The 144,179-nt window shown below is 34.4% G+C and overlaps 1 long non-coding RNA gene across 1 annotated transcript; it reads right to left on the bottom strand.

Moving 5' to 3' along the window:
- Positions 1-26,800: 26,800 nt before the first annotated feature.
- Positions 26,801-88,823, bottom strand: LOC141516540 (uncharacterized). The gene is made up of 3 exons (XR_012476727.1): positions 88,697-88,823; positions 87,339-87,412; positions 26,801-27,073 (listed from the first exon to the last, which is right to left on the bottom strand). It is a non-coding gene; the product is annotated as an uncharacterized LOC141516540 (long non-coding RNA).
- Between the last annotated feature and the right edge of the window lie 55,356 nt (positions 88,824-144,179).

Here is a 144,179-nt window from a genome sequence, read left to right as displayed (position 1 = left end):
TTATCAAGTACCTACCATTTACCAGACATGGAGGCCACAAAACATAATTAAGTAGTGTGCAACATTCAAGAACTTATATTCTATCAGAGTTGGAAGACATAGTCTTAATTAAATGAAATTAACATAACATTAAACTTGACTACTACAACCTAAACCATATCAGAATCCAAACATTGTACTAGTTTTCCTTCCTTTTCATATCATCAGTCACTGTAAGATTCTATGACACAAAATAAAGATTAGTCTTCTTTTAAATTATGTATACAATGCTGCAAAATACACAAAATATATTTGCTGCCTATGGACATCTTTTCTACTCAATAATCAAAGAGACTCTAAAAATTACTTTCTAATATCACGTAAAAATCCATATAACATTTGAGAAATGCTTGAGCTGATAAAGGAAGACAAAGAAATTACCTTCAATTTAAAACACTACTAAAATAGGTTAGAAGATCACTCTCCTCCTGCATTTTTGAGTAGAAATTACTCATCATATATTTTGAAATGATCATTTGATCTAATTTTGGTTTGATAAAGGAAGACAACATTAAGGAAAAAAAAACAGTTAGAATGAGTGCTAATTTGCATGACTCTATGAGTTGCAATTGGAATTTATTTCTGAGACCATTCCATGAACATAAGTAATCACATATTACAAAGGATGAATGAAGCTTCTTTATTATTCTTAAGTTTTTGACTAAAATTATTCTTGTGTAAGGAATGATTTGGTTATAGTCCTTTGATAGTCTACCTCAGAGACAATTACATCTTAGCAAAAGGATTTACAAATTATTTTTGTGTGGATAAGATCATAGAAACAAGAGTAGCGTTTTCTGCTGTTTGTTTGCTTTTTGTTTTGTAAGGATTTTCTATGGGGGGGTAGGAAAGAGAATCTGCTTCTCTGTTCCAATATAGTTCTCCAAAAGAATACCTAGATCTAGGGAACAAATTGTCCTCTACTTACCAGTCAGTGACAATCTACATAGTGTTTAATTGTCAATAAATAATTTATAACTTTATAATAAATTTACATAAATATGGCTCAAAGCTACCTATTTTAAGGATCTTCTGGGAGTTCTATTCTTAAGAGGTATAGTCAAAGGCCTGCTGGGCTTTGAATATTCAAGGTTAGAGGAGATCCTACTGACTTTGGTGATGACGCAAAAGTGACTTCATCTCTCTGAGCCTTATTTTTTCAATTATAAAATCAGGACAGCATTTGCTCTATTAGATATATCTCAGAATTATTGTGATATCTACTATCAAGAGCATGATACTATTTATATCTGTCACATTAAACTGTTGACTTGTCTACTAAAAACCCCAGAATTTTTTGTAAACTTTCTATTTATAATTATTACTTTTCATTTTCTCCAAATCATCCCAATGTTCCAAACTGTCAGAATTTTTTTTGGATTCAAAGTCTTTCATTTGGTGTGTTCATTATCTTCCCAGTTTATGTAAGCTGTTAATCTGATAACTCTATCTTGCATGACTTTTCTGATCCCATGAACTTACCTATTGCCTGTCTGATTCAAGACTTCTCATTCATTCTTCCATGATTGCCTTACTTCTGAATATTCTTGACCAATCCTAGATTCCTATTGCCTGTCTTAATGGGAAAGCTAGAAGAGGAATTATGCTCATATCTACTGCTGTCATAATTACAAAAATAAGAAACATGCTATATTTTTCAAAGTAAGAGCTGAAGACTTGAGTCTGATATTTGTTAATTTTTTTATGTAAAATTTAAAATTAAATTATTTAAGTCAATGGGATTAGATGACTTGCCCAAGGTCACACAGCTAGGCAATTATTAAGTGTCTGAGTCAAATTTGAACTCAGGTCCTCCTGGCTCCAGAACCAGTGCTCTATCCACTGCTTCACCTAGGTGCCCCTTGTTTTTTTTTTTTTTTAACTAAAATAACGAAGATCATCAGTGAGTTTATCTGCAAGAAAAATCACTTTCATTTCTTATTTATCATTTACCCTTGATAATCCTTGATCTCATGTTTCTTCAGAAATTTAATGTCAGTTTTATGCCTTATTTCAAAGAACTCCATTTAGCAATGTTTTCTCCATGAGTAAGACAATAAAGTCTACTACACTGCAACAAAGAAAGAGGGTTAGGTTCTTAATGTGTTAATGTTGACCCCTTACATGTAGAATGATGCATTACAAAAAAATCATGGTAAAAGGGAAAAATCTAATGATCCTTACATATATCTGAATGTGGCTTTGTAAAGGACCTATATTGATGGATTAGTTTAGATTAGGCAGTGAGAATTGTGAGGTTTATTCTGTGTAGTTTCTGCTGAAGAAGCCGGGAAAAGAGGACTCAAGAGGAAAGGTTATGATAGCTATTTTCAGATAGTTAAGAGTCTGGTACTATGATAATTATACTTGATTGATTTAGTCCAAGGGAAATTATTTAGAAACAGTGGGTGGAGGATGGAAAGAGTTAAATTTAGACTTGATTTAAGGAGGGGATTCTTTGAAATTATAGGTCTCTAAAAATTAATAGATTGCTTTGGAATTTACATCTCTTTGAATATCTTTAAAAATTGCATTTATTGGGGCTCTATTAGGAAAATATTTCTTTGGAGGGGGTTTAAATTTATAAATACCAGATTGGCTGAAATGGTAGAAGGAAAGAGTGAGTATTGTTCGAGGGTACATGGCAAAATAGGTACACTAATTCATTTTTAGTGGAATCATGAATTGATGTAACTATTTAAGAGGCAATGTGGAATCATATCCAAAGAATTATTAAATTACCTATACCTTTGGACACAACAAATTCCACCATTTGCTCTATATCTGACTCTAATTAGTGGGAGGGGAAGGAAAAGAAATTCTAAAATGTTTATAGCAGCTCTTCTTCTGGTGGCAAAGAACTGGAAACTGATCAAATGGCCGAACAAGAAACGATTATATAATTTTGAAGGAAAACTACTGTGCTATAAAAAATGATGACCTCAATAATTTTAGGGGGAAAAACATGGAAAGACTTACATAAAATGACAAATTGAAATGAGCAAACCAAGAGAACGGTAACAGTAATAATATTTTAAGAACAACTTTGAGCAAATATGCTATTTTAACTATTATCAATAAACTAATTATAAAGGACATGTAAAAATGATGCTATCTGGATCCAAAGAAATGATAGATATATGGAATAAATTTTGCACATACATGCATATACATTTGTACATACATTCACAAACTTATATATGCCTATTTATATTTAATAGTAGCCATCTCTAGGGTGAGGACAGAGGAAGAAAAAAGGGAAATTTACAACAATACACTTGAATAATTGAAAGGAATATCAAGTTGTGCATAGTATTAGCAGTTTCATGTGTAATCATCTCTTTTTATTGTATTATTTTATGGAGATGCTTGTTACATTCCATAGATTAAAAATATTATGAACAAAGGATTTTTTTGATGGGGGCAAATTTATACTGAAGTCTCTCTCATCTCTAAAATTCTATAAGTTTGCCATCTTTATACCTAATGAAGTTAGATAATCTTTTGTCAATAAGCCCCTAGGGACGAAACTTGGATAAAGGAGGACACTGCATATCAAAGTTGTTTTTTGTTTTTTTGGTGTTTTATTAATAATCTGTGTCAAGGAAAACAAGTTTTCCTGGAAAAAAAATTCTTTTCAGCATAGTGATATAATATACATATGGATAGACAGGCAGACAAATGGATGTTTCAAATCTAATAGGTGAGCCATATTACTTCAAAATATGCCAGAAAAGATATGTCATGATAACCTATTTTCTAATGATTTTCTTTTCTTAAGAGGAAGGGTAGGTTAGAAGAAATGATGGCATTTCTAACCTAATGAAAAGAAATTGATATAAAAGGGGCCCTCTTTCTTGACAATGAAAGCTAATGGGATTTCACTATCCTTTAGCACACCTATTTAAGATCAGAACTCATGTAATTGAAACATCATATTTTTCATCACTAAGATTCCTGTCACAATGTTGTTTAAGAAGTGAACTAATCATCAATAAGCATATAAGTATGTATTATGTTTCAAATTCTCCCCTAAATTCTTAAATCAACATTGCCACTGTCTAATAATGACACAGAAATAAACTTGGCTTCTCTAAAGTCATATCAGTCAATCATAAGTTATCATAATCTTCAAAACTAAGAAGTCTTTTAATAAGGAGACATTAATGAATAGTGTATATATTGTCCCAGCTTCAATCTAGGTAAGTTCAAAGACACTAATGTTAAGAAGTATTGGTCGGGGTTGGCTAGCTGGTGAAGTGGATAGAGCACCATCCCTGGAGTCAGGAGTACCTGAGTTCAAATCCAGCCTCAGACACTTAATAATTACCTAGCTGTGTGGCCCTGGGCAAGCCACTTAACCACATTTGCCTTGCAAAAAAACTAAAAAAAGTATTGGTCTACAAGTCATGATTTCACTTTTTAATTTAACAAAACAGTTCATGAAGATAGACTTTTTATAGTCATAGATTTTGTGATGAAGATTCCAATGCAGATAAAATTCTTGATTCTTTTGCATTTCAAATAAGTAATAAAAATACCATACATTGACATAGGACATTTAAAAAAAGTCAATGTCCTATCATAAACAGTGGACAGCCTGGTAGCATAGGTGATAGAGCCCCTTCTAATCTGACCTCAGACACATACTGTGTATCCCTAGGCAAATGACTTAAACCTGTCTGACTCAGTTTCCTCATCACTGAAAAAATCTGGAAAAGGAAATAGCAAATCACTCCAGTATATTTTCTAAAAAAAACCCAAAATGGAGTCACAAGGAAATGCACATGACTGAAACAACTGAACAATAACACTCATAGACATTATATAATTAAATTCTTAGAAAAATCCCATGTGGGGGATAATAACTAGGGATTTGATTATACTTAGATGTGGAAAAGTTCTCTACTAATGCAGTTGGCACCTTTTCTACTTCTTATAATTTTAGAGGCTAGTTTAGAGCAGTGAGAAGTTAAATTTCAAGGGTGACATGGTAAAGATGAATCAAAAGTGGGTTTTGAGCTTGTTTTCCTATCTCTCTATTGCTCTCTCTTTCTCTCTCTCTCTCTCTCTCACACACACACACACACACACACACACACACACACAAACATACACCATTATAACATATATCCTCTCACAGGTAATTAAATATATTGATAATGTATTAATATAGATATATGCATGCTTTTTCTAATGAAAGAAATTCAGAAAATGTCACATCCAACACATACCTGAATAACAAAATCTTCTAAACTTTAAACTGAAAGTCGATTTGCTTGCAAAAAATATAGTAGATAAGAAAGCCTATGCAAATTCAATACAAACTATTGAGTTTTTCGAATATCTACTATGGGCAAATCACCTGTCACCTCTGAAAACAAATGGTCAAGGAGGCACAGAAATTTTGCAACCACTGTTGATTTTAAAAACAACAAAGAGCTCATAAAAATTATCAAAATAATAGTTAAGTCTCAGAAAAGGAGGAGAAGGCTTGCTTGTCCATGGAATAGAAAGTAGTTCTGTTTGTTGGAATGCACAAAAGACAATAAGGTGAAATAACTCTTAAAAACTAGGCTGGAATCAGCACATGAAGTGTTTTATATTCCAAGCTCTGGTGTTTGTATTTGATCCTAAAAGAAATAAGTCACATAATCTTTGATCAGAAGACTAACATGCTCATTTTTCCTTTTTTTGCACTAGTCTAGGAATATAACAGTAAGTAGCTAAAACTATTGATACTTATTAAAGGAATTCTAGAAGGAATTGAACTATAAATCCTTTAAAAAATTAGCCTAAATACAAAGGGACATAATATTAGAAGTTGCTTTTTTCACACACCTTTCAAATTCTATTGGTCCACTATTGTCCATTTACGGTGCAGCCTATCTTCTGTGATACTTGAAGAAAAAGAGTAGTTTGATTTTGCTCTTTTATATATGCAACTCACATTGAAAAGAACTGACACAACATGAAAAATATATTCCATAAAGTGAGCACATTGTTGTTTCATAGAGACATGACCTTAGGTCTTTGGCTGCTAAGGGAGAATGATAACTATCTATCAAGAAAACAAATGGTTACTTAGAAAGTTGTCAGATGCTAGATCAAACTTCTGGATAAAAATATAAATTACTATTGTTAAGGAGAATTATTTATATTATTAAGGAAAATATATATGCATATACATCTATACAGTCATTTCATCTCTGTCAACATTTTATTTCTTTTAAATAATTATTTATTTGTATTCAAATTCTTAAAATAATCTTGTTGTGAAAGTAAATATAAGCTCTCCTCTCTCTCAAAAAAGATAGAGAAACCTCAAGAGAAATGAAGCAAGGGAAAAAAAATGTGTAATTTAGTCTGTGTTCAGATACCATCAGCTCTGCATCTGGGATGGTTTACATTCTTTATTATAAATCCAACAGAGAAGTTGCTTCAATATTTTTCCCACAGTTGCAATTGTTAACTGTATTTCCCTCCATTCTATTCCCTCCCACTCCCATTTCTTCAATTTTCTCTCTCTCCTTTTACCCTGTTCCTCTTCAACATTGTGTAGTTTCTGATTACCCTCTCCATGATCTTTCCTTTCCTGTCAGCTATTCTGTCCTTCCCTGCCCCCTGTACCTCTTTCTCCCATCCCTTTGCACTCATTTTCCTCTAAGGTAAGATAAAATTCTGTACCCTATTGAGTGTGCATAGTATTTCCTCTCTGAGCCATTTCTGATATGAATCTCAATCATTCCCCTCACCTTCTTCCCTTCCACTCTATTGCAAGAACTTTTTCTTGACTGTTTTATATGAAATATATTAACCCCATTCTATCTCTCCTTTCTCTTTCTCCCAGTATTTTCTTTTATCATCCATTGACTCTATCTTTATTCTATATTATAAGATTATATTCAGCTCCTTCCTGTATCTTGTCTATATATGCTCCTTCTAACTGTTCTTATAAATCAGAAGCTTCATATGAGTTATCAGCAACTTCTTCCCATGCAGGAATACAAGCAGTTCAACATCATTAAGTTCCTTATAGTTAGTCCTTCTCATCCACCCTCTCTATGGTTCCCTTAAGTCCTGTACTTTGAGATTAAAAATTCTGTTCATCTCTAGGTATTTCAACAGTAAAGTTTGAAAGTCCCCTGTTTCATTGAATGTTCATCTTTTTCCCTTAAAATGGATGTTCAATTTTGCTGGGTAGTTGATTCTTGGTTGTAATCCAAACTCTCTTGCCTTCTGGAATATTATATTCTGAGCCCTACAAGCCCTTTAAGTAGATACTGCCAAATCCTGTGCAATACTGACTGTGGCGCGTTAGTTGAATTGTTTCTTTCTGGCTACCTGTAGTATTTTCTTCTTAACTTGTTAGTTCTGAAATTTAGCTATAATATTCCAGGGTTTTCTTTTTTATTTTGAGATCTCTTTCAGGAGGTGATTGGCACACTCCTTCAAATTCTGTCTTCCCTCTGCTTCTAGGACCTAAGGACAAATTTGCTGAATTATTTCTGAAAAATGAATTATCTCTTCTGGAACTGTTTTCAGCTCAGTTGTTTTTCCAATGAAATATTTCACATTTTCTTCTAATTTTTTTGTTCTTTTGGTATTGTTTTATTGCTTCTTGATTTCTCACAAAGTCCTCAGCTTCCTTTAATTCTATTCTACATTTGAAGGAATTATTTTCTTCAGAGAATCTTTATCTCATTTTCCAACTGGCCAATTCTGCTTTTTAAGGCATTGTTCTCTTCATTTGCCTTTTGGACTACTTTTTTCCATTTGACCTAAGCTGGTTTTATCTACAGTAAGATGCTGACTTAGTTTTCATGATTTTTCCCATGTTGTTCTCATTTCTCTTCCCAATTTTCCCTATATTTCCCTTGATTTTCAAAGTCTTTTCTGAGCATCTACAATCTGACATCATTTTCTGTTTTTCATGGAGGTTTTGAATTGAGAAGTTTTTTACCTTATTGTTCTCTGAGTGTTTATTTTGATCTTCCATGAAATCAGAGTAATTTCTATGTTCAGACTCTTCTTTTTCTGTTGTTGTTCATTTCCTCACTCTATGACTGATTTACCTCACTCCCAAAGCTGTTGGATGTTTTGGGGACAGCTCCCCTGTGTCCAGGTAACTCAGTTCCTCCAAGGTCTTAGGAGAGGCTCTGACTGCTCTCCTGTTCTGGGCTTTGGTCTGTGGTTGACACAAGCACAATGCCTCTGTCCTGAAGCTGGTAATAGAGGTTCCCAGATTGAGACCTGCATCTGAGTCTGGGCAAGCAGCAGAATCCAGCCCCAGAGACAGCAGAGAGACCTCAACAATCTCTCCCTTCCCTCTTACCATTTGTGGGCTGATCACTATGGAAGCAGAGTGGGTAGTTGTTGTTCAGGTTCCCACTGTGCCCTGAGGCTGGCTCTGACCTGGGCTCCCACTCTGGTGCAGCAGAATTCTCCCACCAACCCTCCAAGTTATGCCAAGCAATCCCTGGGTCAAGAGGTCTGGAAACTGCTCCTGCTGCCAAGGACCCAGTGTCTACAGGGACTCTGGTGCCCCAGGCACTCTTCTTGGAAGACTGGAACTGATTTTCTCTGTGTGGAATGGCTGTGGCCCATACTGCACTCCAGTTTTTCCAACCCCAGTTCCAGTGGAATAGACCTTTCCTGGGGATCTACCAATTGTCTTGGACTGGGAAATTGTCTTTCTGTGTGTTCTGTCCCTCTAAAATTTTGTTAGTCATAATTTTATGGCTTTTGGAGTTTGGGGGGGAAGAGATTCTGGGAATTCTTGCCTTCATACTGCCATCTTTCTCCCCCTCCATTTTTTAATTTCTAATGGAAGCTTATGGCCATATATATTTACATTTCTCATGAAAAAATTCAGTTGCATAGGTATATACAGTATAACTAAAACTTTGGTAAATTATTATTTTAATTTAGGAATTTCAGTCTTAAAAGACAAGGAATGTTAGAGAACACTATCTTTCCTTTACCCCACTTCTTATTCCTCCCTAAGTTTTTATAAGAACCATGATCTCGGGGCAGTTAGATGGAATAGTGGATAGAACACTGGCCCTGAGTTAGGAGGACCTAAGTTCAAATTGGGCCTCAGACACTTCATAATTACCTAGCTGTATGACCTTGGGCCAGTCATTTAATCCCATTTTCTTGCAAAAAACAATTGAAAAGAAAAAAAAGAACTATGACAGAGAGGTAAATAGCACAATGAGATATATATTTTTGCTCATGGACAAGGTGAAAACTCTAATATCTATTTATTTCCCAATTAGTAAATATTCATTAATTACCTACCATATTCCAATCATTATTATGTTATGTATATTAAAAAACAAAGAAGTGTCTTTACTTCTGAATTTAGAATTCAAGGTGAGAAGGAAGGAGAGGAAATAAATGATAATTAAAATGCAATTAAAGTTAAAAAATGAGAACATGGGACTTGGAGTTAAGATGAGTTTGAATCCTGATTCAGAAATTTATTGACTGTGTGACCATGGACTAGCCATTTAATCTTAATCAACCTCAATTTTCCACATCTGTAAAAATAGTATAATAATAGTAACTATTCTATTTGCTGGATGAAGAAGAGCAAACAAACACAAAAATCATATCTATGCAATTCAGTTCAGCAGATACTTATTAAGTCCCTTCCATCTGATTATCTAATTAATGTTTTTAAAATTTTTTGCTATGTGCCAAGGACTGGAAATACTAAAAAACTACACTTACCCTCAAGGTACTTATATTTTATGTGATCAGGAAGAAATTATCCATTTAAAAAAACATGGAATCTTTAAGTCAGCATAAACTTTTGGATGAAGGGATTTTTTTAATTTTCCCTGGAACAATATTATCTATACATAAAATTGAGAATTGCTCCCTATTGCCTCAGGGATCAAATGTAAAATGTTTTGTTTGACATTGAAAACCATGAATAACCTAGCCCTCTCCAGCCTTTCCAGTCATTTCACACTTTATTCCTCAAAACAGATTCTTCAATTCAATTACTTTACCTTCTGGTTATTCCTGAAAGAAAATATTCAGTTTCTTATCTCTGGGAATTTTTTCTGACTCTTCTCAAAGAGAAGACTCCAACTATTGACTTCCCTGACTTCCTTTAAGTTCCAAGGATGACTTCAAATTCTTTAATCCCTTCCTCAATTCCTCTTAATTCTAGTGTCTTTTCTCCATTATTTCCTATTTCTTTAGCATGAAAGGTAGGGAACTATCTTTTGCCTCTATCCTCAAAGTTCAGAATAGTCTTTGGCATGTTAGGAGGAGCTTAATGAATGTTTGATTGATTGCTAAAGTGATGGTAGTCACATTGTAGATACTGTAGAATGATTATTGATAACCATTTGTTTATTTGATAAAAGTCCTGTGGATTTCCACATCAAGGTGATTTTGTTTTTGAAGTCCTCAGGAAATAGCTAGGTGTTTGTTTGCACGTGATCTTACCTCAGTGCTCTAGAAAGGATGCCAACCATCAGCCTCCTTTTGATAAATAGAAAGCAGCTGGTATCCCAAGGATGACTATTAATCTCATTGCAAGATGAAAGAAAGCAAAGAAGCTGAGCAATGCTTTGTAATTACAGATTCATGCATACCCCAGCTTTGGATTTAAAAAAATGAGATAAAAAAAAGGTTTGAAGTAGGTCCTGCATGGAAGAGAAGTGTGTTTAAGTGATACATGATAGCTTACTGAAATGGGAATGGTCTAAATTACCACTAAACTTTCATAAAAGATGCTTATTTATGTTGATTACACAGGTACATTCATTTGTCTGTATTTCCTTCATTTCTGGATTACTCAGAGAGAGAAAACAGGCATGGAGTATTTGATTTGGGGATTCAAAGTTAATTTAAGAGGTCTCAACTGAGGAATATTGTCATTTGAATTTAGAAATAGTCTTTCTTCTGATTGATAGGATGTAAGATCTTTGAAAGCTAAGACTATTTTTCTGTTTGTTTTTTTCATCCCTAATGCCTAGCGATTTGTGTCGCAGAGTCAAAGATACAGAGCAATTGAATCCAAATCCCTCATTTTACTGATTAGGAAACTGAGACAGAGGTTTTGTGTGACCTGTCAAGTGTCACACAAAATATAGGTCTTCCTGACTCCAAATCCAATGTTATATTACTCCTTTACAGTTTGGCTCAAAGTATTACTCTGATTGAAAACAAATCTCTGATTGTGGCAGGGATAGGGTTCAATCTTAACCCTTATTGCTCCAGGGAAGACAGCAAAGACATCTTGATTGATTGATTAATTGAATCTGTCTAAAAATGATAAAGAGATTTTTATGGAATTCAAGTGAAAGTCTGCAGATAAATGGTAGCTACAAAAGCTAGTACTATGCAACAATATATTGGGAGGGATAATTTTCAGCAATAAGTGGGTGATAACCCTTTTGTTTTGTTCCCCAGTGACACCAACCCCTGCTGGAAGACTATGTTCTGCTACTGACATAATATTTTCAGAGTATTGACAAACTATAGGTGTATTCAAGGGGAATTTACAAGGATGATAATAGAAAATTAGTCTATGGCATGTGAAAAATTGGGAATTATAAACTTGGAGAAGAAGAATCTTGGTATTTGGGTAGGGGATGACACATCAGTTCTCTTCGAGTTTTGCAGTTATTACCATGGAAAAGAGGAATAAGATTTGTCTTGCGTCTGCCCAGAGAACTACAGTAATAGGTAGGGCAGCTGGATGGCATAATGAATAGAGTACTCACCTTGGAGTCAGGTGGACAGGAGTTTGAATCCAGACTTAGACACTTGACTGTTACTACCTGTGTGACCCTGGCAAGTCACTTAATCATTATTGCCTCTCATCCAGGGCCATCTGCAGTTGACTCGATTCATGTCTGGCCACTGGACTCAAATGGTACTGGAGGATCAAGTGAGGTCGGTGACCTAGCACAGCCCCCCTCATGCAAATCCAATTCACGTGCTTGTCATGGCATCACTTCCCTGATGTCATAGTCTTTTTTTCAAAACTAAGGCAAACATTATTGCAATAATAGATCAAAACTGGAATAATACAAATTTGGACTTGTCATAAGAAAAAAGTCATAGTGATTGGAGCTCTTCAAAAGCAGAAGAGTTTGGTCCAAGTGTTATTACGTTCTCAGTCTTTGTTGGTCTTCTACCAGAGGGTAAATGTCAGTTCATCTAGAATACTGTAAAACAGTATTTACATTTACACTTACCCCAAAATTGTCCCTGATTGTTGCACTGATTGAATGAGCAAGTTCATCAAAGTTGATAATAACCCCCATGTTGCTGTTAGGGTGTACAGTGTTTTTCTGGTTCTGCTCATCTCACTCAGCATCAGTTCCTGCAAAACCTCAAATCCTTCCAAGCTTCCCTGAATTTTCATCCTTCCTGGTTTCTAATAGGACAATAATGTTCCATGACATACATATACCACAGTTTATTAAGCCATTCCCCAACTGAAGGACATTCACTTAATTTCCAATTCTTTGGAATATTTTTTTCAAGCATTATTTGTGCCTAAGGTATCTCCAATTCCGAAATTTAGTGATTTTGGTGACTGTAAATTTTGTTATTTGGATAACAATTGTATGGTAAGTGTAAATGATACTGAATCCATTGTATCCTTTGGGAATGTCACAGAAGGATGTGAAATATCTTTGCTCCTTTGTGATTGGTCCTTCATTTTCTTAAGGATGCTCTGATCTGGGATAAGAGGAAACAGCAAGAGGGTTGTAAAGAGAACACTAAGTTCAATTTTATCTCTAACAAAGTGATGTAATACTCAGAACTTGGAAACAATTGGTAACCCTTATCCAAAGGTAGGTAAGTGGCACTTTACAAGAGGAATGATTAAGTCTCCAAAGTTCTTTGCCTATTTAATGGGAGAGTAATTTGTGAAGATTCAGTCCTTAGAGCAAGTGCTGGCATATCCTTCCTGACAGAATATAAAGAGGATGTCCGATAGTGCCTGCCAATTGTCAATCAAATACATGCAACTTGGGTGAACCATTTTTCATGTCATGAATGATAGAAGGACTCAAGCTCTATGGTGATCAAGAATTTTCTAATTGGTTTATGATGGAACCATGACTGAGTCAGAATACAAAATGATCAACAAGCATCTCTCTCAGGCCCATTTTTACAAATTTAGTTCCTACTACAAACATAGCAAGAACAAGATATGGCCCTCAGCTCTAAGGAAACACAGCAATAATTCCGGCAAATTTCTCACCAGAATATGAATAGCTTCCCTATATATTATACATACAATATATATATATATATTATATATATAACATAGCTTCCCTCTCTCTCTCTCTCTCTCTCTCTCTCTATCTATCTATCTATATATATACTATATATATATTATATACATACATAATCTGTTGTACACTATGTTTATGTATGTGTGTGTGTGCATGTGTGGAGGGAGATATGGGTGTGAGTGTCTAAATATGTCTATATTTATTTTTCTGTGGGGAGAGAGAGAGAGAGAGAGAGAGAGAAAACACGAGAGAGAGAGAGAACACACACCAGTCTGTTGTCACATATTATATCTAGATAGATTGATACATGGATACATATTGATATATGGTAGATGCTATGTACTAGGGCTAAAAAGAAAAAAAAAAGACCCCATCCTCAAAGATCTGCATTTCTGGAAATAGAAAAAAAGTGGAACTTTGAGGAAAAAAGGAAAGTATCTTAATTTGTAGCAACAGTATTTGAAAGTTTAAGATGTTGAGATATTTCAATAGTTTTTTAAATTTGAAATTATTCTATTTTATTACAATTCAAGCTCCATTTATAAACTTTTTGGATTTCATTTACCACTGTTTAGAGTTCTTCATATCTGAAAAAGAGGCATTTCACTTCAATTGGGTGACTCTGGACACTATTTCATTCCATGGCCTAGTGTTCCTTTTGTATGAATTATACAACCCAAGGAGTGGTATTCCTTTTCCTCCAAGTCAGGTTTTCATTATGACGTTGACCTTTACATGCAGCATTCTCCTAGGCAGATGACAGTTGTTTGAAATTAGTTAACAGGTCCCTTGTTTCCGGCAAGCAAATCTTGATTACCAGCCTCTCCGTGAAGCAACAATTCAGTTTAATAATTCATACTTCTCTGCTTATCAGACTTAGAATTCAAAAGAAGGCATGTAACCATAAATCTTCCCTACTGCTGCATTTGGTTTTAATGCAGAGCAACAGAACTCAAGTATAATTGGGGCAATCTATTATTTACAGATATGCGGGAGACGCAGGTGGTAAACTAGTTTTAGTATTGGAAGGAAGAGGGAAGCCTTCTTCTATACCTGAGTTATGCAGCTTGAAATAAGCAGGGGGATGGGATGGCAGCCAGCACCACTTTGCGAATTGTCTAATTCAACTGTAAATCGTTTTCTTACGCAGTTCAGCTTTGAATCCAAAGGTTTGTTTTATAGTAGAGATGGTTGGTTCCTAAGGAACAGTATCCCAAAAGAAATAGTGATGGGTAACATAGTTGGGTCTCCCTTAGATGACTTATGGAATAAATAACCAGAGCATTGTTAAACTATCTTTTCCCTTATAAATTCAACAAATATCAGAGTCTGAAGGCATGCTGATGACATCTAGTCCAACTCATACTTGAAAATATATCCTTGCTTAAACACACTCCATTAGTTGCCATATAAATTTATCTTGAAGACTTCCAGTGAGAAGGTATCAATAGCTCCTGAGGAAGCACATCACATTTGCAGATGGTTCTGTTAGGAAGATTATTGTTGCTTTTTCTTTTCTTTTCAAGAAAGACTTTATTTACTTTGTGTTTTACAATTTTCCCCCCAATCTTGCTTCCCTCCCCCCACCCCCCACAGAAGGCAGTCTGTTAGTCTTTACTTGTTTCCATGGTATACATTGATATAAGTTGAATGTGATAAGAGAGAAATCATATCCTTTTTAATTTTAGTTTTTTTGCAAGACAATGGGGTTAAGTGGCTTGCCCAAGGCCACACAGCTAGGTAATAATTAAGTGTCTGAGGCTGGATTTGAACTTAGGTGCTCCTGACTCCAGGGCTGGTGCTCTATCCACTGCACCACCTAGCCACCCCAGAGAAATCATATCCTTAAGGAAGAAAAATAAAGTATAAGAGATAGCAAAATTTCATAATAAGATAACAAGTTTTTTTTTTCTGAGTCAGAGATAATAGTATTTGGTCTTTGTTTAAACTCCACAATTCTTTCTCTGGATACAGATGGTATTCTCCTATTCTCCATCACAGATACCCCAAAATTGTCCCTGATTATTGCACTGATAGAATGAGCAAGTTCATCAAAGTTGATAATAACCCCCATGTTGCTGTTAGGGTGTACAGTGTTTTTCTGGTTCTGCTCATCTCACTCAGCATCAGTTCCTGCAAAACCTCAAATCCTTCCAAGCTTCCCTGAATTTTCATCCTTCCTGGTTTCTAATAGGACAATAATGTTCCATGACATACATATACCACAGTTTATTAAGCCATTCCCCAATTGAAGGACATTCACTTAATTTCCAATTCTTTGCCACCACCAACAGGGCTGTTATAAATATTTTTATATAAGTGATGTTTTTACCCTTTTTCCTCATCTCTTCAGGGTATTGACCCAGTACTGGTATTGCTGGATCAAAGGGTATGCACATTTTTGTTGCCCTTTGGGCACAATTCCAAATTGCTCTCCAGAAAGGTTGGATGAGTTCACAGTCCACCAACAATGTAATAGTGTCCCAGATTTCTCTTATCCCTTCCAACAGTGATCATTGTCCTCTCTTGTCATATTGACCAGTCTGAGAGGTGTGTGGTGCTACCTCATAGATGCTTTAATTTGCATTTCTGTAACAAGTAATGATTTAGAGCAGTTTTTCATATGACTATGGATTGCTTTGATTTCCTCATCTGTAAATTGCCTTTGTATATCCTTTGACCATTTGTCAATTGGGAGATGGCTTTTTTTGGAAAATTTGACTCAATTCTCTGTATATTTTAGAAATAAGTCCTTTGTAGTTGTAAAAATTGTTTCCCAATTTAGTACATTTCTTTTGCTCTTGGTTACAGTTTTACCTGTGCAAAATCTTTTAATTTAATGTAATCCGAATTATCTAGTTTGTTTTTAATGTTGCTCTCCATTTCTTCCTTGGTTATAAGCTGCTTCCCTTCCCATAGATCTGACAGGTAAACTACTCCTTGATCTATTGTTCCTTTTCTAAAGACTCAAACTTAGCTGTAATTTATATCAATGTAAATGATAGAATCATAGAGTTCTAGTTAGAAGGAACCTCAAAAATAATGTAGTCTATCTGTTTCATTTTTCAGATAAAGAACCCAAGGCTTAAGGTAGTCAGGTGACTTACCAAAGGTCATAAAGGTAGCAAAGGCAGCATTTTTTTCCAGGTGCTTTGATAATAGAAGTGGTATTTCTTCCTTTGCAACACTATGGTTTTCTAAGGATGAAGATTACAGCTCGTCCATTGTCTACCATGCCATCAGATTCTTGCCCATGCTTATTTCTTATGCCACCTACAAGTTGGCTATCCTTCTCTTGCTTTTGTTAGATATTACAAAGATGCAAATGGAGTACATGGACTTTCTACTGGCAAACTCATGCTTAACTGCTGCATGACTAGTCCACTTTCATTTCTGTTATACTTTTCTTTGCTGGCACCCTTTATTCTACTTGTTCCTCCCTGTTATGTTTGTTACTGCCTACTCACATCCCTGTCTAAAGCTCACCTTGCCTCTTGGGAATTTCCTCTCATTGCTCATTGCTCATCATTTTTCCCTCTGTTGTTAAGTGGAACCAATCCAGTACTCTTTCCACTGGAGAGCCTTTTAAATACTTGACAATATTTATTCTATTCCACCTGTTTTTCTCCTTCCCAATCTAAACTTTCATGTATAAATGAATGAAACTTTCCTGTATAAATGGATGGATAAATGTGAAAAAATACTTATTAATAACTTATGAGACAATCACTATTGTAGGTACTATATTAGAAAGTGAAGCAAGGAAATGTTTCCTTCTCTCCAAGCTCTCACATTATTGTAGATGTGAAAATACATAAAGAAACTCTTATTGTCAAGTCAGAAAAAACATGTTAAGGTTCATGGGATTTAGTGGCAAAGGAAATAGTGATATATATTTTAAAATATTATTTCATTGGAGAAAACCGTATTCATTTTTGATGTTGAATCATTTGATGATGCTATGGACCTTGACACATAGATACCTCTCTAGGGGTCTTTGGTAACCACTCAACATGGAGCTGTCCTATTTGCTGAAACAGCTGATGTGCCAAAGATCATATGTTTCTTGAGTTAAAGCTTTGGGGGATTAGGCTGGGAGAAGAGACAGAGGAGTAGGAATCACCGCTATTCCAAGGACTTTAGGCTCACTGATATCTCTATCGAGTCTCAGAGGCAGTCATAATTGTAGGGGTGGCAGAGCTGGGCACTTGCCTCTTCTTGTTTCTGTCTCTGAGTGTATTGCTACTTCAGGTAAGCTGTCTTGTCTCTTCTCATTTATTACAGTCAGTGGAAATGATTGAATTATTCCACGGTGGTGTTTTCCAATGAATGATGGCTACAGGAAACTGAGGGCCAGAGGCACATTATTGCCTATGGACCTTGACCATATTAAACTTCAGTTGTTAGTTCATCCATGATTACTGTTGATGGACAAGAATGATGAACCTCATCTGCATATCTGTTTCTCCTTTCAAGGATGACTATGGGAATCTGGGAAAAGGGTTAGTAGTCTGGAAGTGAAGGAGACTTGCTATTTTTAATGCTTATGGACTCAGTCATTTCCTGATGACTGAGATGGTGATAGTGGTATGCCTTTTATAAAACGTAATGAATGACTCCTAATTATTCACTTTAAAACTACCTTTTTGGCTCACAGTTTTCTTATCTAATCTTATAGTATACTATCACTTATTCACGGGGTGTATCATGTAACCTTTCAAAGCCTTAGATTCCACAAAATAACAACAAATTGTCCCATCATAACCTAGGATTGTAAGAAGGAAAATCTGTTCCAACTTTAAGACAATTAGCCAAATAGGAATTGTGATGTTCCTGTGTACATTCATTGTATTCTGCTCATGCTTAGCACATTTTTAATAGAATTATATAGTCACATATTAATTTCTGAATTTTACAATTCATAATTAATATTACCATATGTATACAAATGGTGTGATTTTTAAATACAAAATAAATTGTTTATGGGATAATATGCTTAACATCTACAAAAATAGCCCATCTTTTACAAACAATAGTTAAATTAAATATAACTATAAATTCTCCAAAACACAAAAGCTGCTACATTTCAAATTGCTTCAGGATAAACCAATGCCTAAAACCTTTATAAGAACAATCTCCTTGTGTTGAATTGTAGAGGCATTCTTAGTTTTATCATTTCTATTACATTTAATGATAGTTTGTTAACATTTTTCTTACATTAATATGATCTTAAAACACAGATGAACTAACATCAACATATTTATGGATTACTTGCTGTTCTTTGAAAATCAGATTTCAGCTGTTTGTCTCAATTATATTTGTAAGTCATTTGTGTATATGGATTGTGCTTTTATTATTAGAAAATAAACAAAAAAAGTCAGCTTGCACATTATACCTTTCCTTAAGGAAAAGATTTATGGTTTGCATGCTGTTTTCTCTTTTCTACTAACTTCAAGGTTGAAAATGACTTCTTAAGGTTAACACAATCTTAACAATACACAAAAGCTTGTAATGTCCATGAGGAGATGAAAGGAGTGACCTTTATAACCAAAGGCTAGTTCCCAGTTTCACCATCACCAGAATCATCATAATCATCATTATGAGGGATATTTATCTAATAGTTTTTCTTAGAGAGCTGAGCCATGACATTCAGGAGCACAATGTTTCTAATGACATAATTATTAGAACTATAAGGTTTGAATAGAAAGGGTTTAAGAGACTATAGTATTAAAAATATTTAATGGAATGGAATGGTCAATACTTGCTTAATTTTGAATTTGTCTATGGGTTTCTGTAGTTACATTCATTGTATATTTATTAAAAAAATACTTTCCTACCAAATCTGCATATATTATCATAAATTATTAAATGGAACTGGGGACCCCATTTTTCATATTCAGGGAAACCTATGCATTAGTTATACCTTTTATTTTGAGCATTTCTCCAGGTATATCATGAGTTAACAAAAGGAAACAAAAAAGTTGTAGTAAATGAATATGATGGGATACTATTGTTTTATATGAAATGATGAGCAGGAAGATTTCAGGGAAAATAAAACCTGAAAAGCCCTGAACTGATGCTGATTGGGGCATGCCATTTTGAAGAAATGAAAATTACTCTTATTTCTATGGAATGTTTTGTTTTCCAAATAGTTTTCTTCATAATTTATATAAATAAAGGAAAAATGTTATACAAACCTTTTTATAATCCTTTTATATCAGATTATACTCAGAGGTACCGAGACATACTGAAAGTCATACACATTGTAAAGTACATTGCTAAGCACCTAATCTTGAGGCTTCAGACTCCAAACCCAACTTATTTTTTCCAACTTCTTTGTAAAGGGAATCCTTGGATATAATATTTAAAATATAGTAGAGGGGAAGCTAGGTGGCACAGTGAATAGAGCACTGGCTCCGGAGTCAAGAGAATCTAAGTTCAAATCCAGCTTTAGAAACTTAATTACCTAGCTGTATGAACTTGGGCAAATCACTTAACCGCAATGCCTTGCCAATACATACATACACACATGCGCGTGCGCACACACACACACACACACACACACACACACACATATATATATATATATATATTAGAAATATACAACCAAATCAATTAATCCATCAATACTTTTATGTTTATGGCTCTTAACAGATAATTATCTGTGACATTTTCCTATAGGAAACCACAAAAAAGTGACCACAAATTACCTGTCATTAGAATTCCTCACTGTGTAAACTTCAAGAAGATAGAGTTTAACATAAGATCAAGTAATATATAACATGCTTTTATTTGCAGGCAGTGGGTAAAATCTTTGACTATTTGCCTGTAAATGAAAGTTATTTAAAATTAGAGAGAGGGAGAGCATTGAGAAGCCAATGTCTTCATTGCCTCTTCAGTCCTCCAAAGAGCATTTACTGTTTCCATTGTAACACATTTTACAAAATTTACCTTTTCATTTTACTGTAACTGTGACCATGACAAGACTCATTTTTTGGTTTCCATGATAATTTTCATGCACAGAATGCCTAACTTATTTTCTTAGCTCCTAGGTATGCAAGCTCTTTGAGTCGTAAAAATCCTATATCCCTTCAGTAGTTTCCACTATACTTTGATTACTATTTCTCAAAGCTCCATCTATAGTAATTGTTCATTTACCCAGGGTAATGGGAGATTGAGGGGGTCTCACATGAAGTAAATTTACCAGAGTATTGAAGCTTTCCATTTTTGTTACAATACCAAGTCTTTTAAAATCGATGCTTTTCATTTTTATATCATATTCATTTCTTATACATAGATTCTTTTTTTGCTTCATGTACATTGCTATGCCTTTTAGAAGGGAGAGCAAGTCATGTCATATATAAGTCATTTATAGAGTCAATATATGGGTGGTAAAGTAAAACTAATTAATAAAATTAGCATCTGAAAACACATGCTATATGCTATACCCATAAACCTCTATTTCTACAAGAAAGATGGATTTCCTCAACTTCTCATGGAAAAGCCTTTTCTTTGTGGTTACAAAATATGCCCATGTCCCCATTCATATAATTTGATCATTATGTACACATATATTTGTATTAAACATAAATATATACATACATGTATGCATACATGCATATACTATGTGTATGCATATGTGACCAAAATTATGCCATTAGTCAATGACAGATTCAGGAATAGGATTTGGTCTATTTCATTTTTTTCTTTTTTTTTAGGTTTTTGCAAGGCAAATGGGGTTAAATGGATTGCCCCAGGTCACACAGCTAGGTAATTACTAAGTGTCTGAGACCAGATTTGAACTCAGGTACTCCTGACTCCAGGGCCAGTGTTCTAGCCACTGTGCCACCTAGCTGCATCAGTCTTTCTCTATTTTAATATTTCTCTTGAGATTCTAGATGTTTTGTTTTTCCAAATGAATTCTGTTCTTCTTTTGTCTAACGTTATAAAGCAAACCCTGGCAATGTATGATATTAATCTCTAGGACACTACATTTGTGAATTAATTTCAGTTATCATAATTTTTATTTTATTAAGATACTCAGTATATGAGAAATGATTATTCATTCAATTATGTACATCATTATTTCATTATGGATTTTTTAAATTATATTCACATGAATATCTCAGAATTGTGTCTTAGTAGATTGACTAATAGATGTTTTATTTCCTCTTAATTTTAAATATATATTTCTTTCTATTATTCTATAATTTTCTCCTGAACTTGTGATTTTTGCATAAAACTATCAATGATTTATTTTGTATCCAACTCCACACTATATATTAACTTTCTCATTAATGTCTTTATAGATTCTGCAGTGTTTCTGAAATTAAAAAAATATATATTGTTACCATGGAAAGATTACTTTTTCAGTGTTTTTCAGGTTTTTTCCATCATTTTCATTATTTATTTCCAAATTTCCAAATCCACTTTTACAGTAACAGTTAACCAGTTATTAAAATACCCAATACTATGAGCATTCACAGGATGCTAAGCTAGACTGACTTCAGCACCTCTCATTCCCCTTCCCCATCTCCCAATACTTAGGAGACATTTTCTATATTTTTTTATCCCTAATTTCCTTTCTCTGACTCCACTTATTGGCTACATGTCTAGAACTGAATCAAATAATAGGGGGACGAATTGTATGTATGAAGATAATATTCAGTTTTATTTCATTATCAGTAATTCTAGTTTTTTTAAACAATTTTGCTTTTTCATAGAATTTTATGTCAATCACTCCAAAATATATCATGTGATTCCAATCTTTTACAAAAGCACAAATTAATTTCATTATTGTCGGAAATTTCTTTGAATTGTCTTTGTCTATAGATATCTATTACTATATTTCTATATCTATAGCTATAAGTACATAGATATTGATATGTATTCATACCTTTATAGAGGTATGAGATTTTTGTGTATATATATATTATATATACATATATATTATATATATATAAACACCCACATATTTGGGTGTGTATGTATCTATACTTTGCAACACATACTCTTAGAGAGATTGGAGTTCAGGCATGGTTTCTGCCATATGCAAGATCAAACAGGTAGTGCATTTGTGACTGTGAGTCTGTGTGTGTGTGTGTGTGTGTGTGTGTGTGTGTGTGTGTGTAAGATAAGTGGATTCAAATCCAAAGTTTCTTGCCTCTGAGACTGGAATTCTCTGCCTTTCATTTCTCTGCCTTCCTAAACTTACTCCCATAGTTTGAACCACCTCTAATTTGTTTGTTGTATGTAGTAGAGAGTCTGTTATTTTTTCATTCCTATCAACTTAGATTCATAGTCTTCTGCTCATGCATACTAGCTAGGATCATGTGTATTTCAGTCAATTGATAAATGTTTATTAATTTCTTACTCTATATGAGGCACTGAGCGAAGCCCTGGAAATACAAAGAAACCAAGATAAATTTTTGCTCTTAAGAATCTCACAATCTAAGGAGCAAATTTAACTTATCAAACAAAAGAAACACAGAAAAAAAATCAAACACAAACCTAAAAAGCAAAATGAGGAGAAGGATTCCTGATGCAGAGGGTTCATGAAGTCCTACAACCTCATGAGATATGATGACATGACTGCCCTGGGAGCCATACTTAGATGGAAAATCAGAGAGAGGGAGGGTCTTCAGGGGATAGGTGGAAGGATACTTAAGAGGTGTGAGATTCAGATATGTATGACCTTGCAGGATGAAAATCAATCAGGTTGGAAAATCTTATCCAAGGTGAATAATTCTTCCTCTTTTTTTCATGTTTTGTGAATAGCAGCGAAGACCTCAAAATATCCATTAGTTACCCTACTTTCTTACTATATGAACATTCAGTCTCTTTATCCCCTTAAATATAACATATTTTACACCACTTTTTGCATATAAGGAATTGTTGGTAATACATAGAAGGCTGTTTTCATCCATTGCATTTCTTTCTCTTTTTCACTTTGTGTTTTGCTATTTAAAATTTTCCCAAGATCGTGGATTTTTCCAAATCTATAAAGCATAGCCACGTAGAATCACCTAGAAAATATGGATGTTTTAATGTATCTATAATGCAAACCCCCCTGGAGATTTTCACAAGTGGTTTAGAAGCTAACCAACACTTGCTTTCTCATCTTGTGTTACTTCTCTATGCCTTCCCATCAATGATCTGTCCCATTATAATAAAAACTCATTACTTTCTTGGCCCATATTTCCTAGTCTTAGATCTCATAATCTCAATAATCTCCACATTCATTAACATTTCTGGTCATATATTTTATGTCATTACCATGATAATACCCATGATAAAATCCTATGACCTTTTTGAGATAGGGACAAAAAATTGCTATGAAATTTTGTAAGCTAAATTCTCACCAAAAAGATCTCAGAGAGTAAAAGGGGAAATAACACAACAGATTTCTCTCTCTCTCTCTCTCTCTCTCTCTCTCTCTCTCTCTCTCTCACACACACACACACACATACACACACAAACATACACAAACATACACATAAAGATATACACACTCAGATTAAAGATCATAATATTTCAGGAAACTTTCATAAAATTTTCTATATTATATTTTCATCCATCCCTTTCTCTTAAACAGCTTCTATGGTAACAACCTTATGACTTCTCACTTGTTCTATTTTAATAGAATACTAATTTTTTTCCATCTTCCAGTTTCTTCACTCTCTAATCCATCCAAATAACCTAGATGACATGGTAGATAGAATCCTGTACTTCAAGTCATGATAGTACTGAATTCTAATCCGGTTCCAAATCCCTACTAGCTGTATGACACCTCCCCCATCTATTCTAAATGCAAAATAGCAACAATAATAGCACTTTCCTCTCAGAGGATTAAGTGAGAGAATATTTGCAAAAATCTGTGCAAACCTTTAAGCACTATGTAAATAAAAATGATGATGATGATGTTCCTAAAAGATAGATATGATTGTGCCACTTCCACACTCTGAAATTATTCTAGGTTTGACATTTAAAGTCTTCTCCAATTTGTGCACAACTTTCCTATTTTTTTCTCATAATACTCTCCTTCAGCCAATCACTGTTTCATTCAAATTATTCTACAATTGTGCCTCATGTGTAACATTCAGTGTTATACCTTGTATTCATAGGGAAAACTGGCTTTATATGTTGAATTTACCCCTTCCTGATCCATTAAAATCTCTAGCTTCCTTTACACTACTGATCAGTGTCACATACCATATAAACTTTACCTAAGCCACCCATCTGTTCTTACTTTCTCCAACTTGAAATATCTAATTTTATCTGTAGGATTTTATAAATGCTTTATATTTAACTAGATGAGTAATTTTTGATGTCCCCAACAATATAATGTCCCCCAATAATATAAGCTTGCTGAGGTCAGTGACTGTTTCATTTTGCAATTGTTTTTTAAAAGCCTAACACAATTCCTATTTCATACTAGGTGTTTAATGCTTGATGAATTATTAAATTTATTGAAATGTCCATTCAAGGTTCTTCATTTTAATATGCCTAGATGTGTATTCAAAAGAATGCCATTAATCATGGGTATGTTTTAGAGTAGAATTTTCAAATCAGTATATTTCCTAATATACATTTAGGCACCTGAATCTTTTTTGTCCTAACTATGAGAATCTATGTTCTCTTTTGCCTGCCAATTTTCTTTAAACACACATACACACACATACACACACTCACAATGTCAAAATGTCCAGGTAAAAATCTTTTTAATTTCATATTATTAACTAATCTTGGCTACTTACCTGTGAATGCCTGCTAAAAAATTCTTTTAATTATTTATTTTTCCAAATCCATGCAAAGATAGTTTTCAACAATGATCCCTTTTGTGAAATCTTGAGCTCCACATTTCTATTCCTTCTTCCCTTCCCTCTCCACTCTCCTTTCCCCCTGACAGCGAGCAATCTGACATAGGTTATACATGTAAAACTATGTTAAACATATTTCCATATTAGTCATGCTGCTAGAGATTCTTATTGGAGCGGTAATGCTGCTCATTCCAACAAACAATATGCCTGCTCTCTCCTTCATTACATGCCATGGAACACAAATTTGAATGAGAGCAAGATCCCTTGAGGTTGTTAACATAGAATAATTAAAATGGCAAGTACCTGTTTTCATTAACAAATAATCTTTTGAGTTTGATAATGCTTTTCCTGATAATGATTATAAAAGAAATTTGTGTCAGATTTAAATTTAAAATTCTCCCTTGCCCAAAAATAATATGCCCCAGCCTGAACAATATAAATAATTATATGATTCTAGATACTTGAAGCCAAAAATCACAGAGACTGAGTTAAATGCAAAATCTAAAAAATTTCCCATGGAACCATAGCACTTGATGATAAAGAGGATTGTGGTAATCACAGTCCTAACTACACTTAATATTTCAATAACAGTAATGATGACAATAAGTCTAGTGAATGTGATTTCTTATTTCCTTCAAATAGTATATATTGTGAAACATCTGTGACTTTACATTTCCTGAAAATTTCATCTGTTCTTCCATAAATTTATGTAAACTGATTCATTGAACCTGCTAGATGTGTTATTATTAAAATCATTATTTTGAACAATTATAACTGATAGTATATAGCCATCAAGATGTGCAAAGGATTCAATACAGAAGTTCTTAACTTTTATTGTTTTGTGAATTGTCTAGTCAGCTAAATGAAGTCTAGTCCCAGGATCAGAATTATGCTTTTTTTCTAATTGAAGGAAAGGCTAAATTCAAATTTAGGTTATTGAAAAATATGTTATTTTTTCTCTGTTCATGTTGAAGGATGCATTAATCTCTACACATTCCTCTTTTGGGTTGAGATTCTACTTTAAACTGAAACAACAGGTACTGGATATTTTTCTAGACATGGAGCCAGGAAGACCTGTACTGCCCCAGATGCTACTTTTGTTTCCTCTGGTATAAAATGAGGGAGTTGGAATAGACTAGCTCTACATTACTTTATAGTTCTAAATATGCCATACTCTGATCCTATAATAAACACTTTAATTAAAGTTTATCACTAACAGCAATCCTGTGTGGTATGTATTTTTATACCTATTTTACAGATGAGCAAAACTGAAGCCATAAAAGGTGAAACAATTTTCCTAGGGTCACAAGAAATGTCTAAGATAGGCAGCTATTTTTTCCAAACATACCTCTAAATCCTCTGTCTTCTAGTTCATTAATTCAATGAATTAAATTAAAATTATATAAAAATAATTATAATGAAAGTAATTAAAATTAGCTAATGGTTGAAATACTAATGTAGATCACCTAGCAGAGATAGCAGAGAAACTAATTCCCCCCCCCAAAGTCATAATCTTCTACTTATAAATTATGTCCTCTTTATTTGTCATTTTTCAGATATATCTTTTTCATTTCACCTGTTAAATCAAAAGGGGTTTGACTCCCTGTAATTCACTGAGAGAACATCTGAAATGCACAGGCCACTAATAATCTATGGGTAGGCATTAAAGTTTATAGGTGGAAGGGAAACACTTCTTTGACCTTATGGTGGTGGAATAAAATCTTGCAAGGACAGAACAGTGGATGGGATATTAATCAAAACAGAAGCAGCCTTTTCTAGCCCAGGAGTGGCTGGGACAGGTTGGAAACCTGACATGGTGCTCGTGATCAGCCTCCGATCCTGGCAACCCCTGCTGAGGGTCCTGATGCTGCTGCGTTGTATGCCAGACCTGCTGCTCAGCCTGCATTAGCTGCTTCTTGGTGCCACTTTCTTTTCCTATAATATGAACCAAGGGACATGCTCTGAATCTCACTGTGCCAAGTTAGAAGAGAAAAGCAATTTTAACAACTGAATGGTAGAACTTGGGGTGTCAGTGATCAATAGCCTTTCCAATTATCCCTTGATCTTTGGATCTTAAAAGAGGAATCAAAAATAAACAAATTGAATTGAAAAAGAAGGAAGACAAAGAAGCAAAGATCTCGAGAAATACAAGGGGAAAAGGACATTTTGATATATCCTTAGGTATGAAATAATAATAAGAATTTATTAAAGAGTTAAAATAAAATAGAGGGTTGGCATATTATTTGAATGACCATTGTAATTAAATGTCCATGAGACCAAAGTATAGAAAAATAGAGAAAAGTATTGTTTTGTCTATTTCCAAGTTCATATACAGTCAAAGGAAAATAAATGGATAGCTATGTCGACAGACAGAAATACAGAGAGAAATATGTATTCATATTGACATATTCTGATACATGTACATGATATATATATATATATATATATAAATTTGCAGAAATCATCAGTTGTTGCTAATTCCTACTTGTTCATCTGTGTGCTGAGATAAGAATTTGTATATGGTATAAATATATATGTGTGTGAATATATTTTTTCCAACTACAAATTATCAAAGACTCAAATATCATTCAAATTCCTTTTGACATAGAACTTACATATTATCTACTTAGATGTGTGTTATGGAAGCCTCTGGGGTCTGCAAACTGTTTTAGTTTCTTTGGTTCTACTTATGTCCTCTACTTCACGAGAATATACATTCTAACTTGACTTCAAAGTTGGGGAAAAAGAACTCGGCAGGATGAATGCTGTGAAGGACTAAAGTTCTTGTCAAGCCAATCAATCAGAGAGTAAACATCTATTAAGTGTCTACTAGATGTCAGACAATGAATTCAACACAGGAATTGCGGAAACAAAAAAGGGAGTGATTTCTTAAGCAAGTAAGCATCACATCCTTAGACATCATTTTGAAGTGACAATAATTAAAAGACAATGTTTTTAAGAAACTAATATTATCTGTTGTGTATACTTTTGCAAAGCCAAATTAATCAAAGTTAACTATGGATGTGTTTCATTCTGTCAGATTATAGAACTCCTCTGACTGTAGTACCAGCCCGATATCCATTATCAAATAAATAACTTGGAACATATTTTGGTACCTGCCCAAATGGATACAGTATATTCATTACCAAATTTAAATATTTTCAATAGATTCTCCAGTTCTTATCTTTATTACGTATCTTAGAATATAATCCTGGGCTCCCAAAACCTATGTAGACAGAGTTATTTCTGATATGTCTTACCTACCTATAATGGCTTCAAATATAAGCTTAAGGACAAAATAGAATTATTTTCATCTGCCAATTAACTCAGTCAAGTTTAGGGAGGTTCAATGACAAGTTGTTTCAAATACTACTTCTTGGATAAACTATTATATCTAAAGTCTGGAATTTATATGCCAGTATAAATTGGCTTTCACCTCGGATTATTTCAGATTTCTCTCCCCCATGGATGCTCTGGTTCAATCAACCTGGTTAGTGAATCACTGGCTGTGAGATCTCCTCTACTTTTCTTTGTCTTTTCACAAATCCCATTCCACTACCATCACTCCCACACTTAGATGTCTGGAATTCTACATCTTTATCTCTAAATCACTGAAGCCTTAGCTTCCTCCAAAGCAAAGTTTTCATCCCTTATACAAAATCTTTTTCTCACATGCTCTCCGTCAGAAGTTATTACTCTCCACTTATAAAAACAACACTGTCTTACTTTATATTTGCTTATCTCAAGACACTTAACTAGTTTTATGGCCTTAGACAAGTCAGTTAATCCATTTTATCTGAGTTTTTTAAATATGTAAAATGGACTAAAGAAGAAATGGCAAACCACTCCAGTATCTCTGTCAAGAAATCCAAAATGAGATCATGAAGAGTCGGAAAAAACTGAATAATAAATGAGCAACAACGTTGGCATGCATGTTTATACATTTTATATGTACATATATATATATAATATATATGTATGTGTATATGGCAATGCATAAATATATATGTATATATATATATAAAATCTTAACCTTTTATCTAAACTGTATTTATTTTTAAGTATCCTTATCTCCTTCATTAAAATTCAAACTTTTGCAAATGAGGTTTTCTTGATGCTTTTATCCCAATTAGCACAGTGCAAAAGCATAGCAGGTGAAGAATAAATATAATTTTTATCGATTTATTAAGCAATGTTTTCTCTTTCCAGTAAAATCTAAGCTCACTGAGAAGACAAAGACTATTTTTGAGATTTTTTTCAACCCCAGTAGCTTGTGTCAGACCTTGCTTATGAAAAGTTTTTAGAAGACTTTTTTTGAGTTGGATGTTTGGCCATGGAAATTTGTAAAGACTTTCTACTAATTGCTAAGGGTATTGGGAACCAGCCTTATTGACTGAATTCTACATTCTGATGGTATCGTGCATCCTTGTAATTTAAGCAAATTGATAATTCCCTTTAATCTAATGATCATTTTTTTCTAAATTAATGTTCTTAATTTTCATTTATAAAGTAATATATGATCATGAAAGGCAGAGACATCAACTAGAATTGGGACAAGCCTGAAAAATCTCAAAGTGATGCAAAGAATGCTAGATCAGGAGCTAAGATAGTGGAATCTAGATAATATTTTTTAAATCATGATTCTCATGGGATGTTTGAACTTCCTGGCCTTTGTTAAATGAAGGAGTTCAACTAGAGTCTTAATAAATTTAGCAATCTAGGAAACATGTAATGATTACTTCATATAAGCCACACACTGTCAGGTGATGAGGCTGCAAAGATCCCAAGATGCATGAAGCTGACTGTCTTCCAGGATTTGTGTACATGTGTATGGTTATGTATATGGGCACTTCAGTATTTCATAGATTTGCATATTTCTCCATGTTGTTACTCTTCTAATTGTTCTACATCTCAGTCCCATTGATTAATTTGCCTTGGGCTTCTCTCACTGCCCTATGACTTCTTGAACCCACATATTCTTCTTAATAATCACTCCTCTAAGATCGTTGCCCTCATTATTAGAATATAAGATCCTCTAAGATACTCAGTCTCTACTTTGCATCAGTTTTCACTGTTTGAATTTTTCTTCCTTTCTTCCACCTTCCCTCCCTAGCTCCCTTCCATCCTTCTCTCCCTCCTTTCCATCCTTCCCACCCTCCCTTTTTTCCTTCCTCCCCACCCTCCCTTTTTTCCTTCCTCCCTCCATTTCCTTCCTTCCTCCCTCCCTTCTTGCCTTTCTTCCTCCTTCCCTTCCTCACCTAAATATTATATTGAGCTTACTTGTATCTTACAGCAAACTGAGGGGGAATAGGTTTCTGCAGTAGCATTCCAAGTTGAACTCGCTCCTAACATCTCAACATAGTATATTATATTTCTTAAACTTCAGTAGTCTCTTCTCATATCCCTCTAATTTTTGCTGAAACTTATCTTCCCTTAATGCAACTTAAATAAACTTCCTGGACATTTCTACTTAATTGTTTTGTTGTTCTTGTCTGACTGTTTGTGACTCCATTTGGGGTTTTCTTGGCAATAGTCCTGGAGTGGTTTGCTATTTTCCTCTCCAGTTTATTTTATAGATGAGCAAACTGTGACAAACAGGGTTAAGTGACTTGCTTAAGGTCACATAGCCAATAAATGTTAGAAGTTGGATTTGAACTCAGGAAAATGAATCTTCCTGACTTCAGACCTGACACTCTATCCATTATGCCACCTGGCTGTCCTATTTATTCAATTATAATTCATTAACATATTCCTTGCCTATAATTCTAGGCAAATGATCATTTAAATTAAACCATATTCCTTTAGAGATTGCTCAGTGTAAAGAACACTGGTCCTAACGTCACTAAGAAGAATTTAAATCCAGCCTTCAACTTATACTAGCTGTGTAACTGTAGGTAAGCTCTGGCTGTCTCAGTTTTCTCAGAAGTAAAATGAAGATACTAATAGTTCCTACCTCCTGGGGTTGCCATAAGGATTCAATGAGATAACAAAGTTAATGCTTGTGTGCTGTCTCATATCTTTTTCAGTAATTATAAATCTTCCTACCTCTTGTTTTACCTTCTCTGGTCATCAAAATGTAATCAGAGCTACAACCTCACAAATCTAATTGAATGAGAGGAATAACAGTCTTTTCAGCTTCCCTTAAGTCAACAGGAATTTTTTCAAGGTCTGTGCTCTTTGGACCAATTCTTGCACAAGTTATTACAATAAACTCATAACTAGTAAATTGTAATTTTAGGATTGTAACCTTGAGCATTTGATTCTATGTTTTTTTTTTAACACTACTATACTAAACTATCTTTCTGTCTCCAAAAGGTTATATTTGATAAAAATGGCATTCTCCAATAATTGACTAGTCCCTTGGAGCTTCATTAGTCTAACAAAATCTTCAAAAGGGCAGGTGGTTAATATATCTTTGCTATTAACTGAATAATCATAGCATATTTTGGGAACATGTCACCTTTCAGGTCATCTTGTGCTGGCCATTTGGAATTGATAGATATAAACTTACCTGTCCAGGAAAGAGACTTCTTTGAACAGTACACCAAGCATACAACAAAAACAAAACGCCTAAGAGAAAATTTTATTTCATTTATGCTTTTATATATCCAGGAATTGCAAGTAGCATCCACAAACCTTTGCAATTCTATGTAAGAAAGATACTAAGAATGATAATGTCGGATACTTGCATCACATTTAGAAGTTTACAAAATATGCAACCTGTTCTGAAAGATATTGTGAGCATTACTATTCCTATCTTGTGCATGAGGGAGCTGAGCTTTACAGAGTATAAATGATATGTCCATGGTCAAATATCTAATAAGTAGTTGAGACAGAATTCATATCCACATATCTCCTGATGCCAGTCAGTACTCTTTACACCAATACCAATCTGCTTGAATGAATTCAAAAAGTGGGAAATTGAACCTCAATTTCATCCTTTCTCTCACCAAGTCTTCAGAAGTCCTTCCTGCATTCATACATAGACTAGTTCACACTGATTATTATTTGCAGAGCAGATTGTCAATATACCATGTTGCAGACTCAAAATTTACTATGGCACTTTAGTTTCTCCTCTTTTTTTCTTCCAATCCCTTCCTTTTAAGTTATGGGGGTGTGTGTTTTCCCCAGACTGAATACCAGATGTCTACTCTGTTATGTAGTGATAGTTTGTGTTTTCATGAAAAACCACTGCTCTAGTTTAACTAACAAGAGGGCCATTCCATGGTTGTTTCTACAATTGAACATTTGGATTGGCAGATGGAGTAAGAAAGAATTTGCCTGGGGGGTAGGGAGAAGGGAGGTGTTATAATAGGGTTAGTCCTTTCTCTTCCTCTTCAGTATTGTAAAGCAGAGAAATAAAAAGAAGACAACTTTATTTGCAGAATTCACAGCATTTCATCCTTTATAGTCTTTCAAAAAATTTTAAGAGGCATCATATTTATAATCAACTCCATTCAGATAAATAATATATAGATGTCACGGAAGGGTAGGGTGATAGAGGCCTATAAAAACTCAATGATATTTACGTTATGTACCAAATCACAACAATTTTGCATGAACCATTGAAGGAAAATGTGGCTATAGAAGTTTATTGGGTGTGATTGTATTTGAAGGGGGAAGTTGAAACAAAATCATTAATTGTTGCTTACATAATGATAAAACAGTTAAACTTGCAAGGTAGAAATGAAGTAAATAGTTGTAAGAATTAGCAAATTCAAATGAAAAAATCATTCCTCTCTTCTTCCCTTCTTTTTTCCCCCTTTGTTTCCTTTTCCCTCCCTCCCTTCTGATCCCTCCCTTCTGCTTCCCTCCCTCTCTTCCTTTCCTTTTTATTTTCCTTCCTTCCTTCCTTTCCTACCTTTCTCCCTTCCTTATTTGTTTTTGTTTCTAACCTTTATAAAACTCTTCTTAAGTGCTAGGTACTATTCTACATATTGGGCCTATACAAAGATGAAAATAAAACAGGCTTTAACCTCAAAGAGCTTACCTTCCATTAGGAAGAAATCAACACATAAATAAATAAGCAAATCCACACTCAGAGTAATTAGAGTTGATGTATTATAATGGAGAAAGAGCTAACCTAGGAGTTTAAAAGTTAAGGTTAAAATTTAAAAGGAGTTCAATTCCTTCCTCTTGCATTAATGCTTGTGTTGCTGTAGGCAAGTCAATCACTTGTGTCTTTCTAGATAAAATTATACACTTTTTTCTTACAGTCATTCTGTCTGCAAATATCTATACATGGATGATTCATAATTATCTTCAATTTTCGATCAGTCAGTCAAGAAACATTTATTAATTTGAAAGTTTAATGCTGAATTCCTTCCTTCAAGGACCTCAAATGATAATGAAGGAGTCAATAGTCCCATTATTAGCCTTATAAAAGATATATGAAGTATATATTAAAAAAAAGATTATTTTTACCAAAAAGTCACTAACAGTGGAGAATTAGGTATAGGGAACCTTTATGAAAAAAAAGGAGGGATTTGACCTGAATTTTAATGGAAAGTAGGGAAGAAAGAAGACTGATATGAAGCAGGAAAAAAGTTCTAGATTGGGAGAATGTCAGTTAAAACATAAAAGGAGTTAAGAAATGCAATGCAAGAAGCAAAAAAGAGTCCAAGGTAACAGGATCAAAGAGTATATGGAAATGAATAAATTAGAGGATTAGAAAAGTGGTAAACTTTCAGTTTTTTATTAGGAAGTGGAGGAGCATAATTAGATCTATGTTTTAGGAAAACAAATTTGACAAAAAAATGGAGGATGGATTGGAATTTGGAGAGAATTGAGACAAGGAGAGCCAAATGCTATTACAAATTGAAAACCATTGAGGCAAGAGTTTGTACTCTATCTGGCGACTGAAGGACAGGATATATGAAAGAGGGATTGTGAAAAAAAAAGAAGAAATGACAAGACTTGGCACAAAGTTTGACTATATGTGCATGTGAATGAGTCAAGAATGAGGTCAAGTATGTGAGTTTGGATAATGGTAGACTGTTAGTGCCCTAGACAGTAGTAGCAAAGATAGGAAGAGGGAATGGTTAGGAGAGAAAGATACGGAATTCTGTTTTAAGTGAGTTAAACTTAAGATCCCCATAAGATATCTGCTTTGAGAAAGACAAAAAATTGCTGAACAAAGAATAGAACTCTGTAATGATATTAAGATTGAATGTTTGAAAAAGAAATAATCTGCATAGAGATAATAATTGAAACTATTAGAGCTGATGAGTTTATCAAATAATACAGTATACAAGAAGAAAACAGAATCCAGACAAAACTTTGGGGGCTAGGGTTGTGATTAGTGAATATGATCAGCCAGAGGATCCACAAAAGAGGATGAGAAGGAGCAGACTGGCAGAAAGGAACAGAACTAGGAAAGTTTACTGTCATGAAAATGGAAGAAGTTGGCAATTAACAGTGTAAATGAGTATAGATAATTTAGGGAAATTACTTTGAGAAAAGTCCATTAGATTTGGCATTTTAAGGAACTGTTGGCAACTTTGGAAATGATGATGTCAGAAATTATATTATTGAGGTTTTATAAGCAAGTGAGTGGAGAGCAAGATGAGGCACCTAGTATAAATCACTTGTTCAAGGATTTCTCCAACATGAGGAGGACTGATGTAGGATAATAACTAAGGGGATCAATTAAGGATTTCAGGGTTAGAGAAACATGAACATGAAGGAGATTAGTAGAAAGAGTAAAACTGAGGATGAGAATTTGAGAATGATAGATAGCTAGAAATGTATATTTCTTTCTTGTATTTAAAAACTCATTATTGTATTATGAAAAAAAACCTTTACTTCTTTTCAAATTCCTCATCCAGAAAATAGTCTGTGTAGGAAATCTCTCTTAGAATTTAAGATCTAATCAGGCTGTATGGAAGAAAAAAAAAAGTTTGGACTAATGGGTGTATCCCTGATCATTGTGTTTCCTTAGAAAGATCTGGGAAAATGTGGATTCTCCCTTTTTTCAGACAGGTGATATGGAAATTGATATCTCTTTGATCAAGATTTGAGTGACCATGACTCGCATTTTTATATAGCTTATCCCCTATTGTGCTAAGCGATCAAATTGTTTGTCATCCCTTGAGAATACCTACTCTTCAAAGAGCATATGGATAGTGAGCTCACTGAGATCAAGGAAATCTTTGATCTCAGAGAGATAGCCAAATGGCGATCCATTTATTAAATAGAATATTGGCCTTATTAATAAAACGATCAAATTACCCAGAAACGATGCTTCTTGAACTTCTTTAATTATCATAGTAGAACTTGGGAAGGTATGAGATCATAGTACTTCGGTCTACTATGACACATTTCAAAGCAGATACTTATCTATATGGATCCAATAGCTTCCTCATTGAGAATTGTAGACAATAACATTATAGATTCAATAACGCTTCCCCACCTTACAGCTTAATATAGTTATTTAGACATGGAAGTGACCTGGGCTCATTAGCAACTCAAGGGATCAAGAGACACTTTGGTAAGAAGAGCCACTTGAATTTGTGTTTGAAGGAGGCTAGACATTCTAAGAAGTACAATGAAAAAAGAAAGAATTCCATGTGCTTCATTTTGAAAAAAAATTAATGTCTCCATTAAATGGTCTATATTGATCAAAGGACTGTAGACTTTTAATGACCTAAAAAGACACAGGTTATTAACCAGGTATTAAAAGACTCAGTGGCTTGATGTATAGTGGGAAAATAACCAATATATTCCAAGTAGCACAGTTCTTTGAAACCTGAAGTACTTCATATAACTTCCAGTAATACACACATAACACATAGCACATATAGAGATATATGAGTATATATAGTTGTTCACACAAATGTGTATGCATATCTGCCACAGATATCTGCATGTACATATATAATACACCAGATATCAGTCAACTAGTGCCTAAATATACCTATCCATCTAGGTATCTTTCCATCCATCCATCTATTTATCTATCCATCATTCCATCTATATATCATCTATCTATTATCATCATCTACCTATCATCTACCTGTCTATCATCTATCTATCATCATCTACCTATCATCTATCTGTCTTTCTACCTATCTCTTCAACTATTTATATATATATATATATATATATATATGTGTGTGTGTGTGTGTGTGTGTGTGTATACACATATACATATATATATATACATATATATATACATATATATATGTATATAATATGTATACTTGAAGTTGTCTTTGGTTGATTTTTAACAACTGATAAAGGTCCATACATCAAAGAACTCGAATTTAAAATCAGAGACCCTGATTCCAAGTCCCAATTTTACTGATAATTAAGTTTATAATCTTGGATAAGTAGCTTAGCTAGGTGACAGTGGATAGAACACAGGCAATGGAGTCAGGAAGATGGGAGTTTAAATCCCACCTCAGACTGGACACCATCTGTGTGACTTTGGCCAAGTCACTTAATCCTGATTGCCTGGCATCTAGGACTATCTCCAGTCATTCTGATTCATATCTAATCACTGATCTTAGATGACTGTGCAGAAGAAAGTGAGGCTGCTGACAGAACAGCAGACCCCCACTCAAATCCAGTTCATGTGATTGTCATGCATCACCTTCTTAATGCTGTTGGTCTCCTTTGAAAAAGAAGGTCAAAAATACCAAGACTGAGTTGTTTTATCACAAAATAATGAAAATAATACTTTTCTCACTTACATCAAAGGACTGTTGTGAAGGTCAGATAGAGACAAATATTTGAGAGTAATCACAGATCACTCTTAAATGGAAATTATTTGTTGTAAATTCTTGGATCTTGCCTACGTAGGTCAACAACCATGAGTTTAGTTTTTACATTGGTCACAGTTGATGATATTCCACTGCTAAGAACGAAATAAATTTCTTCTGTTACTTTCTTTGATTTTTGTTTTGTTTTGTGGTTTAATTTGTTTTGCTTTGTTTTGTTTTGGCAGAGACAGGCAACATGCCAGAGTCAAGAATGAAAACAAATCACTCCATGTAGGCATCCACACCGTACTTCACACCTTCTATTTCCTTCCTATGTTCTTCTCTACTCCACCTGGACCAACATCCCCCATTTGTCCTGAGACCTAGTCCTTCAGGCTTTAATCTTTTTGAATATCTGCCTAAGTCCTTGACATCATTAATCTATTAATTTGAGAGTTCCTGCCCTAGTGTCACACACTAAACTGATTGAAGACAATCAGTATGATCCAAGTCAAACCATTAACCCACAAAATCTACTTAATGTCACTGGACAACAGATAATATTTCTTCCCATCCCACCCTGATATCCACTCTAGCAATCAAATATGCACCACTGAATATTCTTGAAACCCTGTTATCAAGGCAAACTCTAAATAGCATCAACACACACAAACCAATAAAAAATAGACTACCACTCACTTAAATGTGTTATTTGTTGTTGTTAAAGCATAAGTGTCTAGGGGTGGCTAGGTGGTGCAGTGGATAGAGCACTGGCCCTGGAGTCAGGAGTACCTGACTTCAGATCTGACCTCAGACACTTAATAATGACCTAGCTGTGTGGCTTTGGGCAAGCCAGTCAACCCCATTGCCTTGCAAAAACCTAAAAAAAAATAAGTGGCAAGATCCATATCTTTTAAAATATTCGTATCTCCAGTACTTATCAAAGTAATCAAAGTGATCACTAAATCAATATTTTAATTTTTTTATTCTTTCATTCAACAGCTTTCTGATTTTGACTCTGACTAGGCTTATTTAGTCAGGTAAATTACTATTTTAATTCTTTGATAAAAGATCAGAGGGATGCTGCAGTGAAATCAAGACAGTGATTCACTGTTGGATCATGAGCAAACTGCTTCATCTCTTTGTGTTTCAGCTTCCTCATGTTGGAACAAGTTGAATTTGATGGTATCTGCATTCCATTGCACCCCTAAAGCTGCAATCCAATGTTCTCCCAAAGTGGAACAGGCTTTCTTTACAAACAGAAATCATGGAAGGATTATGATCTGTATTGGCATAAGGTGCCACTATATTCATTACATTTACGTTCTATCAAAGGAAAGATAAAATGCTCAAAATATATAGAATATTATATGTTGCAGTTTCCTTAGAATAATTCCACTTCAGGATCTTTTGATGAAGAAACTGGGGTTTAGGAAGAGAAAGGCATAGTGGAGACAAATGTTAGATTCTAGGGGTACCCATCTCCCCTCCCTACCAGACTTGGTCTCTCATTTGACATTTTTTATCATGCATTAAAACACCAAGAGTGAATGGAGATTAATTTAGGCTGTAGAATTTATGTTTTTTGACACACAGTGCCAGATGAAACATGAAAATTCAAGAAAGCTCAAGAATCTTTATAATTCACTTCAATGCAATTTATCCACAAGAATTTTCTCTTTTTTTTTGTTGTGTTCATTTATTTTTTGTTCCAATTACTTGCAAAGATAGTTTTCAACATACATTATTTGGAGGGTTTTGACTTTCACGTTCTTATCCCTCCTTACAACCTCCAGGTTATCCATGACAACTGTGATTAATAATAATAATAATAATAATAATAATAATGATGATGATGATGTTGGTTGTCTCACTCTCCAGGAAGACATGACATCTGGGAGATTATTCCATGATAAGTGCATGAATTGGATTTGAGTAAGGGAGGCTGTGCTTCATCACTAGCCTCACTTTCTCCTCCAGAGTCATCTGGGTCTAGTGACAAGATATGAATCAGGACAACTGCAGATGGCTCTGGATATGAGATCAGGGTTAAGTGACTTGCCCAAAGTCACGTAGCTAGTTAGTGTCTGTGGCTGGATTCAAACTCCCATCCTCTTTACTCCAAAACCAGTGCTCTATCCACTGCACCCTTTAACTGTCCCTTAACTATGTTAAACTTATTTTCATATTCATCATGTTGTGAAAGAAGAATAAGAGAGAAAAGGAAAATAAAACATGAGGGAGAAAAAAATCATAAAGCATGAAACAAATTTTAAAAATTGAAAATAGTAAGCTTTGGTCTATATTCAGCCCCCATAGTTCCTTCTGTGGCTGTGGATGGTCATTGTCCCTTCACAAGAGTTGTCTTTGCCCATCTTAGCTGAACATCCATCTATTTTGCTTTTAATGTGTACAAAGTTCATCTGGTTCTACCCAATTCATTCAGCATCAATTCGCGCAAGTCTTTCCAAGCCTTTCTGAAGTCCCACTCCTCAAGATTTCTTACAAAATAACAATAATCAATCATATTCATATACCACCTTTTATTAAACCATTCCCCAATTGATAGATCTCCCCTCAGTTTCCAATTCTTTGCTATGACAAAAAACTGCAGCAAGTATTTTTGTACATGTTTAAAAAAATTTTGTGTATGAACTTTAATATAATAAAAATTATCCATTTTGCTTTTTATAACATTCTCTATCTCTTCTTTTTGTCATAAACTCTTCCCCTTTCCAAAGATCTGACAGGTAAACTATTCCGTAATCTCCACCTGACTTATGATGTCACCTTTCATGTCTACATCTTGTACCCATTTTGTCCTTATTGTGGTATAGGGTGTGGGATGTTGCTCTATGACCACCTTCCTTTATATTCTTGCTCTCCAAACGAACTTTGTTACTGTTTATTTCAAGCTCAGTGAAGTAACTTTTGGTAGTTTGATTGGCATGGCACCAAATAAGTAATTTAATTTAGGTAGAATAGTAATTTTATTATGTTAGTTTGACTTACCCATGATCAACTGACATTTTTCCAATTATTTAAATCTGATTTTATTTGTGTGAAAAGTATTTTGTGATTGATTTAATGGTTTCTGAACTTGCCTTGGCAGGTAGACTCCCAGTATTTTATTTTTTTTACAATTATTTTAAGTGAAATTTCTTCAGCTTTTGCTTCTGTGCTTTGTTGGTAATATATAGAAATGCTGATGATTAATGGGTTTATTTTATATCCTGCAACTTTGCTAAAGTTGCTAATTATTTCAAGTAATTTTAGTTGATTTTCTAGGTTTCTCTAAATATGTTATCATATCATCTCTGAAGAATGAGAGTTGTGTTTCCCCATTGGTCTATTTTTAATCCTTCGATTGTTTTTCTTCTCTTGTTTCTAAAGCTAACATATTAAATGTAATAAAGAATAATAATGCTGATAAAAGTTGCTAACTTGTTTCAGTACTGAGTTTACTGGGAAATGCTTCTAGCTTATTATGTCCATTCCATATGGTTTTTGCTGATGGTTTTAAGGAAAACTACACTTATTCCTATGCTCTCTAGTGATTTTTTATTTTATTATTGTTACTGTTATTTTTTTTTATTTTATTGGGTTTTGCAAGGCAATGGGGTAATTATTGTGTCTGAAGTTGGATTTGAACTCAGGTCCTCCTGACTCCAGGGCTGGTACTCTATTCACTTCACCACCTAACTGCCTCACTCTCTTGTGTTTATAAAGGAATGGGTGCTGTATTATGTCAAAAGCTGTTTTAGCATCTATTTAAATAATCATATGATTTTTGTTAACTTTATTATTGATATGGTAAATTAATCTAATAGTTTTCCTAATCTTAAGCCAATCATGTATTCCTGCTACAAATCCTACCTGATCTTTGTGCATTATCCTATTGTTAACTTGTTGTAATCTTTGGTAATATTTTATTTAAAATTGTTGCATCAATGTTTATTAGGAAATTCTTCTATAATTTTCTTTCTCTGTTTTGACTCTTTCTGGTTTAAGTATCAGCAACTTAGAGGAATCATAAAAGAAATTTTGCAGATCTTCAACTATTTTTTAAATATCTTAGATTTGGAATTAAATTGTTCTTTAAAACCTCGGATTATTCACTTGTGAACCCATCTGGTCCTGAAGAGTTCTTCTTAGAGAGTTCATTGATGGCTTGTTCATTTTCTCATTCTCAATTGGAGTTATTTAAGTATTTAATTTCAACTTTCATTTTAACAAGAATTTTCTAAGCATGGGCTGTTCTGTTTTTCTGGAAGGGTTCTTGATGTTGAGGATATGAATACAGAAGTATGAGCAATTCTGGTGGCAAGGTGGTTAAATTTTGACTATGGTAGGGGATTTTAGCCATTATCAGATCACACTATTCAGTCGTTTTTCAGTTATGTCTGACTTTTCCTGACCCTATTTTAAATTTTGCATGATAGAGATACCAGATTGATTTACCTTTTCCTTCTGCTCATTGTGTAGATGAGGAAATTGAGGCAAGAGATTTAAATCCATGTTCTACAACTGGTAAGAGTCTAAGGCCAGATTTGAGCTTTCAAAAATGAGTCTTCTTGAGTTTAAGCGTAACTGTCCCTTCAGAGACCCTTTTGATATCTCTGGACTCCTTCTCAAATGAACAAAATATTCATGCAATACACAGAATTAAAAGGAAATTAATTATATTGTATTGCACTTATGTAATACAGTGACTAGAGCTGCAGACCTGGAATCAGGAAGACCTTAGTTCAAGTCTGACCTCAGACAATCTCTATGTTTTAATTCATTTAACCCTGTTTGCCTCATTTTTCTCATCTGTAAAATGATCCGGAGAAGGAAATAGCAAACCACTTTCATATCTTTGCCAACAAAGTCCCAAATGGGATTATAAAGAGTCAGACACAACTGAAACGACTGAACAAGAATAACAATTATAATACAATTATCAAAGTGTAAAAAAGAAAAAAGAGTTCAGAGACGATAGTTTAAGATGAGGGAGTTAAAGCACATATACAAATAAAAATAGGTTGCCTAATCATTTAAGCTGTGACCTATTCTTTGTGACCCCTTTTGACATTTTTTTTGGCGAATATATATAGTCTACTATTTCTTTCTACAGATCATAGAATGGTTCAATATATAGAATACTGGGCTTGGAATCTGAAAGATCTGTCTTCCTGAGTTCACATATGGTCTTGGACATTCATCTAGCTAAAGTCAGGTCATCTTTGAATTGAGATCTTTCCATCTCCAAGCCCAGCTCTAAGTTAATATAAGGAATATCTAACTTCATAATGGAGAAGAGAGGAATAGTGATGAGAGAATCGGAAAAGTGACCCTTGAAAGATCTAAGTATTCAAAGAGGTAGAAGAAGTGAGGAAAAATGTCTCATCCTTATGAAAGAACTCATACAAAGGCAGAGTGAGAGTTGGAATTGTATAAGTTTGGTTGGAAAGTGTTGCTTAGTGGAAGAAAGTGTGAGGGAAGAATATGTATTATGTATTAACATGTAGTCAGGAGGTAAATTATTAAAGGTTTTAATGATAAAACAATATCATTTTCTCTAATATATCCCTATTGGCAAAATCTCAGATCCTAGAGGTATTCATGCAAGATTAACCCAGTGGGCATTGACTTGTACGCTGTTATGCATCATCAGTTTGTGATGGTGGCATTAATGGTGATATTAATTAAAGTTGAAGAATGTGAACAAAAAGTGACTTTTCTGAGTATCAAGAAAAATAAATTTAGCTTATTTTTCTCTCTGTTTTTCTCTGCCCTTCTCATGGAACTCCCCCCACACACACACACATACACACACACACATACACACACACACACAGACACACAGCATTTTGGTGTATATAGAGAAGAAGCAAATAGATCTACTCTCCCAAAGATGTAATTCTCATCCCAGACAGAAGTAAATATACATGGACTGAAGACTGAGCCAAGAATAACAATCAAAGTCCATCTGCAATATATGATCCCTAGATACCCATTCTTCTGTGGGGGCAGAGCTCCCACTAAATCATGGCCATTGTAAGAGAGTGAGGAAGTATCAACTGTACTATGAACACCTGAGCATGCAATTTATTATTCTACACAGCTGTCAGGAAGGAGATTTGTCACTTTATAAAAATAAAGATGCCAAGATTTGACATTTAACGAGCAAGGGAAAATGCCTTCCTCTTAACAGTGACCAACAGGATCATATTTAAGGGACTGCATGTTGCCATTTAAAGGTATTAGGACAGATTTCTTAGGCTGCTTTTATCATTTCCCCCAAATGATCTTGACTCATAGATAAGGATGACACAGTATTATATAAATTGCTTTGGGTATATATTTTTTCTTCCTCTTATCCCAGAATTTGGGATCAAATTTGACCAATTTCTTGGTGTCCCCATAGGTATAAATTAGAGCTGTATGGTTCATAACAGAGCCTTTTCCACATACACTCTCTGACATCTCCATATATTCATTATTTCTATTTAGATGGATGAATCTGTTATTTTTTAACATTGTTTAAATGGAAATGTTAGAAGTCTAGGGATGACCCTTCTGTTATTTCATTTTAACTTAAAAATACTAGTCATCTCTCTACTATGAAAGAAATTTTCATTCTTTATAAAAGGGGAGGAAAATTTTTTTTAAAAGGGAGGGAATGAAGAAAGAAATATTACTATTTTTACTTCAACAACATATACATGCTTTAATGAGAATCCCACGTGAATGTTTTCAGCTCAACTACTATTTGCATCAGAATTGACATTCAGACAGTTCTTTAAGCTTTAATTCAATTTTGCTCTAATTCAAGCTCTGAAATGGTGACACTGTTTTTGGATTGCTTTTTTATTCAAAAGCATTCTTTGTATGCTTGGCATTGGATTGTTAATTAGAATATATTTTTACATTCGATCTTCCATGGCAAATATTATGCAAAGAAGAAACCAAGCCCAGAAGGGAAAAATAATGATGATCTTAAATAATGGAAAGAAGGTATCCTAATGCCAGAATCACCACACACATAGAAATGACAAGAATTTCACATCATTTTTTTGTCTGACTAATAAGCAAAGCAGGATTCTTTTTTTTTTTTCCAACCTAAACAACAAGTTGTCATCTAGGTTCTGCTTGAAGACCCTCTAGTTAAAGGATCTCATCTTCTCCCAAATGGAGTCATTGAATTGTAAATCAAAAGGAATGAATTTAAAGTTTATCTCATTTTGCTAATACAAACAAACAAACCTGAAGCATAGACAGTTCAAGTGCTATGTCCAACATGTTTAATCTCCCAGAAGTATAGAGTAGAAGTGGATCCAGTGCTTAGCATGGTGCCTAGGATTTAGTGAGGATGCTGCTGCTGCTGCTGTTATTTGTCCCTTGTTCTCAAAAGAAGACCATAATATCAGGGACAAGCCTGACAAAGCCCATGTATTGGATTTGAGTGAAGCGGTGCAATGCTAAGTCACCAGCCTCACTTTCTCCTCTAGAGTGTTCTGGTTCATGTCACCAAAAATGAAGCACAATGATTCAAGATAGTCCTGGATGAGACACAATCAAGGTTACATGACATGATAGTAACTATCAAGTGTCAGACTGGATTTGAACTCAGGTTCTTCTGACTCAAGGGAGGTGCTTTATCCACTATATCACCTTACTGCTTAGTATATGGCAAACACTAAATTTATGTCTATTGATAAATTGAGTGCTATTTCCGTTTTGATAATGCAAGGTTCTAGGAAAGTTCTACCCTTCCCACCCCTTTCAAAAAATTGAACTAATATTTTCCTCTGTAACTTACAAGACACATTCAAACCTGACTCTAATACTGATGGACTTTGTGAATGTGTCAGCCACTTTAGGTCCTGGCATTGTGATTCTTGTTTTGTATTAACTTCATCAAATCCCTGGTTTTCCAAACAAGAAAGAATCTTCATTATCTCTTTCTATAGCTCTTTCATTTTATAATGGAATAAAATGAGATACAGAATGGTTTCATAAGCTGTTCAAGTCACATAAATAGGAAAGTGAAGATACATTATTAGAAATCAGAATTTCTTACGCCAAATCTCCTAGTCTTTGCACTACCTTAAAATGTCACAATATCTCACTCCTTTTATTTATAAGAGGAATTTGGATAAAATGGTTTCTAATATTCCTATACATTTAATTCATAAAATTATCATTAACTATATTGGGGGATTATGGAAGAAAGGACAGTTATTAGGTTTATTGTTCATTTGGTTATTTATTTTTGGTTTTTGCAAGCCAGTGGAGGTTAAGTGACTTGCCCAAGGTCATACAGCTAGGTAATTGTTAAGTGTCTGAGGCCGGATTTGAACTCAGGTACTCCAGACTCCAGGACAAGTGCTTTATCCACTGTACTACCTAGCTGCCCCTTTTCATTTGGTTTTAAATTATTCTAATGAAAAAATATTTTTAATCCGATTAAATATTTTATAGAAAATACCATCAAAGAAGCAAAAACCTCACATCAATCTTTTTTTTTAACTTTTTTCCTACTATGTAGATATACAGTCAATAATCCAATTGCTCCATAGGTAGAATCAGATCTTGACATCTGTTCCACTGTAGATAGAAATTACTTAAGGACTTTGCATAAAAGCATAAAAAATATGATAATTAATTTAAGGATGGAAGTAGATTAGTCTATTAATCAGCCCATTCCATTTAGAATATATAGTAATATGGACATCCTAACCATATGAAAAGACATATTAATGAATAAATTAAAGATGTTAGACTAAGTGAATAAAAAGTTTTTGAAAGTCGTTAAATGAACTAAAGTAAAGGTATGATAGTACATCTGTTCTGATTGGTTAAATAAAGAAAGATAATGGAACCTTACAAGTTTCTATAAAATATTAAACTATTATTCGTACTGAGAGATTTGAGTATCCAGCAGGTTAGTGATGTCAGTAATCACAGCCAAGTTTATAAAAAGGAGTTATTTGGAGTAGGAAAGGAATCTTAGACCTTAATATCCTTCCAGGAATATTGTGAGACTGAAATGAGAAAATTAATAGAAACTATTTGGAAATTAAAGTTTTATATGTATATATATATAAATATACATATTGCAAATATATAAACATACATATATTCATACATATATAGATACATAAATGGACAGTTATCATAATCACCACCATCATTTTTGTTACCGTTGCCTTTATCATTGTTAAACATTACTCACCTGGATTTTAGTCCAGTGATGACTTCATTTTCTAAATTTTCTTACTGTTCTCTTCTTTTTAAAAATGTTTATTTAAGGCAATTGGGTTAAGTGACTTGCCCAAGGTCACACAGCTAGGCAATTATTGAGTGTCTGAGATGGATTTGAACTCAGGTCCTTTTGAGTCCAGGGTTGGTGCTCTAACTGCTGCATCCCCTAGCTGTCCCCTATTGCTGCTCTCTTCTTGAGTGCAAGCATTATTTATTCAGCATTATGGGGTATGCTGGGAATTGTTTGCCTGAGTAAAAAATGGACAAAAAAACCATGCACACACACCTTTAAGTTTAACCTTCATCATTGAAATTTTTCCATGACTTTCTAAAGTCTAGAAAATCAGCCAACAATAAATTAAGCCTTGCTTTATAGATTGCCTATTTTCAAAATACTAAAAATTTAACAGTGGGCTCTCAAGAGCTGGTATGAGTTGGCTTCAGAATGCCCCTGCCACCTTTCTCCACCAAAACAAAACAAAAATCCACTTCATTGAAGGAGAACCTTGCAAACTTTGAAGGATTTGGATAATATTTGATTCCTTACCTTCTCAGAAAGTGGTGTGAAGCTAGAAAGCTCCTGGAACGTTTTGTGAAACAACTTTAAATAAAACCCTTAATGCTACAGATTCTACAAAACAGAACAAAAAAAGTACCAAAAACAACAAAAAAGTGAAACATGTTCTCAACTCAAAATATCACAAAAGAGCTTCAGTAAAAGTCTGTCTCACCTGGATTAAAGGGAAGTATAGCACAGCCTAGGCAGGAGACCTAGAAAGCCCATGAGGCTCTTACCCACAGCACACCCCAGGCTCAGTAAGCCAACGGTCTACCAGCCAGCAGTGAGGGTCCCACCTGCAACTCAGAAGACAAAGTTAAAGCCCCAGGAGCACCTGTTCAATACGTGGGACTGAGTGGAGCTATCCTAAAGCAGGGAACAAGCCATTCAATAGGCAATGCCTGGGCAAGTGAAAAGCCAAGGACCAGATCTGAGCCCCAACACAAAAAGTTTAGGAATATACTCCCTAGATCACAGGAGCAAAGTTCAACCTCCAAAATGAGCAAAAAAAAAGTAGTAATCATAGAAACTTCTATTTTGATAGCGATGGTAAAAACACTATCTCAGAAGAGGAAAAGCAGTGAAAAAATACCTACATATGAAAGGAGTTTAAGACTTGACCTCACATCCAAAAAGACCTCTTGGGAGAACTCAAAAAGGATTTTAAAAACAAAAGAAGAAAAATGGAGAAAAGAAATGAGAATAATGAAAGATTGACTATAGAAATAGTCCTTTAAAAATAAAAATGGTCAACTTGAAAAGTCACAGAACTCATCAAAAATAAAATCAAACAACTAGAAAATGAATGTAAACTAGCTTAAAAAGGAAACACAAAAGCTAAACTGAAGAAAATAAAACTTTAAAAATTAGAACTGGAGAAACGGAAACTTATGACTCTCGGAGATACCAAGATCCCATCAAACAAAATCAAAAGGCTGAAAAAATAGAAGAAAATATTAAATACCTCTTAGGAAAAAATAACCCTCTTAGAAAAGAGATCCAGCAGACTTAATTTACGAATTGTTGGTCTTCCTGAAATAATGGATCGATAAAAGAGCTAGGAAAATATCTTTCAGGAAAAAAATCATGGAAAACTGCCTTAATATTCTACAAGAAGAAGAAAAAAATAATGCTTGGAAAAAATACACCAATGACCTCCAGAAAAAGATTCCAGGAAAAAGAAAATGGTAAAGAAGCAACCCCAAGAAATATTGTAGCCAAATTTCAGAATTCTCAGTTAAATAACACATGCAAGTTGACAAAAAGAAGTAGTTTAGAAGGAATCTTAGGATTACTCAGGACTTATCTTCAACATTAAAGGAGAAGAGGACCTGGAATATAACATTCTGAAGGGCAAAGGACCTTCAAGAATTAACTCCCCTGCAAAATTCAGCATAAACTTTTTTTTAAGGTTTTTCTGCAAGACAAAGGGGGGTTAAGTGGCTTGCCCAAGGCCACATAGCTAGGTAATTATTAAGTGTCTGAGGCTGGATTTGAACTCAGGGACTCCTGACTCCAGGGCTGGTGCTCTATCCACTGTGCAACCTAGCTGCCCCCCAGCATATACATTCAAGGGATAAGAGGAACCTTCAACAAAATAGAGGACATTCAAAATGATCTATAAAAAGACCAGAACTGAACAGAAAATTTCATCTTCAAATAAAAGACTCAAGAGATGCAAAATAAAATAAATAGGAGAAAAAACATTGAATTGAATTCTATCTGGGAAGACAAATTTGTAAGTATTATGAATTGTATTTATCTTAGGATAGTTGAAAGAAGCACACTTAGAAGGAATAGGTTTAGAATGATCAGGAAAGTGATGATGTGTTAGCTGATATTTTAACTCATGTGGGTTGAAAATAGTTGGAGGGCATGTACTTTAGAGGGGCTGGGTGTGATTGGTTCTTGAAGTAATTTTGATTTACCTGATATACATGACAGTGAATATTATGAGGGTTGTTCTATTGGGACAGTTGGAGGGAGATAGAGAATATGATATAAATGGATCATGAAGTGATTTTGCTTTTCAAGACACTTTAGCTCATGAGAACTGTATTCCTATAGAGGGTACTTTGAAAGAAAGCATGGCATAAATCTATTATAATTGGATGATGCTTATAGCTCTTGAAAATTGTATTTCAAATGGGATGGTTTAAGCGAGTGTATTTGGACAAAGGTTGAGAGTTTGAGGTGACTATTAGATAATGATGTTCATAAATTAATCAACCAATCAATCCATCAATCAATAAATACTTAAAAATTATACTTCTATCAGGAAAGATAGGAGTATATTTTGACAGAATTTATATATACATTCAGGATTAATTATAGCATACATATCACTACATGAAGAGGCACAAAGACCTATTATAGTAAAGAATGGAGTGTGAACACTGAGTAAATCTTGCTCTCAACAGATTTGACTACAAGTGGGAATAACATTTATTCTCAAATGACCTTAAAAATTTATCCTACCCTACAGGGAAATACAGTGGGAAAGGAGAAAGAAAGGGGAAGAAGGAACTAGAAGGCCAAAGTAAAAGTCAAGTTAAAGTCAAAGTTTAAAAGAAAAATAAAATAGGAGAGGAGGTGGGAAAGAGAAAAGGACTAATAGAATTGGAGAGGTAGAATTCAGAAGTAGAATATTGGTGAGGAGAATCATGTACAAATGGGGGAAGATAACAAAGGGAAATACAGAGTTAGTAAGCACACAGGCACGATTTAAATGGGATGAACTCTGCCATCAAATGAAATTAAATAAAACCAAACTTCTACAAAATGTGGTTTACAAGAGAAACATTTGAACCAGAGATACACAAAGGGTATAAGGCTAAAGAGGAATATATTATGATTCAGCAGAAGTAAAAAAGAAAACAGGTAGGAATCTTGATCTTAGACAAAACAAAAGCAAACGTAGATCTCATTCAATGTTATAAGGAAGGAAACTACATCTTCTTAAAAGGTACCATAAGCAATGATGTAATATTAAAATTAAATAGATATGCACAAGTGGTATAGCATCCAAACTCTTAAGAGTATGAGGGAAATGAATTATAGGGAGCAACACTATAATAGTGATAGATCTCTATTAAAATTATATAAATCTAACTAAAAGTAATCAAGAAGGTTGTTAAGATTAATAGAATTTAGAAAACATAGATATGATAGAACTCTGTATAAAATGGAATGGGGATAGAAAGGGATATACCTTTTTCTCTGTAGTACATCATGACTACACAAAAATTGACCAGGAATTGGGACATAAAAACCACAATAGCAAATGCAGAATGGCAGAAATAGTAAATCTATTTGTTAAGATAATGAGGCAATAAAAATGACACATAGGGAAGGACATAGAAAGATAAACTAAAGATTAATTATAAAATAATTTTAAAGAATGAATGCATCAAATAACAAATTATAGAAATAATAAACAATTTCATCTACAACAGTGACACCCATGAGACAACATACCAAAATTTATGGGGGATGCACCCAAAGCAGTTATTAGGGGAAATTTTAAATGTCCAAATGCATATATAAATAAATTGAGGAGAGATAAATGAACTGGAAATTCAACTAAAATGACTAGAAGAACAATTAAAAGTACCTAATTAAAAACAAATTAGAATTTTGAAAATCAAAGGTGGAATTAATAAAATTGAATGTAAGAAAATGATTGATATAATAAAACCAAAAATAGATTTTATGAAAAAAAAGATAAAGCTAAGGCTAATACAATGGGGGGGGGGGGAAGAGGAAAACCAAATTGACAGTATCAAAATTGATAAGTATGAACACACCATCAATTAGGAGAAAATTATAATAATAATTCAGAGCTATTTTGCCAAATTGTAAGTCAGCCAATCTGACAATATAAGTGAAATGGATGAATATTTTCAGAAATCAGATCAATAGAAGAGGAAATAAAATACTTAAATAATACCAATTTAGAAAAAGAAATTGAAAAAGTCATCAATAAACTCCCTAAAAACTCCAAAATGAAATGGATTTATAAGTGAATTTTACTAAACATTGAAGGAACAACTAATTCCAATTATATATGAGCTATTTAAGAAATAGATGAAGTGGAAATTCTGCCAAATTCCTTTTATGACTTCAAAATGATGCTGATGCCTAAAGAAGGAAGAACTAAAATAATTAAAATTATAAACCAAAAAAAGAAAAATAGGGATATCTAATGAATATTAATGTAAAAGTTTTAAATAAAATTTTTAGCAAAGTTATTGCAACATATATAGCATTTATGCAAGGATAGGTCAGTTCTAGAAAAGTAATCAACATAACTGATAATCATGTTTCTGTTAATTTTTTTTTATTTTTATTATCTCCATAGCTGTCAAAAAATCTTTTTATTAAATACATTACTCATTCCAATTAAAATACTAGAGAGTATAAGAATATTTGAAATTTACCTTAAAGCAATGCATAGTAATTATCTAAAACCATCAATAAGCATTATATGTAATGGTGATAAAATAGCAGCATTTCCAATAAGATCAGGGGTGGAACAAGAATACCCATTATCAGGGGCAGCTAGGTGGCACAACCGATAGAGCACCACTCCTGGAGTCAGAAGGACCTGAGTCCAAATCCTACCTCAGACACTCGATAGTGACCTAGGTTTTTGACCTTGGACAAGTTGCTTAACCCCATTCTCTTTTAAAAACAAAAACAAAACCCAGAAAAAACAATACCCATTATCACCACTACTATTGAATACTCTACTAGAAATGGTATCTTTAGACATAAGAAAATCAAAAGAAACTGAACAGATTAGCAAAGGTGATGAGAAAACAAAACTTTCACTCATTGTAGATGATATGATGATAGAGAAACCTAGAACATCACCTACTTGAAACAAGTACTAACTTCAGCAAATTGCCAATATATAAAATAAACCCACATAAATCATTAGCATTTCTATATATATATGAACAATAAAGCTCAACAGCAAGAGCTAGAAAAAAATCCATTTAATGTAACTTCAGACAATATTAAATACTTGGGAATGTACCTCCCTAGACAAACTCAGAAACTCCAAGAATATAATTACAAAGCATTTTTCATACAAGTAAATTCACATCTATATAACTGGAAAAATGTCAGTTGTTCATGGTTAGGTAGACCTAATATAATAAAAATAACAATTCTATCTAACTTAAATTAATTATTCAGTGTCATATCAATATCAATTACTACCAAGCAATTATTTTACCAAGCTAGAAAAAATAGTAACAGAATTCCTCAGGAGCAACCCAAAATCAAGAATATTAAGAGATTTGATAAAAAAAAAATATAAAGAAAGGTGTCCTAGTTCTCCCACATCTAAAATTATATTATAAAGCAGTAGTCATCAGATCTGCCTGGAACTAGTTAAGAAACAGAGTAACAGGGGCAGCTGGGTGGCACAATGATTAAAAGGGCATTGGCCCTGAGTCAGGAGGACCTGAGTTCAAATCTGACTGCAGACACTTAATAATTACTTAGCTGTATGATCTTGGGCAAGATACTTAACCCCTTGCCTTAAATGAATAAAATTTTTTAAAAAGTATTAAAAAAAGAATAATGGATCAGTAGATTAGGATAGGTTCAAAAGAAACAATAGTAAATGACTATAGCAATCTACTATTGACAAAGCCAAAGACATCAGTTTCTGTGATAAGAACTCACTATCTGTCAAAAACCTTTTGGGAAAACTGGAAAATAGTATGGGAAAAAATAGGCATAGATCCACATCTCACACCCTACACCAATATGAGGTCACAATGGGAAGAGGATCTAGACATAAAGGATGACACCATAGATAAATTAATAAAGGAAGAAATATTGGTTAGACCTATTGAAAGCGAAGGAATTTATGACCAACTAAGAAATAGAGTGCATTCTAAATTACAAAATGGATAACTGACCATATTAAATTGAAAAAGTTTTAGCAATAATAAAACCAATGCTGGCAAGAATAGAAGGAAAACAGAAAGCTTGGGGGGAGGAATTTCACAGCTATGGGTTCTGATAAAGGTCTCATTTCTAAAATATATAGAGAATTGAATCAAATTTGTAAGTCTCCAATTGATAAAAGGTCATTCTCCAAATGATAAAAGGTCATAGGATATCAACAGGCAGTTTTCAAAGGAAGAAATTAAAACTATATATAATCATATAAAAGTGCTCCAAAGAAATACTGTTTACAGTAATGCAAATTATAGCGATTATGGGTTTCTACCTTACTCCTATCATATTGTCTAAGATGAAAGGGAAAACAATCAATGTTGGAGAGGTTATAGGAGGAATGGCATATTAATGCAATATTGGTAGAGTTGTGAACTAATCTAACCATTCTGCAGGGCAATATGGAGCTATACCCAGAGAGCAATAAAACAGATTATACCCTTTGATCTAGTAATACCAATACTAAGCCTAAAACCATAAGAAATCATAAAAATATGGGGAAAGACTCATATGTTTCAAAATATTTCTAACACCTCTTTTTGTAAAGGCAATGACTTGGAAATTGAGGGGATGCCCATCAATTGAGGAATGACTGAACAAGTTATGGTAAATGAATGTTAGGAAGTGCAAGTATTCTAAAAGAAACTATGAATGATCAGACTCTAGAGAAGCATGGAGTGAATTACAGGAACAGAGGGTGAGCGAAGGGAGCAGAATGAAAAGAACATTTTACACATTATTAACGGCATTGTGAGTTGAGCAACCTTGATGGATGTAGCTCCTCTCAGCATTTCAGAGAGCTAGAACAACCCTGAGCAACCCTTTTATGGACAATGTGATCCATATCCAGAGTAAGGAAAACAAAACAGAGCAAAACAAAAACAAAAACCAACAGAATCTGAATGAACACTAAATTCATTGTTTTCAAAAATTTCTACTGTTTTTCTTTCCTTGCTTATGTTTTTTTCTTTCTTTTCCTTTAGTTCTAATTCCTCTTACAGAAAATGACTAATCTGTAAACATGCTGAGCACAAATGTGTACATAATGTTCATGTTTGCCATTGAGATGAAGGGGATAGGAAGAGAGGGTGGAAGGAAACTATATAATGTATAAATATACATATGCACATGGATGAATGCTGAAAAACGTTCATGACATGTGGTTGAAAAATTAAAATGAATATAAATTGGTAAAAAAATTACAACTCTGTGAACTGATCAACTGTAATGGATGCAGCTCCTCTCAGTAGTTCAGAGAGGTAGAACAAATCTGGGAGACTGTTATGGACAATGCAATCCATATCCAGAACAGAACAAAAACACAAACCAAAAATCCAAAGAAATTGAATGGATAAACATTCATTTTTTTAAGACTGCTCTTATGTTTTTCTTCCTATCCCATGATTTTCTTTCTTTTCCCTTAGTCCTAATATGACTACTATGTAATCATGTTAAATGCAAATTTAAATGCACAACTTTTACCAAACTCTTTGTTGTTGAGGGGAAAGAATGGGAAGGGAATGCATTAGGAAAATAAATAAATATTAAATATTCAAGTGGATGAATGCTGTAAAACTTTCCTAACTTGTAACTAGAAAAATAAAAAAAATAAGAGAAAGATAAATGAAAACAACTCTGAGCTATCACCTCACACCTATCAGAATGGCTACAGTGACAAAAAAGGAAAATGATTATTGTTGGAATAGATGTGGGAAAACTGGGACACTAATGCCTTGTTGGAGTTGTGAACTGATCCAACCAATCTGGAGAGCAATGAGGAGTTGTTCACAAAGGGCAATGAAACTGCATTCTCTGTTCCAATAATAACAATACAAGGTCTATATTCTGGAGAAATCATAAAATGTAGTGGTAATTTCACATGTTCAAACAAAAAATTGGAAATTTAAGGAATGTCCATCAATGGGGAATGGTGGAACAAATTGTGGAATATGAATGCTATTGAGAACTATTGTTCTGTAAGAAATCATGTACGGTAATATTTTAGAGAATCATGACAGACTTAAGAATGACATTGGAAGATGTTTAGTGATGATCAAGATCAATCATGAGAGCCTTCTATGAGAAATGCTATCCACATTCAGAGAAAACTCTGGATTATGATTGCAGTTCAAAACATTCAATGTTCAATTTTTAAAACTTCTTTCATTTTTTTTCCTTCTCAATTTCCCCTCCCTTTACTTCTAATTTTTCTTTCCCAATAAGATTAAATGGAAATATGTTAAACATATAAAACTTTTAGCAGATTTTTTGGCACCAGGGGTAAGTAAGGGAGCTTAGTAAAAAATCTGGAACTCATAAACTTGCACATGACTGAATATTGAAAACTATCTTTGCATGGTGGTAATTAGAAAAATAAAGTGATAACTGAAAACTTCAAAAAGGAAACAGAGAAAAGGGTAAATTTGATATTGTACTTTAGTATAGATTAGATGGTCTAATATTTAGTATGTTTCAAATAGCTACAGAAAATATGTATTAATATAATTCTAAAATAAAAAGTTCAATTCACATTAGAAATCCTAAATGAGATAAAAAATGTTTTTATTCTGTTCTAAAAGGAACAATTAACAATCGGAGAGTACAAAAATATTTCATTTTATTGACAATGCAAACATTATAAATTTTAAAAATCTACATTTAAAATGTTAGAAAATTAAAAACAGTAATATTTATATTGCAAAAGAGAATATAAGATAAAAATGGTAAACTATACATAAAAAGAACGCTAAATAAAATATATTTTATTTATAAACAAACATAAGTGAATCAAAAAAGTTGAGCACATATTAGACTTACAAATTTATTTGCCTAAATAGTCACACATAGGACACTTATCAAATTTTAATTATTGTATATCAAAAATAGCACTTATATATTCAGAAAAAATAGCTATTACATTGATGAATCACAATATAACAAAAATATTCATCAATGAGAAAATGCAGGCTTTTATGGAGGTCTAAACTGTTATTCAATATTCCTTGAATTAAAGACTAAATAACAAAAGAAAAGATTACATTAAATATAATTACAGCACTATAATAATATATAATATATAATTAATATACAATATAGAATATATACTATATTGGGGGGTAGGTTAAAAAACAGAGAAAATGTGTAACCCTTAACATATATTAATAAAGAGAAAAGAATAAAAATGAATGGATTTAAATTTCACTTCAATGAACTAGAAAATAACAAATGAAAACAAATATAAAGAAGAAATTATCCAAAGGAGAAATCCATGAAATTAAAAAATGATAATTGATAAACAAAATATAGTCTAATCTGAATTTGAATAAATCCAATCAAAGATTTTAAATTTAATTAAAATTAAATTTAAGGAAAATCAATTTCTCAACCAAAATAGAATGGAACAGAATGAAGAGAAGTGAAATAAGGAAAATAATCATTAACTATACATATAAGACAGATGTTGAGAATAGTAATTTAGACATTATCTCCCAAAATATGAGATATTAAAGAAAGACAAAGCTATGTAAAATACTAGATATAAATAAAACTCAGAAGAATAAATTAAACCTGGCATTAAGGAACTGTTTTATGAAGCGGGAACTCATTTAGTCACTGAAATAGACCAATCTCAGAAGACATATCAATATTCATCAAAAATTGTACTAAATGACCAAGCCAATCAACAAAAAAGAGCATCTTGAGGACATTCTCTCCATATTTCAGTATTATTTAATCCTTATGTTATAAAAATTTTTCATTGAAGTTGAGGAATAAAGAATACTTTTAAATATTTTTTATAAGTTAAAATTCTTATACTTCAAATAGATTTGTTATCCCTCTAAGGATGCAAATCACCACCCATTAGTGCTGAATCATTAGTGCACTTTCTATTATGTCTTCCCAAAAGTTATACAAAAGATTTACTGGTTTTCCCAAAATAATGAGTATGTTAGAGCAGAGCTCTCTAGCTTTGCTCCATAATCTTTCACTGCTGCCATTTGCACAATTTGTCTTTTTTTCACATCATTCAGTTCTTTGATCACTTTCTTCAATCCTGTTCTCTGATATTCCTCACTGGTATCATGTTGCTGCTTTTCTTAATAGCCCTCTGTCTCTTTCCATTGTCTTTTGCATTTTGTTTTTTAGTTCTTTTTGAGGCAGTGTTTTTCATGACTTGTTGCCACACAGTGATGGAAGGTGGCAAAATATTTATATAAGAAAATATTTCAGTTCAAAAAAATATCTAAGAAAAAAATTCTGAGGACCTGCTGATCCTTACCATCAGTATATTAAAAAAAGGACAAGTTTATAATTCTGTGAGACTTTAATGCCAGCATAGATTCAGATTACCAAACATTGTAGGGAGTTCTTAGGAGTAATGGAGTTGGAAATGGCAACAGCAATGGTCACACTACTGAGACCTTGTGCATTGCATGACCTTGTCACCACAAATACTTTCTTCCTTTATCTAAACACAATAAAACTTACTGGATGTACCCTCAAGCAAATATTGGCAACTAATAGACTATGTTATTATAAAGGGAAGAGACAGGATGTGAAAGAGAGACAAAGACAATATGTAATACAGAGTGCTGGACTGATCACAGACTCATCCTCTCCAAACAAAATAGTGACATTCAATGGAAGCAGCAGCCCCGAGGCAAAATGGCTTCCAAAAGCATTAATTTCAAAGCATTAGAGTGCTTCTCTGGGAGAGAGTCTGTTGTTAACTTGGAGGGAAAGTCAAGCCAATACATAGTGGACAGCAGTGGAGTAGAAAAAGAGTAGAAACTTTCAGATATTTGTATGTACAACATTCATTTGCTCATCTGAGTCAAAACACTTGCTAACATCAAGACTTGTTTGATAAACATGATGGGGAAATACAGAAGCTGCTAGTCAAAAATGAGAACTTCACAGTTTTACCTGCAGGTTAGTTCATCCATTTATTCATTTATTCATTCATTCATTTCTTTTTCATCTATATGCACATGCATATTTTTAAGTTACAAAATTTCCTACCACCCTCCCTTCTGCAATGACAGTCAGGTTAGCATTGTACACACATGCTTTTGATAAATATGCTTACAGATTAGTCATTTTTGGTATGAGGAATTAGGACTAAGGGAAATACATAAAAGATAAGTTTCCTAAAGTGTTCATCAGATTCTGAAGGGTTGTTTTTTATTTATTTTATTTTGTTTTTCTTCCTCTGGATGGGGATAACATTGTCCATAGCTGGTCTAATACAGTAGTCCTAGCTCTTTGAACTTCTGTGTGGTAGTTCATCCATTTTTAAGAAAGCAAAATTAGTATAATTTTGGACAGAGGCAGGAAACTTGTCTCAGTTGGAAGGCAGTTAAAATTCATCTTTTTATGCAGATAGTAACAATCCAAAAATGTTTTTATGATGTCCTGAAGACTGCTTATGGGCAAAGACTTAAGGTGCATCTAAACTCCATCATTTCTGATGGAGCCACATTGATTAGTGATAGAGACAAAATTATAGAGAGATGAGCTAAATACTTACATTGTGTTTTTAACAGACATCATCAATCAATGGAGAAGTCATTGACCGTTTACCTCAACTTTAATTCAATCATCTCTACTTAGAATTGTAACTGAGGAAGAGATCTTGAATGTCATTAGTCTCATTTCATATGACAAACACATGGGGTGGATTCTATTTCATTTGAGATTTGCAAGAAGAGGAGTACAATGTTCATACAAAAGCTGAGTTTATCTTCTAGGAGCTGAAGAGGTTTCCGTTGTCAATCTTTATTTAGAAAGATAAAGGGAATGGATTGTCCTATGACAATCACAGAGGTATTTTTCTTTTAGTAATTGTTGCTAAGATTCTTGCCAGCATCCTCTCAATAGACTGATCCTTCACCTGGAAGATGGTCACCTACCTGAGAGCAGATGTGCCTTCACAAAAGGGTCAAGGAACAATGAATATGGTGTTTGCTATCTGACAAGTCCAGAAGAAATTCCAGGAGAAGAACAGAGGTCTGTATACAACATTCAATACTTTCATTCATGAGAACTTATGGAAATTTATGTCAAAATGTGACTGGCCAGAGAAGATCATCTCTATTGTACATCAGTTTTCTGATGGCATTCTGGCCCTGGTTCTGGATAGTGGACAACACTTGTTATTCCCAGGTCACCAATGGAGTGAAGCAAGGCTGTGTTCTTGCTCCCATACCTTTTAGCATGATGTTTCCAGTCATGTTATCAAATGCCTTGTCTGAGGATGAACATGGCCTCAAGGTCAGCTACTACAGTAATGGTAAATTTTTCAGCTTGAAAAAGCTACAAGTCAAAACCAAAGTAGAGTGTTGGTGCATAATCTTCTTTTTGCAGATGATAGTGTACTCAAAGAAGCCTCTGAAGCTGAGATATAACAAAGTATGGATTGATTCTTTGTTACTTGTACTAATTTTGGCCTAATAACATCAAGAAAACACAGGTATTTCGTCAGCCAGCACCACCTTGTACATATGGGGAACCAACAATTACAACAAATGAAGAAGTTTTGAATACTGTGGCTAAAGCCATTTACCTTGGTAGTATACTTTCCCTAGGAACTACACATTGATAATGAGTTTGACACACACGTTGCCAGAGCTTTCTTAGTGTTTGGGAGGCTCTGAAAGAAAATGTGCGAGAGAAGAAATATTTGAAATATTCTGGTCTACAGAGTTGTACTGAGCTCAATCTTGTATATCTGTGAAACCTGGACAGTCATGCTAGGAAATGGAATCACTTTCATTTATATTGTCTTATAAAGATTCTGAAGATTAGTTGGTAGGAGAAAATACCAGATAATGGAGGTTCTTTCTTGGGATAAACTTGCAAGCACTCAGGTGTTGCTACAGAGAGTGCAAAGAAGATGGACTGGTCATGTTGTTCAAATTTTAAACATACATTTGCCAAAAAACACTATTTTATGGAGAATTCACATAGGACAAGCACTCACAAGGGAGTCAGAAAAAACATTACAAGGACAATCTCAATATCTCTCAAGAATTTCAGAATTGATTGTGAAGCATGGAAGACAACGACCCCAAACCAACCAGCATGCTGTAGCCTCATCAGAAAGGGTCTGTGCTTTATGAGAAAGGCAGAATTAAAACAATTCAAAGGAAAGATAAGATTGGTGAATTTAGAGTACCCAGCCCAGGTGTTCACATGGACTATTTTGCCCAACCTTGGTAGAACATTTCAACCTCTTTTTTTGTTAGGTTTTTCCAAGGCAAATGGGGTAAAGTGGCTTGCCCAAGGCCACACAGTTAGGTAATTATTAAGTGTCTGAGACCAGATTTGAACCCAGGTACTCCTGACTCCAAGGCCGGTGCTTTATCCACTACGCCACCTAGCCACCCACATTTCAACCCCTCAGTGATCTCATCAGCCACAGTTGGACACATTGTATGGTGTTTCTAACTTAGAGATGTGGTTTGGGTCTTATTCAGTATCAAATGACAAAAGTACAAAACATTTTGTTGTTGTGGTTGGTGTTGGTGGTGTTGATGATTCTATTGGGAGTGAGGGTTCAATAAGGTATAATATTCCCCTTGCAATTTTAGTAACTTCCTTTCCTTTCAATATCTTGAAAAAAATGTTCCTGTCAACTCAATAGTCACCAGCATGGATTTGTATTGCATATATTTGATTAAATCTATCAGGCTTTACTCTCTTGGTTCTCTTTAGAGAGGTTTTTACCATATTTGTAATCACATCAGTTACTATGATTTGAGAACACAAATATGGCAGTTCCATTAAAAGGGGCTAAAATTCTTGATTGTAATTTTTTTTGTAATTTTTTTTCCATTTTATTTTAACTGCAGCACTTTCTGTTTTCAGTCTTGAATGCCCTTGGGACGACTTTGCTTGTGGTTGAATAACTTACCAAATTTTCCTAGACCTGGTTTTACTCTCCACTGCTTCTGTTTTAGGAAATTTTCTTCTTCATAATTGTCTATCACCATTCACCATAAGCTTTTACAAATGGGCTTATATACTTTAACCCAATATTGTCTTTTGCAGTCATATCTCTCTGATGACAAGCTAGTCAAATATTTGTTTATTGAGGTGTTGTGTGAGTTCCTTGGATCTTATTGTTGAACTGATTTGCATTGCTTAAATTTCTGAATGAAATGATTATAATCAGTGCCAATATCGCTTCTATTGTCAATTTATATATTGTTATCATTATTATTTTTAATTAAAAACCTTGCTTAAATAATCTAGGCTTAAAATCATTGTAAATAATAGTTTTATTACTATTATTTCCTATTTATTATAATTTCTAATTTTGTATCTGAAAAGATAGGCTGACTGTGTTCAGACAACTAACAAGTTAAGTCTGTAAGACAAGACAACATTCATACCAGCACTGCATTTGCAAAACAATACTGGAATTAATGTCATTATCCCTTACACTCAATCTGAGAAAGTGAATGTTTAAGCAAATTATAATATGATGTGATATTTTGTAATATGTGTTGAAAGGTAACTATATATATATATATATATATATACACACACACACACACACACACATATATATATATATGTATGTTATATATCAACAAATATGAATCCAGATGATTATAAATTTGGAAAGACTTAAAATTCTTTTAAAAAAAGAAACTCAAGGAAATAAAGCAAATAAATTACACACACACACACACACATATATATACACTAGTGGAATGAAAATAGTCAAGTAAACGATTACATTGAGACTAAGAAGGAAGATGGGCTGGTCATGTTGTTCAAATTTTAAACATACATTTGCCAAAAATGATATTTTATGGAGAATTCACATAGGACAAGCATTCACAAGGGAGTGAGAAATTATTATTGAATTATTAAATTATCAATTATTGAGAAATAGATTTAATAAGCAATGTTGATAAGCACTATTCAATTTAAAATAAATCATTTTCGAGTTCAGAAGCATATAAAGCAATTTTACTTCCATTTAATGTTAACATGCATATTAGGAAAACTGAAAATTAATGAAAAATTGATAATGTTCTGTGCTAACATTTTAAATGCTAGTCTTTTTGGAGATTTGCTTTTGCTGAAAGATTAACCTTTAAAAATTAAAAAAAAATAAGAACGAATAGATTACTACAATAGATAAATGATCTTAAGTCAAATCTGTTGTATAACTTGGCAAATTTTATCTGATATAATGCAATAGAAAGTTTCCTACCCTTGGAGTCAGAGAACTTAATGTTTACATCTCAGCTCTTCATTTGTTTTTTGCCCAATGCGGCTTTGAAAAAACTAATTATTTTAACCCTATGGGCATTAGAACCCTGATATTTAAGGTTAGGTTATTATAGGGTCAAGATGTCCTCAAAAGTCCAATCTATCTTTATAGTCTTCGTTTTTCTTTTCCAAGAAAGCTGAACAAATATATGTACTTTAGTAAGTTTGCAGTTAAAATCTAGGGAAGGTGTTAGGTTTGTATGAATGAATTAGCATAAAAGATCACAGTGGTCCAACAAGTAAACCTTTCTATGCATTTTACATTTTGGAATCTTAATGAATTTTTTAAAAAGCAACTAATTTTTAAAAAATACTGCAGGGAAGGAATAAAGACCATGATAAAATGCTTTATTTTTGTTTGTATCTCTCTCCTCAAATTTGCAACTGGCATCAGGGACTTACTTGTCACTTCCTTGATGTTTAATAAAAATTGATTATGCCAATTATAAAATCATGCCATCAGTCTCTTTCAGTAGCTAAAGAGGCAGTTTTGGTAAGTGTTATTTGCAGGAACTTATAACCTTCACAAACCTATTGGACTGAAATTCATCATCATTTTCTTCTCATTTTTATTTAAGAATTTTCATCAGTTATGTGAAATTCCATTCCAATCTACCTTTTGAGTTATTGATACAATAAAAATAGATATTTTTACTTGACTTTTTCAGGTGATGATGGCACTTTTTTCTCTTCTTTTTTCCCCACTTCACTGTTCCTTATCTATTGGAGGTTCACTGGGAAAACAGTAATTGACTCAAACTTGGTACTAATGATTGACAGATTAGTACCTGTCCTTGGACTTTTAGTGCTTAGGCTACTTTGACTTATTGAAACATCTCCTTTAATTTCTTTTTTTTTTAATTTAATGCAATGGCGTTAAGTGGCTTGCCCAAGGGCACACAGCTAGGTAATTATTAGATGTCTGAGGCCAGATTTGAACTCAGGTACTCCTGACTCCAGGGTCAGTACTCTATACACTGTGCCACCTAGCCACCCCTCTCCTTTAATTTCTAATTGTCTTAATAATATAATTTGGTTACTAGGCATATAATATTATAATCTTCCAACTATCTATGATTTCTATGTCTTGCTTTATTTATTTGAATCAGAGGCAGGGGATCTCTGACCCATAGGCCATATAAGATCTGTTAAATCCTTTGGTCTGGAGTTGCAGTTGCAGGTGGAACTGGAAATTCAATAAATTCAGTAACTTTTTAGGAGTAAATTAATTAAATGTTTGACCAAATATAGACAATGAATGATATGATAAATATCTAAATGTCCCTAGGCAGAAAAAAAAGTTTCCAACCCCTGATTAAAATGCTTGAATTTGTGATTTCATCAACAAAGGGAAATTCCAATTTGAAAATTTCTCTTATTAAATCACATATCCAAAATATCCATATCTTGGACTGATTCCTAGAGGGTTACTTGAAAAAAAAAATTTAGGTTTAAAAAACTTACCCAATGTTAACATGGTCTATCATTATTCAAGACAGTTACCCAATTTTATGTAGCTAGTTGTGTCTGAAGCCAGATTTGAACCCGGGTTGAAGAGTTTTCCGGATTCCAGACTAGCACTCTTTGCACTGCACAATTTAGCTTTGTGCTTTAGGCTGTTTTTACTCACTTTCATTTCCCAAAGAGGACCAATGATATCATGAGGACAATGTCTTCATTTGAGTATATATTGGATTTAAGTTGAGCAGAATTGAGCTAAGTCAGCCACCTCACTCTTGAAGTCAATGGCAAAATAACTAACCATGATCCAGGATGCTGTGGGAGACCTTTTCTAAAATAAGGTCTTCTCCATGTGTCAAGGGCCATCGATAACTATCATTCTGAGAAGAGAAGACTTAGATTTTCAGTCCAGAACAAAGAAATGGAATTTATATTCATTCTGAGCCACTAAAATTTAAAACTATGAGCCACAAAGACTTGGCTTGGAGACTATGGTTGGTCATTCAAAAAATCATATTTTTTTCTTAAAAATCTAGTCAAGTAGCTTTATTTTAAACATAATATTTTTGTAAGCCTGTTTTTTCAGGTCTTTATTTCAAGAATACAGAAATAAAAACCACACAGGACAAAAAATAAATTGGTACAGCTGTTTGAAAAAAAAATGTAGAGATAAAAGTATACTATGACACAACCTCCAAAATGCCTTACAAAATATGTGATTGAAATTATATTTCTATGTACAGAGTACCCACATGGAAGAAGGGTTTCCATATTTAATGTGGGAAAGAGGAGAGCGAAGGAAGAGAAGAAGGGAAAAGAGAGAGAAAGCAGAGGAAGAGAAGAATTAAGAAAAAAGAAGAAAGAGGGGTGGCTAGGTTGTGCAGTGGATAAAGCACCAGCCCTGGAGTCAGGAGGACCTGGGTTCAAATCTAACCTCAGACACTTAATGATGACCTAGCTGTGTGGCCTTTGGCAAGCCACTTAACCCTGTTTGCCTTGCAACAACCTAAAAAAAAGGAGAAGAAGGAAAAGAATACGATGACGGAAGAGAATAAGGAGAAGATGGATGAGCAGAAGGAGAAGAAGAAGATGGAGGAGAAGGAGATAAACAGGAAGTAAAGCAGAAGGAGAACTTAAGAAGAAAGAAAAAAGAAAAGAAGGAAGAAATAAAGAAGGAAAAAGAAAGAAGGAGTAGAATAAGGAAGATGAAGAGGAGGAACATTTCACAACTTTTTCTCGAATTGGCGTGTTGTGTCCCTAGAAGGCAGCTACTACTCTGCTCAGAGAGCAAGATAAAACCAAGAAATATAATCATTCTCATAAAACGTGGTTGGCTTCTTCCCACAAACACACAGCCTTCACGGGAGGAAGAAGTTTAAACATAGACTATAATAATAGTGAAGCACTCATGCAAGCGTATAGAAGACCAAGTTTATCTCACATCACCTGCTCTGAGAGTCCTCTTTATGCTCCTTGTGCAGAGTTCATGTTTTTGTTGCTGGTTGTTCTTTGTTCTCAAAGAGGATCTATGATCTCAACAAGAGTGGTGACTTGAATTTGTGTAGGAAAGCCGAACAAAATTATCAGCCTTTCTCTCTCATCGCCCAGTAATGTTCCATCATACTCACATACTACAACTTGTTCAGCCTTTCCTTAATTAACGTATGCCCTGCCAATTTACAATGCTTTGCCATAAATATTTTGGAAATTTCCAAAAGGATATTTATTGAGTCGGTATATCATTGAGAGTCAATAACTTACAAGCATGCACAGGGCCTATTTCTAGTCTGTTTATTACTTGAAGAAGCATATCCTTTTGACTGACTGCTGAGGAGAAAAATGATTAATCTTACAATATCACTAACGAAAGGATTCAGCCTCTCACATTCCTCAATGCATTTCAGAAAAAAGAATGATGTAAATCTTCAGGTGGAGAGAAAAGCCTTGAACCTTTAATTCTCTACAATGCTGACTTGAGGTCATGTCCACAAATTGTATGACTATTTTACTGTCTACTCTTTACCACTCTTAGGTGTAGTACTGAAAATGCAATAGATTAAGGCACCTTTATGAAATTCCAAAGAGAGCAAGTAAAATTACCAGAAAGGCCCAGAATATTGACCAGAAGGACCCAGCTCAGAAATAAATCAAATCAGTCATAGTTTTCCTTTGTGACTTCATCCTTCATCTCCTCTGCCTTTGGAAGTGAGATTAGTGGGGCAAATACACTAGGCAACTGATTGAATTTTAAATTCACTGTCCCCAGGAACAAATGTGGTAGAGAGGAGGGTATATCTCTATATAGGGGAATGGTTTCTGTTTTTCTTCATGTTATAACATGCCATTAAATATTTCTTTTAAAAAGTGAATTGGTATTAATTGCTTAAATAAAATTGGGACAATAATCACTGTTTTCTATCATCAAGTTGGTATTTCAGCTAAAAGGTTCCTTTGTCTGAGGTCTTCTGGTTCTTCTACCAAATGTCTGACTGCTTCTCTATCTCCCTTCAATTCAGTTTATCTCTGTGCAGATGATTCCAAAATCTGCATATGTAGTTTACTTCTCTCTTCTTTCCTAAAGTCACTTTTCATACATTTATTCATCCAATCATCCTATTCATTCATTTAATCTGTCATTTCACATGCTTAAGGGCTCCCTCTCAGGTTGTGTGATAAATCATGAGAATACAAAGAAAAGCAAAAACAGCCATTGACCTCAAATATGTTACTTTCTAATTGGGAGGAGAAAACTCAGAAATAACTATACACCTAGCTGGCTTTTCTAAAGATATCCCAGAGACATCTCAAGTTCAGCATATCCAAACCAAAACTAGTCTATCCCTCTCTTCTTAACTTCCCAACTTTGAAAGTACTGCATCTTTCTAGGGTCCCCAAATCCAAAATTCAGTGTCATTCTTCACCTCTTTCTCCCTTTTAACCCTCATATACCATCAATTGTCCACAATCTTGTCATTTTTACCTTGGCATCTCTCACTTGTACCCATTTCTCATTATGCATTTAGTCATTAACTTAACCCAGGCTCTCATCACCCCTCATATCAATTATGTAATTAGTTTTCTAATTGGTCTCACATAGATTATGAATTTAGTTCTTTAATTGGTCTTCCTGACTCAAGTTTATCCACAATCTGTTCCATCTTCCACTCACTTACCAAATACAATTTTCTAATATATATAGGATTGATCATGTCACCTTTAGCTTAATGAACTCCAGTAACTTACTACCTTAAGGACCAAATACAAAGCCTGCTATTTGGTATTTAATGCTCTTCAAAAGTTAACCCTTCCTGCCTTTCTAAATTTATTATATTTATTTTCTTCCATTCACATACTCTTAAGAGGACTTCTGAAAAAATTGTAGTTAGGCTTATTTTTCTTTTGTGTTTTATCTTATATTCCAGTAAATCTGATCCCTGTCTTTTGTTGTCATTTTTGGCCCCCACTCTCCCCGCGACCAGCATTCCCCTATAAAGGTGATTTGTGTTCGGATTTCTATTTCCTGCTATTCTGTGATTGGATCCTCTGTTCTCTCTGCTATTGTCCCATACCCCCATGCTTTATCTCATTCTTTTATTCCAAATTGATTCATATATTTATTAACCGTTTGGGGTTGTGGATTGAATCAAGGTTTGGGATAATACTGCATCATTGATAGATCTTTAGTTTCCAAACATTTTTCAATGTTTATATGAAGTTATTTTTTAATTAATTGCCAAATTAAATTAAATGGCTAGTTTATGTCTGTTTTATTATGCAATTAGGAAATAGGAGCCAGATCCTAACTTCTGACCACATGAATAATGTATTGTCATTGCATTAATTTTTATTAAAATATTCCAGTGGCATATCTAGCATGTAGACCCACCAGGTACCAAACATTAGTTGGCCCTATTGTTTCCCTCCCTCTTCAGCAAAAATGAAAATCAACTTTTTCCCTGCAGTCACTAATTGAAAACTGTACTGTTGTAGTGATTGAAAAAGCTGCCGGAAGATAACAAAATATACCCACTTGAGTTTCACTAATCCAGCTTTCTGCTGAGCTCAATTTATAATAATCCACTTGGGGAGGGGAGGATAAAGCCTCCTAAACAAACATATAGCGGATTTATTTTCCAGACATCCTTAGTCATTCAGAGCATTTAAGTAAGCTAAAATTTATATTCACTTAAAAAATCACTGGAAATGCTTTAGAATATATTATTTAAAAAGAACATTTAAAAGAGGATTTAATTAAGAGAATCAACTTTTAGTTTCATAATGACCATTTTAAATAATAATTGTAATTGGCCAGTTTTTAAAAATTAATTTAGAGATAAGATGTTAGCAGAATGGACATGCATGATACTATATAATGGCTATTGTCATACATATGTCTTTTTTCAATTTATAGAAGACTGAAAAGTTTAAGACTCAAGGTTTGTGGACTTCCAGAGCCATTCATTCCACATTTTGATTTGACTCTTATGATTCCTGTAAAAAATCAATCTGTACAAACTCTTTTTTTTGGAGGGTCCTTTGCAAGGCAATAGGGCTAAGTGACTTGCCCAAGGTCATACAGCTAGGTAATTATTAAATGTCTGAGGTCAGATTTGAACTCAAGTCCCCTTGACTCCAGGGCCAGTGCTCTATCCACTGCCCCACCTAGATGCCCTTGTATAAATTCTTTACATCCTTGTTTTAAATAATGCACAGTTTCGATGAGTCAAGTCCCGCAGAATTCTTATAACTACCAATTTAAACATTTGCACATTAATTTTCTCTTCAGATTATAAAAACTATGAATCATTGGATCCTAAAACTGAGGTTTGAAAGAGACTCAGCAGCCATCTCAACCAATCTTCCACTAAAAAATTCTGCTCTATAACATATTTAGAGTAAAAATCATTTAGACTTTACTTGAAGACCTCCCAAGGGAGAAAAGTAACTACCTTTCAAGGAAGCATGTTAACTCCTTGGAGTGTCTCTAGTGATTAGAAAGATGTTGTTTTTCTTATAGCAGTGGAAAGCTGACCCTTTAAAACTACCTATCATTGCTACTACTTCCTTCCTCTGGATCCAATAAACTAGGCCTATTCCCTTTTCCATATGATAACTTTTCAAAATGATACACAGGTCTATCCCTTCACAACTATTCCATTCAGGTCAAAGTTCCCCTCTTCCTTCAACTATTCTTCATATGGCATGGATTTAGGAAGTTTCTAGTGCTCCTTCTGAACCAAGGAACTGAACGTCATACCTAGTCTGACCAGGCAAAAGGATAAAATAATTAATGCTTTATTTTAGATGGATTTTTAGTGGATGGACTACTGGACTTAGAGTAAGGAAGAACTGTCTCCAAATCCTACCCAGAATCAAAATGACTAGCTGTGGGAGTCAGATTCATCTATCTTAGCCTCAGATTGCTGAGGATTAATGAAAGTACCTAATAAATGGGATTAATAAAAGTACCTATCTCCGAGGGTCATTGTGAGGATCAAATAAGAAAATATTTGTAAAGTGCATGCAAGCATAATTATACCATATGAAGATTAGTTATTATTCCTATGCCTCTCAATTCAACCCAAGATTTCATTAGGTTTTTTGGCTGACACCTGCTGCTGCTGACTCAGATTGAACCTGCCATCAAATAAAACCCTGAGATCTTTGCCATACAAACTTCTTGCTAATGATACCTCATCTATCATGGACATGTGAAATTGATGCTTTTTTCCCCTAGACCAATTCTCTAATCTGTTCCGATCTGTTTGGTTCCTAATTCTGCCATCTAGTATGTAAGATGTCCCTCCCAGCTTTGAAATATTTACAAATTCGATGAGCATGCTATTCATATCATTAGCAATATGGCCATTAAAAATAACTAACTCAGGGGCCAAAGTAGTTCCCTGAAATAGTCCACTGAAGACATCCTACCAAGTACACTTAAAACTATTAATAATAACTCTGAAACCAGTAATGCAGTTAGTTCCAAACACATCTAATTATACTATCATCCAGTCACTTTCTCTATATTTTTTGGTACAAGAACATATTCGATTAAAAACATGAAATTCTTTATTAGTGAAGCAGTAGCTAGGTGGCGCAGTAGAAAGAGGGCTTGAATTTCGCCAGGAAAGATACCTCTATCAGAATTAAAATTGGATTTCTGTATATATTTCTGTATTTGATTAGCTGTATGATCCTGGGAAAATTACTTAATGCTGTTTACCTCAGTTTCCTCACCTGGTAAAATGAGTTGGAGAAGGACATGGCAAATCACTCCATTTTGGGACTGTATGCAATGGAGAATACCCTCTGTATCCACAGAAAGAACTGTGCAGTCTGAACAAAGAACAAGGACTTTACTTTTGATTTAGAGAAAAAAACTGATATCTTATTGTCTGATCTTGCTATCTCTTATACCTTATGTTTTCTTCCTTAAGGATATGATTTCTCTCTCATCACATTCAATTTGGATCAATGTATACCATGGAAACAATGTAAAGACTGCCAAATTGTCTTCTGTGGGGGATGGGAGGAGGGAAGTAAGCTATGAGAGAAACATTGTAAAACTCAAAATAAATAAAATCTTTAACAAAAAGAATATTCCTAAATGGATGTGAACATGACTGGAATGGACATCCTCAAATGAAGAGTTGGACATGACTGAAAAATGTCTGAATAATTAAAATATATGAATTTCATTATCAACATATGTGATAAACTCTGGGAGTGGGGGAATAGAGACATCATTCCCTCTTATCTACAAGTTTAGTAATCCTATCAATAAAAGTAAATCTAGTATGCCCTATTCTTGATGATAATATGCTAGCCTTTGGAAGCCAGGTTCACTAACCTCTTTAATGATCTACTCCCAGATTTTCCCATGAGTCAAACTCTATTCCCAATACTAGTGAATTTATGCTAAAATGTCTAATTTTAATGAAGCATTTTCCAATATGTCTTTTGACCCCTTCAAAAAATTTGCTATTTGCAATACCAATTATACAAGGCTTGTCTTTTTATTTCAATAAAAAAAAATTTAACAACCTATTATATGCAGGCCACCATTCCAAAGTTAGGGAAACAAAGGAAATTGTCTCTTCTATTTTCCATTCTACAGAGTACTACGATATACATACAGTTATGTGAAAGCAAATATGAAATATTAAATGGAGAGTTGGAAGTCATTTTGTACAAACCTCTGATTTTATGGAAAGGGAAAATGAGACTAAGAGAAGTTAAACAGTTTGACCAAGAACAAACAGAAAAATGAACAAAAGCACCAAATTCTTCTGCAATCTACCCAACAAGGAAATATTGGACCTGGTTTCTAGTCCCGACCTTACCATAAATGTGTAACTTTTATTAAAGTGTATTCATTCTCTGAGTCTCAGTTTCTTTCATTTCAAAATGAGAATGGAACATGAAATGATATCAAAAGCTCTGACCACTTTAATATTCTATATTATAAATTTTTGATAATGGACAACCCAAGTATATATTTTCCTAGGCATTTACATGTGACTATGTATAGAGTATAAAACTTAGATTCAGAAGGTGTTTCAGTCAGATATATGACCTTGGTCAAGTACTTAATCTCAATGGACCTCTATTTCCACATCTGTAAAACTGGAATAATGATAATAATAGCATCCACTTAATAGGGTTTTGTAAAGATTAAGTGAGATATGTAAAATATATGAAGCATTTTGTGAATCATAAATACTATATATATTATTTTTTTAAATTAAAGTTTGAAAGACATGTCCAACTTGCAGTATTTCATTTGCTCTTTGTAACCCCAATCTCTGAGGGAGGTAGTGACAAATCACAACATTTTTAAGATGATAAAACTGAGTCTTAAAAAGTTAAGAGATTTTCCCCAGGGTTTACTGCACAAACAAGAATATGAGATATTCATATTGAAAGACAAAGATGGGACAGAGGAATAAAAATCATATACTTTCTTCATAATCTAGGTTATATCAATATATACATATGTACAAAATACACATCTATACATATGTATTGCTGTATGTGTAAATATATAGATATATATGTATATATGTTTTATATATATATTTGCCTATTTATACACATATATTATTTATAAAACCAAGAAAAACACATTTGGAAACATTTCTATTTTTCTTAAATCTCATCGTTTTCTTGATCCATTAAATTGATCATATTTTTCGTTTAATGAGAAATAATTTCTTTGTTGTTATCCTTAAATTGAATATTACAATCTCAATGCCTTTGGATACTTTGGAAATAAGACTTTATAAAGGTAAGGAAGGTTTGAGGTCCTCCTATTCAACATTTCTGAATCTGCTATGTTCTTATATTAACCAAATTCTTAAAGGGGAAAAAATAAATGAAAGAAGGAAAGGGAAGGGAATCCCTGAAAGATTAAACTTAATTGTCATGAACATATTTAATGTTAATTTACCAAGAATCTGGAAGCAAAGTAAAATTTTTACTCTGTCTCTAATGAGTCAATTTTTATGTATATCTTCCTTCATTGAAACCCTATAACAGTAAGGCAACCATCGAGAAAGCCTTTTACATTCTGGGAGTTGCAAGAGAATTATATATATATATATATATATATATATATATATATATATATATATATATCTTGCTCTTAGTGAAGATTTGAAATTCTATTTGATGAAAATGAAAAGGAGGTGTATTCAGTCCCTTACTTGGCCCCAGATTTGGAATTTGGTTATTACCAGCTGGATCTAGGTCCTGGCACTCCTTTTCCCCTCCCACTGGTTATGATCTGTTATCTAGTCCCATCCCTTGAATCCATGCCTACAAAAAGATTTCTCTGCTCATGCATGGATAGAAAGAGAGAACCACAGAGAAGGAAGCTCAATCTACTAAGCCAGTTTCCTAACTAGATAGCAAAGCAAAAGGAGAAAAAAAGACTCAGTTACGATTTTACCTACTTTGTGACGCAAAAAAAATTAATAAATTAACATTATTTTCCGTCTGACTGCTTCCATTTTCTCCAAGTGTGTAGTCAAATATAATAATGCCTTTTCACCTTTATATATCAAAAATGTTTCCTTTTTTCATAACCCATGTATACAAATAATGAAGCACACCTCAAAAGAAATTATGATAGATTATATTTATCTAGTTTAAATCAAGATTGTTACTAATTCAATTAAGAATTTTTTTAAAAAAATAAAGAATTGAAACAAAGGAGAGGGGAAAAACACTTCCTTCATTACTGTATCATCCAAATAAAATGAATAGAAACTAGCCATCAATAATTCATATAACCTCTCCTCAAATCTCTATCACTCTCTCTTCTGTTTCTCTCTCTCTCTCTCTCTCTCTCTCTCTCTCTCTCTCTCTCTCTCTCTCTCTCTCTGTCTCTCTCTCTCTCTCTCTCTGTCTCTCTCTCTCTCTCTCTGTCTCTCTCTCTCACTGTCTCTCATCCCACACTCATCTGGCTGCCTCTACTGTTATGGACTTCTCCATCATAATCTATGAATCTATTCACACTGTAAAAACACATCGACCCTAGAATCACACAATCTGTTCCATGAGAAACTTCAACCTGGAAGATGGAATGAAGATTTTCTCCCCAAATGTTTTTTCTCTCGTTTTAAAATTTTTTTTCAAGGCAGTGGGTTTAAGTGACTTTCCCAAGGTCACATAGATAATTATTAAGAGTTTGAGGTCAGATTTGGACTCAGGTCCTCCTAACTCCAGGGTCAGTGCTCTATTCATTGTGTAACTTAGCTCCTCTCTCTCCAAATATTTTTGGTGGGTCATATGGTGATCTGATTTGATGATGGTCCAATATTTTTTTAAATTTCATTAAGAAAAGAGAGATGTTACTAGCTGTGATGATAATGATAGTGGTAGTCATAGGGACAGATTTGATGATAATGATTATGGTGGCAGACATTATGGTGGTGATGGTAGTGCTGGTGGAGTGATGATGAGGATAGTGTTGTTGATGAAGATCATACTATAGGGTTACAGAGGAAACATCTGAAATGAACTAGTCTATGCTTTTTTGTTAAGAAAAATGAAAATTGGTGAGTTTAAATGATTGCCATTTTGTAATTGTTTTCAAAAAGTTTTTGAGTCTGAATTGGCAGGTAGACTCCCAGGTATTTTATTTTGTCTTACTTTGAATGGAATTTCTCTTTCTAGCTCTTTCTGCTGTATCTTGCTAGTCATATATAGAAATGTTGAGGATTTATGAGTTTTTAAATATCCTTCTACTTTGCTAAAGTTGCTAATTATTTCTAGTAGTTTTTTAGATGACTTTTTAGGATTCTCTAGGTATACCATCAAGTCATCTACAAAGAGTAAGAGCTTTGTCTCTTCCTTCCCTATTCTAATTCCTTCAATTTCTTTTTCTTCTCTTATTGCTTAGGTTAACATTTCTAATACAATATTGAATAGTAGTGGTGATAATGGGCATCCTTGATACAACCCTGATTTTATTGGGAATGCCTCAAGCCTATCCCTATGCCGTATAATGTTTGTTGATGGTTTCAGATAGATACTGCTTATTATTCTAAGGAACAAAGTATTTATTCCTACATTCTCTAGTATTTTTATAAGGAATGGGTGCTATATTTTGTCAAAAGCATTTTTCAGCATCTATTGATATGATCATATAATTTCTAATAGGTTTGTTGTTGATATAATTGAGTATACTAACAGTTTTCCTAATATTGAACCAGCCCTGCATTCCTGGAATAAATCTTACTTGATCATGATGTATAATCCTAGTGATAACTTGTAATTGTTTTGCTAAGATTTTATTTAAGATTTTGGAATCTATATTCTTCATGGAGATAGGTTATAATTTTCCTTCTCTGTTTTAACTCTTCCTGATTTAGGTATCAGCACCACATTGGTGTCAAAGAAAGAGTTTGGGAGAGTTCCATCTTCAACTATTTTTTCAGAGTTTATATAGAATTGGCACCAATTGTTCCTTAAATTTTGGTAGAATTCACTTGTGAATCCATCAGGCCCTGGAAATTTTTTCTTAGGGAGTTCAATAATGGCTTGTTGAATTTCTTTTTCTGAGATAGGGTTATTTAGGTTTTTAATTTCCTCTTCATTTAATCTGGGCAATTTATACTTTTGTAAATATTCATCCATTTCACTTAGATTGCCAAATTTATTGACATAGAGTTGGGCAAAATAATTCCAAATTATTACTTTAATTTATTCCTCATTGGTGGTAAGTTCACCTTTTTCATTCATGATACTAACGATTTGGTTTGCTTCTTTCCTTTTTTTAAAATCAAATTGACCACAGGTTTATCAATTTTAATGGTTTTTTTTTCATAAAGCCAGCTCTTGGTTTTATTTATCAGTTCAATAGTTTTCTTGATTTTGATTTTATTAATTTCTCCTTTAATCTTTAGAATTTCTAATTTGGTATTTAATTGGTGCTTTTTAATTTGTTCTTTCTCTAATTTTTAGTTACATATTTAGTTCATTGAATTCTTCTTTCTCTTATTTATTCATGTAAGCATCAAAAGATATAATATAGGGCAACTAGGTGGTGCAGTAGTTAGAGCATCGGCCCTGGAGTCAGGAGTACCTGAGTTCAAATTTGACCTCAGACACTTAATAATTACCTAGCTGTGTGGCCTTGCACAAACCACCCAATTGCCCTGCAAAAAAAAAAAACCTGAAAAAAAGGAAAGATATAATATATCCCTTGACAGCCTCCTTAAGTATATTCCATATGTTTTGCCATATTGTATCATTATTGTCATTATCTAGGATGAAATAATTCTTTCCATAATTTCTTGCTTGATCCACTCATTCTTTAAAATGAGGTTTATTTAGTTTTGAATTAGTTCTGGGTCTATATCTCCCTGATCCAGTATTGCATATAATACTTATTGTATTATGATATAAGAAAGATGTATTCACTCTTTCTGCCTTTCTGAAATTGATAATTAGGTTTTTATATCCTAGGACATGGTCAATTTTTGTGTAAGTGCCATGTACTGCGGGAAAAAAAAATATTCCTTTCTATCTCCATTCAACTTCCTCCATAGGACTATCATATCTAGGTTTTCTAACAATCTATTTACCTCATTTACTTCCTTCTTGTTTATTTTATGATTCAATTTATCTAAATCTTAGAGCAGGAGGTTAAGGTCTTCTACTAGTAGAGTTTTGCTATCTATGTCTTTCTGTAGCTCTTTAACTTCTCCTCTAAGAATTTCAATACTGTCTCATTGGGTCCATACATATTTAGTATTGAAATTACTTTATTTTGGGGGCGGCTAGGTGGTATAGTGGATAAAGCACCTGTCTTGGAGTCAGGAGTCCCTGGGTTCAAATCCAGTCTCAGACACTTAATAATTACCTAGCTGTGTGGCCTTGGGCAAGCCACTTTACCTCATTTGCCTTACAAAAAAAAAACTAAAAAAAAAAAAAAGAAATTACTGTATTTTCTATGGTACCCTTTAGGAGGGTATAGTTTATTTCCTTATCTCTTTTAACAATATCTATTTTTGCAGCTGCTTTGTATGAGATAAGGATTGTTACCCCTGCTTTTTTCACTTCAGCTGAAGCAAAATATATCTTGCTCCCACCTTTTATCTTTACTCTATGTGTGTGTGTGTGTGTCTCTCTCTGCTTCAAATGAGTTTCTTGTAAGCATCATACTGTACAATTCTGGTTTTTAATCCACTCTGCTATTAGCTTACATTTTAAGGGAGAGTTCATTCCATTTACATTCAAAGTTATAATTACTAATGCCTTATTGTACTCCATGCTATCTTCTTTCTGTTTGTATTTTCCCCTTTTTTCCCTTTATTCATTTCCCCCAGTGTTTTGTTTCTGAATACCGCCACCTTCAGTGTGTTTGCCCTCTTAAATGAACCCTCTCCCTTTTTTCCTTTTCCCCTTCTTCCCTTCCTTCTGTTAATTCCCCCTTTTTCTCCCCCCTCCCCTCCCCCTCTCCCCTTTTCCCCTTTTAATGGTTGAAAGGTAAGATAAGTTTCTTAACTTGATTAAGTGTGTCTAAATTAACTTTAAGTCAAGTCTGATGAGATGAAGATTCAGGTGGTTCTTACCTCCTCCTTTCTTGCCCTCAATTACAATAGGCTTTTTGTACCTCTTGATTGTAATGGGATTTACCCCATTCACTCTCCAACCTTCCTTCTCCTTACTTCCCCTCTTTTTAAGGAGGTATTATTTTTAAATCATTCTATCTGAGTCACAGAAAAGCTGAGTGTCCATCACTTGTGGCTATGTATATTCTAACAGAGTTACAATTCTCAAGGGTTAAGAGACTCTCCCTGGTAGGTATATAGCCAGTTTCATCTTATTGCATGGCAGTTTGGTTCTTTTACCTTTTCATGTGTCTCTTGAGCCTCCTGTTTGATGTCTGAATTTTCTATTTAGCTCTGGTCTTTTCATGATGAAATGTTGGAAGTCTCCCATTTCATTAAATGTCCATCCTTTTCCCTGGAAGAGAAGATACAGCTTTGCTGGGTAGTGGATTCTTGGCTGCATTTCAAGCTCCCTTACTCCTTGGAATATCTCATTCTAGGCCTTTGATCCCTTAATAATTTTTTAAGTTTTTTTTTCAATCCCTTAATGTTGCTATGGCCAGGTCCTGTGTAATCTTTACTGTGGCTCCTTGGTATTTAATTTTTTTTTTATTTCTGGCTGCTTGCAGGATTTTTTTCTTTTATCTGATAGCCCTGGAATTTTGCCACAACATTCCTTGATGTTTTCATTTTTAGCATCTGTTTCTGGAGGGGAAATCGATGTATTCTTTTAATAAATATTTTGCCCTCTGGTTCCCTGATATCGGGACAATTTTCCATCACTAAATCCTGTAATATTAAGTTCAGGCTTTTTTTTCCCTCTTCAATGTTCTCAGGAAGGCCAATAATTCTCAGATTCTCCCTTCTCAATTGGTTCTTGAGGTCAGTGGTGTTGCTGATGAAGTATTTTACATTTTTTTCCATTTATTCTATCTTTTGGTTTTGTTTAACACAGTCTTGTAGTCTCATGAAGTCATTATTTTCTGCTAATTCCTTTCTTTTTTTTTAGAGGAGAAGATTTTTCTTCATTTATCTTTTGCAACAAATTTTCCAGTTGGTCCATTCTATTTTTGAAGTACTTTTATATTTGCCCAAATGTAGTTTTGAGAGAATAATTTCCTTTTTGAATTTGCCAAATTGACAATTTGAGAGGGTCATTTTCATTTTGCATCTTCCCAATTGAAGAACTGAGAGTTATTCTCATTTTGTATTTGTGCAATTGTATTTTCCAAGGATTTGTTTTCTTGTTGCAAGATGCTAATTTTTTCTTGCAACATGTTAATTTTCTCTTGAGTTTCTTTTCCCAATTTTTCCAAATGATTTTTAAACTCCTTCCTGAATTCTTCAAGGAAGTCTTTCTGGGCTGTAGACCAGATCATATTCTCCTCAGCAGTGCTAGCTCTCTGGGTTAGAATCTATTTCATCTAAATATTTCTCCATGCCCCCCCCCTTTTTCTCTGGCCTTTTTCATCTTGTGTTGGGGGGAGGGCTGCCTCTTAGAGGTTTGCTTTTGAGGATCCAAAGGCTTTGTTCACTTGGCTTAGTAATTCCTAGGGCTAGCCAATAGGGGGATGCTGGTTGCTTTCTTTGAAATGAGGTCCTCAGAGCAGGGTCTGAGTTGACCTTCAAGACTGGACTGGGCCCTGGGGGAAGGAGTTAATCTCTTTCTGTTGAGTGAAGTCTGTTGACCTGAGGGGTAGGGTGGTGGTGGTGGGGGGGGTTGTTTATTGTTTGTTCTGGGCAAAGTACTCTGCCAAAAGTATGGAGCTCAAGTCCCTGGCCCAGCTGGTTTTTCTCCAGGCCTGCTCTGAGACTCTGTGCTGGAACTCACCCTCCTATAGCTCTTCTCCTCCTGGCCAAAGACTCAGAACACCCACCACTCACCGAAGTCTCCACAGTTGAGGCTGACCTTCTGGCCTTCCCCAGCTGCTGTCTCCAGTACTGATTCTCTGCTCTTGTCTCGCAGTTCACCCTTGGTCCCCTGAGACAGACCTTCTTGATAGATGTTCTTCTAGATTCTCTTTCTGGGTTCTTTTGATTGAATTTCTATTAAGAGTTTTCTCTCATGTTATTTTTGAGGGGAAAGAGGGAGCACTATCACAGTATTTGTCTTCTCTCCACCATCGTGGGCAGAAGTCTTTTACTTCTTTCTTACTAATTACCTTATGAAGTAGCTAAAAACCTAAGACAATTGAGCTAGGGGTAATACACACACTTATATAAATACATACATGCACCCATACTCACACACACACACACACACACTATAATTGTCTTTACTCACAAAGAAAATGCTTTCTATAAAATATATTCCAGACATACATGTTTGATATACATCTCTGTGTATGCATGTATTCATATCCAACATGGATTCTGATTTATTGAAAGGAGCTGCAGAATCTTTATTCTAAAGAAATTTCTCAGAGTACCACAGAATAGGGGAGAAAATGCTCAGAAACAAGTGTGAAATTATTTCTGATGGCAGAAATTCAGGAAGCAAATGCCAGGATTTTTGAACCTCTGTTGGAGTGAAAGAGACAAACGGCTGATTCTACAGAGATATCAACAGAAGGTTGAACATATTGTAGGCACTGGAAACCTTATGGCATGAGTTGCAATAAACTGCCAGGACGGTAAACTTTTGGAGATCTGGACTTTCAGATTGCACGATCTTGATGGGGAGGTCCCAGAAAATGTATTCACGACAAAGCTCCCAATATGGGTTCTCAAGGAAGCCACTGAGATTAGAAAAACAGGGGAGAGGGGGCAGAATAATACTCACATAAAGCCAGAAACCAGGGAAATATGGGCTTCTCCAAATCCACTCCCTCCTGGACTCTAAGGGAGGACTGAAGGGAAATATAACAAATACAAACCACAATATGGTTTCTAAAGAACTAGACATTGCATAGAGGGAAGATGTAATTCAGAAAGGATGATATAGCTTTATTTCTTTATTTTTAGAATAGCTTCTTAAGCATAATAAATATCTCCCCAGGAAAGGGCAAGGCTTCTTTACCTGTTCTCTTTGTTTTTTTTCTAAGTATAGGAGGAGTCCAAGGGTTAAAAGGGGGAAAAAAGTATCATAGATCAGTGAATTACTCCATCTGTAAAAGGGATTGATCATTTTAATTATGTCTTGCTCTAGGAAGAGTCTAATTGAGTCTTTGCTTGCCCATAATAGTGGAATATTTCATTTTGCATTTTAAACATGGAGGTACTCAAACAAGCATGCCATTCTATAATGGAATACATCTAAACCTTCCCTTTAGCTCTCCTTCCACTGCAGAAAATAAAACAAAAACAAACAAAATACTGCTGCGAATTGTAAAGAAATACTTGATTCTCTTCATTTTTGGAAAAAAATCTAGAGTTGTGAGGGACCCCAGAAATCATCCATCTAAGACCCTCATTTTGCAACTGAGAATGCTTGGATCTACTGATATTAAGAGAGACTTTCGCAAGGATGTGTAGTTACAAAACATCTCAAGCAGAATTTGAATCTAAGTCTTCTAAGTCAGTGCTCCTTACATTGTAGCACACAGCATCCCAACATTTTTCTAACATTATTATTGTTTTGGAGCTATCTTATTATTATCTCTGTTTCTGATGGTACAATGGAGACTCAAGAGAGACAAAACAGTGGACCATTCTCCAAATGGAACATTCTAAATCTAAATTGTCTCTATCCTGAAGTACTTTTCACCCAAATAAGAATAGGATGCTAACTGCTATTTATTTATATGCCACTTTAAAAGTCCTTTGTAAAGTATTTTTGTTTCCATGATCTCATTTAATTCTTAAAACAGTCTTCCATATTTGTGGATACAACAGAAAAAAAAAAACCAAACAAACAAATAACAAAGAAAGATACTGGAGTGGTTTGCCATTTTCTTCTCCAGTTCATTTGACTGATGAGGAAACTGAGGAAAGCAAGATTAAGTGATTTACCCAGAGTCTCCTAGCTAGCAAGTGTTTTAGGCTGGATTTGAACTCAGGATGATGAATTGACTCAACTCCAAGTCTAGATGTCTATCCACTGTGCTTCTTGATCAATTGAAATGTTTACTATTAATATCATTTTCCAAATTTTGCAGATGAAAACCTTGAGACTTAGGGAAGTAACTTGTCCAGAGTCATGCAGACAATGGCTACTAGAGGTGGCATTCAAACTCAGAGATTTTTGACAGATCATAACTCTTTTTACCATATTATTATTTATAGGGGTGCAGTGAACAGAATGTTCCTTTTGGATTTCGAAAATCCTGAATGCAATTTCTGCTTTACATACTTGCTACAATAAGCTGTGGAATTCTGGACAAACAATCACCCTCTACCTCAGCTTCCTGATCTTTAAAATCGAGGTAGTTTTGAGGATTATAGAAGAAAAAAACTGTAAAGTGCTATATAAATGTTAACAATTATTATTATTACATAATGTTTTGCTTGTTCTTTATACAATATAACTGCTGGGTAGATGAGATTTAAAATTGTGTTTCTTTGGAAGGTTATAAGAATTATGTGCATTATAATATTTACTTTTTTAACATATTTTAATAGCATAAATCTTTTTTATCTCTTTACATTTTAAAAATATCCTTCTACAATCAAATTACCCAGGGGGCTGGTGGGATGAACCTCTGATCTCATCTGAATCTTCATAAAAAGAAATTATATTTGTGAAATCATTTTAGGAAATGAGATTCCTGCAATCTTTATTTTATTTATTCTTCTATAAAGTCTTAGAAAATAGGAAGCATGATTAGCATAATCATTTTCATTAATTATCTCAAGCAACTTAATAATGATAACAGCATATAATTATGTTGTAATGATTTATTCTCCATGAATGAAAGTGTGGCCAGGAGTGAAGTGATTTGATAGGCAGAGTAGATAAGTCGAAAGAGGTCTAGGACAGTGCATTTTAAAGACTACCTTTGATACTCACTGGCTGAATGACCTTAGACAAGTCACTTTAGGACTATGACTTGGTTTTCTTATCTGTAAAATGGGCAATGCAAAATTGATGGCATCCACCCAGGTGAGCTTATTTACAGCTCAAATTAGAGAATTAATCTAAAATTCATTGAAACAATGATGTATAATTATAAACCCAGAAATGGAAATAAGAATATAAAATAAGAATAGCTAAAGTATATTTGTATCACACTAAGATTTACAAAGAATTGTGAGTAGCTTATCTCATTTGATGCTCACGACAACCCCAAGAAATAATTATTAATATCTCTATTTTACCAATGAGGAAAAAAGTCAAAAGACATGGCTAGTGTAACATAGCTACTAAATATGAGGCAGAATTTTGAATTAGGACTTCATATATTTGTACTCTATTGACTCCACCATCTAAAATATATTTATGATATCTCTCATGGGGTGGTCATAAGAATGAAATTAAATGATTTAATTCAATTTGACAAATGACTGTTGAATTAGATAGCTTTTGTAAACTGAATATTAAAGTTAAAAAAAGAAAAAACACCTTGCTAGACACAAAAAGATGAATATGAGTAATTAGGTGCCTAGTATTAATATAGAATCATGCCCATCAGGTTGGTATATGAAACCTGGGAGCCTAAAACATATCATTGAATAATTGAGTTCCTTTCTTTTAAGTCTTCTTACATGAATCCCTTCCCCATATTTTTGTGTCAACCTATCTACAAAATGAATGGGGAACCGTTTTTTTTTTTCTGCCCAAGGACATTTGGATATTTTTAAACATAATTCGGAAGTCATACACAATTCGTTACTAACAATTAGTCTGCTATGTTTGGTGAAATATTCAATTGATTCATCCCTAAAAAGTTTCTAGATTTGCTGAATGTTGAGTACCACCTGCATCTAATATGGCAGTGCTAGACCAAATGAGACAGAGAGAGAGAGAGAGAGAGAGAGAGAGAGAGAGAGAGAGAAAAGCAAAAAATCCAGTTTCTTAGTTACTGCTAATATTTTTAATATTTTATTAATTTTCCAATTATATAGGATGGTAGTTTTTACCTATAATTTTCTGTAAGGTTTTGAATTTTATAATTTTTCCTCCACCCTCCCTCCCCTCTCATCCTCCTCAAAAGGTAGTCTGATAATCTTTACATTGTTTCCATGCTATACATTAATCGAAATTGAATGTGTTGAGAGAAAAATCATATCCTTGAGGAGAAAATAAAATATGAGATAGAAAAATTATGTTTTATATAAGAGCTTTTAAAAAATGAAAGTAATAGATTTTGGTCTTTGTTTAAACTCCACAGTTCTTTCTTCGAATATAGTTATTGCTAATCTAACCAATAAACCGATTGTGCTCAGGTCCCTAACTTTTGCCAGTGTGACACTTTCATTTTATCAACCCTTTACATATTGTTATTATTAAAATAATATATTGTCTTGGAGAAATATTTGTCATTATTGTAATTTTATTCACAATGAATTCTCAGCTCAAAGGTCTTCTCATAGCAGTCTTTACCCATAAACTCAACTAAAATTCTACTAATTACAACTAATATTCTGGTACAAAAAAATTCTATTAAGGTTTTTATTAGACACACACACACATATACATACATATATATATATATATATATATATATATATATATATATATATCAGCATTTATTTTGATACTTCATGATACCAATGGAGATATGGGGAAATGAGAATAGAGGGTGAAAGATATCAGCCAAAATCAGACAATAAGCAAATCTTTTTTTTTTATCAATAAACATTAATTAAACAAGACAAAAAGAAAATAATCCTTGCCCTAAAGGAGCTTAAATTTTATTAGGGGAACATATATGCATAAGTAAGAACATACTATAATCACACTGAGTAAATGGAAGAAGGCAGCTTCCTAACAGTCAAAATCATAAGGAAAAGGTTCTTATAGGAAATGGCAGGTGAGTCAGTTTTTGAATAGGAGAATTTCAAGAGTGAAGGTGGGGAGTGAGATGATTCTGATTTAGGAACAACCTCTTAGGGGATATATTATTTGTGCCAGGGAATATATTTTTTACCACCCTATAAATTAACTATTTGTTTACTTGCATATGAAGATGATGATGATGGTGATGCCATGACAGACCATGAATTGAATTTGAGTGAAGGAAGGGTTGCGATATGTCATTTTCTACTCCAGAGTCATTTGAGTCCAGGGGCCAGATAAGGATCAGGTTGACTAGAGATGGTCTTGGATGCAAGGTAATTAGGTAATTAGGGTTAAGTGACTTGCCCAAGGTCATATAGCTCATAGGTGTCAAGTGTTTGAGGTTGAATTCAAACTTCTGTTCTCCTGACTCCAAGATCAGCACTCTGTCCAGTACCACCTTGCTGCCTTCCTGTGTATGTCTCTTTATAGTTGTATGTTTCCATTCACATACATACATACATTTTATAGAGACATATGCATATGCATGTATGTATACATGTCTGTTTAAAAATTAAATAATATAATGATGATGAGGATGATGTGATGATTCTAAAAGATATTATCTATAATTCAGGAAAAAAAAACATTTGTAAGATAATGGAAAATTACCCTTGTTTCCACTCAGACAGTACTTTTCATGTTCCCCTGAGGTCTAGAGGACTGTCTGACCATTTCATCTATAAAGATTCTTAAGAGAATGAAATCATCAATATATCTATATCATAAAAGCAGCCAAAGGGCAATGGAATGCTCTGTTTCTGGTTCTGAAAGCTAAAATAAAGAAGAGACACTGGATGAACCCCCAACCCTCTCCAATAAACAGCCTTTTTAACAGGGTGCTTCACTATTTAACTACACAGGCTCATATTCAACAGCAATTTTTTTGACTAAAAAGATCACAAAGTAAATGCCTCATTATACTCTTATAAGCCCAGTTCCCTGTTAAAACACAGTACCACCAAGACACTGGTCATTGGAAAAAATAGCAACCCTTGACATTTGTATGGAGGAAAAACAGCAACAAACTGATATCAAAATAAGATTGTGTTTCATAGAAAATGGAAGCCTTATACCCTGTTTTACATACCAGTGGAAGAGAGCTATTCTGTTTGGAGTCACTTAAGCAAAAGTCAAATAAGAGTCATAAGCATTTAGAACTTACCACTCATCCTCCTAAGTTCACAGATGAAAGAAGTGACATGACTCCTCTATGGTCACATAGGGAGTTAATATGTAGCAGAGCACACTCATTTGTTTATTGATTTCCCCTATTAAAAGATAAGCTCCTTGAGGAGGATTGCCTTTCATTTTGCATGTATTTTAACCCAAGCACTTTAGGACAATGGTTAGAACACAGTAATCTCTCAATAAATATCCACTGATTCTGAGTTTTCTGGCTTTTTTTCCCTTGCCTTACTCCTCTTTTTCTTATCAGACATATCAGTACTCTCACAGGTTTTGTTCCTTCCCATTTATCTTCTGAGAGAGCTTAGTTTGCTCAGGAAGAAGGCAGGAGAAATTCACTTTTACACTGATAGTAAAAAATCTAAAGAACTTTTATTATGCCCCGAAGTCTACTTATGGACCAAAGCCCTATGGTGCTACTCAGAGCTAATGGAGCTGCATTGATTTAGTGTTAAAAACATGGTCCTGGAGAGATGAACACTTCCAAGGTCTTCTCAACAGACTCTCATCAACCAATGATGAAGCCATTGACCATATACTTCAGGTTGCAGTCAGTTCCTCTCTGACTGAATTTCCAATTGAAGAAGAGGCTTTGAATGCCATTAGGCTCCTCTAGTGTAGTAACATTCTATTCTATTCCAACTGAGATTTACAGTGCAAGTGGTCCACTGCTTATATAAAAACTGACTGAAAATCTTTCAAGTTATATAGCAAAAGGAAGTTATCTCTAAGGAGTTCAAGGATGCCTCCATTGTTTTTCTCTCTACAAAAGAAAATGAAACAGGTTGTCCTATGGAAATCTTATGGGAATATCTCTCATAGTCATTTCCAACAATGACTTTCCAGAGTCCTCCTTAATAGGTTAAAACCAAATAGACCAAGAAATAATCTTATCTATCAATTCTATGGAAAGGGGACAAATTCATGACCAAACAATATATTTATAAACAATTGCATCCAGTTTATAAGGTTACAAGTCATTCCCCAATTGATAAATGGTCAAATAATATGAACAGTTTTCAAATGAAGAAATTAAAGCTATATAGTCATATGAAAAAAATGGTTTAAAACATTGTTGATTAGAGAAATTCAAATTAAAACAATAATGAGGTATCTCACACCTATCAGATTGGTCAAAATGGCAAAAAGGGGAAATGATCAATGATCACTTTTGGAGAGGTTGTGGGAGGATTGGAACATTGATGCATTGCTGGTGGAATGGTGAACATATACAACCATTCTGGAGAGCAATCTGTAAATATGCCTAAAGAGTAATAAAACTGTTCATTCCCTTTGACCCAGCAATTCTAATTCTAGGTCTATATACAGAAGAAATCATAAAAATGGCAGAAGTCCCACATGTTCCAAAATATTCATAGCAGCTCTTTTTGTAGTGGCAAAGAATTGGAAACTGAGAGGATGTCCAACAGTTGGGGAATAGGTAAACAAGTTATGGTCCAGGAATAATATGGAATATTATTGTTCTATAAGAAACCATAAATGATCAGACTCTAGAGAAGCATGGAATGAATTATAGGATCTCATGCTGAGCAAAGGGAGCAGAACCAAGAGAACAAAATTCACATTAATAACAACTTTGTGAAATGATCAACCTTAATGGAAGCAGTTCCTCTTAGCAGTTCACAGAACTAGAACAATTGTATTAGATGCCTATGGACAATCCCCATCCAGAAGAAGCAGAAAAACAAAACAAAACAAAAAAATTTCTTTTTAAAAATTACCCTTCAGAATCTGATGAACACTTTATAATAATAATGTCTTATGTATCTTTTTCTCTTAATCCTAATTTCCCATACCAAAAATGACTAATCTGTAAACATGTTTATTACAGATAAGTATCTATAATATTAACCTGACTTCTTGCCAGTTGGGGGAAAGGAGGGAAAGGAGGGTGGAAGGAAATTTTGTAATTTAAAAATATACATATGCATATGGATGAATGTTGAAAAATTTTTATGACACGTATTTGGAAAAATAAATTTTAAAAAATCAAAAAATAGTTTTAAGCCAGCATGGCTTCAGTTTTTTGCCTGAGAATTCCAGAAGAATTAACAGGAACAGAACAGAGGCCTCTATGTATGTTGCTTGATCTGACTAAGACATTTTATATTGCCAGTTGTGAGTTATGAGATATGCAAAATTAGGCTTCCTGAATATGAGAAATATGAGGGTGTTTGGGTCCCACAAAAATGGGAAGGGTGACTGGTGACTGTTAGTTTACATTGCAAAGACTGGGGTGAACCTGTATTGGTGCCTATGGCCAGGTATGTGGGAGTAAGACTAAAGGCAGCCTCAACTTGATCAAAATCTGAGATTAAATCAGGTTTGCCTGCACCAAGTTCTGAGTTAAACTAGCGTCTGGGTCCTTCTCATTTGCTCATGCTCAAAGAGTTAACTGTTTCCTCCTCCTCATTAATATAGTGAGCAGGGTGGGGAAAATATATGGGGGCAAATGTACAAATTAGATTGTGCCCACAGTCAGTGATTGGCTTTAAACGGGGAGGAACTAGTCTTTTAAAGTGCATATTAGACTTAGTATTTCTGGAATTCAGTGCCCCTGCTCCCCTTAAGGGAGAGGTGGTCCTTCTTTGCAGAGATGTATTAATAAAAGACCATTTGAATCACTCTGGACTAAGTATTCTCAAGTCATTTATAACATTAGAGAAGATCATGAGTATTGTACATCAGTTTCAAGATGGTGTGCTGGAATGGGTTCCAGACAGTGTACAATGCTCTTACTGGTTCCACTTACCAATAAAGTAAATAGTATTGTATGCTTATTCCCAGGCTTGTTAGGATGGTGTTTTCAGCAATGTTGCTAGATACCTTCAATAAGAACAAAAATGGAATAAAAGTCAGGTACTCATAAATATTATTTACTGTGAAGAGGTTACAAGCCAAGACTAAAATAAAAGGAGAACTGCTGCTTGACTTTTTTGCTCAAACTTGATTATTCATTCAATGAAAAATTTGAGGCTGAGATGTACGAAAATATGAATCAATTTTCTGCTGCTTGTGCTAATTGTGAATTGACAATCAAAACCAAGAAAACAGAAGTGTTTCCACCAATCAGCACCACACCATTCACATGTGGATTTGTTGTTTATAGCAAATGGAGAAATTTTGATTTCTGTAGATAAGTCCATTTATCTTGGCAGGATTCTCTCCAAAAATGTGCACATAGATGATAAGACTGATGAATGCATTACCATAACTATCTCAGATCTGAGATATTCTGTAGAAATGTATGGGAGAGGGTCAGCTATGTGGTACAGTGGATAAAGCACCAGCCAAGGAGTCAGGAGGACCTGATTTCAAATCCGGCCTCAGACACTTAATAATTACCTAGCTGTGTGGCCTTGGGCAAGCCACTTAACCCCATTACCTTGGAAAAACCTAAAATAAAGTATGGGAGAAAAAAAGATATTAGACTGCCTAACAAACTGAAAGTCTGCATAGCCAAAGTACTAACCTCATAGTTCCATGCCTCTTAAATCTGGACAGTACATTAATGAAATGCCAGGAAACAGAATCATTTCTATTTTAATTGTTTTAGGAAGATTCTGAAGATCATCTGGCAAAATAAGTACTGTACTCTAAGGTTCTTTCTCAAGCTGAGCAACCAAACATTCAAACTCTATTGTAGGGATACAACTTTGGTGGGCTGGCCAACATGTTCAAATGAATGTTTGCCTCACAGTTCTCCCTATATGGAGAATTTGCACTAAGCAAGTACACACAAGCAGTGGAGGAAGAAGAGATACAAAGACACTCAAGGTATTTTTAAAGAACTTTGGAATTGATTGTGAGATACGGGAGACACTGGCACAGGACCCCCCATCATGGTGTGTCCACATCAAAGAGGTGCTATGCTCAATGATCAAAGTATACTTGCATTAGCTCTACAAAACATGATATTCACAAATTTAGAGCTATCACTATTATAAAATTTTCATAAGGACCATTTGTGCCTGACCTGTGGCAGAGTTTTCTGAGCTCTTATGGTTCTGATCAGTCATAGCTGAACATATTGTAATGACTCCAAACAAGTGGTGTCCTTTTTGGTCCTCTTCAAGAACAAAATGCAAGAACTTGTGTCCCTCTTCTCACCTACAACTCAGAGATCCGAAATAACTCTTTCTGAACAGGAGTCAGCCGTAGAGGAAGTCCACCATGTTGCATTTTCAGAACAGTTCTGAAATCTGGATGCTTTCTCACTTTGCTTGATATTTCCTTTTTTGGGTACTATTGCATAGAAAAAGGAAGATACAAAGAAAAGTATTAAAATAGGAGACAGGAGTCATCTTAAAAGAGGTAGAGTGATTGTGAGATCAGGAATTATATATACACTGAGTTTATTTCTGCCAAGTGTGCTTAAAGAATGTAATATTTTTGAAAGTCTCCCTATCTATTGTACTTATTTAAGTCATTATACTTCTTCCTCAATATAAGTACTACCATTTATCCCTTTGGCATGAAAAGAAGGAAGATCAGGAAGGTCAAGATCTATGACCTCCACACAATTGATAATGATAGCCTTTAAATTGGATCAGAGCATCAATGGAGGAAATTAAAAGAATAGGTCACAAATACAGAGCTAGAATGAAGATCAGGTGTTATGTAAGATACTTCATCAACAATTTTTACATTTGAAGAAGCTTAAGTTATTTATCCAAAATCACACAGAGTTAAGATACAAAATTTGGGCCAATCTTTTGTCTTTTTAAATTATTGTTTATTTTTTTATAATAAGATAACTTTAAAAAATTAAAGGTATTAATCTTTGATCTTTGTTTAAACTCCAGAATTCTTTCTCTGGATTCAGATGGTATTCTCCATTGCAGATACACCAAAATTGTACCTGATTATTGCATTGATGGAATGAGCAATCCCTTAAGATTGATCATCATCCCCATGTTGCTGCTAGGTTGAACAATGTTTTTCTGGTTCTGCTCATCTCTCTCAGCATCAGCTCGTGCAAATCCCTCCAGGATTCCCTGAATTCCCATCCCTCCTGGTTTCTAATAGAACAATAGTGTTCCATGACATACGCATACTACAGTTTGCTAAGCCATTGCCCAATTGAAGGACATTTACTTAATTTCCAATTCTTTACCACCACAAACAGAGCTGCTATGAATATTTTTGTACAAGTGATGTTTTTACCCTTTTTACCATTTTTCATGATCTCTCTTCAGGGTATAGACCCAGTAGTGGTATTCCTGGATTTAGGCCAATCTTTTGTGACTCCATATACAGAGCTTTCCTACCTCCTCAAGAATAAGAGAAACAATTATGAAGGAGGGAATTGACTTTTAAAAAATGGGAAAAGTAAAAGAAATAAAAGCTGAGAGAGGAATACAATAGAAACAAGATTTGTACTTCAAAAAAGAGGGATGAAGGCTCGAAAACTTCAAAGGCTACTGAGGACTATTAAGGGGGGGTTGTTCATTAAAAAATGTGCATTGCATTTGGTGATTTGAATCTTTGGTTGCCTTCCAAAGACAAAGTTTAAGGACCAGAAGTAAGCTTACAAAAAAGGTAAAACTAGAATGGAGATGAAAAAAGTAGAACCCAGGCATAAAAGAATCTGAGTGGGTAGTAATTACTAAATTCTACAATTTCATTCACTCCCAAAAACTATTTAAAATGTCCCAATTAAAATAATAATGACTGAACTTAAACCTCTTTATTGCTGTAAGCCTGATTCTCAAGGATGAACTCAATGAAAAGATATTTTTTTCATTATCTTCAATACTTTAGTGATTAGAGTTTTGCTGAGGTTTCCAACTTTTCTCCCAGCCATGGATTCTAGGAAAAGTCTTTTTGTTGGCCTTTGACACACATCATTTCCAGGGAGAAGAAAATCTTAAGGAAATTGCTATTATAGTTACCATATTTAAAATTAATACTAACTCAAATTTATCTAATATTTTTAAGTAGAAAAAATATATACTTCCTTAGAGGCTCAATATAGGAATGAACTTCCACAGTATCAGAGCTATTCAAAGGTTGAATGGGTTACTTGTTATCAAAGTTAACTTCCCCTCATTTCTGCTTTTTTTTAAGATTTTTGCAAGGCAATGGGGTTAAGTGGCTTGTCCAAGGCCACACAACTAGGTAATTATTAAGTGTCTGAGGCTGGATTTGAACTCAGGTACTCCTGACTCCAGGACCGGTGCTCTATCTGCTGCGCCACCTAGCCCCCATTTATGCTTTTCATTAAAAGTTTGGATGACCACCAACCTGGTGTATAGGGATTATTCCTTAGACTATAATTAGACCAAACTAGATAGTTTTTGAGGCTCTTTGAAATGCAGAAATTCTGTAAATTTGTAAAAAAAAATAAGTGAGTTGATCACAGAGAAGGACTTTCAGGGCCATCCAATTCAAAATTCTTTATTATTAAATGCCCTGAAATTTAAAGATACTTTATTAAGGTCATAGTAGTAGTAACCAGAAAATTGGGTCTTCTGATTCTCTCTGGGGAAAAAAGAAAGGCTTTTCAAAATACAGAAACACACTTTGAAGTGGGGAACATATCCACAAGTCAAGGGAATTGCTACTGGCCAAAATTCAAATATCAGTTAACCAATGGAAAAGCGAGAGATATGAAAAAAAATCAATATATCCTCAAAATCATATGCTGTATCTGGAATTATTTTAAATTTCCATAATATTCAGAAAAAAAACAAAACATGTAAATGTCTATTTAAATAAGAAATCATATTCTGGTTATATCTACATCTTTACTTAGTCGTATAAGAGTATTGGATGTAAATTTTACACATTTTTTGTAGCAAGTCGGGGAAAAAAGTCAAAATGCTCAAGGAAAACCAAAACCAAAAGAAATGAAAAGTGCCTACTGCCCTTCAGAAATGGAAGTATGTGACTTTTTTTTCATTCTGCAATCTATTTTTAAAATGATTTCAGTGAATTTTAACAAATTTCTCTATTTCAATTATATGAAGATGAAGAGGAGAAAGGCTTGTATAAAATATGTGAACTCTGATACATTTGAGATTGCTGTTGCTGTTGTTTGTCAGTGTAGGCCAATTTTAACTCAGTGATCACATAAAGGATCTACTTGTGAGTATGAACTTCTTTCTGCAATATTCTGAATATTTTTTCATGTTTTATTGATGATCTGTCTTTCTCTTCATGTCACTCATGAGTCCTACTTCTCACACAGGCAACACTAGAATTCCTTCTAATCCTTCTCTGCTCTTTATTATAAACTCTATGTTTCTTGTAACAAAAACTCAGTTACACTTGGTGATTTAGCTCTGGAGTCTATCTAGTTGAACTCCTTAATTTTATTGATGAGGATAATAGAAAGTCAAAGTCAATTGCCTCAAGAGATGACCAGTTGCTTTTGTGAAATTTGTTTCTATAATGTTTTGCTTTGCTACTTAAATGTGACATCTGTTTGTCCTAGTTCCTCAATCATATTGCAATGCTTGTCTCTCTGGATAGATTCTAAATTAGAGATTCAATATACATCTTATGGCTCTTCCCATCCCCATGTTATCTTATGCTATGATTAACCCAGTGAAAAGATGATAAAAGAAACTCAGTAAAACCGTGTTTAGGGAAAGAAAGAAGGGACAAAAAATGGAAGGATGAAGGGATAGATACTGGAGGAAGAGAGGGATTGAAGGCAAGAAAAAAGGAAAAATTAAACAAGATCATTATTTTTCCTTAACTGCAGGATGAAAATGTTATTCTAATAATTTTCAAACTTAACTATATCACCACAGGGAATCATCACATGAAATCCGACATAATTTTACACTAACTAAAGGTTAGGTGCCATCTCATATATACAGAAGGCCACAAGTGGTTTATTTTAGGGAATTAGGGAGGAAAAAAGAAAAAGAAAAAGAGTAGACATTTCTCTGAATAAATATTAGCATCTGCACTGACATTAGCCAGAAGCCATTCTTCCTCTGGCTGAAAGGAATGTCAGTAAACATTTGAATGGGAATCTTCCAAGAAGTACCTAGAAGAAGAAACAATTGTCACTGGTGATTAACTTGGTGATATTTAATTCTCTTAGATCATAGCTAAGCATCCTTCTCCCTTCTCCCCATGTGCAATTCTCCCACTCTCTGATGTTTAGTATGATAAAATAAAGCCTAGATCTTATGTGCCTCTCCTCTTTTACCCCTCCTGTGCCCTCAATACGTTTTAGGGTTAATGGAGGACAAACAGAAGATAAATTTGGACAAGTACTGTGTAATGAGTTTGTATTCTAAAATGAGCCTAAGACAGGAGATCCAATTGTGAAGAATATGTGGAATATATTAGAAAAGAAGGATTTATGACCACAGAGATTTTCTGAATTCTCTTATTTGATGTTCATGAAGAGCATTTTGGGCAGCAGAAGATTAAACTGAATACCAATGATCAATGTTAGACAATGAGTTGATCACAGTGGTCTTAAAAATTCAGAGAGGTGTACTGAAAACAAAATATTAGTGAATGAGGGGGGCATCCTCCAAAATTGGATTTGAGAGGATATAGGAGAAAGTAAGAATAATTTAAAAGGGCAGGCTAATATTATAATCATGTTGTTCAATAGATATGAAAAAGTTCTTATGTGTCTCATTTTGGGGGAATAATATCATTTAACTTATTGCTATTTTGTATTTAAGAATCAGTTTAAGAAATATACATAGGAGCAAAGGTCAAAATTATATTTACTATACATTTTATGATTATGCAAAAATTTGAGAAACAGAATGATGGCATGGATAGATTATATATTAAGCATCATGAAGACCTGCATTCAACATCTACTCCTAGAAAAAGCTGATTGTGTGACACTGGACAAGCTATTTAATTCTACTTTTCTCAGATATATATATATATATATATATATATATATATATATATATATATATATATATATATATATATATTTGCAAAATTTGGAAATAAATGGCTGGAATTAGGATTCTGCATGTGAAAATGTATTTACCCCTAAATGCACAGATCCTTCATGTATGAAAAATTGTTTTATTGCATAAATAAATGATACATTCTAGACCATAGCTATGTAACCTGAGGAAATTACTTTATATCAGTTTTGTAGGCACTTCCAGCTAAAAGTTGTTCAGAATGTTCCGACTTTCTTTGTGGAGATAATCTCATTTGGAAACATAGCAATAATTTCATTAGCATGGTCTCATTCTATAACTTATTATATACATACATATTATATATATATATATATATACATATATTATATGTACAAAAAGTTCAGATATGCATCTGTGTATTCATAGATGTATAAAGATGTGAGTACGTATGTATGCATGTATATGTATTGCTGGAATTCATAAAGGAGGACTGGAGTTTAACTCTGACATCAGAATTGATATTACTAATATTATTAATTGTTTATGATATTAGACAAGTCACTTAATCCTGATTGCCTCACATCACCATTTGTCGTAATTCATATCTGGCCACTAGACCCAGGTGTCTCTGAAGGACAAAGTAAGTCCAGTGACATACTACAACATCTCCTCACTTAAAATTCAATTCACATGCTTTTCATTTCCCTGATATCTTGGTCATCATATATATATATATATATATAATTATATATATATATATATATATAATTATATATATATATATATATAATTATATATATGTCTATAGCTATTTATATATGCACATTTAGGTTTGCATATATTCATTCCTCTAAAAATTTATTAATGTTCTAGTTTGTTTTCCCCCTAAAATTTGGCATGTCTTTGGTCTAATAACAAAAAGAAAAAAAAATTTCAGTAAAGAGTCCATGGACATGACACATAGCTGAGTAGTAAGCTCACCAAGAAAAAAGACTAAGGTCTCCCATTGCATCTTGTCAATGGACTTTGATGACTGAAGAAGAGAGTGAGGATGATAGTTTAGCACAGTCCTAGCTCACTTAAATACAGTTTACATGCAGGTCAGGTTATCACCCACCTGATATCATTAGTTTTCTTCCAGAATGAAGGATAAAGAGCAACATAAACAAAAACAAAAAGAAACTCACTAAGAAAGACAGAAATACTTGCTTTTATTAATTTCTTGACTAGATATTTTATTAAATATTCTGCAGCCTTACCATCTCTGCTGTGGGACATTAGATATCAAACTAACTATGCAGAACTTCACAGTAATTAGAGAACTAACATCAAAGGTATGAAAACCTGGATTAACATTTTACTTCAGACACATGCTGGTAAGGTGACTCTGTAAAAATAATTTATTCCTCTATTCTCTATGTGAGTCTCTAAGATGTTATGTTGCAGAGAAGGCACTTTTCTGTATTGGTAGTTTTATATACAGGAATTTCCTGTTTTGATGCAATTATAAGTCCATTTCTTCTCTTCATTTTAGGATTAGGAGAATTATAAAAATGCATCCTATCTCAAAAACCCCTTTTCTGACCCTGTGTAAAGGTTTTTTTAATGGAAACTTCCCCACATTATTTTAATAAATAAGTCAAATACAGTGGATAGAGCAGCCCTGGAGTCAGAAGGACCTAAATTCAGGTTCAGACACTTAATAATTACCTAGTTGTGTGATCTTGGATAAGTTACTTAACACTATTGCCTTGTGAAAAACCTAAATAAACAAATAAAGTAAATAAATACTAAGTAAAAAGTTTGTCTAAATTCTTCTTGAACAAAGGATAGCAAATCATAAAGTAGTTTCCTTGCTAACTAATGAAAACATACAGTAGGTAGTTCTAAAGGGTACTGTTTAGTATAAGAAGGAAAGGTATCTTTAACCTTTGGGCAATTGAGGGAATGATGGAAAAATGGAATCTATAAAAAAATGAAACTTACTACTGATTATGTGATTGCATTTCCAAGGTTCATTGTTAATGCCAATCTCACATTATTTATATATTTTATTTTAATTTGATTTTTTTACCCCCAACTACATGCAAAATCAAATTTCAGCATTTACTTCCCAAATCCTGAATTTCAAATTCTCTCCCTTCCTACCATCCCACTTCCACCATTGAGAAAAATTTATTTGGTGTATGTTAAAATTCTATAGTCATGAAACATATTACTGCAAAAGTTATGTTACTAAAGGACACATAACTACCCCCCCATCATAGAAAGAGAAAATTTACGAAAAATAAAATGAGGGGAAAGGTGTGTTTCAGTTTGTATTCAGATGCCATCAGCTCTTTCTTTGGGATGGATAGCTTTCTACATCATGAGTCTATTAGAGTAATTGGTTCAATATTTTTCTCAGTTGCTGTTACTAGCTGTATTTTCTTCCATCGTATTACTCCTCACCTCCATTTATTCTATTCTTTCTCTCCTCTCATCCTTTTCCTCCTCAAAAGTGTGTTATATCTGACCACCCTCTCCCACAATCTTCCCTCTCCTATCAACAAACCACCTCCCCTCCCCCATCCTCTTTCTCCTATCCCTTTCTTCTCCTATTTTCCTCTAGGGTAAGGTAGATTTCTATACTCAATTGAGTCTGTATGTTATTACCTCTCTGAGCCACTTTTTGTAAGAGTGAAAGCCCACTTCTTCCCCTTCATCTTCCTCCTCTTCCATTCCATTTTATATGCTTTTCCATGCCTCTTTCATGTGAAATACTTTACCCTGTTCTACCTTGCTTTTCCCTATATCCCAGTACATTCCTTTCTCATCCATTAACTCCATCTTTATTATATATATATATATATATATATATATATATATATATGTATATACATATCCATATTCCGTTCCCTCCTGAACCATATATACATATATAAATACATATATATATGTATATATATATATAGTCCTTCTAGAAGATTCATAGAGTTATCAGTATCATCTTCCCAAGTAGTTAGAAACATAGTTCAACATCATTGAATCACTCATCATTTGCCCTTCCCGTCCACCATCTCTATGAGTCACTGGAGTCCTGTACTTGGAGATCAAACTTTCTATTTAGCTCTTGTTGATACAACAGGAAAGTTTGAAAGACCACTCTTTCATTGAAATTACATCTTTTCCACTGAAAGAGTATGTTCAGTTTTGCTAGGAAGTTGATTCTTGGTTGTAATTAAACTCTTTTTCTTCCATAATATATTCTAAGCCCTATAAGCCTTAATGTAGAAGCTGCTATGCCCTATATAATCCTGATTGTAGCTCCACAATATTTGGCATTTTTTTTTCTGGCTGCTTGGAGTATTTTCTCCTTGATATGGGAATTCTGGAATGTGGTTATTCCATTCCTGGAAGGTTTTATTTTGGGATCTCTTTCAGGAAGTGATTGGATGTGTGCCCTCAATTTCTATTTTACCCTCTGCTTCCAGTATACGAGGGAATTTTACTTATAATTTTTTTTTAGCTTTTTCCAAGGCAAATGGGCTTAAGTGGCTTTCTCAAGGCTACACAGCTAGGTAATTATTAAGAGTCTGAGGCTGGATTTGAACTCAGTTACTCCTGACTCCGGGGATCTATCCTGCGCCACCTAGCCATCCCTTTATAATTTCTTAAAAAAAAAAGGAAGTCTAGGCTCTTTTACTGATTGTGACTTTCAGGTATTCCATTATTTTTTTTAGATTTTTTTCAAGGTAAACAGAGTAAGTGGCTTGCCTAAGACCACACAGCTAGGTAATTATTAAGTGTCTGAGACCAGATTTGCACCCAGGTACTCTTGACTCCAGGGCCAGTGCTTTATCCACTATGCCACCTAGCCTCCCCTCTATTCCATTAATTTTTAAATTATCTTTCTTAGATTTGTTTCTCAGGTCCATTGAGATATTTTACATTTTCTTCTAATTTTTCATTCTTTTCATTTTATTTTATTGTTTCTTGATTTCTCACAAGTCATCAACTTCCTTTAGCTCTATTAAATATATGAAGGAGTTATTTTCTTTAGAGAGCCTTAATGTCTTCTTTTCCACCTGGTCAGTTCTGCTTTTTAAAGGCAGCTTTCTCCTCATTGGCCTTGTAGATGGCTTTTTTCCATTTGACCCAGACTGCTTTTTATTTGTTTTGGTTGTTATATGTTATTTTCTTCAGTATTTTTTGGTAATTCCTTCACCAAGCTTCTGACTTGGTTTTCATGATTTTCCTGTATCACTCTTATTTCTCTTCCCATTTTTTTCCTCTACCTCCCTTATTTTATTTTCAAAATCTTTTTTGAGCTCTTCCATAGCCTGAGACCATTTCCTGTTTTTCTTGGAAACTTTGGTTCCAGAAGTTTTGACCTTGTTATATTCTGAGTGAGTGTTTTGATCCTCCATGGGAACAAAGCGATTGCCTATGGTCGAAATTATTTTTTCTGTTGTTTGCTCTTTTCCTTCCTATGACCTGATTTTAACTCTTCCTTAAGGTGGGGCTTTGTTTCTAGGGTGGAGGGACCACCATCCCAATCTTTTGAGAGCTTTTGCATCTGTTTTCAGGGACCTCAATTCCTTCAAGGTCTTATGAGAGCTTCTGACTGCACTCCTGCCTGTGCTCTGCTCTGTGGATGATCACAGCACTCCCCGGCCCTGGAACTGTGAGGAGGATCCCTACTCTGCTACACCAGTATGAGGCTCCAGACTGCAACCTAGATCTGAGTATGGACAAACCCACAGAATCTTGCCTCAGAGAGAGTAAAGAGACTCCTTGCAGTCATCTCTGACCTCCTTACTCTTTGGACTGAGGGCTCTAGAAACAACTGCCCCGTGACTCCCCAGGCCTACTTCTGGTTCTGGGGGTCAGGCCAACATTGATATCTGCTCTGGACTAGGCTCCACTCTTACTCCAGTGCAGTAGAGTTTTCTTGTTGTCCTTCCCAATTGTCCTTGACAGTTCCTGGGCCATGCATTCTGGAAAGCATCACCTGTCACGTACTCAGGTGCCCCCAAAGATCCAGGTGTCCTGAGGACTGTTCCTGGATGACTGGCTCCACAGTGGCCAGCCCTTTCCAATTCCATTATAACAGGGGATCTTCCAATTGTCTTGGACTGAAAAACTGTCGCATTCCATTTTTCTGAATGCAACAAATAAACACCTTCAGGAATGGAATAGCTAAATTCCAGAACTCCCATATTAAGGAAAAAAATAATGCAAGTGGTTCCACCACTTAAGAATTTGGTTAGGGTCAGTATTTAAATGTGTTTGGCGTGGTCTAGGAGAAAGCTGCTGGGATTTCCTTCCTTCCCTCTGCCATCTTGGCTCTATCCCTGACCAATCTTACCTTATTAAAGTAGATCCTACAGCTCAAGGTCACATTCTTCTAGGACCAGAAAGTATTCCATGTGCCTATCTCAAGTGGAATGGGCAGAATACCATTGAATATATGAAACAGAAGATATTTATAGAGTGCTTTAAGATCTGCCAAGCACTGTCCTTAAACAACTTTGTGAGACAGCAGTGGAAAATATGATTATTCCCATTTCATAGGTGGAGGAATTGAGACTCAGAATAACCCAGAAATACCTTGCCCAGCATAACATATATTATCAAACATTTTAGTTTTCAGTCTAGTAATTTTTAAAACACAACACTATTGCCATCACGTCTAAAATGAGTATGAGTCATTAAAACCTTCTCCTCTAAGGTTATCTTGCGGGTACTTTGCATGTACCCTGTCTCTATCTATTGATGGGCATACTGTTTCTCCCATTAGAATTTTAGCTTCTTGATAGTAAGTACTATATTCTTGACTTTCTTTAGATTCTAAGCATTTGACTTCATCTGGAGAACATTGAAAATGCTTAATAAAAACTTAATTGATTTGTTGAAATCCCACCACCCTTTCTTGATTCAATCTCCACATGTTAATGATTCCCCCAAAATGGTTTATATTTTCTTTGTATAAATTCACAATTTATCTTCATGTACATATATCTATATAAGCATTCACATATAAAACATACCTGGATACATACATATGTGTGTATGTTCCCCCTACAATAGAATCTGAGTTTCTTTGAGGGTAGAATCTCAGGGTAGAGCAAGTGTTTAATAACTTCTTGATCCTTTATTGACAGTTATTTGTAAAAGGCAAAGAGTTCCAGAAAGGGTGAATCAATGTTATTAAAAGGGGAATTATCACAACATTGTGAATATTGATTCAATAGTTAAAAAATTCTACCCAGTTAAACAAATAGTGATTTTCTAGTTTTTTCAAGGAACTTTGCTGGGGCTTGGAATCCAGGGCAAAAGCAATTCCTGCCTTTAAGGAGATTGCATTCTTCTGAAGAAAATGCAGCATGTACCCAGATTAGTAGATATGAGGCTCTCAGCTAAGAGGGTCAAGAAAACATTATTAAGACTTCAACAGTTCTCTAGACTTTATGAACCACATTAAAAAACATGATCTTGAAATCCAAAATTATATGATTCAATGTAATACAATAATGAAAAAATTAGGTGAATTTGGAGTTCTATCTTTAGCTATACTATATTAATATGAAGCACAATTTGTATTCCCATCTACTCATATGCCCTGGTTAGAGTGTGAGGACTAGAGTTAAGAAGCCCTAATTCAAATCTAGTCTGTGTGTGTGTGTGAGACCCTGGGTAACTCACCTAAGTTCTGTTTGTCTTATTATCTTCAATGAAAAGCATCAACTTTGTTGGATTGGTGGGAACAACAAAGAACATTTGTGAAAAATATGCATTCTTGGTACATAGTAGGTGTTGCTTAAGTCCTTATTCCTTTTCTCCATGTTTTGACCAGGTATTATGACTCATCTGTTCTATTCTGATCTAGTCATAGTCTTCATTGTTTTCTCAGCTAGTATTTCTTCCCTTCCCTTCCCTTCCCTCCCCTCCCTCCCCTCCCCTCCCCTCCCCTCCCCATCTATTCCTCTTCTCTTCTCCTCTTTCTCTCTTATGTATGTAGGTGCATTTAAGTTTTGTAGGGAGGATGGGAAGAGTTGAATAGCTTAAAGAAAAACATTCATTTTCCTAATCAGTATTTTAAGTTGTTATCATAGCATTTGATGACTTGGGGTTTGCTGATACTAGATTCTTTTCTTATATTTGTTATTCCAAGTATTAGGGATATCCTCACCGCTTTTTAGATTTATTCTTAAAATTGTCTTTTTTGTATGATGGGAATGTAAATGATAATCTATTTCCTTTTGTTTTGCCTTGTAACTGTGAAAGCAAACACTTGATTTTTACTATCCTCTAAATTTCCTCTGAAGTGAAACAACGATTTAATTAGTTTAGGGAAATAACAACCACAATGATAAGAATATTAATAATATACGGAAATCAGGAGATATGGTTTTTAGTTCCAGCTCAGTCACCAATAAGCTTTATGACCTTATCAAAAAATTTAACTACTTTGTGACTTGGTTTTCTTCTTGATAAAGTAAAAGTCTGTAGTGGAAAGTTCTTCTCATTCTTTCATGGTAGCTAATACAGCTAATTCACTCTCCATCTCCAAAGATCTATGAACATCACCTTACATATCACATTCATTCACCTCTTTCATGGAGTTTCTTTAAGAACCAAAACCAAAAACTTGTTTCTTTGTTCAGAGAACTAATAAGGGGAACAGACCATTTGGTAACACAAGTAAGCACAGTTATTTGAAGCTTAAAGTTTCTCAGTTTTGCGTGGGTAGTATCATACAGTATGGACTATGAATAAACATTAGAGGCAGAATTGGATTCTCCCTGACTCAATCAGCCACTATATCTTAGTGCTTTGGAATACTATAATTGCTAGTAATCACACACCAAAATTCTACATAAGACTATTTAAGAACAGTAATTCCCCACAATACATGTTTCCGGGAAGGAATGGTATTGAACAAAAAGTAATGCTCCCCTAAAATGTCTCAGGATCAAATAATTTTCTGGGGGGGGAGGGTTGCAGGGATCATTTACCTTATTTCCACTTATTGCTTTGCAATCAGTTTTTATTTTTATTTTTTGTTGGTGATATCAGCAGCTGGTATTTAGATGACACATTCAATTTTGGATGGTACTCTTCATACATTAGCTCATTTACCACAGCCCTGTGATGTGACTACCTCACAACTCATCATGCCTACTTTACAGGTGAGAAAACTCACATTGGACTGTCAGGCGTGGAAGTGGTGAACTTTTTAGGAATTCTTATTCTCTCTTCTACCCACTGTGTATCCCCAATGTAATAGTGACATTTATCTGATTGCAAACTTTCTATCTTGCTGAAAAGACTGCCCTTTCTACTTTGGTGCATAAATGCTGATAGGACCTACCACTTAGTAAAATTACATTACTGACCAATATCATCCAATGCATCATGCTTCTTTCTGGGATATCTTTTGTGATTTTTATGGCTTAGTTTATCTAGCTCTGAAAGAAAAGAAAAAAATGTCTGTCTCTCTGTCTTCCTGCATCTATAGATACACATATACATACACATATGTATATTTGTATGTATGTATGTATGTATATATATATATATATATATAAATACACACACATATATACACACACAATCTGTCTGTGTTTCCACTGAATAATTTTCTTTTCTGTACTTATATGAAATGATTCAAAGACAACAGAGCAGAACAATGAAACACGAAATACATGATAACAGTTTTTACTGTACCCAGTCTTGACAGGACAGAAGAGCTTAGAAAATACATACCCATTTCCTCTTTACACAGGTGTGGCTCTTTGGATGTAGAATATCCCAGATATTGTGGGGGGGATATCTTGGATAGTTTGCCATTTTACTTACAAATAATTCATTTCAAGGTAATACAGGGGGTGGGAGAAATAAAGGTAATTTTAAAACAAAAGAAAAGATCTTAGTCTCTTTCTGTTTCTATTTTTGTGTCTCTGTCTCTTTTGTCTGTCTCATCTATCTCTCTGATTCTGTGTCTCTGTTTCCATCTCTCTATTTCCTTTCTCCTCTCTGTCTCCCTATCTTTCTCCCCTCTCTCTGTCTGTCTCCCTCTCTGTATCTCTCTGCCCTGCCTCTCTGTCTCTGTCTCTCATATTTTCTGTTTCTATGTCTATCTCCATCTCTCTGTCTCTAACTGCTCTTTTCTGTCTCTTCTCTCTGTGTCTCTCTCAATCTGTTCTCTGTCCTTTCTCTGTCTATCTCTCTCAATTTCTCTATTTGTCTCCATCTTTCTGTCCTCTCTCCTGTCTGTCTGTCAGTCTCTTCCTCTCTGCCTCTCTCTATGTCTCTGTCTCCCTGTCTATGTCTTTGTTACTTTCTCTCTCCCTCTCATCACTTCTCTCTCTCTCTCCCTCTCTCTCTCTCTCTCTCTCTCTCTCTCTCTCTCTCTCTCTCTCTCTCTCTCTCTCTGTGTGTGTGTGTGTCTCCCTGTCTGTATGTCTCTCTAGTCTCTCTGTCCCTGCCTCTCTGATTATTCTTTACTTTCTGTTTCTCTGTCTCCATTCTCTGTTTCTATCTTCTGCCTTCTCTCTGTGTCTGTTCTCTCTCTGTCTCTCCTTTCTTTCTGTCCTTGTTTTTCAGACATATTTCTTTCCCTCCAGACCTAAACTGGAAATTCATTTAAAAACAGCAAGAATAGCCAGGCTTGGAAGCAGCTTGGCCTCTATATGTGCATCTAGTTCCAGATTAATATGATTTATAGCATAAATTTCCTACATACAATAAAATGTAATTACTAAATTATCTGTACTTTTCTTGAGAATGTAAAAATTGGCATGCAGTTATCTACCCTGTAATTTCATGGAATTACAATGTTATTACTCAATAATGACTGGGCAATTACTCTATAATTACCCTATCAGTGAATGGTAATTATCACATAATTAAAGGATCAATTTCCACAAGGCTAGACAAAAAATATGGCATATTTGGGTCTTTAAAGCAAAGGGCTTGATTTCTGAATCCATTTGTAGAATTATTACTGTGGTACCCATATTTGACATCATATATTGAGATTTGGGGCAAAGTTTGAGGAAGAAGAGTGTAAGTTGAACAAATTTATGACATGATAGTAAATGGGAAAGTATTTGTTCTTCATTAAGAATGTAATTAGTGATTATAGTTATTTATAGGAAGTTATAAGAAGCATGCTGGGTTCAAATTGGCCCCAGCAAATAGTAACATTTATTGGTAAAAATATTAATCAACACAGCTTAAGAGAATACATTCCATATGTCACAGTGCAAGAATCTGAGTGAAAACAATTATACATAAAATCATCTATCTTTTTAATTTCTTTTTAATTCACAGGTCAGTTCAAAGCATACAGTTTGGAATCCTGAAGACCTGAGTACAAATTTGACCTTAGCCAAATGTGTGACCATGAAAAATCATTTAACCTTTATTTGCCTTAATACAATGAAGAATGAGTGGCAGAATCACCCAATATCTTTGTCAAGAAAACCCTAAGGGCAGGATTGATGCTATGTGTCATGGGATCATGACAAATATAATATGAGTGAATGATGGCACAGAAATAACAAAACTTGGGGTAATTTTTTAAACATCAGGTTGTTGTAATGTATGACTATGGCAACTTATTCAAATATACTTGTGATACTTGTAGTTAGTCCACCAACTAGAATTTATTTTCTTTAATTTACATTTTTATTTATTTACACATTACTAAAATATTCTTGTTGTAAGAGTAATATAATTCCCCCCTCTCCCCACAAAACTAAAATAGCCTCACAAGAAATAAAGAGATAGAAAGAGGAAAACAAATGTGCTTCAGTCTGTGTTTTGATACCATCAGCTCTGTCTCTGGGGTGAATCACAGTCTTTATCATAAGTCCATCAGAACAGTTACTTCCATATTTTCCCACAGCTGCTATTGCTGATTGTAATTCCCTCCATTCATTCCTCCCTACTACTATCTATTATATTTACTCTCTCCTTTCACTCTGTCCCTCTTCAAAAATGTGCTGTGGGGCAGCGGAGTGGTGCAGCAGACAGAGCATTGGCCCTGGGGCCAGGAGGCCCCAAACCTACATCCCACACCAGAAACCCAGCAACCACCCAGCCCCATGGTCCCAGACAGACCACCCAATTCCAGCACCTTGCAAAAAGTGAAAAAGAAAATGTATTATATCTAACTATGATTTCCTATGGTTTACCTTCTCCTCTATCACCCACATCCCTCCTCAGTTCCCCGGGTCCCCCTTTTCTCCTTTTTTTATCTAGATGTCTTTACCATATTGAGTGTGTATGCTGTTTCCTTGCTGAGCCATTTCCAATGAGAATGAGTCTCCCTCATCCCCCCTTGCCTTCCCCACTCCTATACCATTGCAAAAGTTATTTCTTGACTCTTTTACATCTTATTCTATTCTATCTTTCCTTCTCTTTCTCCCAGTACATTTCTCTTTCACCTATTGACTCCATTTTTACATTATATTATCCCTTCACATTCAACTCCCTTCTGTGCCTTGTCTATATAAGTTCCTTCTACCTGCTTTGTTAAATGAGAAGGTTCACATGAGTATTATCAGTATCATCTTCCCATTCAGGAATACACAGATTTCATCATTAAATTGCTCATAATTTACCCTTCTCACCCACTCTCTCTATGCTTCATCTGAGTCCTGTCCTTGTGGTTCAAACTTTCTGTTTAGCTCTGATAGTTTCAACAGGAACATTTGAAATTCCCCTATTTCATTGAATGGCCATCTTTTCCTTTGGAAGGGGATGTTCATTGTTCCTTGGTAGTTGATTCTTGGTTGCATTCCAAGCTCTTTTGCCTTCCGGAATATTATATTCCAAGCCCTAAGAGCCCTTAATGTGGATACTGCTAAGTCCTGTGTGATCCTGACTGAAGCTACATGATATTTGAATAGTTTTGTTCTAGCTGCTTGTAATATTTTCTCTTTGACTTGGAAGTTCTAGAATGTTGCTAAAATATTCCTGGGGGTTATTATTTTTTGGATCTCTTTCAGGAGGAGATCAGTGTATTCTCTCAATTTCTATTTTGCCCTGTGCTTTTAGGATAGCAGGCCAATTTTCCTGTAGAAATTCCTTAAAAATTAATCAAGGCTCTTTTCCTGATCAGGACTTTCAGGTAGTCCAATAATTTTTAAATTGTCTCTTGTTTATCTGTTTTCCAGATCAGTTGTTTTTTCAATGAGATATTTCACATTTTCTTCTAGTTTTGTACTTATTTGGTGTTGTGTTATTGTTTCTTGATTTCTGGCAAAGTCATTGGTTTCCTTTAGCTTCATTCTACATTTGAAGGAGCTGTTTTCTTCAGAGGGCATTCTTATCTCCTTTTCTATCTGGCTGATTCTTCTTTTCAAGTCATCATTTCCCTCATTTGCCTTTTGAATTGTTTTATTCATTTGACCTAAATTGCTTTTTAACATGTTGTTTTCTTCAGCATTTTTGCCTCTCCTCCACTAAGCTCCTGATTTAGTTTTCATGATTTTCCTTCATCCCCCTCATTTCTTTTCCCAATTTTTCCTCTACCCCCCTCACTCGATTTTCAAATTCTTTTTTGAGCTCTGTCATAGCTGAATCCAACTCCTATTTTTCTTGGAGGCTTTGGATACAGAAACTTGAACTTTCTCATCTTCTAAGTGTGTGTTTTGATCTTCCATGGGATCAAGTAATTGCCCTAGTTCAGGTTCCTTTTTATCTGTTTATTCATTTCCCCAGCCTGTGCCCTGGTTTTGGGTGCTTTCTGAACTTTTGAGTATTATTGGAACACCTCTTCAAGAATCTCAGTTCCTTCAAAATATTATGGGAGGCTCTGACTTCTCTCCTGCCTGTGCCCTGGTCTCTGGATGATCAAACAGTAAGGAGGGACCCTGCTCTATGAAGGTATGGGTGCCCAGACTGTAGCCAGGGTCTTAATATGGACAAAGCCCCAAATCCTGTCCCAGAACAGAGGAGAGACCTTGACAGTCTCCCCTGACCCCCTTAACTTCAGTGGGGTGAGGCCTCTGGAAACAGCTGCCAGTGGGTCTTCCTGCTGGACACTTCTTTGAGACTGCTTACATTTTCTGGGGATCATGCTGACTCCTGCTTGCTCTGCCAGATATTTCCCTGCTGATATTCCAAATTATGTTTGGTGCTCCCTGGGTTGGAAGGTCAGGAAATTTCTTCTGCTGCTGAGAGCCTGAGTTTCTAGGGACCCAAGTGCCCTGTGGTCTGTTCTTTGAAGGCTCGAGCTCCTTCACTCTGGCCAGATGAACCTGGCTGTGCTGCCACCCCCTCCAGCCCCGTGGACCAGAGCCTTCCTGCAATCTTCCAGGTTATCTTGGGCTGAAGAATTGCCTCACTGAATCTTTCTGTGGGTTCTATCTCTCTCAAAAATTTAGTTAGTCATAATTTTAAGGTTTTTGAAATATTTTAGATAGAGATCCTAGGAAAGGCTGTTCTCATGCTGCCATCTTGGCTCTGCACCCCTGCCCCCATTGTAAAGTTCTTAAGAGAGATTGTTAAACATTCATTAAACTCTTATGAGAGTTTGCTTGATGCTGTGAAGTGTAATAAAACCCACAAAACTATGCCTTCAATGAGGCATATTCCAATGATGGAGGTATTGATGTATCAAGGTGTTAAATGGAGGCATTTGGGTAGCACAATGGTTAAAGCACTCACCTTGAAATAAGAGGATCCTGAGTTCAAATCCAGGATCAAATATTTAATACTTACTAGCTGTGTGATCCTAGGCAAATCACTTCATTCTGACTGCCTTCCTTCCAGGGCCATCTCCAATTGCCCTGATTGATATGTGATTACTGGTCCCAGATGATTCTGGAGGAGAAAGTGAGACTGGTGGCTTAGCTCCCCCTTACCTCACATTCAAATTCAATTCAAATTCAACTCAGTCTTTGTGATAGAAGAATTATGTAGAGACAGAAGAATTATGTAGTGCCACTCTATTGTCCCTCCCAGGAGAGATGTCAAAATAATTGCACTTCTCTTCTTCCCTCAAGGAGCTTTCTGGAGAAGATCACGCAGTTCTAGTTTATTTGATATTTGTTTCTTATTTCTAAAACATATATATCATTGTTTTCAGAAACCTCCCTTTTCCAGTCTGAAGAAGCAGATACTAGGCACCTTAGAACCATAGAGAACTGAGAGTGTCCATGAGAAATGAAATGACTTTCAGGGTTTACCCAGTCAATATTTGCCACAAGGTAATTTTACATACATGTTTTCCTGACTCAGAGGTTGCTTTTTTAATCTTGCTCCTTGCATTTTAAAGGACCAGAACCATATAAATAGCTGTGCTTATGCAATATATAAAGAAGGTAATAATAATGATATTTGTCTTGTTCTTGAAGAAGACCAAGATAGCAGGGAAGTGACATCATTGCATGCTAGTGAATTCAATTTGAATGAGGGGAAGCTATATTAAGTCAGGATCCTCACTTTCTCTTGTAGACCTTCTGGTCCATTGTCCATATGCCAATCAGGATGATTGAAGATAACCCTGGATGCTAGGCAATCAAGGTTAAGTGACTTGTTCAAGTTAACACAAATAGTATAGGTCAATTGTCTGAGACTAAATTTGAACTCAGGTCCTCCTGACTTCAGCCCTGGTGTTCTATCTACTGTACCACCTAGTTGCCCAATTTACATTGAAGATAAATGACAAAGATAATTTTCTGGATGTGTATTTGGGAAAGGGGGGTAAAGAGCCAGGACCAGTGGGTAATTCAGGAGGGAACCACATCTTGGGGAAAATGGGATTTGAGTTTAGTCTTGAAGGACACCAGAGAGGCTCAAGGAGATGAGAAAGGGAGCTTCTAGATATTCATATCCTACACCAGAAGGGTTTGGGAGATTGGGTGTTTTATTGAGGCACATTGAGATGACAAATATTAGTAATGGAAGAGTATATGGAGGAAAGAATAGTATAAGAAGGCTTGATTGTTTGTTTTTATTGTTGTCCTTCATAATTAAAAAAGTCCATGACAACACTTGAAGGATGGTATGACTTGAACACTATGTTTATTATAGTGAGAAGAGTGTTATGCAAAGACATCCTTCTCATTGCCTCTTCCAGAATTGTCTTCTCCCCAAAACCTGATCTAATATGAAAAAGGACTTCTGGTGATAGTCCAATGCAGTGGGAGAACTTGGTATTTCACATGAGATCTTTTCCATGTTAGTGAGGCATCACTGCATTACCATAACTCTTGGCAGAGCATCGATATGGTGGTTTTTTTTGGTAAAAACTTGCAACCATGTGGTAAAGGTAACCTATCTCTGCTATTTTTGGCCATAGACTTTTGACAGCAAGGTAAGATAATCTGTTTCATGATGCACAAAATGGTACAATTTGGAGACAAGCTATGTTCAGTAAGACAAAACTAAATTGTCACTCAGAGGTCTATGCTCAATTCTGCAAATATATACCCCCAGGCTTCCAGTTCACTGGACATCACCATAACTATGACATTATCTAAGGCATGGCTCTGCTTTCAAGGTGGAGCATTCTAGGGCATCCCTACTTTCACAAAGGCTCTCCCCAGGTCTCCCACCAGTTTCTTCAGGAAGGGTCATGTTACTGCCCTGGGCCCCAGTGTAAGACCCTGGAAAGGTAGGGAAGTTAGGGAGAGACTTCCTTGTGAAAGACTTTAAAGCTCAAACAAAGCCACTAATCCTTGATGATTTTAAAGGAATCCACTGCAGTTTCAGTTAAGGGGAAGGTAGAGGAGTTGGGAGGAGAGTGAGTATGTAATACATATACGCTTTAGCAAGATTTGTTTAAGAAACTCTGAGAACAGGGCGGCTAGATGGCACAATGGATAGAGCACTGGCCCTGGAGTCAGGAGTACCTGAGTTCAAATCTGGTTTCAGACACTTAATTACCTAGCTGTTTGGCCTTGGGCAAGTCATTTAACCCCATTTACCTTGCCAAAAAAAGGAACTCTGAGAACAGAATATGTCAGCATGATAGACTTCTCTATCTATGTGTTGATTACCGCTTCATCTCTTTTTCTGTTTCTTTCTCTATGTCTATATGATCTCGATTGTTGTCTCTCTATACTGTGTTATCACCTTGATGATTTTTAAATATATAATTAAACAAAAAATTACAGGGCAGCCTGAATCCCCATAATTAAAAAAAATCACTATATTACCTTCCAAGAAGATTGTCTCTCCTTGAAAAAAGATCACAAATCACCACTCATTACCTTCTCTGATTAGGTAGTACAAAATTAGAGGGAACTTCTAATTATCCAATAAATATGACAGGTCTATAGCAATCCTGAAAACTCAAAGTTTATTGATTGCATTCTAAATTGATGGATAGTTGACCCTTCATTAATTCCTGATGGGCCAAGAGATGTGGGGTGGGGGAGAAACAGCATCAATACACAGGCAAGTGTTCAAATACCACTGGGGTTCAGAATATATATCAAGATAAAAATCAATGTCTTTCAAGTTAGATTCCATTATGAATTTACTGTAGTGAGTAGTTTTCTAAGCATGTGTGCAAACCTTACATTTTAAACTCAAATGCATCTTACATTGGCTAGTCATCTCTGTAATAAGAGTTAAATTATAGACAGTATTGAATTTAGCTCTGAAATGAGGGCACTCAAATTGATTAGAAAACCAACTTATCAAGAAAGATTAAATGAAAAAAATATTTACTGCTGAAAGCAATAAATATTTGCAAATCAGTTGGAGGTAGGTACTTGAATGGGGCAAACATGAAAACAATAAAGGAATTATTTATATCATACAACCTGATCTTTGGTGAGGAATGATGGCATATACTACACATTTCTATTTCTTTACTGCTCACTCTGTTCTCCAGACGCTTTCATTGAATTTCCATGCTCCACAATTGCTTGATTCTTTTTTTTTTCTGAAATTGTCCTCTTAATTGTGATATATAACAAAAAAAACACAATATACTATCATTATTTCATTCTTCATCCTTGATCATTCTGTTATTTTTGACTGTTGGATCATATCATTTTTGATTCTCTTTTCTTTCCTGTTACTGTTCTCTCCTATTTCTCTGGCCCTTCTTTCTTTATCTAGTTCAGGGGTTTATCATCTTTCTGATGCCCTTTAAGTATTGGTAGTACTTGAGTCTCTTTGTTCAGTTCTGATATCTCTATACCTTCTATCTTTTGGTAATTTCACCTACTACCACCTCTACCTCCCCATTTATTTTCAATGATCACTTCAAATGAATTGATATAAATCTAGGTCTAATCACATTTTTTCTTTTCTTGACTGCTTCACAACATGTCTGCTGGATATTTCTATCTATTCATCATACTGCCACCTCAAATTTTTAAAGTCTAGATCAGAAGTACTTTCTCCTAACTTCATTAAATCATTACATGATCCACCATCTTCCAAGTTTCCACGACTGAAAACCTCCCTTGTCTTTGCCTAATCCCTTTTTTCATATTTTCACTAAGTTACTGGGTTTTGATGATTTTATTTCTGCCTTCTTATGGTTTTATGCCTACCCTCACCTGCACAATAAAATGACTTTCATTACTTCTTGTCAAGATTATACAATTATTTTTCTTACTGACTTCCATGCCTTTAGTTTCACTCCTTCTTCAGTTCACTCTTTACAATACTATAAAAATCATATTTCTCGTAGATATATTTGTTTCACTGAAATAACTTCATCCACTTATTGTGCTCTATGATGATAATACTATATAAAGGGGGCACAGTTAAGATTTAGAGGGTACCTTAAATTACCTTTTAAGGTTTTAAATAGCATGGATCCTTACATTTTAACCTTATTTTAAATTGCTTCTCTATTCACTTTTCATTCCTGGCAAAATGAATGCAACTCTTCTTTGACTACATTGAGCTCTATTTTAATTCTGTACTTTTCTATATGATAACTTCTTTGCCTCTCTATTAAATTCCTTTCATGGAATTCAACTCTTCTTTCAATATTCAGTTCAAGTATCAAGGCCTAATCCCGCCCTCACCTCCCAATTATCCATACCCTTTAAAAGTACTTTGTCTCCTTTCTTCCTTCCCACCTTCTTTCCACCTATCTACAATTTACAACATTTATTCCTTGGATACATACACCCACAGAATCCAGCACATTAGCTACATACTAATGATGATGATGATGATGATGTTTGTTCTTCATTTTTGAATCCTATGACAAGCACATGAATCAGATTTGAGTGAGGGGCTGTTGTGATAAGTCACCAGTCTCACTTTCTCCTTGGAAGTCACCTACGTCTGGTGGTCAGATATGGATCAGTACCACTGGAGATGACTCTGGTTGAGAGATAGGGTAAAGTGAATTGCCCGGGGTCACCTAGCCAGTAAAACTCAAGTGTCTGAGGTTGGATTTGAAATCAGGTTCTCCTGATTGGTACTCCATCCATCATGCCACCTTGACCCAAGTAGCCCCTTAATAAATGTTTACTGATAAAATCATTGCATGACATTGCTTTTTTATCACCCTCTACTAATGAAACTTCCTTTCTTCCTTTCAATTCCAACTTTTCACCTCCTACCTTTCCTACAAGTCCTACCTTTCACCTCTTTCCTTTTGTACTTACAGACTGAAAGTATTTTTTAGCTCCTTCAAATTTTCTGGGATTATTTTTGCCTTTGCCTCCTAGTCATTCCTTACTACATCTACTACCTTACATCATCATCATTTATCTGCGTATTTTATTCCCCTAGTAAATTATAAGTTTCTAGTGAGGAACAAATTGGATTTGTTTTATCTTCACATTTTCCTAGTGCCCACTCTAGTGCTTTAAGTATAGAAGGAACCTAATAAATATTATTTAATCTTAATTCCATCATCAGTGAAAGTATTTTGTGTGAAAATTGTAAGAGTGAGCCTTTTGGGAACAGCCCACAGGATGCCTGATTCCCTGGGAGCACTGACTCCCTGTAGCAGAAGCAGTTTCCTGACTTGCCAATGTAGGGAGCACCAAGCACAATGTGGAAGATCAGTGGGGAAACCTCAGCCAGAACAAGCATGAAGCCCAGACCAACTAGGCCCTCAACACAGCTGTGGCCCTTGGTATAATCCAGACCCCAGGAAATGGAAGCTGCCCAGCTGGGAACCTCCCAGTAGTTGCTTCCATAGTCCTCAGCCCACAGAAGGTAAGGGGGTGAGTGGGGACTGTTGAGGTCTCCTCTGTCCCTGAAACAGGGCTCTGGGGCTTTGTCCACATTCAAACCTGTCACATTCTGGGATCCTATACTGTCAGACTGAAGCACAGACCCTTCTCACAGCTCGAGGGCAGAGGGGAATACTTGCGATCATCCACAGACCAGGGCACAGACAGGAGAGCAGTCAGAGCTTCTCATTAGACCATGAAGGAACTGAGGTCCTTGCTGGGGGAACCCAATAATACTCAAAAGTTCAGGAAGCACCCCAAAACCAGTCCCAGGTTGGAGAAATGAGTAAAAAAGGAAAAAATGGAATCTGACCATAGCTAATTACTTTGGTCCCATGGAGGATCAAAGTATACATTCAAAAAATGAGAAAGTCCAAGCTTCTGTATCCAAAGTTTCCAAGAAAAAATAGAAAATGGGCTCAGGCTATGAGAGAGCTCAAAAAAGATTTTGAAAAATCAAATAAGGGAATTAGAGGAAAAATTGAGAAGAGAAATGAGAGCAATGCAGGAAAAGCATGAAAACCAAGTCAACAGCTTAGTCAATGAGATCCAAAAAATGCTGAAAAAAAACACGATGTTTAAAAACAGTTTAGGTGAAATGGATAATACAGTTAAAAAATGGGGAGAATGCCTTAAAAGCAGAGTTGACCAGATGGAAAAGGAGATAAAAAAACTCTCTGAGGAAAACCACTCCTTCAGTTGTAGAATAAAGCTAAAGGAAGCTGATGACTTTGTGAGGAATCAAGACTTAATAATTCAATACCAAAAGAATGAAAAACAAAAAGAAAAAGTGCAATATCTCATTGAAAAAACAAGTGACCTGGAAAACAGATCCAGGAAAGACATTTTTTAAATTATTGGGATACCTGAAAGTCCTGATCAGGAAAAGCATCCTGACATCATTTTTAAAGAATTTTTACAGGATAATTGCCCTGATATCCTAGACAAAATAAAAATCGAGATAATCTACCAATCTCCTTTGGGAAGAGATTGAAAAAAAAACAACTCCCAGAAATATTATAGCTAAGTTCCAGAATTTCCAAGTCAAAGAGAAAATATTACAAGCAGTCAGAACAAAACAATTCAAATATCATGGAACTAAAGTCAGGATCACACAGGGCTTAGCACCATTAAGAGCTCATAGGGCTTGGAATATAATATTCTGGAAGGCAAAAGAGCTTGGAATGCAACTGAGAATCAGATACTCAACAAAACTGAGCATCCTCTTCCTGGGAAAAGATGAAACATGGGAATTTCAAATGTTCTTGTTGAAATGACCAGAGTTGAACAGAAAGTATGATCTTCAAGTACAGGACTCAGGTGAAGCACAGAGAGCAGAGGAGAAGGGTAAAATATGAGGGATTTAATGATGATGAACTGTGTGTATTCCTGCATGGGAAGACGATACTGATAATACTCATGAAACTTCTCATTTATTAGAGCAGGTAGAAGGAGCTTTTATAGATGAGACACAGGACAGAGCTGAATATGAAGGTATACTATATTGGAAAATAGTAGTCAATGGGTGACAAGGAAAATGTACTGAGAGAAAGCAAATGAAGAGTTAGAATATGCTAAGGTATTTCATGTAAAAGAATCAAGAAATAGATTTTGCAATGTTGTGGAAGGAGGGAAGGTGTGAGGGGATGAGGCAGCCTTCATTCTCACTGGAAATGGCTCAAAGAGGAAACACATTCAATAGGGTAAAGACATCTAGAGGAAAAAGGAGAGAAGGGGGACAGAGGGAGGGGATGGTGATGTGGTTGATAGAGGAGAGGGTAGATCATAGGAGATGATAGATATAATGATACATTTTCTTTTTTTTTTTTACTTTTTTGTAAGGTGCTGGGATTTGGTGGTCTGTCCAGGACCATGAGGACAGATGGTTGCTGGGCTTCTGGGGTGGGATGTAAGCTTGGGATCTACTGGCTCCAGGGCCAGTGTCCACCATGACACTCGACTGTCCCACAGCACATTTTTGAAGAGGAACAGAATGAAAGAGAGAGAAAATATAATAAATGGTAGTAGGGAAGAATGGATGGAGCTAATTACAATCAGCAACAGCAACTACAGCAACTGTAGAAAAATACGGAATAACTCCATATCTGATGGACTTATGATAAAGAAGTGATCCACCCCAGACACAGAGCTGATGGTATTGGAATACAGCCCAAAGCATATTTTTTATCTTTCTTTCACTTTATTTCTCATGAGCTTTTTTATTTTGGGGAGGATGATATTTACTCTTTAGCAGGACTATTTTAGTAATGTGTAAATAAATAAAAATGTAAATATTAAAAAATTTTTAAAAAGAAAAATAATTCAATAAAAAGGAAAAGAAAACAAGAAAATTGCAAGAGTATATCTACATGGACTTCTCAATATTTGGCAGGGGAAAAAAACCCTAAAATTAACCTTTAACATATGGTGTGTATGTGAAAATACATTCTGAGGGATGAAATAGACAATCTGTTATAATTTATTTTTTCATATTTTTTGCTAGAACAATATATGCTGATTTGTTGAACTTTAGAGATTGAATTATTTTTAAATTAGGATTGCATAAAATAAGACCTGAATTTAGAGTCAGACATGTGTTCAAACCCGGCTTAAATGTGTGGCATGACCAGCAAGCACTTAATACAGAGTCTGATCCATAAAAAGTACATAACAAATAAGTTAGTTTTCTAAATGACTGACCAGGGTGACTTTGGACAAATCATTTCTCTTTCCTCAGTCTTAATTCTGTTATGAGGTTAATGAAAGTGTTTTTTTTCCCAGTTCCAAATCTTTAACCAAAATAATTTTCATACCACATATAACTTGCTGATCCAAAGATACTATGGATTTCTAGAGAAAATTCAATTTTAATATTTGCATGACTTGAAATTTGTCTTGAGATTAGTAATCAGGACTCGGGGAGGGCAACTAGGTTGCACAGTGGATAGTGCATTGAATCTGGAGTTAGGAGGACCTGAGTTCAAGTGTGATCTCAGACACCTAATTTTTACTTTATCTATATGACCCTGGGCAAGTCACTTTACTCCATTGCCTTGCAAAAACCAAAAAAAGAAAAGAAACTAGGATTTCATTAAGTCATTATTGTCAATTTTGGCTCTTTTCTGACTTTTAGAAGCAATGAAAAATTCTGAATATTATACTTCTGCTATACCTACTATAAGTTGTTTTTATTATAGTTGTCAGTCATTTTCACCAATGACTCTTCCTTCCATTTTTTTCCTTAGTAAAGACATCAGAATGGTATTGCCCTTTCATTTTACAAAGGAGGCATCTAAAACACAAGGATTTTAAATGACTTACCCAGGATCACACAGCTAGTAAGTGCCTGAGGCTTGATTTGAACTCAGGAAGATGAGTTTTTCTGATCCCAGGTCCAGCCTAGCCAATATGCCTTAGTTTTATCCCTAACCTTTCTACCTAGATAACCACTACTATATAAAATATGTTACAGTAACAAAGTCATTAATTTGTTAGATTTGAAAAATAAGATAATTGGAGATGATGGTTGTAACATGTTCAACTGATGAGTTATACTGGCAGTAACCAATATATTGTCTATGACCTCTCAAAAATCAAAGATCAGACTTCCTAATCTTTATATAGTTTAAAGAAGTACAGAAAGTAAAGAGTAATATTTTACAAGAGAGAAAACAATGTAATTGATTATAGAGCAAATAGCATAAATGGGAGTAGTGATAATGGGATTGCTTAGAAATGGGAAATGAGAGGCTAGCAACAACCCCCTACTTTCCTCATACAAGAATAAATTTAGGACTAGATTTCTTTGAATATCAAATCAGACTTTTTTTTAAATGAATTGGCAAATCAGATCTCTTGCTATTCTAGGGTGGAAGCAAAAAAACTTTATAAAAATGAATTTTGAAAATTATATTTGCATATAACTGGAAAATAAATTTTAAAAAAGATGGCTTGGTGGTGTAAAGCTGGTAGACTTGACTCCTAGATGTCCATCTGCACCCTTCCAAGGATAGTAGATTTTCTTGAGGCAGGAAGAGGATAGTGAATAGCAGGAAAACTATCTAAACTTAACCCTTAAGCAAAGAGTCAAAATATGTGACGAGCAATGGGGAAGTAATACAGTATAAGATCAATTATAGAATAGAATCAATTATAAAATGACAGAATCAATTTAATTTCTTCAAATTGTAGAGGAAATCTCCATTGAATTGCTTATCCATTTACATTTTATAAAAAATATTTGCATAACCCATTCATTTATTTTATTTTCTTTAGATAAGACCTTTTCTATCAAGGTGGAATATTATAGATAGAAAGGTAGACTGCAAGGCGATCAAATTCTACATCAGACAATTGGGACTTATGTTATCATGGATAAGTCACTGACACTTTCTTAGCTTCTCTTTTTCTCAGTATAAAAATTATCTTGCTCAAAGATATGAAATTGGAGAAGACCTTTTTCAATACACTCATAATGGAATTAAGACTCAGAAAAGAGAAATGATTTGTCCAAAGTCAGCCTGGTCAGTCATTTAGAAAACTTATTTATTTTTATGGGCAGATTCTGTATTAAGTGCTTGCGGGTCATGTCACATTTTAAAGATCACATCCATGCCAATTATTTCACAAGGTTGTTAGGTGAATATGCATTTTGAATGCTTTGAGATTCTATAATATAATTATTGTTATTAAGTATCTTTTTAAGCAGAATTCATTTTAGAGCTGAAGGATCTGAGCCTTAGAGAAATTAAACAACTTACCTAAATCATAGAGCTAGTATCAGGTAATATGACTAGATAGTCAGAAAAAAGATTTCTAACATACAGATTTATAGCTCTATATTAGATGTATATTAGACTATTAATAAATCTGTTAGCTACCTATATAAAATAGATAAATCTATATATAATATAGCTTTATAGAGGAAAAACTATGGGTTAGACTATCTATCTATCTATCTATCTATTTATCTATTGGCACAGTTAAGACAGAAATAAGAAGTTTCTAGAATTAGGAAGATCAACTTCCCGAGTTCAAGTTGGACTTTGGATGCTTACAAGCTATGTGGCCTTGGAGAAATCATTCAAGTCTGCTTTTCTTATAGATAAAATGAACTGGAGTAGGAAATAGCAAACCACTCTAGTGTCTTTATGAAGAAAATCCCAAGTGGGGTCACGAAGAATCACATATGATTGAAAAATGACTGAACAATAGGACTAGATATCACGTCTTCATGTTCCTTGTTCTTTCTTCAACACTATTTGCTGAAGTTATTATTTAGCTATTATTTTAGATTTACTGTTCCATAGATTATTGCCCTTGTGGAAAACATTGCTGCTTTTTGCAGTTGAATGTACCTATTAGAATATAGCCTCATAGTCTACATATTTATTGAATGCATCACTGTTATAATTTCAATTAGAGATAGGGCCTTAGGGGTCCTTTGCTCACATTTTGACCACCATTTTGTACTCTACATATTAGCAGTTTTTTCTTTCCATATAATTTGGAAATTATGGTCTGAATTTTTATCTAGGACATAATGGTAAATGACTCCATCTTTTAGTAATTGAGTTCTTTAGGCTCTTTTGAGTTCCCCATGTGTTGTATGCATATTTCTTATATAAGATGATGAGCTTTGTATGTATATAATTAAAATCAAGAAATATCTTCAAATTATTAATAGCTATATGTAATACATGCATGTACATAGCTTGTAATGATGTTCTGTAGTTTCTACTACTACTTCACATAATCTACATTGGTTAATAAATCAACTTCTCTTAACAAGACTATGCTAGTGATGTTTAACAACTGGAAAGAAGGAAGAAGATTAAATTTAAGATTGAGATTAAGAGAGGGAGGAAAAAGAGGAAAAGAAACAAGATTCATTTTAAAGTTTAATCAACATTAATAACATTTTTCTTTCATTTTCTTTAGTTTAGACCATCAAGAAAACAATGAATCAAGTTAAAGTTTGCAATACTTGCTTATTTCTGAGTAATAAATGCTCACATTGAAAATTTAGCAATCAGCTCCCTTAATCTGATTTGAGTCAGTTCCATTAAACACTGCAAATAAGAATAACCTGTTTTTAGTTTCTGTTAGTAACAAACTATTTCTGAATTGCCATCATAAATCCCTTATTTCCATAAACAAATCCAAAAAGTACAGCCATCTGTTTGATACTTCTTCGTTGACATGCTTTTGGCTGAGCTCCCACCTATGTAGCCTATGGAGGACTTTTGGATTCACTCTTGGATATCTGCCCACAAATAGGCTCCAGAAATTTGAGACTATAGCTAGCACCATGTCATCCATTGCTAGCGCAAGGTCATACTGAGGGAGAATAGGACTTAGTTAATAGAGAGCTGAGTTCAGAGCCAAGGGGATCTATGGTCAAGTCTCACCTTTGATACAAATTTGCTGCATGAACCTCTCAGTGATCCAGGGAATTCTGTGAGAATATAAATTGCAATGAAATGCCAACTTATGTTAGTAGAAAGAATTTGTTCTCTTGGACTTTTCTATAGCAATGTAATGACAGATCCTGCACCTTTCCTATCCTTATGAACGTAGTTCATGGTGGTGCTGGGATTGACATTTCACTGGAGGCAATATTATATAGGAGAAAGAACAATTAGGAGTCAGAACATTGGGTCCAAGTCTCTCTGTCTTGTATTATCCTTGTGACCTTGTATAAATAACTTAATCTCTAAGAGAATCAGTGTCCTACTCTGTAAAATAAAGGAGTTGGATTAAACATCTAATCTCTCTTCCAAATGTAAATCTATTAGCTCTAAATTTGAAGACTTTATTCAGTTAATTTTACCTCTGCAAGACCTCCTGTTCATTTTATCTTTTACTGGATCTAAATATACCAGTCATTCTCTTGTGAAGTTTAAGTTATACACTAAATTTAGGTCATTCACTATCCTCGCCCCCATCTCTAGCATTCATTAATAATCTTCCTTGCTTTGTTAGCATTCTACCAGAAGCCACATTACCTTTCACAGGGACAAAAGTCACCTATACAGGTTGTCTCTAAGACATATCTAGAAATGCAATTGACTTGATTTTGATTACAACCTTAGCTTGGTTTAGAAATCAAAAGAGCAATGTAGACCAAACACATAACACCTTTGTTTTTATATTTGCCTTCAGATTAATAATAAGGTAAACTGTCCCTATATTGATTTAAGTTATTGACTTCATCCTACAACTTTTTCCTTATCATTCTCTTTTTATGTCTTTTTTTTCTGATTCTTTCAGTATATCTTTGTTCACCTGTCTCTTTCTTTCGCTGAATCTCTCTGATGCTTTCTGTCTTTCTGACTCTTCTTTTTCCTCCTTTTCCTTGGTTAGAATGGTCAATATTATGACTCATCAATATGAATAAAACACATGGTTAGATAGATAGTCATGCATCTGTGTAGGTGATACACAAATATACATAGTTCATATATATATTTTTTAAAATTCTCCATAGGTTTATGCTGATCATCCTGGTTTCAGATTTTTTTTAACAGGCATTCAATATTTTAACCAAACTGACCAGCTCTTCTGACCCCAGGTACTTTCTGTTCTCTCTTTTGTCATTCATGAAGCTCCACAAAAGTATGGAAAGTTCTTACTTCTTTTTGTTTGTTGAATTATGCCTGGGATTTAGAGACCGACCCAAATACCTCCTCCTCCATTTCCCCCAGAGTTTTAAAAAAATTTCAGATGTCACATCATATCTTGTACCCCTTGTTCCTCTTTATTATACTCATCATGTAATAGTTTGAATTTTATTTAATCTATTTTTTTACATCTCCCTACTGGGATGTGACTTCATAATGAAGGCCTCATTAAAAATGTGCGTCTGACTATTTTTGACATGCAGAAAATATCTAATCAATGTTTGTATTTTATATTGCATTTGGAGCAAATGTTAAATGTTTCTCCAAATAAGAAAATTCTTTGCTAAGCTAGTTTATATTATACAGTGGTTGTTGAATTGTCATCCCTTAGACTCTTCAGGCTATGGGGAGTCTATTGAATGAACCACTCATTTTGAGTAAAAACCCTTAGGTAACTTATTGCAGTGTTTACTGTACCTTACCTTTCAGAATACCTTATAATACTTCTTTCAAGTTCCCAGGAAAACAAGTCCCAATGAATCAATTAGACTTTTTTTGGTAAATAGAGATGAAGAAAATGTCTTATCTATGGGTTCCAAATGCACAATATGACATGAGTTGGAAAGAAAGATAGAATCATCACATCTTGGCTCCAATTCCCTTTATTGCTGGCTGCTGTGAAAGAAGTATGTTTTCAGCAGGAAGGAATTGACAGGAATACATACACTGTGTTGGCAAGCAGCTTTGAATCTGGCCTTTTCCAGTTGGTGTACAAAGATGATGACAGGCCAAAAATAAAGTCCCCTCCTCCCCGCAACCTCCCACCTTTGTCTCAAAACCAAAAGACATGCATTGAGAATTGAAACAAAACTTGGAGAAGAAAGGAAACTATGATAAAAGGGGTGCTCAAAGGCTGACAAAGAGAAAGTTATTTTAAAAGATGAGGGGTGGGAGGTTAGCCACTGAGGGGCGAGAGCTAGAAGGACAGACCAGAGCCTGAAAGGATGAGGAGAAGCTTAGCTCAGAAGATAAAGGATAGATGATTAGCTAAGAGACCTTATAAGAGGTAAAAGATTTTCTCAGCATCTTTGGGTCAAAGGGTTAGTTCACAGAATGAATTGGGGGGGGGGGGCTACTGGTATAAGCAAGAACATGATGGTAGCTGATTTCACTTGCTATTTATTCTTATTGCTCCACCAGAATCATCATCTTCATACCCTTCCAATAAAAGGTGTATCTGCCCCTAGAATCATGACATCTAATAAGGAGGCTTTCTCCTTGTCTTACCTGGGAAGAAATCCTCCACATTGCTTCCTAGATATCTCCACACAATGTGGTCACATCCATTTACTACTCCTTCCTAATTCCCCTTAATTTGTTGCCTTTAGAATATAAATTACTTGGGGGAAAAAAAAAAAACCTGTCTGGTTGGCATATATGTATTTCCCTAACGTGTATGTCAGTGTTTGTCACAAAGCAAAGAGAGAGAGAGAGAGAGAGAGAGAGAACAAGCTCACATCTTATCCAAAAGGAAATTTCCCAGTCTCTGGCATCATGATTTGGAGATAGGGACTTTCTTAATATATTCATTCTTCTGCAAGTCTGTTTCCTCTTTGAATCTATCCCTTCAAAAACTTCTACCTAAAAAGAATCTATAACCATATTTTCTCTCTCAAAACCAGGAGGCATAAGAACAGAATTTCTTTCAACCCAAACTCTTGTCAACCCTGACCCACAAAAAGGTGGGGAGTATTAAGTAATCCATTACAAAAATGAAGAAAATGCCATGCCAATGAACATTTTTTTTTGCTTTTGCAAGATAATGGAATTAAGTGACTTGCCCAAGGTCACACAGCTGGTTAAATACTAAATGTCTGATGTCAAATTTGAACTCAGGTCCTGCTGACTCCAGGGCTGGTGCTCTATCCATGGCTCCACCTAACCTCCCCAACAATGCACTTTGAATAGCAGATTGCATGTATATAGTCCTTAAAAGTTTTCAGAGCACTTTCAAGCATTATTCCATTTGATCCTCAACACCAATCCTGTGAAGTACGCACTATTATCTTTCCCATTTTACAAATGAGGAAAACAAGGTTGAGAAAAAGCAAATAACTTGCAACTCACTGAAAACTAATTTGGCATGAAAAGATAAAAAAAGGGAAATGAAAGTTTCCAGCACTTTCAACAAGCACTACTTTTAGGAAATAAGTAAATGATCTCTTGAGCATAATAAAATGCTTTTAATTCTGTGTGCAGAGGGAAAAGTTCCTAGACTAGGAGTTGAGAATAAATTTTCATTTGAGCTCTGTTACTAAAGTATGGTGGGCTTCAGTTTTCTCACTAATAAACATAGGAAGAGAGGTCTGGTGGTTGATTGCGAATTTTGGTAGCTTACTATATAATTTCTAATTTCTTTTTTTTTTAATCTAAGATGGTGAGATGCTTACTGAGAACTTAGAGAAGTACAATAAAATTTCCAGGAGCTTTGGGTTACATAATTAAGATTCCCAATAATTTGCTCCACCAAATTTCCGCTCTTAAAGTCGGAAAATAAAATGAATTTACACAATGTCTAGAGGCAGCCTATCTTTGCTAAAAGTTCTGAAGGATCTTGGAATTTGTTACTTGAGAATCTGCTTAAAAATAAAGAGATACGCAATAAACAAAGGTTACAAGATAAGTGTGAATCGATTGTTTATTACAACCTTTTCAATACTGATGATACAAAAAAGAATGAAAAATTGCCCTTCTCCCAAGTAGTTTAGAATCCAGTTGGGAAAAGAAAACAGTGCCACAGAAAGATACCCAATCATTAAATAGCATTTATTATAAGTGTGTTCTATCTGACTATTCTCTCCTATGATCTACCTTCTCCTCTATCACCCATATCCCCCCTCCCCCGTCTCCCTTCTCTCCTTTTTTCCTCTAGATGTCTATACCCTATTGAGTGTATGCTGTTTCCTCCCTGAGCCATTTCTGAAGAGAGTGAAGGCTCCCTCATTCCCCCTCACCTTCCCCTATTCCATACCATTGCAGATGGTATGCAAAAGTATCCAAAAGGGGTATTTCTTAGAGGCAAGGAGACTCTGGACTTTAGATAGTAGGTAGGATTTATAAGTGGAGAATGAACATAAGGAACATTAAGAGCAAAGAATGATGAAGACAGAAGAAAGGGAAAAGCAATAGTTATTGGGAGACCAATCTTGTTTGAGCAGAGATTTTGTGTCAAGGAGTATAACCCTTTAGATTGAACAGCTAAGTACTAGATTATACAGGGCCTCAAATGTCTTCCTAGGAAGGTTGGACTATATGCTATAGAAATCATAGAATCATTGAAGGTTATAAATTTGGACGTGGCTACATTAGGATGGTTAATTTGTCACTGGTATGGAGATGACTGTGGGTCGACGACATCATTTTTATTGACTTTAATTTCATCATATTGAATATTTAACAAATTTTAATTAAATGCTCACAGGTTGCAAAGCATCATGCTAAAGGCTAAAGAGAATATTGCATCAAATATGTGTACTATTGGAATTTTTTCTTTTATATGAATATTTTAATTACAAATTTGATTGTTGTAATAATATTAGATGTATAGGAACTAAATATTTAGGTTAATTTAAGATATGTAAAAATTGGAAAGGATCCAAGAAACCAGTCAACTTTAACCAACTCTTTCTTTAGTTGCTTTCCTTTACACCATGGGATTAAGTGACTTGCCCAAGGTCACACAGCTAGGAAATTATTAAGTTTCCGATACTGAATTTGAACTCAGGACCTCCCGACTCCAGGGCTCTATTCACTGCACACCCTAGCTACCCCTAACCAACTCTTTACAAACAAGGAAACGTAGAAGAAAGATTCAGTATGTCTTAGATTTAAATTTGGGAGGAAATATAAATTACCTAGATTAAAACATGCACTATAAATTTGAGGAAAGTGAAACATGGAGATTGACTATGGGAATGTAGGTAGCAAGGGGTGCAGTAAGATGCTTGAACCCAGGACTTATGACTGCAGAAATACAACCTTTTTAATTTCATTTTGTCTTGTCTGATGCTAATAAATTAATTTATAAGCATTTATCAAGACTCCAAAATTTGCCAGGTATTAGAGATATAAAGACTGAAATAAAAATAATTTGTTCCTTCTAAGAGCTTATCTCCTAAGTGATTAAGTATACACATATACAAGCAAAGTTGGAAAATATTCTCATTTAGAATGTGGTTCTTAAACAGAAGGAAACTAAGAATTCTATAGGATAGGAAGAAAACTCTAGGGATGACTACCTATAAAAACGTATGAATATGTGAGATCAAATGCCCTATGCAAACTGACTGGATTGGATCATAGAACATGAGAAAAAGGGAGAGAAGTGTCTACTACTTTGCAGAGAGTGGTTTAAATATATCTTTATTGATCTCCATCTTAACCCTGAGAGGTAACTGCCATTAATATTCCCATTTTACATTTGAGACAATTAAGGCAAACTGATGTTAAATAACTTACACAGGGTCACATAAGATTGCATTTTAGTTAATATTTATGTTTCCAGACTCATAGAGTAATATACAATAAAGTTAGAAAGATTAACTGGAGTCAACAAAATTAGATTATCAATATGGCTCAAAGGCGAGTATCTATTTGACCTTAATGGAATATAGGAACCATTGGAGTTTACAGAGAAGACTAATGAAAAATTCAGATCTGTGGTTTTAGTCAACTCATCAACAATCATTTATTAAGCTGTTACTATTTTCTAGGAACTGTGTCATGTCAGTAAGAGTAAATAATTGAGCCATCACTTGAACATATGTACACTGACTTTGAATCTGGGGATTTTCCACCTTATGACATTTCTATCGTTTAACAATTTTTCTTCTATGAGGGATGACGGAATAAAAATGGCATCTTTTGAACCTATGTTTCCATCTTAATCACAAAAATGTACTTCTTCCTCTCATAAGAGATGGTTTTGCCCTCTTCTTCTCTTCCTTTTCTCCTGACTTTTTTTCCTCCATCCCTCCCTCCCTCCCTCCCTCCCTCCCTTCCTTCCTTCCTTCCTTCCTTCCTTCCTTCCTTCCTTCCTTCCTTCCTTCCTTCATTATTTGTCCTTCTTTCCCCTTCTGTCTCTCCCTTCCTCTTTGATTGCCCGTTATAAACTATTGAATGATTTTTTTGTCTTCCATCACTTTAAGTGAAATGACAAGTAGTTGATGTACATTTGAGGATAAGGAAGGAATGGAATCACATACAATTAAAGCAATAAATATATATGTATACATTTATATTTATGGCAATGATAAAATTCTATTATCTAGAACCTTATTCAAGATTGCATGCAAGTGTTTTCTTTATGATACATTTAGAAACACTTGTCACTGTAAACACTTTTTAAAAAATCCACAGGTCTTTGGAAATAACTTCTTGGACACATTTCAAGTATCATTTAGCTTTTCAAAAGAGTTATTTAGCATATTGTCCTACCCCTCCTTGAAGGGCTGCCAGCCTCACCACATTCAATTTTCACACAAAGAAAATTCTTAAAAAAAATGAATTCCTTCTTTTTCATTAGCACATATCAGAAAGTTCTTTACAATTACACAGGAGAAAATGGATTAGAAGCAATATTCACACACATAAAATTACTCAGCTTTCTAGAGTTATTCATATTCAGAGTAGTTGATGATTCCCTTTCTAATGTAACAAATTCTACTGGTTTCTGTAAAAGATAGTGGAGTCCATCTTTTGTCTCAAGAAGACATAGGTTCAGGTTTCTTATCAGAAATATATTAAAGGGGTGCAGCTAGGTGGCACAGTGGACAGAGCACCAGTCCTGGAGTCAAGAGGGCCTGAGTTCAAATCTAGCCTCAGACACTTAACAATTGCCTAGCTGTCTGACCTTGGGCAAGTCACTTAAACCTTTGCCTTAAATATATATATATATATATACACACACATATATATGTATATATATATATATATATATACATATATATGTGTGTGTGTGTGTGTGTGTGTGTGTGTGTGTGTGTGTGTGTGTGTATGTTTTAACTGTATTATACTGGATAAATCACTTAAAGTCACAGTGCATAAAGTTGGGGGTTTCTTAAGGAAAAGGATCATTTTTGCTTTCCATATATTTCCAGTACTTAGTACAGATTGATGTATAGAAAATTCACAATAAATAAGTGTTGACTTGTAGAGTTTACATTGTAAATTGTAGATAAGCTACCAATCTTTATCCTTTAAAGGAATCTCTTTTTGAGCAGTTCTTTATTCTTATAATATCACAGATTTGAACCTAACCCAATCCAAGGGCGTTTAGAGATTGGATTAAAGGAGCTGGTGAGGTCTTAGGTCAAGAATAAAAGAAAAAAATTCATAAAGGATAACCTGTATACAAAAATAAAAAACATCATCATAATCATGATAATATCATTTATGCCTATATACTAGAGCCTCCCCATCTAACTCATTTCACTGAGCTCTGCTTTATTTATTTTCTTTTAATTAATAATCCACAAAAAGGAACATCATTAATATTTTCACAATATGGCTTGGTAACTAGATGGTTGAATATGACTTTACAAAGGTCTCAATTGAAATTCCATGTTATTCTCCAATTGATAAAATGATCAACAACTCTGAATTGACAGTGTTCGAATGAATTAAAGCTATATATAATCACATGAGAGATGCTCCAAATAATTATTGATTAGAGAAATGCAAATTAAAACAGCAATGCGGTATCACCTCACACCTACCAGATTGGCCAAGATGAGAAAAAGGGGAAATTGTGGATGCTGGAGAGGTTGTAGAGAATTGGGACATTGATTCTTTGCAGGTGGAGTTGTGAATAGATCCAACCTTTCTGGAGAGTAACATGGAACTATGAACAATAAAACTGATCCTACCCTTTGATCCAACAATTCCAATTATATGTCTACATCCAGAAGAAATCATGAAAATGGAAAAAGTCCTAAATGTTCCAAAATATTCCTAGAAGCTCTTTTAGTAGTAGCAAAGAATTGGAAATTGAGGGGATGCCCATCATTTAGGGACTGACTAAACAAATTAGGGTACATGAATACTATGTGATATTATTGTTCTATAAGAAACCAAATCTGGTTGGACTCTAGAGAAGCATGGAATGAGTTACAATATCTGATGCTGGGGGAAGGGAGCAAAACCAAGAGAACAATGTACACATCACCAACAACATTGTGAGATGATCAACCTTGATGGAAGCAGTTCCTCTTAGCAGATCACAGAGCCAGGACAACCAGTTATGGACAATACTATCACCATCCAGAAGAAGAAAAGTAAAACAAAGCAAAACAACCCTTCAGAATCTGATTAACTCTTTCTAAAAATTGTCTCTTATGTATCTCTTTCACTTAATCCTAATTCCTCCTACTAATCTGTAAATATGCTTATCAAAAATATATATATGTATGTATAATGCTGACCTGACTGTTTGCCACTGAGAAAAGGGGATGGTAAGGGAGGTTGGAAGAGCATTTTGTAACTTAAAAATATATATGTGCATATGGATGAAAAAATTAAAATTAAAAAGAAATTCCATCTTGGATAATTTACTAGCTAGCTATGTGAACTTCATCAAATTCCTTCTTTGTTCCTATTCTCAGAAAATTTGGTGAATAGACCATAGAAGCATTGTGATCTGACTCCAGGCAGTTTTTACTTTGATAACAATTGCATCATTTTTACATTCTGGAGTATTTTTGATATCAGTAATAGCATCAATAAAAGAGATTATAGTAAGTATCTTGCAAGGGATCTTTGAGGTCCTCTCATTTCACGAATGAAGTAACTGAAGCTCAGAGAGGTTATGACTTGCCCAAGGTCATTTAGTAAAAATCATACAAGGATTCTAATCCAATTCTCTTTTTTTAAGTTTTTACAAGGCAATGGAGTTAAGTGGCTTGCCCAAGGCCACACAGTTAAGTAATTATTATTAATTGTCTGAGTGCGGATTTGAACTCAGGTACTCCTGACTCCAGGGCTGGTGCTCTATTCACTGCACCACTTAGCCGCCCCATCAATCCCATTCTTTAATTGATGTTTAATATCTTCTGAAAGAGAATTTGGAAGTGAAGGATCAATTTAATTCAGGACTAAATATTTCTCAAGTTTAATTGTTAGCTCCTCCAGGATATTTTTCTCTATCTCCCTTCATTTCTCTGTTACATACTGTTCAAATGGAAAGATTTTTCTCCCAAACCTCTTTTAGCAGTTTGTTTTATGTCTCTAATATACTTAATTTGAAATAGTATGAATTAAAAGTATATGTTACTGTCTTTTCCCTTTATTATATTAAGGAACTTTAGTAGGGGGTCGGTGATTTACTCAAACATTGTGCCTCCCTCCATATCTAGTCCAATAATCTGCACATAGTGGATGTTTTGTGCATGGATTTTTAAATATTATTTAGTGCTGCATTATATTGTTTATTTGCTTTTTGCAAGTTCTCTCAGCCTTAAATTTAAGGTAATTAAATCTTGCCAATTCGTATTGAATACCAACTAGGTACAAGGTCTTACGTTTCACTTAAAATTAAATCTTTACCTAATTTTATTTTGGTTAATTAACTACCGCTTGCTCAATTTTAGGTTACCATTTTAATTAGTTGTGTCCTAGTATGACATTGAATGTTCTACTTTTCTATTTCACACCCCCCATACACACACATACCTGTTTTACTCTGAAGGGAAATATCTTGAGAATATCTAAATCAGCCTGGGCATCGGGGGATTCTAATATTCTACATTAATATAGTCACAGACTTAGAATTGGAAGGAACCTTTGGAATCATCTAGTCATTTTACTTAGTTGACTTCAGGAAACTGAAGTCCAGAGACAACTTCCTTGTTGTCTTGGTATAGCTGAAGGACCACTATGAATTCTGCTTAGAGCACTGGATTTAGTCAGAAAGACTGGGTTTCGTATCTCAACTAAGACACTTTTAATGTGTGTCCTCAGTGCAAATCGCTTCAGTTTTCTGTGCCTCGGATTGTTCATTGGTTTAGTGAAGTCGTTGAATTTAGCGGTGTGATTGTGGAGATGTTATTTTCTCTCTCTCTCTTTCCTACATTTATCTGTTAAATGAAGATATCTTTTGTGGCTACCTGCGTGGTCATCTAGGAGTAGAAAAACTGTAGCTTTTAAAATTGAGATGCACGATGTCTTTCCAGACATCTGGAGATACACTACACTCTACTCTATTCACCAGACACATTTCCCTGTGGAGATGAGGGTGAGGGTGAGGGAGATATATCTACCATCAAATCTAGGCATCAAGAGATTCTTGTTGTAAATACAGGCTTTGTCAGGATAAGTAAAACTCTTTTTTGTTTACATTGTGCAATGACATTAAATCAGAACTAATAGGCTGCTGGTATCAGGAATACACCTAAAAATAATATGTAAATGATTCAATTAAAAAAAATTAAATTAACAGGAAAAGAGAATTACTCACTATACAGTGGTTATAATTTCAGAATAGAGAAAGAACTTGCAGATCTAATTGAATTCTTGATTTTTAGCATCCTGTGCCCTTTTCATTCAATTAAATATGCCTAGAACAAGCTCCCTCCCATAGTATGTGAAAATCAAGATAACAAAAGTGTTATTTGCATCCTCTCTGGAGAAAATGGTCTGTCCCTTGGGACAGGAGGACAGGAGACATACTGTTCTACTCAGCAAGAACATAAGGAAGGGAGACCCTGGAAAGTAAACAGGGAAAAATAGGTTGGGTGTTTATGGGATAGAGGAGGAGAGGGATATAGAAAATAAATTGAGGCATGTTAGTCCTATAACTACATGGAATATGAAACTACTATTTTCAGCATCAGTTTTGATTCTCTTCATTTCCTTTTATATTTCTATAGTAATAATGTATTTATTCATTTTTTGATATATACAAATTTCATTTTGGGGGCAAAAATCTCATTTATGTCTCAGCATAAGCCTTGATTATTATGAGTTCTAAATGCAACTCAAGTGAAAAAGAAAGCTCAGAAGTGGTCACTTGTCCATGACAATTTATGGCTATAAATTGAGAAGATTCAGAATTGGATGGAGTCTTTGTAATGATTTCACTCAAATCCCTCATTTATTAGAATCAGAAACTGAGTTCAAAAGGAGGGAAACAGTGAGCCAAGGTCATACAAGTAATTTGTTATAAGAATTCATACTGGTCCATGTAAGGCATTTCATCTCCCAATTCTTTCATTTTTTTGTAACAGTCATTTCCATATTTGGAACTCATTGCAAGACTCAACTCAACCGTCATCTACACCAGTACTTAAGATTTTTTGATCTCCCTCCAATCTTCAAAAGTTTAAATATAGAGAAATCACAGATGATGTAACTCTCTTTATGAATGTAAGTTAACACCTTCTCTCAAAATAATAAAACAGGAATGGAGCCAAGATGGCAAAGTAAAGGCAGGAATTCCCAAAACCTTTCCCCCAAACAACTCCAAATATCTTTAAATAATGACTCTAGTCAAATTCTAGAGTGACAGAACCCACAAAAAACCTGAATGAAACAATTTTCAAGCCCAAGAAAACTTGGAAAATCTGCAGGAAAGGTCTGGTTTAGTAAGGGTCTGCAGTACAGCCTGGCCTCCCCAGAGTAAACTGGCTCCAGGCATCTAGGAATAGCCAAATGGGTGCCTGGTCAAAAAAATAAACCTCTGCCACACCAGAGTAAAAGCATGCTCATTCCAGCAGAGATCTCAGCATCGACCCTGCCCCCCAAACCAAAAGCAAGCCTGAGAAGCCACCTAGCACGGTCACCCAGCAGTTGCTTCCAGAACCCTCTCGCTCATGGATTGAAAGGGAGTTGGGGGAGATTGCAGGGATCTCTTTGCTATCGCTGAGGCAGGACACTGCTTTTTCAAATATTCAGATCCACGTCAAATTCTGGGGCCCCTATACTGCCATAGTGGATGAGGAACCCTCCTCATATTTCCATGGCAGAGGAGAATGCTTGTGGTCTTCCACAGACAAGAACACAGGTCAGTGGAATAGTCAGAGCCTCTCATAAGTCCTTGAAGGAATGGAAGTCACTGGAGGGATGTCCATGAAAACAGCTGCAAAAAACCTCAGATTGAAACAGTGCATCCTTCACCCTGGAAGCAGAGTTCTGCATTAACAAAGAGTTAAAATCAAGTCAAAGGTTGGAGAAATGAGCAAATAACAGAAGAAAAAAAATCTGATCGTAGACAATTACTTTGGTCCCATGGAATATCAAATCACACACTCAGAAGATGACAAAAGCCAAATCTTCTGTATCCAAAGCCTCCAAGAAAAAAAATAAGAAGTGGTCTCAGACTATAGAAGAACTTTGAAAATAAAGTAAGGGAGGGAGAGGAAAAATTGGTAAGAGAAATGAGAGCAATGCTGGTAAATCAGGAAAATCAAGTCAATAGCTTGGTGAAGGCAATGCAAAAAATACTGAAGAAAATATCTTATAAAGAAGTTTGGAAAGGGAAATGGAAAAAGCAGTCCAAAAGGCAAATGAGAAGAAGGATGCCTTTAAAAAAAAGCAGAATTAACCAGACAGCAAAGAAAAGACAAAAGCTCTCTGAAGAAAATTATTGGGCTATCGTGGAGTGACGATTAGGATTAAAATAAAAGATTTAGCAGCTTCTATATTAAGTGTTCATAGGGCTTGGAATATGATGTTACAGAAGGCAAAAGAGCTTGGAATGCAAGCTAGAATCAACTACCCAGCAAAGCTGAACATCTGCTTTCAGGGGAAAAGATGGACATTCAATGAATTAGGGGATTTTCTTTCTTTCTTTTCCCTTTTAAAAATATTTATTTTTTTCATCCATATGCATATGTACATTTTTAAGTTACAAAATTTTCTTCCTCCCTTTCCACTCCCTTCTCTGGGGTGAACAGTCAGGTTTGCATTGTACATACATTGTTGATAAACATGTTTACAGATTAGACATTTTTTGGTTTGAGGATTTAGTATTAAGTTGAAGAGATTCATAAGAGATAATTTTTATAAAGTGTTCATCAGATTCTGAAGGATTGGTTTCTTTTTTTATTTTGTTTTATTTTGTTTTTCTTCTTCTAAAATAGGGGATTTTCAAATTTTCCTGATGAACAGAAAGTTCAATTTTCAAGTACAGGACTCAGATGAAACATAGAGAGGGTGGACAAGAAGGGCTAATTATGAGGTATTTAATGGGATGATGATATTTCTATGTAGTGTCTTATTTATTAGGCAGTTAGAAAGAGCATATCTAAATGTGTTAGACAAGGTATAGGAGGAAGCTGAATATGAAGGTATAATATAAAGATAAAGTGAATGGGAGAGAAACGAATGTACTAGGAGAAAGGGAATGGAGAAGTAGAATGGGGAAAGTTATTTACATAAAAGAGTCAAGAAAAAGCTTTTGCAATGGAATGGAGAAGGAGGAAGATGAGGAGGAGTGATCCTGTAATCAGAAGTGACACAGAGAGGAAATAACTCGATTGGGTATAAAAAATCTATCTTACTCTAGGAAAATAGGAGTAGAAAGCGTTGGGAGAAAGGGCACCGGGGAAGGGAGATGGTTGTAGGTGATAGAAGAGAGGGGAGATTGTTGGAGAGCATTGTTACATACAGCACACTTGTGAGGAGAAACGGTGAAAGGAGAGAAAGAGAGACTAGAATAAACGGGAGTGGGGTAGAGAAATACAGTTGGAGAGAAATACAGTTAGCAATAGCAACTGTGGGAAAATACTGAAGGAATTTCTCTGATGGACATGTTAAAGAAGGAACTGATGGTGTCTGAATACAGACTGAATAACACTTTTTTTTCACCTCACTTTATTTTTAATGTGGGTTCTCCATTGTGGGAATGATTATGTCTACTTTTACGACATGAGTATTGTAGTAATGTGTTTCATGACTACACATTTTTAAATTACACCCAGTAACTTGCTTTCTCAATGAAGGCAGTGAGGTAGGAGGAAAGGAGCAAATTTGAATCTCAAGATTTTGGACATAAATGCTGAAACTTGCTTTTACATGTAGCTGGGATAAAATTTTTAAAAATTAAATTAAAAAATGAAAATAGTTAAACAATTATTTGTTCTAATTGATGTGTAAAATCACTTGTCCAGGTACATTCAATCAGAGCCAGGGGTATCAGAGACAGGGTTTTGAGAAAAGCTTTTCTGACTTTGAGACTGACAAGATAGGCTCTTTGCAATATTACCTGTACTTTGAATAATCCTTTGAACATTTTGCATTTTATCTGTATTCCCGTAAAATCCCACACTAGTCATATAAGCTTCTTTTTTTTCCCTTCAATTGATATTTTCATTTATTTTTCCAATTTTATGTTCTGAATATTTTTCAAACATTAATCTCCATGAATATGCATATTTGTAAGTTAAACAATTTCCTTCCACCCTCCCTTCCCACCCCTCATCCCCTCAATGACAAACAGTCTGGTGATTATTGTACATACACAATTGTGCTTATCATCTTTGCAGATTAGTTGTTTTCTGAATGAGGAATTAGTACTAAGGGAAAAGAAAAAAAAACATAAGATAGGAAAGAAAAAACATGAGACATTTTTTAAAACTGTACATAGTATTCATTCACATTCTGCAGATATTTGTTTTGTTTTTCTGCCTCTGATGTAGATAGCATTGTCCATAGTCAGTCAAATATGACTGTCCTAGTTCTCTGAACTGCTGAGAGGAGCTGCTTACATCAAATTTGATCAACTCACAATGCTTTTGGTAATGTATTCATTGTTCTTTTGGCTCTGCTACCTCCACTCAGTTTCAGTTCCTGTAATTTATTCCATGCTTCTCTAGAGACCAGTCATTCATTTTTTCTTATAGAATAAAGTATTCCATAATAGTCATGTACCATAACTTGTTCAATTTCCCAACTGATGGGCTTCCCCTCACTTTCTAGTTCTTCACCACTACCAAAAAAGCTGCTATGAATATATTGGGACCTATAGAACTTTTCTGGATACAGGCCTAGTATTAGTATTGTTGGGTCAAAGGGTATGATCAATTTAATGCCCTTTGAGCACAAGTCCATATAGCTTTCCAGAATGGTTACATCCATTCACAATTCCACAAACAGTGCAATAATGTCCCAATCCTCCCACAATTTCTCCAATGTTGATTATTTTCCAATTTTGTCATCTTAACCAATCTGATAAGTGTGAGGTGGTACATCATAACTGTTTTAATTTTCATTACTCATCAGTAATGATTTGGAACTTTTTTCATATGATTACATATATCTTTAATTTCTTCATTTGAAAACTGCCTAATCATATTCTTTGAACAATTATCAATTGGGGAATGATTTGTAACTATATAAATTTGATTCAGTTCTCTCTATATTTTATAAATGATACACTTATTAGTACCCCTACCTGTTTTTCAAATATCTCTTTTCCTTTTATTGATATCAGAATTAGTTTTATTAATGAAAAAAAATTAATTAGGGCAAAACCTTTTTATTTTAATATATTTAAAATAATACTTTCCAAATAATAATGTACTCTATTACTTGGTTGGTCATAAATTTCTCCCCTAACCATAGACCTGACAGATGAGTATTTGATGATCTATCAATTGCTCTGTGGTATTGTCCTTTTTGTCTAAATCCTATACCCAATTTGACTTTATTTTGGTATGGGGTAGGATGTGGGTCTATGACTCATTTTTGCCTATTATATAGTTTCCTTAATGATTCTGTCAAATAGACTGTTCTTATCCAAGAACCTGTCTTTGGGTTTGTCAAACGGTAGATTACTGTGGCATTTATTTCTGTCTCTTTTAAACCTGTCCTGATGCATTGATCCATTATTCTGTTTCTTAACCAATGCCATGCAGTTTTTGCTGACCTTCACTTTTTGGTATAGTTTTAGATCTGATAGATCAAGGTCACCTTCCTTTCTCTCTCTCTCTCTCTCTCTCTCTCTCTCTCTCTCTCTCTCTCTCTCTCTCTCTCTCTCCCCCTCCCTCTCTCCCCCTCCCTCTCTCATATATATATATATATATATATATATATATATATATATATATATATATATATATATCAGTTTCCTTGAAATTCTTGATTGTATGTTATTCTGGATGAATTTTGTTGCCAATTTTCTAACTTGGTAAAATAATTATTTTGTTTGGCACAGAATAAATGATATAATTTGCCCAGAATTGTCATTTTATTATATTAGCTGGACCTAGCCATGAGCAATTCACATTTTTTTCCACTTGTTTAGATCTGACTTTATTTGTGTGAAAAGTGGTATATAATTATCTTCGTACAATGTCTGAATTTATTTTGGGAGATAGATTCTCAAGTATTTAATATTGTCTGCAATTACTTTAAATGGAATTTCTTTTTCAATCTCTTGCTCTTGGGCTTTATTGTTCAGATATAAAAATGCTGGTGATTTGTGTGTGTTTATTTCATATCCTTCTGTGCTGAATTTGATAATTGTTTCAAATAGATTTTCTATGATTTTCTTGACTTCTCTATATATACTATCAAATCTTCTGCAATGAGTGAAAACTTCACTTGGTCACTGCCAATTCTGTCCTTACATTTCTTTTTTCTTCTCTTATTGCTAAAGTTCATATTGGTACTATCGTACTGGATAGTAATGGTGATAATGAGCATCCTTGTTTTGCCCCCAAACTTGTTGGAAATGCTCCTAGTTTATCCCTATTACATACTGCTTATTATTTTAAGGAAAACTCCATTCATCCCTATACTTGCTAGCGTTTTTAATTGGAATGGTTATTGTATTTTGTCAAAGGCTTTTTCAGCATCTATTGTGAGAATCATAGGGTTTTTGTTCGTTTTGTTAATGATATGTTCACTTAAAGTGTTTTCCTATTATTGAACCATCCCTGCCTACCTGGTATAAATTCTACCTGATCATGATGTGTTATCCTAGTAATAACTTGCTGTGATCTCATTGCTAATATTTTATTTAAGATTTTTTGTATCAATGTTCATTAGAGAAATTGGTCTATAAATTCTTTGTTTTGGTTCTTTCTAGTTTAGGTGACAGCACTATATTAATGTTGTAAAAGGAATTTGGAAGAACTATTTTTTTAAAATAGTATATGTAGAATTGGCTTTCTTGCTTCCAATTTTATTAATCTCTCCCTTGATTTTCAGAATTTCTGATTTGTTGTTTAATTGGGGGTTTTTAATTTCTTTTTCTATATTTTTAGTTACAAACTCATTTCTCTGTTTTTCATATAAGAGATATAAATTTTCATAATAAAATTTCATAATTCATAGGCATAAAAGAGATGTAAAATTTCCCCTAAAAGCTACTTTGACTGAATCCCATAAATTTGGCTATGATGTCTCATTATTATCATTTTCTTGGATTAAATGAATAATTATTTCTATAACATGTTTTTGATCCACTCATTTCTAAAAATTAAATTATTTAAAAATTGACCATGTACTAGGGCATAAAAAACCTTAGAATCAAATGCAGAAAGGCAGAAATAGTGAATACTGCCTTCTCAGATCATGATGCAATAAAAATCACATGCAATAATAGGCCATGGAGAGATAGACCTAAAACTAATTGGAAACTAAATAACTCATTTTAAAGAATGAGTGGATCAAACAACAAAGTATAGGAAAAAATTAATGATTTCATGCTAGATAATGACAACAATGAGCAAACATACCAAAACATATGGGATACAGTTAAGGCAGTTTTCAGGGTATATATTATATCTTTCAATGCTTACTTGAATAAATTAGATAAAGAGGAAATCAATGAACTAAACATGCAACTAAAAAAATTAGGAAAAGAACAAATTAAAAATCCCAAAATTGCTGGTAGCTAGGTGGTGCAGTGGATAAAGCACTGGCCTTGGAGTCAGGAGTACATGGGTTCAAATCCGGTCTCAGATACTTAGTAATTACCTAGCTGTGTGGCCTTGGGCAAGTCACTTAACCCCATTCATTACCTTGAAAAATCTAAAAAAAAAACTAAAAAAATCCTTAATTGAATACCAAATTAGAAATTCTAAAAATTAAAGGAGAAATTAATAAAATCAAAACCAAGAAAGCTATCGAACTAATAAAAAAGCCAAGAGTTGGCTTTGTGAAAATCCAATAAAATAGATAAACCTTTAGTTAATTTGATTTTTTAAAAAAGGAAGAAAACTAAATCATTAGCTTTATGCATGAAAAAGTGAAATTAGCAATGAGGAAGAAATTTAAAGTAGTGATTCAGAATTATTTTGCCCAATTGTATGCCAATGAATTTGATAATCTAAGTGAAATGGATTCGTATTTACAAAAATATAACTTGTCCATGTTAAATGAAGAGGAAATTAACTAGCTAAATGACCCGATCTCAGAAAAAGAAATACATCAAGCCATTATTGAACTCTCTAAAAAAAATCTCCAATGCCAGATAGATTCACAAGTGAATTCTATCAAATATTTAGAGAACAATTGGTTCCAATTCTATATAAATTCTTTCAAAAAGTAGGTGAAGACAGAACTCTGCTTAATTCTTTCTATGACAATGATATGGTGCTGATATCTAAACCAGGAAGAGTCAAAACAGAGAAAGAAAATTATAAATTTTCTATAATTTCTCTAATGAATATGGATGTAAAAATCTCAAATAAAATTTTAGAAAAGCAATTACAGCAAGTTATCACTAGGATAATATACTATGCTCAAGCAGGATTTATCCCAGGAATGCAGGGTTGGTTCAATATTAGGAAAGCTGTTAGTATAATTAATTCTATCAATAGCAAACCTCACAGAAAACATATGATTATCTCAATAGATGCTGAAAAAGCCTTTGACAAAACATGGCAGCCATTCCTACTAAAAACACTAGAGAGTGTATGAATAAATGGCTTGCTCCATAGAATGATTAGTTGTATCTATCTGAAACCATCAACAAACCTTATATGCAATGGGGATAGGCTTGAGGCATTCCCAATAAAATCAGGGGTGAAACAAGAATGACAATTATCATCACTACTATTCAATATTTTGGTAGAAATATTAGCTTCAGCAATAAGAGAAGAAAAAAAATGGAAGGAATTAGAATTTGGAAGGAAGAAACCAATCTATCTCTATGCAAATGGCATGATGGTATACCTTGAGAATCCTAAAAAATCATCAAAAAAACTACTAGAAACAATTAGCAACTTTAGCAAAATCACAGGATATAAAATAAATCCTCATAAATCTCAGTATATCTATATATTACTAGCAAATTAAACCAGCTAGAGCTAGAAAAATAAATTCCATTTAAAGAATTTCAGGCAATATAAGATATTTGGAAGTCTGCGTATCAAAGCAGACTCAGAAAATCTATGAAAAAAGCTATAGAACATTTCTCACACAAGTCAAACCAGATTTAAATAACTTGGCAAATATAAAGTGCTCATGGATAGGCAGAGCTAATATAATAAAAATGACAGTTCTAAATTAAATTACTTATTTAAACTAATTAAACTACTTATTTAGTTCCTTACCAAACTTCAAAATAATTACTTTAATGAGCTAGAAAAAAAGGTAAGTAAATTCATAAGGAGAAACATATGAAAGTTAAGAATGTCTAGGGATTCAATGAAAAAAAGTGCAAAAGAAGGTAGCTTAGCTTTATCAGATCACAAATTATATTATAAAGCATCAGTCATCAAAACTAACTGGTATTGGCTAAGAAATAGTGATAGATCAGTGGAATAGACTAGGTACAAAAGAGGTAGCAGGAAATAATTATAGTAATCCATTGTTCGATAAACCCAAAGAGTCTAGCTTCTGGGATAAGAACTGTCTCTTTGATAAAAACTATTGGGAAAATTGGAAGTTCATATGGCAGAAACTTGGATTAGAACAAAATCTCACACCATATACCCCAATAAGATCAAAATGGGTAGAGAATTTTAATATGAAAGACAGTATTATAGGCAAACTAGGAGATCAAGGAATAGTTTACTTGTCAAATCTATGGAAAGGGAAGTAGTTAATGACAAAGGAAGAAATGAAGGGACATCATTAAAAACAAACCAGATGATTTTGATAGCATTAAATTAAAAAGGTTTTGCATAAACAAAACCACTCTAACCAAGATCAAAAGAAATGCAGTAAATTTGAAACAATTTTTACAATTAATATTTCTGACAAATGACTCATTTCTAAAATATACAGAGAACTGAGTCAAATTCATTTAAAAAAAACAAATCCATTGCCCAATTGATGACTGGTCAAAGGATATGCAGAGGAAATTTACAAATGAGGAAATCAAAGCTTTCTATAGTTGTATGAAAAATTGTTCTAAATCATTATGTATTAGAGAAATGTAAATTAAAACATCTCTTAGATACCACCTCACACCTTCTTAGATTGGCCAATATGACCAGAAAGGAAAATGATCAATTTTGGAAGGGATGTGGGAAATCTGGGACATTAATACATTGTTGGTAGAACTGTGAACTCATCCAACCTTTTTGGAGAGCAATTTGGAATTGTACCCAAAGGAAAATACAAATGTGCATACTTTTGATCCAACAATAACACTACTGGGTCTATACCCTGAAGCAATTATGAAAAAGGGTAAAAATATCACTTCTACAAAAATATTCATAGCAGTTAAGTTTTTAGTGACAAAGAATTGGAAATTGAGTGAATGTTCATCAATTGGGAAATGGTTGAACAAATATAGTATATATACATTATGTAACACTATTGTTCTATTAGGAAACAGGAGGGAGGAAATTCAAAGAAGCCTGGAAAGACTTTCATGAACTGCTTCTGAGTGAGATGAGCATAACTACAAGAGCCCTGTACACCCTAAAAGCAACATGGGGTTGATGATCAACCTTAATGCACCTGCTAGTTTCATTAGTACAATAATCAGGGCCAATTTTAGGGTATCTGTGATGGAGAATACCATTTCTATCCGAATAAAGAATTGTGGAGTTTAAACAAAGCAAATCCTATCACTTTTAATTTTTTAAAAATTTTATGTATTAGTTTGGTATCTCTTTTATTTTTTCTTAAGGATATGATTTTTTTCTTTCAACCCATTCAATTTTCATCAAGATATAGCATGGAAAGAATGTAAAGATTATCAGACTGCCTTCTGTGGGGGATGGGGAGGGAAGTAATTATGGAGTAAAATTGTAAAATTAAAAATATTGAAAATTAATTTATTTACTCTCCAATTACTTTTCGGCTTATTTTTCCATGCCCCTATATTGCATGTAATTATTATTGAATCATGATCCAAAAAGCATGCATTTATTATTTCTGACTTTCTGCATTTGATTTTTATTTTTATTAAGGTTTTTATGCCCTAGAATTTGGTCAGTTTTGATATAGATGTCATGTACTGCATCTATTCCCATTCAGTTTTCCCCAGAGTTTATCATATCTAAGTTTTCTGAGATTTTATTCACCTTCTTAACTTCCTTCTTGTTTATTTTGTGGCTAGATTTATCTAGTTCTTCAAGAGGGAGCTGGGGGTTCCCCATTTTACAGTTTTGTCATCTGTATCTCCTTGTAATCTATTGAACTTCTACTATAAGAATTTGGACACTATGCAAATAGGTGCATATATGTTTAATAATGATATTATGTCAATGCATATAGTCCCTTTAAAGAAGAGGTAGTATCCTTCCTTTCCCTTTTAATGAGAACTATTTTTGGTTTTGCTTTGTCTGAGATCACTATCTCTATCCCTGATTTTTTTTTCTTCAACTGAAGCATAGAATATTTTACTTCAGTCTTTGGCCTTTACTTTGTGTGTGTCTCTTTGCTTCAGATGTGTTTCTTGAAATACAGGTCTTGTATGAATCTGGTTTTTAATCCATTCTGTTACTTCCCATTCATGTTAAGATTACTAATTCTTTATTTACTTCCATGTTATCTTTCCCCATGTGTACTTTTTTCTTTCCCCTTCTTCTTATTCCTCCTCATCAATGTTTTTTCTCTCTTTCTCCTTTAACCTTTATTTTAAATCTTTCTCCTTTAAACTTTATTTTAAATTTTATCTTTCAATTTGCTTTCACTTATAACTTTGCCTTCTCTTTTATCAGTCCCTTCATCCCTTTTCTTTCCTTCCCCCACACCTTACACTTCTCAATAGAATAAGATAGATTTCTTAACCTAATTGAGAATATATTTTGTTCCCTCTAAGGGTCAAATCTATTAAATAGGATTTACTCAGTGTTCATACCCTCTTTTCTTTCCCTATACTATAATAGGGTTTTGTGCCTCCTTACCTAGGTTTATTTATTCATTAATACCAAGGCTTCTCCTTTTTATGTTTTATTGTTTTCAAAGTAATATCAAATTACAATAAATCAAAAGTTGATTAATTGATTGCTTGATTACTTCATGCACTCAAAGTACTATCATCAAACAAAGGTTGAATGATTGATTGATTTCTTTCATTTTCCATTGATATTTCATTTTTCCAAATACATGTTATGAAAGTCTTTCAACTTGATCCATATGAATTTGTATATTATTAGGGTACAAAATTTCTTTCCATCATTCATTCCCACCCTCTCCCCTTCAGCAGCAAACAGGTTAATATTGTATATGCACATTTGTGTTAAATATGTTTACAAAGTAGTCATTTTATGCATGCGGAATTTGGATTAAGGGAAAGAAATACACAAGAGATTTTTTTTTGAAGAAAACATATTTTTATTTATTTATTTTCATCCATTTACACATGTATATTTTCAACTTAAAAAACTTTCCTTCCACTCTCTCTTGCTACTCCCCTTCCTGTCAGTGGTGAACAATCAAGTTAGCATTATACTCACATATTTTCAAAATCACGTTTACAGAGTAGTATTAATTATTTTCAGAATGAGGAATTAGATGTTCATCAAATTCTGGGGGTTTGCCTTGTGTGTGTGTGTGTGTGTGTGTGTGTGTGTGTGTGTTTTGCTTTGTTATGTTTTTCTTCCTCTGAATGGGGCTAACATAGCTGGTTTAACACAGTTGTCCTAGCTTTCTGAACTGCTGAGAGGAGCTGCTTCCATTAAGTTTGATCATCTCACAATGTTATTGTTGATGTGTGCATTGTTCTCTTCTTTCTACTCCCTTCACTCAGAATAAGATCAGGTAAATCATTCCATGCTTCTCTAAAGTCCAACCATTTACGATTTCTTATACAACACTCATATACCTTAGTATTTATGGACCATAATTTGTTCAGCTATTCCCTGGTTGATGAGCATCCCCTCAATTTCCTATTTTTTGCCATTACAAAAAAGAGCTGCTATGAATATTTTGGAACACCTAGGACTTCTCCCTTTTTTTCTAATTTCTTCTAGATATAGATCTAGAATTGAGTTGCTGGGTCAAAGGGAGTGAACAGTTTTATTGCTCTTTAGGAATAGCTCCATATTGCTCTCCAGAAAGGATGGATCTGTTCACATCTCCACCAGTTCTGCATCAATATCCCAATCCTCCCACAACCACTTCAACATTGACTATTTTCCCTTTTTCTCATCTTGGCCAATATGATAAGTGTCAGGTGATACCTCGTTGTTTTAATTTGCATTTCTATAATCAATAATGATTTGGAACATTTTTCATATATATATATATATATATATATATATACATATATATATATATATCTTTAATTTCTTCATTTTTAAACTGCTAGTTCATATCCTTTGCCCATTTATCACTAGAGGATGACTTGTGACCTTATAAATTTAATGCAGTTCTCTATATATTTTAGAAATGATACCTTTATCAGAACTCCTAGTTGTGAAGGTTGTTTCCCAGTTTTCTGCTTTCCTTCTAATTTTGACAGCATTGATTGTATTAGTGCAAACCCTTTTTAATTTAATATACTCAAAATCATTCATTTTGCAGTTTATAATGTGCATCAATTCTTGTTTGGGCCTAGGTTTATCCCCTTTCAATAGATCTGCTAGAGTAATTCTTGGTCTATTAATTTATGTATGGTACCTCTTTATGTCTAATCCTGTACCCATTTTGACCTTATTTTTGTATAGGGTGTGAGATGCGTATCTATGCCTAGGTTTTGCCATACTATTTTCCAGTTTTCCAAACAACTTTTTATCAGGTAGTGAGTTCTTATCCAAGAAACTGATGATTTTGGGTTTGCCAAATAGTAGATTACTGTAGTCATTTACTACAATTACTTTTGAAACTACCCTAATCCACTGATCCACTATTATATTTCTTAAACAGTACTAGGCAGTTTCAATGACTGCTGCTTTATAATAGTGTAATATCTGGTAGAGTTAGGTCACTTTCCCTTACATTTTTCCCATAGGTTCCCTTGCTATTCTTGCTCTTTTGTTTCTCCAGTTGAATTTTGTTACTAATTTTTTCTAGTACAGTAAAGTAGTTCCTTGGTAAGTGATTTTTTTTAAATGAATATACTTTTCATCATATTCTGAAGGTGTTTTGATTTGTTTTGTTTTGTTTTGTTTTTCTTCCTCTGGATGGGGATAGCATTATCCATAGCCAATCGAATAGGGTTTCCTGGCTCTCTGAACTGCTGAGAGTAGCTTCATGCATCTAGGTTGATCATCTCACAATGTTGTTAATGTATACAATCTTCTCTTGGTTCTGCTCCCTTCACTCAACAACAGATTCTGTAATTCATTCCATGCTTCTCTTAGAGCACAACCATTTACGCTTTCTTATTAAAAACTAGTATTCCAAACTATTCATATACCATCACGTGTTCAACCATTACCCAATTGATGGACATTCCCTCAATTTCTTATTTTTTGGCACTACAAAAGGGCTGCTGTGAATATTTTGAAACATATGTTAAACAGCACTGTCTCATAGTCACAGGTACCCTCTTTTCTTCTGTATCATTAGAAAAATACTTCTCAAGACTCCTGAATCA

The sequence above is a fragment of the Macrotis lagotis genome, chromosome 3, assembly GCF_037893015.1.
Source record: "Macrotis lagotis isolate mMagLag1 chromosome 3, bilby.v1.9.chrom.fasta, whole genome shotgun sequence".
Taxonomy (NCBI): Eukaryota; Metazoa; Chordata; class Mammalia; order Peramelemorphia; family Peramelidae; genus Macrotis; species Macrotis lagotis.
The sequence above is the reverse complement of the archived record's forward strand: the minus strand, read 5'-3'. Positions and strand labels throughout refer to the sequence as shown.